The sequence below is a fragment of the Mytilus californianus genome, unplaced genomic scaffold (genome assembly GCF_021869535.1).
Source record: "Mytilus californianus isolate M0D057914Y unplaced genomic scaffold, xbMytCali1.0.p SCAF_3, whole genome shotgun sequence".
NCBI classification, from domain to species: Eukaryota; Metazoa; Mollusca; class Bivalvia; order Mytilida; family Mytilidae; genus Mytilus; species Mytilus californianus.
The window spans coordinates 77,770,708-77,914,886 of NW_026262679.1; the positions used below are offsets into that span (position 1 = coordinate 77,770,708).

General features: G+C 32.2%; 1 protein-coding gene across 2 annotated transcripts; it reads right to left on the reverse strand.

Moving 5' to 3' along the window:
• Positions 1–17,979: 17,979 nt before the first annotated feature.
• On the reverse strand, positions 17,980–116,785 carry LOC127735114 (probable G-protein coupled receptor 139). Of its 2 annotated transcripts, XM_052245203.1 has the most exons (3): positions 116,659–116,785; positions 61,202–61,275; positions 17,980–19,433 (listed from the first exon to the last, which is right to left on the reverse strand). In XM_052245203.1, the coding sequence occupies exon 3, from the start codon at positions 19,422–19,424 to the stop codon at positions 18,153–18,155; it is 1,272 nt and encodes a 423-aa protein (XP_052101163.1). In that variant the 5' UTR covers positions 19,425–19,433; positions 61,202–61,275; positions 116,659–116,785; the 3' UTR covers positions 17,980–18,152. The 2 variants fall into 2 exon arrangements, with proteins under 2 accessions (XP_052101163.1, XP_052101162.1); XM_052245202.1 differs by lacking the exons at positions 61,202–61,275; positions 116,659–116,785 and adding an exon at positions 31,595–32,288.
• Positions 116,786–144,179: the final 27,394 nt, after the last annotated feature.

The following is a 144,179-nucleotide window of genomic DNA, read 5'->3' on the forward strand; positions in this document are numbered from 1 at the left end:
AGATAAGTTTTCATGGTTTGGTCTCTTTTTTGGGATACTGTTAGCAATAACTATATTTGTTGCATGGAATGATTGTTAGGTATACATGTCTGTCTGGCAGGGTTTATCTGACCTTTAATTCATTGTCATGGATCCTTGATAATGTTAAGTTTGTTTGCATCTTCGCTAGCCCATTCCGAATACATTATTCTTGACCAATGGTAGCACTTGAACTCTTCAATTTGGAGGTAAAAACACGGTAGCGTCTAGATTCTACACACTTGGTAAAGCAGGAAACGAAAATATACGTTGACATTCATGCATTTGTGCAAGAAACATACACAGGAACTTCTATTAGTTGATACAAACATTCAAATTGTCACTAAATATAGTCGTATGTTTTGGGATGTAAAGACTTGTTGCACAATAAGCACGTGGCAATTGTTTACATACACTTTCTACATTTACACGTGATCATGTAATAGGCGCTTTTTGATTGGATGCAGCGAGTTTCGACTGCAACCAATGAAAATCAATGCCTTGTGTCTCCGAAATTCTATCTCAATCTGCCAAGGGTGGAGAGGAGGGAAGTGGATCGTAACCCTTGGCTAGCGAAGATGGTTTGTTTGATACTTGTAGTTAAACCTTGATTTCACTTTTATCCTTTTAGACTTTCAAAATAAAATCAATCATGTCAGTAAAGCTGGCGAGACATTTCAACGTGTGCACTCTGAATTGTTCTTTTACATACCCCGGCCCTTTCTTGTGTTTTATTCGATGAATTTTCACCATTGGATAGCCGAAGCAACGGCTATCACGAGCTTTACTTTATAAATATTTTTAAAATTTACACCAACCATTTTGCTCTTGAAAATTTTATTAGAATTTTACCGCTTTGGTATATTCTTCCCTTTTTATATTCGTATACCAGATTACCCCCATTCCATTTTTTTTCTCTCAACGCAATAAATGATAAAGGGATTTAAACCAGTACTTTTATCAATGACATTCTTATTAACTAATGTATGAAAAAACAGTTTTTACACCTAGATACTTTTCTTAAGACCGTTTTTCTGATAAATAATCGGCTTGAGAAAAAACCCAACTTTTGATATTTTTGATTGCGTAAGCCCTATAGTGGTAGACAAGTTCATGATCAACCGAGCAGCAAATATCTAATATAGTAAGTTGACCCTAAAATCCCACAGACAAAACACGTTCTGAGTATTTTCTAAAAATGGATGTCGTCTGGACGAACCAGGCTAGATATATTTACAAAGCCACTTAAAGAAATTTCCGTAAAGTTGTATTCCAAAGTTCCTTTTCTTTGTCCCAATGATGTTTTTTTTTTCTCGGTCGAAATCATAATTAACCAAGAATATAATTTCAAAGGACACCATGCCCTTTTCAGTTTATCATATTTCCGAGGTCAGTGAACAGTGAAATCTGAGTCAAAACTCTAATTAAGTATCATTTTTAAAAAGTTAACATCTTAATAAACTGGTGTGTTTTTGTAAGATGTATATCTCCTTTGTATCCATCTGATGAGTTAAGCCCTTTTCAACTGATTTTTATACACCACTGTCCCAGGTTAGGGGAGGGTTGGCGCCTTCAAACTAGTTTAACACCGCCACATTCTGTATGTGAATGTTCCAAATCAGGAGTCTGTAATTCACTGGTTGTCGTTTGTTTTTCGTTCATTTTTCTCCTTTGAATTGTTTTACGTTTGTCAATTTGGGGCCTTTTATAGCTGACTATGAGGTATTGGCTTTGAAGGCCGTACGGTGACCTATGTTGTTAATTTCTGTGTCATTTTGTCTCTTGGGGAGAATTGCCTCATTGGCAATCATACCACATCTTCTTATTTTTATATGGTGTACAATTTTATCATCGGTATAAGGACATCATTCGTAAATATAACTCAACATGCAGACATCTTATACGTTCGGGTATTTCACATCCAATCTTTTATGGTAATATTCTTTACAAAGCACAAAAATGTCAGTATTCACCTCAAAAGCTAACAAAACCTTTAAACAGACTTATTAAGAAGGGATATAGTTACGATACTGTTGTCAGGTCATTAAAGATTGCATATTTTGGCTTTAATATTGATTCACTTTGCATCGGAATTAAACATATTTATTCTAAAACCAGTTGTTGGCATGACACGGGTTATGTTCTTCTCATATATTTTATGACGGTATAATACTAAACCCCTAACAGGAGGGATTGTGCCTGATATTCATATGATGAAGACATAATCTTTCAATCATTTTTATTGAGGTCTGGAGCTGGCATGTCAGTAACTGCTAGTAGTCTGTTGTTATTTATGTATTATTGTCATTTTGTTTATTTTCTTTTGTTTCCTATTCTGACATCGGACTCGGACTTCTCTTAAACTGAGTTTTACTGTGCGTACTGTTGTACGTTTGTTTTTTCTACATTGGCTAGAGGTATAGGGGGAGGGTTGAGATCTCAAAAAACATGTTTAACCCCACCGCAGTTTTGCGCCTGTCCCAAGTCAGGAGCCTCTGGCCTTTGTTAGTCTTGTATCATTTTTTATGTTAGTTTCTTGTGTATAATTTGGAGTTTAGTATGACGTCCATTATCACTGAACTAGTATACATATTTGTTTAGGGACCAGCTGAAGGACGCCTCCGGGTGCGGGAGTTTCTCGCTGCATTGAAGACCCATTGGTGGCCTTCGGCTGTTGTCTGCTCTATGGTCGGGTTGTTGTCTCTTTGACACATTCCCCATTTTCATTCTCAATTTTAAGGTTTCAACTAGAACTTGATCATATTTCAAATGCACCAAAAACTAGATAACCTGATACGGGATGGACGAACGACTGGAAGCACGTACCTGAAACATTATGCTCCACTACTATATCGTAGGCGGGGTATACAAAAGAAAACTATCGCTAAGCACTAAGACTATTTCGATATTATTGAATACATACACGTTTATGTTGTCAGCCTAAAAACACAAGCCTTTACCAACCATTTGATGTAATCGCATAGTAACTGCCCCATGACCTTGCATAATGTATTTTACAGTTTGCGTACAGGTGGTTCCAATAAAATCTAAACTGAGTGAATGTTATTTTCATGCTTTCAACAGCCTGTAGTTTCATCATTTCCTTGGACAATGTCATTCAGCTGAATATAATATTAATCCTCTTTTACTATGATATAGACCACTGTTTCACTCTAGCACTCTTTGGGGAGCACTGTAGGAACTTCAGCTACTGATTCAGCCTAGCACTCTTTGTCAGTAGGAACTTCAGCTACTGATCCATCTTAGTACTCTTTGTTAGTAGGAACTTCAGCTACTGAATCACCCTAGCATTTTTTGCCAAGCACTAAAGAAACTTCAGAAAGAGAAGTTTACGTTTTTTGCTCTTCTACTTCTTCTTGGATGAATAGATGTTGAGTGTCTAGTTGCAAAAACTATAAGCAAATTCTTGACGACAACACCACTTTCTATTGGACTACTCAACACGCTGAACAAGAATTTAAACGTGGTTTTTCACAAGGTATACATTCTAGTTTATAGACTACAAACAATCCGAAACAACAAACTTACACATAAATCTATCGGATGAACCCAGAAGCTAAGTCGTAGTCAATTAAGACAGGATGAGACAAATCATAGTCAAAGGAATAATTAGTCAAAAAAGTACATGCTACTTATATATCGATAGTGCTGAAATGTTTCAATTTTTATACAACTAGTTTTATAAGATAGCGGAGGTACAGCTATAAAGAAAGCAAACTTCTGAATCAGTTTTTGAAGTATCTTTTTTTTATAAATTTCGCTAGGATAGATCGGTAATAGAAAATCTAGTAAAAATAATCAAATATAAAAGAAAAGACTCATAGTTTGATCAAGAATGTCATTTAATCATATTCTTTTGCAACTCCATCACACCAAGATAAATAGCAATTTATTTAGGAAAATAATAGTTGAAATTGTTTGCGGTTTTGACAGAAAGATTTTGTATTAAAACGAAATCTGTAGTGTCTAAACATGGAAATGCGTTCTGATTTAGTGATTATTTGGGGGGATATTTTTCTTGCAATTTTAAAAGCTCTACAACCTACCAATTCAACTCATTTTAGGCATTTTTCATGTTTTCATGTGCTCTTCTATTCTAGGGTGCACAAACGTTATTTGTTTGTGCCAAAACCTGTCAATCGATCTTAAATATATGTAGAAATTTCATATACTGTGAATAGCATTCTCAAAAACTAGTTTATGCTGATCACATTCATATGACTGTCTCAAGTAAAACAAACCTGGTTGTCTAATGTCACATTTTAATTGTGTTGGGTTGCTATCTCTTTGACGTTTACCCACAATCTCCTATGATTCATAATTAGGATTTGCATAGAAGATATTTATTGCGAGGAATGGAAATAAGCAGGATAAACTTTTTTATAAAACTTATAATCGGTTCATTTTTTGGCATAGAGATGTATCTACAAGAAAGATTGATTGATTGTTGTTTGCTTAAAGTACAGTGGCAAATATTTCATGCATGTCCAGGACGATATATCTGCACGATCTGCACGATCTGCATTGATTCTTTATGATCGGAAAAATATTAAATGTAAACTCACCTCTCTTATACTATTTTAGAATGTGAACGTTTATTTTTGGGAAGAGCTTTCTGATGTCCCGTCAAAAGATAAATTTATATGGTGCATCTGAGAAAATAAGGAAAATTTAACTGAACCAAATTTTAAAAGTATTTGGAATTTCATAAAGGGATTTTGCTTACAATGAAGCTCTTAAACCAACGGTTCTAGCGGCAAAGAAGTAATCCCTTCGAAAGTCGTGCAGATGCCATCATGATTTGGTTGACCGATATGGAAAACTGTGAAACATATGAGCACGGATATGTTCCAAATGTTTTAGCAACAATCCCGTCCTCTTTTCCTCGATTGTGACATCATCGAATGTGCACTTACCATGAGCAACACATGTAGAGCAGGACCGGATTGATACTAAGAGGACCCGAAAACTTATGGTATTCAATAAACTCTAGACATAAAATGCCTTTATGAAATTCAATTAAACTCTGGCAGATCATGTAAAGACGCATCCACATCTCATGGTGTAAATACTAGAAAAATTTAATCGGGATGAAAATTTGGGGTTACTTTTTTATTTATAAAAATATTACTAATTATCAATACTAACTTCTTCAACTCCCACAAGCAAAATTGACCTTACATCTGTATGATGTTTTCAGTGTGACCCTTTTGGATGTCTAATGCTTTAAAACGTTTTACAACTTTGGCTTTCTAGTGTACTGTTCTCAGGCGAACTAAACGAAGGTGAAGGTTATTCCAGTAACACGTGTTGTACGCACTTAAATTGGCACCATTGACATTACTGACGTTTATAACAGATTTAGTTTAAGACGGATTATGCACTTTCTTGTACATTCGTATTTATAGTAACATTTTCTTTACTCAGCGTTTATCTTTAAGGGTTTGACATTTGTCCACTATGCATTAATCCTACGTCATTGCTGAAAGTTTTGCAGCAACGTGTTCAGAACTTTTAATTGATTTTGCAATTCTTTAATTACTCTTTTTAGACTTTTAAGAATGGAATTGTATTTCAACGATTTTTTCGCATAAAACCAATTTGTTTTTGAATTACGACTTCAAACGGAAATTTTCGTGATTAATGATTGATTTTTTATACAATGTGGTAGTCTACGTTTTAACAGCAAATTTACCAGTTGTTGTAAATTCAAGAAGGAAGATTTCAAATCTAAACATTTCAAAGATGTTTATTTCTTTTCAGCATTTTAGTGGAATGGTTATGCTATTTATAGCTGTGTGATATTACGTTTGTACAAGATGCGTTTTCTGTTTTATTTTGAGAGTATAATCTGTGGTAGGTTTGATCTTTTCTTTCTTTTCATTGTATATAATACATGCGGGTCATACACATCTGTTTTATCCCTTTTGCAAGAAGTGCATTATTTTTGGTGTCGAGTCTTGCGCATTTGTTCTCCCTATTTTCCCACACGTCCTGACTATTTTGGTGTAAATACTGGCAGACCGTCATTAATTAAGCATTATAAAGTTTAACATAGTATACGATTTGTGAATCAAAATTTTATTAAGGGACTCCAATTAACGAATGCTTTATACAATAAATTAATTAAGCATATACATATTTTCATATCAAAAACAAAATCTTAAATAAATATAATGGTGATTTGGTTAGTTGTTTAATGATGATATTCATACGTTTTGAATCAAATACGTGATACATTTAGCTTTATTACTTAATCAAACACAATGTTATATATATCTAAAACATATACAATTAAGTCGTTTGTTGTAAGTATTCTCTCGTTGATGTTTACTCCTGAAATTCTTTTAATATTTAGAGATATGGATTTCACTTCATCGCGTAGGTCTGAATACGAGTTTCATATTTGTAAAAGATGAGAATACATAAAACAGAAAGACCTTGGAGAGTGTTAACCTTTATCAGCAGTTTGTACATTTTTCCTTTGATCCCACTACTATTATAATATGTATTTTTATCAATGAGATGCACGAGACGTTATTCATACAACAGAACAACTATAATGGAGCGTAGAACGCGAAGAGAAATATAAAATATGAAGATGTGGTATGATTGCCAATTAAACAACTCTCCACAAGAGACCAAATGACACAGAAATAAACAACTATAGGTCACCGTACGGCCTTCAACAATGAATAAAACCCATACCGCATAGTCAGCTATAAAAGGCCCCAAAATGACAAATGTAAAACAGTTCAAACGAGAAAACTAACGGCCTGATTTATGTACAAAATAATGAACGAAAAACAAATATGATATACAGCAACAAAGGACAACCACTGAATTACAGGCTCCTGACTTGGGACAGGCACATAAAGAATGTGGAGGGGTTAAACTAGTTTGAAGGCGCCAACCCTCCCTAACCTGGGACAGTGGTGTAACAGTACAACATGAGAACAAACTATAAAAATCAGCTGAAAAGGGCTTAACTCATCAGATGGATACAAAGCAGACATACATCTAAAAAAAAACACAGAGTGGACGTGGCAAAGTACTTATACATCCCCACAACAAAAAGACACTAAGTACAGATCTGAGAGTACTCGCAGTTACTAACAGCTAGTTCAAAGCCAATAACAACTAATAAAAAAATCATGCATCAAAGCCTAAAATTTCAATCGGTACACATCCAAATAATATTTAGTTTGATTTTAATTTACTGATAACAAAATCAATATTAATACCAATATAACAATATTCAAAGATCTAATTATAGTGTTGAATTGGTAACCTTTTAGAATAAGTTCATTTAAAGGATCGATAAGTTTACTCGGATCGTATCTAAATTTCCGGGCTCGGTAAACAACATCTTCATAAAAATTAGGATGTGCTATCCCGTTTAAAATAAGTTTTCTATAGGTACAATCAAACTTCCAAACCAAATCTATATATCTATGGAAGAATTTAGTAAAGGTTTGAAGTAATTTGTGGTGACGAAATTCCTGACATAATAATTTACCAGTAAAACATAGATTACGTTCATTGAAATCCAAAACGTCACAACAGACACGGGCATAGCGAACGAATTGTGATATATAAACACCGTAGATGGTGCCAAAGGAACATCACTGTCCAAAAAAGGAAAATTAACAATAGGGAACGAAAAATCGTCCCTTTTGTCGTAAATTTTAGTGTAGAGTTTCCCATGTAAAACTGAAACATCTTAATCTAGGAAAGGACCGTTATTACCGTCTATATTTGATTTATTTAAAGTAAGTTCTTTTGGGTCGGCAGTATATTTAGAAAATTCTTGATTATTTAACGAAAAATATCTTCAAGATAACTGTAAGAGTTGTTGAATTTATCAATTAAATGCAATTTAGACGGGTCTTTACTGAGTTTGGTCATATACTTTGATTCATAACAGTACAAGAACAAGTCTGCTATTAAAGGGGGCAATTGGTGCCCATAGGAATACATTGTACCCACAACCTGTCGATAAACTTTATTGACGAAACGGACATAAATATTATCAATGAGAAATTTAACTGCTTCAATCATCTCATCACACTTCCAGTGAGTATATCTAGCATATTTACCTTTCTCATTAGAGAAGAAGGCTTTAAATGAGTTGCAGTAAATATATTTGCATTCAGATTTACCATACGACCATTTAATTAAATAGGAAAACTTTTATTTGATAAGATTGTGTGGAAGTGTAGCGTAAAGAGTTGAAAAGTCAAAACTGCCAAGAGAATCAATAGGACCATCAAAAGCATGTAATTTATCGAAAACATCCAAAGAATTTTTTACACTCCAAAAATAATTAATTCCACTACTTCACATGTTTTATTACAAAAGTTAATGATAAGATCTTTGATAGAAGCTAAGGAACTAGCTAAAAGCACTGAAAGATAAGTAGTAGAACACTTACTAGAGGCCGAGATGAAACTATATTTTACTGTTTTTTGTGTAGTTTAGGTAACCAATACAAAGTAGGGACAAATGTTCAGAAGAGGCCTTAAGCTGTATTGTGGTTATGATATGATTGTTAACTAAATGATTCTCTGTGGAGCGCACGGACTTAAATGTAGAAGAATTTAAAATGTTATTCCGTGTAGTATTTCCGACATACCACCACCACATTGTTGGCTGCTTTGTCGGCCGGTACAAACACAAACCGCTTTGCCAGTACTTGAAGTTTGTTTCTTTTTCTAGAAATAGGCGTATTATGTACTCTTTTATTTATTTCTTATTATTTTCAAAATATGATATTCGAATATCAACAACATTCATACATTTATTTAAATAAGAAATCAAAAGATTTTTTATCAAATTTTTCCCGTTTACACCAATTTTTACAATACGATGAAAGAGCGTCTTTTGTGACCTGACGACACTGTTTCCAATCTATTTTAGATGGTGGACGATAAATTTGGTCCTTTTTTCAAAAAGTTTTTAACCTCTCGGTCTTGAAAGATATTGAGGTCCCCGTGATAACATGGCCATAGGGATCATATCTAAAATTCAACGATTCACAGTATCAAGTCAGAAGAGTTTTATTTTCTACACTGACGTCTGATGTTACTAACGTATAATTAAAAATTAATTCTGCTGTTTTTTGTATATGTATACAAAATAATAGGTGGTTATGTGTTATCTTAATAGGAAGGTATAAAGTTTTGAATGGTAGAGTAGATATACTCGATAAGTTATTGACATCAATACCTCTGTTAATATATTTAATTTTCAGAAAATGCCGTTTATGATCTTCAGGTTTATCGATAAGCGGGAACAGCCTATGGTGGCAAACAGCTGTAATTATACGCGAATATTCATAGAGTGGACTGAAGAATGAGATTGTGTCACACTCCTTGAAAGTATCATGTCATTTACTAATTGGTATTTGACCAGTATAATTGATGCCTACCATTGTTTTTAAATATAGATAGATCATCAAGTGTATAATTTATACGATGTTTAATCTTATTTTAATATCATTTCAGGTAATTTCATATTTAAACAACCAAAAAAAAAAAAAAAAAAAAACACACACACATTGGTAAAGACAAACTTTCGATAAAAAGAATTTCGATTTTTAAATTTTTTTGATACTGACTTCATCAGCTCGATCTAGCGAGTTCGTTTGCTAATGTCTCTCATAAGGTCAGAATCAAAAACAAAAATGAGTATTATCATTACTCTATATTTGTTGAAGAAGAAAATTAACTTTTTCAAAGATCGATGAATTTCTTTCAGATGTATCTTATTGATCTTAATCTGAAAACAGCAGCTTGTAGTTTTTTTACTGACGTCTGTTGCAATCAAACATTTGTTATTGCTTTAATTCTAAATCTTTAAAAAAAAACATAATGAATGAATGACACTTGAAAAAGACAACTGTTCAAGACTTCCGATGTATCAATTCCTTATCTTTTGGTTCCACTTAAAACAGTTACATCTAAACGTTTAAAGGCAAGAAATGTCATATAATTCAATATCATTATATATATTCTTAGCTTATTCTTGATTTCTATAATGGTTGGTTGTTTTATAAGCCATATTGGGCTACATAAAGATTCGTCAGTTCCTAACATCATGCAATGCGCACTGTTTTTGGTATACGTTTGATGAGAAAAACTAAAAAAACGTGTACATAACTACTCTTCTAAAGTTTTACAATTGCCATTACAAATTTGTTGATGCTAGTGTCTAATTGCCTAAATTATAAGAGACATGATATATTCCGACATGATATCACATATCTAATATCATCCATCTGATTTGGTTTTGTAACCTCTTTTGTCATGGTGCTTGTAGGAAATGAATTTAGAATCACCCCGTTTTTTTATAGGGTTTGTATTGTTCAGTGTCTAGTTTTCTATGTTGTATTTTGTATACTGTTTTTTGTTTTTTTGTCGTTTTGGTGCCATGGCGGTGTCAGTTTCCCATCGACTTACGAGTTTGGAAATCCCTTTTGTATCTTTCGCCTCTCGTTTACCCTGTCAATTAACCTTGTCTCAATTCGTTAAGATATAATGCGATTCCAGGTGTTTCCATTTGTACCTGGGTTAAAGAGATTTGAAGTGTTTTTGGTATACTTACTTCATATTTAATATAGATGACAGACGGACATAAACGAAAGAGGATTATCTACAAAGCACTTTGTTTTGAAACTAAAAGTATGAGATCACACTCAGACTCTTATGATTGACTCGTTTGAATAAACAAAATCCTTTTTAAAAACGTGAAACTGATTATTTTAAGGCTACCAAGACAAAAGTACTAGTATTCTTGAAACAGAATAGAATAAGTCTATATATTCATGTTATTATTTTTTAATTATACAAAATTGAAATTAGTGCTTTATAAAAAATTGTATAAAAAAACAAAATACCGAACTCTAAGGTAAATTAAAAAGCGGTAGGTTCATAAAACCATAAAATTGAGAATGGAAATAGGGAATATGTCAAAGAGACAACAACCCGACTTTTCTAAAATATCGGACCTATATGACAGCTGCCCCTCATCATTAATCACACCCACTGGACGTTAAGCAAGCAACAATCAATCAATCAATCACAGCTTTATTTACTTATGTCAAGATCGATATGTACATTTACAAATCCAGATATTTCTTATAATCGCAGATTAACTTATAAAATGTAGAAACAGGTATTGAAATACAGAACCAAAAATAAACAACTAGTGACTCAACATAGAAATTATTAACGGTGGAAATCGTTTACAGCTATATCTGATTTATACCAGATTTACTCCACATCTGTTTCATATGAAAAAAAAGTATTATTTTGTTAGGCCTAACTTAAATATCAAAATTAAACTAAACTGCTTCAGTGACTAGGATCAACGTTACTCAAAAAGAAAATAAAAAGAGGCAGAAAAAAGGACGCGTGCATTATCAAATTACTAGCCACAGTTAAATATGTCTTTAATACTAATTCTAACAAAATACTTCCGACTTCAGATATGTGGGTATACCCTACTCCACGCGCGTGACCATCGTCTTGACCAATGGATACTAAATATCAATAGTCAAGTTCTAAGTGACGGACACTTGTTTTGAGTGACGTTAGACCAATTCGTGATTAAATTATCTTCTTTTATCAGTGCTTTGAAAGATGAAAAATAACCAATTCAAATCATTGCCAAAATAATTGATTTCATCCGAGATTACTATAACAAGTATGTGTTAAAGTAATCTCAGATGTCATTGATTTTTTTATGCAATTCATAACAGAACATGTAATAGATAGTAAAAGTGATTGAAATACTTCGGAGATGTCTTATTCAATTAAATTTAGGTAACAGTTTAGGTGCCAATATTTGTCTGTTCCGAAATCCTTGCTTACAAAGTGATAAGTTGATTTGTATCACGTATTAATCAAAAGGTTGTCGTGAAAGATTCATAGCAAAATTCGGGCGATGCTGTTTAGCAGACATAACAGAATTACCATATCATGTTTTGGAAGATTCGTTGCTGTCATCACCGAGTACGAACCTATCATGAATTTAAACCTTCATAGATACCAGGCTTTAAAATATGTACGCCAGACGCGTGTTTCGTCTATAAAAGACTCATCAGTGACGCTCGAATCATAAAAGGTAGCAAGGCCAAATAAAGTACGAATATGAAGAGTATTGAGGACCCAAAATCTCGAGAGGTTTTGCAAAATACAGTTAAGGTTGAAGTTATACTGACAACAAATATGAAAATATCATCAGTAGGTTTGATAGAAAGTACACATTCTCAAATTCATTAGGATTACAGTTTTGCACAATTCAGGCATACATATATTTTCATATAAACATTCAATACTAGTACATTCTGTAAGTGTATGTTTAGTTTTTTTGAATCTTTGGTTAAAATGTACAAAATTTGCATCAGTCTTGAATTCGCACGATAAAAATTTATTTCAGTTTTTATTTTCTGTTACAGCATAGGACTTTTTGTCTGTCTTCCTTTCTCGTTTCAAGTTAGTCATACTATCATGTGTAAAACACACTTTTGGTAAAGATAGTACATATAATATTAATAGCGTTTTATGTATCATATGTTCCTGATCATTAACCGACAAAACACCCGTACTAAAACATCAATAAAAAGCACTTAATCGTGCAACGGTCGTAATGTTGCAAACATTTGGGAAATGATGTATGAAAGACTTATTATTTATGAACTCAACCTCTATTGCGTATAAAAATTAGAGAACATTTACCCTGAAACATCAGTAACAATTACAGAAATATAATGTAAAGGACAATTGCAACCATACTGTGGGTAAACAATACATTTAAAATAAAATATCAATAACCATGTCAGGAACCAACTGAAGCCAAATCTTGGAGCAATGATGAGCTAAATTGCAATGATTAGCAACAAGACGGGTGCCACGTGTGGAGCAGAATTTGCTTACCCTTCCAGAGCACCTGATATCACCCCCTGTTTTTTTGGTGGGTTGGTGTTGCTCAGTCTATAGTTTTCTATGTTGTGTTATGTAGACTGTTGTTTATCTTTTGATCGTATTCCATGGCATTGTCAATTTGTTTTCTAATTATGAGTTTGTCTATTCTTGTGATATATATCTCCTCTCTTTTAAATAATCTCTTTGAGGAAGTATGGTTGGTGATCCCAAGTGCCATCAAACAGTTTGTTTTTAAGATTTGCTTTTCCAAAGAAGGTAAACGCATTTTTCTAAAATATTTTTTTTAATTTCTGAATTAGGAAACGCGAAAGGTAGATCATTTTTAAGATATTCACCATGTAATAAACGATATACTTGGTCGAGGATCAGTTACAGTCACATACATGCCATCTTTTTTTAAATAGTAGACGTGTTTTGCACACTGTTTATCTCTAAGATGACTTTACTGTTTTAATTTGTCAAAAAAATGATGATCTGTATTTCCATTTAGACGGGAAATTATGAGTTTTTTGGTTTTTGTTTTATACGCGTCGTGAGACGCTACGCGTGTGGGGGCACGATTACTCTATTTTAGAAAACTCACGTTTTCAGACAACAATATCTAAGCTTGCTTTGTTGAAGAGCACTGAGAATCCAAAATTTGGTAAGGTTTTGTCAAATTTCTTTAAACAAAATTAAAACAGGTTTTGTTCAGTACAGTATATATAAAATTTTGATAAATTAAAAGTAAGATGAGTATGATTTACGAAATTTTGGACGATGTATTTAGTTCGTTTCATCCCTCTTTTTTCAGTATAGCTGCACAATAGAAAAATATGATATTTAAGACAACATTAAAACATATTTATTTTAGAGGATATATTTATCAGGGACTGGTTACTGGTCCTCGTTCCAATACACCCAAAATTCAAAATACTGGTGACTCATTTTTCGTTGTTAATAAAGGGATTTCAAGTCCAAGTTTATGTTGTTAACTTAAGTTATTAAACTTAACTTTTAGTGACCCTTTACATGTTACAAAAGTATATCTAAACGTAGTTTCTCTTAAAGAATATTCAAGAAATACTGTGAATTTCTGATGATGTGTCCTCAAACTGATAAGATGGCATAGCTTTACAAAATGTCAATTAAATTGGCGGGAAAAGTCATTAATCAATATGATATTTCATTATATTGACGTTAAGGACAAGGATGGTAAGACGAGAAGTATGCTGCCTTCACGTTTAATCCCTGTGTAAATATTTTTACTGAATGGAAACATGACACCAGTTTAACCTCTTTCCTTCGTGAAAATACTACAGAAAAAAACCCAGATCGTTAGAAACCGTTATAGGCAAAATTTTGTCATTTCTTATTGACATTGACATTTAAGCTATTAATTTTTGAATAATTACAGTACATTTCTGTCATGTGTTATTGGGGAGAATCTGTTATTAATTCATATAACAGAATTTGTATTGATCTCCTACTGACATTACAAGATCAACAACATTTTACGACGGGGTCTATGGGCGCAGATTTACGTGACAGGAATCTCCATCTATTTTATCTATACAGAAAGTACGATATGTACGTTATTTTAACAAAACAATACAAAATACCTGTTTCTTGATTTCAAGAAAATATCTGTTACTGGACATAGCGTTTTAGTCTTAGATACATGATTTTTTTTTTATTAGTTGTTTTTAGGATTTGAACTAGCTTTCAGTAACTGCGAGTAACTTTCAGTAACTTCGAGTACTCTGACATCTGTTATTTGCGTCCTTTGTGTATTTATTGTTTTTGTGCTTTGTATCGATCTGATTAGTTATATAAGCCTTTTTCAACTGATCTTTATAATTTGTTCTTATGTTGTGCTGTTACACCACTGTCCAAAGTTAGGTGGAGGATTGAGTGCCCGCAAACATGTTTAACCCCGCCACATTCTTCATGAGCCTGTCCAAAGTCAAGAGCCTGTGCGGTATGGGTTTTGCTCATTATTGAAGGTGGTACGGTGACCTATAGTTGCTTACTTTTACGTCATTTGGTCTCTGGTGGAGAGTTGTCTTATTTACAATAATTCCGCATGTTCATATTTTTATATGGCGTGTTTCTCTTGTGACGAACGTTGGGGCATGATTGAAAAATTGCTGTAGTAAGAAGACGGAAGGGAAATTCTTAATAATGCTCTGAAATCCTATTTGTAAGTCAAATGTCAATTTATGAAAATCCCTGAACATTAATATTATTACTGTTACATTGAATTATAAATGTGTTAATCATTCCAATATATATTGGGTATTAGGTCGTCTGTTGTATTAGAGAATAATATTCAAATCTAACTTATTGTCAAGGGCATACCGATATGTATAATGCAAAACTTTTAACATGGATGAATTCATCTGGCACATTGTTTTCTGGTCTAATTAATGCTGAAAGTATGTCTGACCGTTGTCCACCAATGTCAAATTAAATGCTTCATAGAAAAGAGTGAGAAAAAATACCCTGATTTTTTGTGTTTTATATTGTTTTAACGTTTGTCCTAAAATGTCTGTACTACATGAATTATTTTGGTGTTTAAGGCGAAAAGTCAGAGAACTCTGTTGGTGCATGTTGTTCCTTGCAGCCTCCTTTTGAATTGCTGCATTAAAGTGTTTATTCTATCATGCTATATATAAGTACAGTTGCTAGTTATATAAATGGAATGTACATTTAAGGGCTGGGTCGTTGAACTTCCATTTTATAATTCTCATGCAGAAAGAAGGAACAGTTGGATCTTTGTGAGATCTCATATATACTTAATACCCAAGTATTAATGAGTAAACACATAAAGCAACAGCTATGATGTTGGTTATTTACTTACATCTTTCAGAATAAATGATTTATTATGGTCAAATTTATGCATTTTAATATAATATAATCTACTTAACTGGGTGTTAAAGGACTTTGTGGGAATATTTTTTTCATATAAAACTTAATGTGGAATCTACCAAATAGCTTCACAGTCTTGAAATTTACAAATTAATGAGATTACATACGAAAAATCAATATACATTTCTCAATTTTATAAACTTACTGAGTATTAAATAACATAATTGTATTTGCGAGATGACAAATTTCACATATTACATTCAGACAGTATTAAATGCATTAGTTGCCGTACAAAGTAAATAATTGAAACTTTTTATTACTTTTTTAACCTTCACCACGAATACACCGTGGAAACTAATGTACTTAAACATCAACCGATGTCTTCCCAATATTAGCATGAAATTTACACATGTACATTCAATTCAGACTCAGATGGACCAAAGGAAAATGTTGAAATCAACCTCATTTTGAAACGAGAGTCTATCTCATTTTAGATTCACAATCGTTTTTATGACGCGATACGGTGTATAATGAATACAAATTGAGTGACATTTCTTGAATTTAAGCCCTTAAATCAACATGAAGATATTTTTTTATATCAATCTGCTTTGCATGGAATAGCCGAGGTGCAAGTGAAAATAAAATAAGGTTTGGTTCTGAGGGTTTGGAATCACAAGATCTACACTTTTTTCCCCGAAATTCACAACTTGGAAAAAATATGGACAAATCATGTATTTTGCTAAATGAGTAAAATGCCAACTCTGAAAACTCCATAATAGGCTAATTAACAAAAAAAGACTTTTAGTTACTTTTACATCGTACACTGAAATTTCATAAAACAGGGGCCGTTAGAATCAGAAAAAAACCTATACAAACATGTGATATAAAAACGTTGATACAAAATCATGGTGTAAACTGTGATTTTTTCTAACAGGATATACTGAACATAACATTACTTTTTTTTAGATACAGAACTTTACTTTTCGCACCAGCACATCGTAAAGTTGTATGTATGTAAACAGTAATTTTTAAAATAATTTAACTTTTTAACGACACAAGCAGCACAATATCAGCAAGAGCAAGTATTAGCATCACTGACACTAAATTATTTAGTATGTCACGTTGGGTCTGCATTTGATCAGGTAAATACTAGAACTACCAAATCAAAATACCTCAGCCACCGTGCACGTACTTCCGAAGGTGTCCGGGCCTTCCTAAGTTTGTAACGTGGTTTATTTTAGGATGTTACAGCTATCAATTCTGTACTTCAGATATCATTTTCAAAGTGTTTATACTCTTATTCCCTCAAAACTTTACAAAAAATGTTACTCCTCTAGATGAGGGTCTGGCTGTCGTTACAGAATAGAGAATAAATAGAGGCAATGTTGCAGAAAATTTGACAATAAAATAAAGAAAGAGAAGTATAGGCCAAAAATATAGAATAGGGAAATGTAGGCCAGACAGTAAAGAATGGTCAATAATGAGTTGCTTAAGTATAAAGAATAGAGAAGAATTGGACTAAAATATAAAGATAAGGGAATAATTACCTAAAAAATGAAAGAATACAGAAATGAGGTAACCCCAATCCAGACCCTCCTAAATCACTACTTGTTTGTCAGGGTTTTTTTCCCGCTCTGATTATTTTTGTATGTTTGGTATTCTAAAGTTTTGGTAATGAGTGTTCCTCACAAAACATATTTAAATGCAATAACTATCTGATACGTTTACGATTTTCAATTCGAAGTATTTTATAAGATTACTTATTCAATGTAAAGCGGACACAACCGGACTTAACCGAACTTTATTTATTTGTTGTACTTTTTATCATTCCACTGATTGAGATACAAATGTATAGGGAAGAGAGGGCGTAGGACCTTTTTCGGGACGTCGGGATTTGGCCTTTATTTTTGCGGGTATTCGATATTAAAACTTATTGGAACTAGGAACTTTGGAAATTAATGATTAACTTTTCCGGATTCAGGAAAGAATGCTTTATGGGGGGGGGGGGATTAGGATGACATCCCCCCCTCGTAGGAGAGGATTGAGATCTAAATAACAATAGATTATCCCCGCCATATTTTCTATTCTCTATTCTGTTGTCTCTTTGACGTATACTCCACATCAAATGTTATACAAATTTTCAACAGCAATACTATATTTCCTTTGTTAATTTGCTATGTATACATTCATGGCTCTGTAACATATTAGATGAAACAATATAATTTATATGAAGCAAAAAATCAGTTGATATAAAACACATATAAGGCGAGATGTTACTAAAGCTTCACGTGAACTATAATAAGTCATATTATGATCTCACAATGGCGTCTCAGAATCGTCAAAGATCTTGTCGTTTCCGCTATGTCCATTCGGTTGACCATTTACCATGCGCACTGTTAAATGATTTGAACTCTCTGGGTCTGTTCGAACATTTGTATATTCGGTATTCCAAGATGGAATATGTTTTTTATCGCGACGACAAATTATCCTTCGAACGAAAGATAGAAATTCTTCTCGAAAAATTTTACCCGTTATTAAATAAATATAAAAGTTGAAAGCATAATGAGTCAAACCAATCTCTTCAATGATACTTTTCACAAGTATGTATCGAAAATGACTAGACCACTGGTGGGTCAACGCTGAGGCATCTACTAAGTTGTATGTCGAGTTGTCTGATAAATAAGGCATAGTACTGTTCACTAATAATAGTGAGTCTTCAGGTTCCACACTGTATTGAACATACAACGCCACAGCAATAGTCACTGGGAAAGTCGTGAATATATGGTAAAATGAAACTGCAATTAACATCACTGTTGTAGCATTTCCATGTGATTTAGCATGAGATTTCAACTGATGTTTTTCAAACTTTGAGAGTCTTCTGGCCTCATTTATTACAAGGACATTAAAAAATAAAATCAACAGTGGTACTAACATAAAGACCACAGTCTCCGAAAACCAGGTCCAAACAGACCAAAGAGATTTATCGCCATTTTCGATTGCTGAAGGACGAGGAAGACACTTTGCATCTTTAGAATTGTACGACCAAAAATACCCTTGTATGAGGTTCATGCAAAGGCAAAATATCGCAAGACAGACGATTACTATCATAGCACGTGTTGTAGTGCAGAATCTCTCACGCTTAAATGGATGGCAAATTGAAATATATCTTTCAACTGTAAAGGCTAAAACTAACAACGGCGACAAGTATTGTGATGTCATAAAAATAATAGGATAGAACTCACAAAGAAATTTAACATCAAGTGTGCTAATTTCCCAAGTATCGTTCAGTTCATGAAACACTTGCAACGTAAGAAATAACAAATCCGACAATGCTAAAGCTGCTAGGTAATATCCGGAGGAATTCGACATCCGTTTTTGTAACCATATGCATAAAGCGAATACGTTTCCAGGGAATCCTATGCTGTAGGTTAATAACGTTACATATCTCCCAACTATTGTCTTCTCTGGTATATATTTAGTGTAATACTGAGTAGGATTAACCCATGAAATATTTGCAGTAGGAAGAGTCACTGTTGTAGGAGGAGTAAAGCCAATCTGATCCGATATATCCGAAATGTTGTATTCCATTTTGTCAGCCTGAAAAAAGAACAAGAATTAATTTAATTTTCCAACTAAAATTTGCAAAAAAGTCTAATCGAGATTTGTTTTTATATCCTATGGATTATTATACAAGACCGAAGAGGAACTGGATCAATTATGCTTAAGGGTCGTATCATTTTATCTTGCTATAAACCTTTTACTACGTTATAAAGTAACAAATAAACCGCTAATGAATATCGGGTACATCTAACAGAGGCGTAGTGTGTATATACGTCAATGAGACAGCAACGCAGCAACTTGTACAAAAAAGACTAGAAGTCTTAGAAATCATAAGAATGGTATTCAACAATAGGCATGTAGCCATTCATTTCAAGCTTTAAATATCCCAGTGTCTAGACAATTTGTAAATATATAAATATAAAAGAGGAAGATATGCATTAACAACAAATTCTTGAATGGACAAAAACCCAAGAATATAAACAAACAGAACCACTAATGACTCGACTAATGAGCTTCCTGACTTGATACATGTGCATGAACGGCGCATTGGCTGTATTAGACTACAAAGATGATATCCAATAGATATCCATTCTTATCTCAAAATCAGAAAATTAATTATTGTATTTATGATTGTATTTATTCATATAATTTTCAACCGCCGTTTGAGAATCTACAGTTGTTTGCATGTCAAGTGCTTGTGATCACCACAAGAACTTCCTGAAAAGGGCTTAATCGCACTATAAGATCAATTATGAGTTGGTTGAATCATTATAGAATGACTATATCAGAAGAATATGTCACGTGATAGTAGACATTTTCCCCTGATGGCTTCCGGTTGCATTTCAAGTATTCTCTGTTTGTATGAGTCTTTCCATATTTGCACGTTCACATGGCTTGTTATTCTTGATTCTACTCGTTTGTGTATTGTCCATTAGTTTGTTGTGCTGATTTCTAGCATGCTATCAGTGTTGTTTTTATGTTATGAAAAATGAAACATAGTTTACGTAAGACTAAAATTGAAAAAAAAAATTGAAAAATGTCTTGCATGTCCATACTCTGGCAACATATTTGGTTTTATATGTACATCTGACTTAATAACGACCAAGAACAAGAGGCAATGTTCCTGGAAACTCGCATAAATCAAAATACTCAATGTCATGACATAACATGTTAATACCTAAAATATAAAGATTATATATAGATAGGCACATGAATAATTTAAAGATCTCAATTGTTGAACTGAAATATGCATATCTATCATGACCAATATGATTTGTTCGTCAAAACATTTACAATGAAACATTTACATATAGACAATAACGAGCTGGTCGTACCTCAGATTAAATAGGATAATTCTGAAGGCGATATCAGAGGATCTTCTAAAATGTTGAATCAAAAGAAGATCGAACAACAATGATAATGAATTTTTGTATATTATTGGTATATTATTTGTGTAACAGTAATCAAACATTCGGGCTTAACTCGCTATATCGGAAGAAAGCATATTCTGACCATCTAACCAAACAGAATAGGTACTAAGTCAAAAACCCTGAAGATGTGTATTATAAGATGAAGATAGAACATTACTTTGTCTCACAGTTGTACTCATTGCGGGATTCAATAAAATTTTCATAATTATAAATTTCACATATTTAAAAATATACAAATGAATAAATCCCACGGGTAACCCGAAGATCTCACTACACAATGCAATATGGGGCCATTATACTTGGTATAGTATAATAGTCCCAGATTCAATTCTTGACCTTTAAGAAGAATTTTATTTAAAAGAACAATATTATACAGTTTATATGTACTATATAGATATTGTATAAATTAAAGAGCTCTTACTATTAAAAACATCATCGTAAAAATTAGGATGCGATATCTCGTTAATAATAACGTTAAGGGTACAGCCAAACTTCCAGTATGTCCTGCACGTTGAGTTGTAACATAACACTGTTTACCTAAATATTAATTTTCATGGCCAAATAACAGAAACCTTGATTCTTTCAAGCTAGCTCAAAGAATTTAACCGAAAAATTGTATATTTTTTTAAATGCTGCATGGAACCTCAGAAAACAAAGTTGTATTGTATAATATCTTTATGTCAGCGTTTGATACAGCTTCATTATGTTGGTTTTTTTTTTTGTCATAATGGTCCCTTTATATATAATGTGTTGGTTTGTTAAAGCATTGTGATTGCTTCTTCAAAACAGATTAATGTATTCATTATCCCTGTAAAGCACATTTGTCTAGCTATTACAAAGATTTCAAAACCATTGAATGTACAATTTAATAGAATCCAAAGACTGGAAACACCCCCAAATCAATGAAGTTGGTAAAGTCAACTTAACCGATTATTGATGTCAAATTAAAATAATTCTTCAACAATTGAGACAATAATTTGATACATGTAAATGTTATGCATATTTGACCTTAAACTCTAGGAGTCTCGTCTAAAAATAAGCATACTGATGCATGAGAAGTAACGAGTAGAGTGGCATAAAATATAATTGCCACTTAGGAATTAGTCATTCATCTTATAAAAAATCACATTTACGGAACTGAATAAGCAATCGATTGCAATAAATATGCTCGTATTCTCATCTCGATATGACATGTAAATGAAATACATGTGGTAATTCTTTTGTATAATTGCGAAGTGTTCCGAAAGTGATTTATAATACCATTCGTAACTTAATTAATGAGCATTTTGCGTTCAATTTAAGCATTTATTTCACATGCGATTGTGGAGGCTAATGACAAAAATAAAATATATGAAGGAAGAAGAGTTTTTTATAATTGGCAACTAGAAAACATTCATTCCACGCAACATAAATCAGGAAGAAAAGAATATATGATTATGATGTATTATGGGGAAAAAATTTGCAGTAAAGTATCCTCGTCTAGGACCGAGTTACTTTGTTAACAATACGGTGTATTACAAATCACGAGCAATGATATGAATTAATTCTCATAGGAATAATATGGTCCAATGAAGTACAATGTCTGGTTCGAGTAGAAACAATTAACAAGTGATTGACAACTTCATAATTACAAAAACACTAATCTGTCAGAATTCATCAATGTTGGAGAGTTATTGTCTATAAACTGTCTTTATTTCTCAATACGATCTTATATAACAAAGCAGGACTAATACAGAAAATAGGGAAAACTAAATACTGCTATTAATGCCAATCTTTAACAAAGCTTCTCCATAGAAATTTTAGTTTTGTACTCTAGTATATTGTCAAGTAAATATTATCATTCTCTTAAACAAACTGAATTCCATGTAGGAATCATTGACAAAAGTTTTATCATATTCTTGATTACACAAGGAAAGAAATATAAAGGCTTTCCTTTAATTGAATGGAGAAATTCATGATGAAGCATAAACAAAAGATATTGGCTAAACGTCAATGGGATTTCAAACAAACATGATCGTATGTGAAAATTAGCAAACCACAAGCGTTTTGTTGCATTGGGTCTCAGACTTCAGTTCAACCGGTTAAACTCTGGTTTTTCTATAAAGTTCTAAGAGCATAAGAAAGTTTATAACATCTACCCCATATCTTATTTTATTCATATGATCAAAGATTAAAGTTTGGATGAATTAAGTGTCATTCTAGTGCTTGCAACGAAAATTTAGCTAAAGCTCTATAAAAGGGTAATATTTTAAATGAATAAACAAACAAACACACAAACAAACAAACAACCAAAGAGCTTGATAGCTCTATGGGGGAAATTTGACCTTGTTTCCCCTTGATACCAATTTTCCGTCCCCAAAATAAGTAAACTGGACAAGTGTTTACCATTGCATAAAAAAGATATTCTATATTTTTAAAGCTGAACCTAAATACAATGTTCCCAAAATAGCGTGAAATGAATCTCCTTAAAATTCGATCTAGCTATCAACTTCAAATCAATAGCTGTATCATGAGCTTCCGGAACGTTAGTAAACAAATCAGAATATTGAATGAATAAAACATGTACAGTGTGTGAAAAATTAAGGATTCGTGAAAATACATTAATCATAGTGAGACATGTGAAATATTGCATACTTTTGATAATCAAATCCCAGAACTCTGACACAACAAATAAAGTAAAATTGTTAAAGGTATTCAGACCCCAGAACAACCATTCCTAAGAATTCGATGAAGTTGAAAATAAGTAAATCGCTCAAAGCAAAATTTGCATTCTTTTTTTTTTATTTTTAAAGATTAAAGTCCAATGAAAGTGAAATAAGTAAAAATGTATTCAATAATTTGATAAAGTGTGAAGTATAGCTAAGGAGCAACCTAATGGAAATCGTCAAAATCGTCAAAAAGTATTTAGACCTTCAGACCACCATTGTTAATATAGAGTAAATGACTCAACGCGTACTCAAGTAACTGCATGACATGTTGACGCTTGGTAGGAACCATTGTAAATATGATTTTTTGCTTTCATGCGTAGTCCTTGGTTTAAGGCATTAACTACACCTACTGTCACATCCATTGCTATATCATGCTATACCTTTTAAAAAGGCGTTTAAAATGTATCTGTATATTCGTTTACGTTCTTCAAACCACGTTATATTCTCTGTTGTTTCGTTATATAACGCAGATGTGAATAGTTTTATAAACGCGCAACAGACCATTTTTTACATATATCAAATCAGTGTCAAGATTACTCAAGTGAAGATTAAAAAAAAATAAAAAGCATAAAATGGTTCTGGTAACAGTCTTGGAATTTCCATTTTTTTTTGCCGATGGTATTAGATCATAAGCTGACTTGAAAGTAGTCTTTCCCTCTAAACAAATACTTTCTGAAAAAAACATAACTTTCGTTCCGATCTTGTAATAACAAAGACTCGAATAAGACTGGTAACAATTAATTTCAATGCTTATATTAGGACCCTTACTAGTTAAATATTTATTTCTTTATGCTCATATTTTGTCTAATGTTTGGTGTACAGTATGACATAATATTATCATTTGTAGATGCAGAAATGAGTAAACTATAATACTTATCTTATATACTACGTATAAGTTTTACACTAAAAGCAATTGGATGACTATAACCTCTGGTCAATAATGTGTGTTTACTGTAATAAATCAACATATTGTCGGCTTATTTTGTAAATGATTACCACTTTGATTAGAAGTTTTCTGGAATTCTTCCTAAATTTCCAGACACAATTTCCGTTGTTCTTGAATGCGTTGAATGTACTTGTTTGGTTCAATTTTCTTACAAAGAAGAATAATTACTGCAAGTATTAATTGGTTGAAAATAAACAAGTACCTGCCAATCGTCATTTATTTAAATACTAGTAGTTGAGTTCGATAACTGCTACTTAAATCATAGTAATGTTTGTTTATAAACTTCTCTTTGTGTATGGGTTCTTGGTCTTCTTTAACTTTTCTTGTGCCCTACTTACTCTAGAATATCAAGGAACACTTCTTGTATACGTTCTAACTTATTTTATTTTTCACTTTGCATAACTCTGGCAAAGGTTTTTAAACTTTTTCATTGTATTTTAAAGATTAAAATTATTTAATGAATTATTTCTTGCCATCATGGGAGTTCTCATATTTTCAGCTTACTGTGGAATTATTATTTAGCCAAAGTTTAATAAAACCTGTGGGTTTTAGGAGAGACTATGTTTGAACATAAAATACACCGACCACGACATTGTCGTGGCAATAACATTTGGTACAGAGGAGCTAAACTTAGTGACATCGAAAACGCCTAAAACTCCGGTGACTTCAGAAGAACCACATAAAAACAACTATGCGAGCGGCATAGAGAACGGTACCTTTTTATGGTAGCAATTTAAAAGTTTTTAATAATTTTGTATTTAAATTTCTACCACAAATATGTTGCTGTAAGAGCTCACTTTGTTTGCGCTGCCGCCTTCAGCAGTATGTTTCCTGGGGGAAAGTTCTTTTTTTTTAATGCATGGATTAAAAGATTTGCATACTATAATTAACTAGGCTTTTATTTTTATGTGTTTGTTTCTTTTCAATACTGGCAAAATCTAATTTAAAACTGAGCGGCACCTAGTCGTAGTTTTCAATTATAAAGAAAAATTATAGAGAAAATATAACAAACTGTTTTTTCAAAATGTCTTGCACTATCTTATAAGACACTAAAATATAAAAAACTTTATCAGCAATAACATATTTCGGAACTTCTCGTCTTGCATCCAATTGGGGTATTACTCGCTGGATTTTAGAAGCTGTTGATAAAACAAAACATTCTCATGTGTTCTAGGAAGTTATAGACTAAAAACCTTCAAACTAAATGTTTATAATCAAGTAGTTTATCATATCAAAGTCTAATCGGTTGATTATTTATAAATTTAATTCATTAGTTAATTGACACCTTGCGGATACATTTGAATCTATCAAGATACACATAGAGTATCTGTTTGTTGGACGGATACTCCTGGGAACTAAAATCTTATCAAAGTCCTATTGTATCGGTAATGACAAAAATACCAAAGCTAGAATGGTTAATCGTAAACAAAATCAAAGCATTGTGAAGGGTTTGAATTGAATCATGCAACAATACGTTCCATCTGATTCTGAAATCGATGTCTTGATAATTATTACATTAATCAAGTTTTCTTGTATCGAAAACAATAAGAAAATTTTCGAAAATGGAAGAAACAGGCCAAAAGTTATCCTGATTACCTAAAAAATGAATGCATTTTGTAAAATCCTATATTTCATATCGCAGAAAGTGAGAAAACATTAATAAAAGTGCTTTTTGCACAGTGAATTATCGTAAATGTGAATAACAAATGTAAGATTTTGAAAAATTACAAAACAACTTAATTGTCGGTAGTATCGCGAGATTTCAATTGAGGCCATTTGCATCGATATTATAGTGGGAATAAACACCTTTTAAACAAAGAAATAAAATTAATGTTATCCCAAAGGAAGGATGAATACATCAAAATGTTTCATATCTCAGAGAAGCCGGAATACAAAATGTCCTTGATATTCATTCAGAAATTAACCTAAAAAGTAAATGAAAGGATAGAATAAACTGCATACAAAACAATAGTTTATAACCGTAAAAAATTGCAAAGAGACAAAATCACTCGAATACAAAGCTGCATAACAAATTCCATTGACCGATGCTTTTAGGGACTGAGAGGTTAATTTTATTTGTAATCAACAGGAAAGTACAGGCAATTTGAACCCTTAGATCTAATGAATGGAACTGGATTGTATATGGTCTTCTCTTACACTGATGAATTTTAATAAGTTAAGGATGGTAACTTTTTTGTGGACAAGGTTAGTTGGGTTGGTAGATGTTCTGAAAACAATTGTTCAGAATTAATTCGGTCTGACTATGACTGGACATATTATTTTGTTCAGAATGAAGTGGTTGTTGTTCCAACATGTATTGATACATGCAAAAGAATTATATTTAAACTGTGGTCTGAGCACACATTCATTATCTTATTCCCCCATTTGTATAAACATGGCAAAGTCCATGTTTTGCTATGAGAAACCTCAAAATAATCCAAAATAGATGGTATACTTAAGGAATGACTGTAATATTTTTTCTGTCTATGAAGAAATAACATAAAAAATGTGGTGCACACTGAATAACCCGCGTAGCGGGTTATTTAAAAGTGTGCACCACATTTTTCATGTTATTTCGAATAGACAGAAAAAATATTAAGGTCATTTCTTATAATTTAATTCTAAAAACGAGTAAACCATGATAAAATGTTGATGACGTTGCGGTCACATGACAAAATTATGTCTATGAGCTGATAGACAAAACACTTTCAGCCAATCAGAGGACGTGTTACATCCAAATTAAATGATATGTATGTAAATTAGATAACGTATACTTTCCCTTAAATCGAGTAAGTTGTTTAGGAGGCGTTGTGAATTCAAGATACCTGCTACTACACACATTTTGATAAAAAAAAAATGAAAAACATTTCCTGACATGTTGTGTTGAAATCAGATCACTGATTTGGAAAAGAATAGAAAATACCAAGGGGCACACGAAAACCACAAGTTGAAGAAAAACAGACAAAACTTTACTTTTATAAATTTTGACTTGGATGGAGAGTTGTCTCATTAGCACTCATACCACATCTTCTTATATCTATAAACACCAACAGAAAAGAATACGAACAGACAAACAATACTCCATCAAATTCTACACAAAGCAGCACGAATCGATCCAAAAAACCCGGAGTCGCGGGTTTAAAGAGCGATTGTGCGGACAACGGAAAAGACAAAAGATCCCTTTACAAGTTGTCAGTATATATTTGTCAAAAGGAATTCATTAAGTAAAAACATAAGATGGCAGATTGTTAAACACTGTTATAAACAAAACATCAAAACGAGATCTTCTACATCCTTAACGTTGACAGAAGGCCTCCAGCGATGTATAAACTTAATACCTTAATACTGATAAGACTGACAAAAGCGTCAGTGTGTGCAGATTTGTTTTACATTCAGGGTTATTCACTTTATATATGAGTAAATTTATCTCATACTTTCTACCATCTGTGTTCTAACAAAATACTTTTAGGAAAACTACAATAAAAGTTCAAATAAAGTTGAACCGGAGAGTAGTACGTTTATGCATACATTATTCAAAAATTATCCTAACGTTTGAGGACAACGATCGTGCATAACACCGAGCTTGCTTTCAAGTCATTTGTTTGTCTAAATGATCAAATTTGGTAAGGATTTTCTAGGTGAAGACTAGATAGTAGAATTTTGAAATAAAATCTTACACTAAAAGATAAATACGTCCTTCGACGATATATATGTGGCGAGTCAGTGAAAGTCGTTTCGGTTTTAGGCCGTCAGTATTGGTCATAATATAGCGTATTAAGTGTTGCTTTAAATTTTTTTAATATGAGCATTTCTGATGAAAGTAAATCCAGAGAAGCGCTTTAGAAGCACCAGATTAATTAAATGTTATTTTCATTTTTATCGCACTGGATCGATAGAGCTGCTTGTAACATCAACCCATTGGTCGGTGCTTAGCCACTGACATGATTTATAAATTACATTCCTAAATGGTCCATTAATCGATTAAGCAATTATTAGAAACTAAGGTTCCAACTCCCTCGGGCAAAGTTGACCTTAGATGGTTTGGGATATTCTTTTCTGTCCCTTTTGGTCATATAGCTAGTCAAGTTTTTATACACGGCATTCACATTTTTGGATATGAGCTTTCCTGGTGAATTTAAAATTAGAAAAGCGGTTCGGACGCAGCAAATTCATAAAGTTTTATATGCATGCCCTAAACTCTATTTTTCCCTCCATCCGTTGAAAGAAATGATAGTATAAACCTCAACAAAAACAAATCTACAAAAGGCACTTAGTTCCATAGAATGTACTGGTATATCAGAGGACAAAACACAGCTATATAAAAGACATTACAATATATAGCTGACTATGCGGTATGGGTTTTGCTCATTGTTGAAGACCGTACGGCGACCTATAGCTGTTAATTCTATGTCATTAGGTCTCTGGTGGAGCGTTGTCTCATTGGCAATTATACCACATCTTCTTATTTTTATATTACAATGACTGTATTACCTTATAATTGTCATAGATTGCGAAGTTACTGACCACATTCAAACTCAAGTTAATGTAAATATATCTCAACAAAAAAATAGTCTGTATAATTTATCAAATAACTTTTTCATGTGGCCTTTTTTTAATTTTATTACAAAGTTAAAAAAAAAAAGACCGAACACTTGGGTTTCCAGTCCTTGTACGGCATGTACATATTTACGGTATAACAAGTTCGGCGATCTTATACTTCGGTTTTATTTTATCATAATAATATGAGTTGACTTCACCTCTAATTGCAATTGAAACATAGCTGCATTTCTTTAGGAAAAGATTATTCTTTAAACAAAATCACATATTACCAGCAAAGATTTGATAATGCAGTGCAATGTATCTATAATGGTTCACAGTAATATTCCAGAAAATGTTTCCTTTCATAAATTTAATTCGCTTTTTCTCTCAACCTATTAACTTCATTGTTCGGGTAACAGTAACATCAGACTTGAATACAGAGCGGAATTAAATACTTTTTTGATTGAACATCAATATCTTTAATGTCTTAGTTTGTATACAGCAATTTTCATCTGTTACCGTAATTGGGTTTCTTAAAACGTATAATGAGTAAACCAGTTAATGCAATGACATCTGAAATTATTACTTTAATCTTTTTTGTTGAAGTCATTAGTGGTAAAGCGCTTTTTATTGAGAAGCATGTACTTAAATTTCATTGTATTCTACTTTTCTATAGCTATACGATTTATTTGAAATATTTCTTTTTTGCAAAAAAAAGGGTAAAATGATACTTAAGGGAAATCAAAATTACGAAATTTACGACCATCACTATAGGCAGGGAATAAGAAGGATTTACAATATCAAAGATAAACAATAGCGCACAAAACACTGCACAGAAATACTAAATACTAGTATTGGACACATGTTCGAACCCATTTAAAGTTTTCGCTTGGTCACAGATATTTCATTTATGTAACACAAATTTATCTGATAATCATGATAACATAACAGCATTTTCAAAATCACTTTGTACTCTTTATTGCCTTATGCTTTGTTGAACTATTAGCCTGTACAAAATCATAATGTTGTTATACTAAAAGATTATTATACGGTCACAAGTATATATAAGAAAACCAAAATAAAAAAAAATTACAGCTTTTTTATCCACCATATCACATCCACATATTATTTGTTCCCCTGCTTTTTATTTTTACCAAGCAAAATTATTGTAATTCCAAAAACAAATTTCAATGAAGGAAAAAGGAAGTCAACGATATGCATATGCACATGTTATAATCGGAAATGGCTTAAAATTATGGCTTTATTATATAAAATTCCTTTACAGCGCATATTAGTAAGGTGTAGTTGGTCAAGAATATAACCGTTGTTTTCAATTGGTTGATAAAAGTCTAACGTTTGATTTCGTCAGTTTTTACAGAATTTCCCCTTTTTGAATTTACCTTGGAGTTCGGTATTTTTGTTATACTTTTTTGGTAGGATATTTGCTTATATATGATTGGTTGTGACCTTTCCATACCGGTCGGGTGTTGGATATTGGTTTGGTCAGTTGTATTGTCCAATATTTTTGGTAATACCTGTTATCCTTTTAATGTACTATTCATTCCTTTCTTTTATCTATTATTAATAAAATTGTAGCTGGTTTGTAAATATACCGGTGACGAACAAGTAGTTGGTAGTATTATGTTAGAACGAGCACTGAAACTTTTTTTTTTTCATATTTTGAAAACTAATATTTTTTTCATATTTTGAAAACGAGGACTACTGTACAAGTCTTTTGCCATATGTTGAATTTACCAAAATCATATGTGCTTTACAACAGATATACATATGCGTTTTTGTTTTTATCTCAAGACAATCTTTCACCAGGAAATTTACAATACTATTTTTTTAACAGAATCACAAATGCCAGTTATCTTTTGTGTGTACTGTGTTGATAAGACGCATGAAGTTCACTTATTTTCCTGTAAATGTAATGTATTCAACTATTTCATTTAGGTTTTAGATTAATGTAAATAAATCTATAAATCGGTTCAAAACGGAAGGAGAGCAAGTCGGGTACAAATGAATATCCGTTTACGCTTTCATAAAAATGAAGGTGCATTGCATGCTTCAAGGAATTGCTAATATTATCAAGAAAATTAAAATTAGTATATAAGTTATTAAGAATTGCACCCTTTTACTAAGTATAGAGGAGAGATTAAAAGAGAATTTTGAGTAAAATGTACAGCAAATACATAAACACTTCGAATGAAGTAGACTAAAGTCAACTCCAACGAAAAGATTATTTTAAAGAACTATTAGTATGTCAGTTTATTCCAAGATTTCGTCAAATTCACACACTTATTTTCTAGCATATAATATAAGTTAAATAAAAGTATACAAGTTCGAAACATATCTTGTAATTAAATCAAATTCATTGTATGATATTATCAAATATAGATCAAAACTACATTGTATGATATTATCAAATAGATTGCAAAGTTTCAGACAATGAATGCAAACGATTTAACTATATAACCTCTCTCCCCTAAACACAAACAAAATAACAGAAAAATGAAAGAATGAAAACTGCAAAAAAATAATCCCTTATTAAAAATGAAAAAATACACATACCTCAATATAATCAAAGTCCGGGAACTTGTACGCCATGATTAACGTTAAAGAGAAAACCTCTACGAATAGCAAATATCAAAACTAAATGGGCATATATTTACGGATATCAGTTTATATAATCAAGTGTCCATTGTTTGAAGCAAAAATAAATGCAATGCAATGTAGTAATCACTAATAATTGTTAAGAAGACAAATCCTACACTAGCTCCGTCTCTTTCTAGTACATGGAAGCGTTAGTGTCAACAGTAACCAATTTATGTCCTCTATGATTTATTTCTTGTAGAAACTTTATCTTGGGAATATTTGAATAATTTGAAAATGCTCAAGCTTTCTATTGATTCTACTAGTTAATTTTATACGAATTATCCAGAGTGTTTGGAATGTGTTTCTGACCAAGACGATTTCCGTTCAGTGTTTTTTCACTCGAGATTAACTTGCGCAAAAATTTACATTGACTGAAAAGTTGACATAACACATATTTTCTTGAGAACGTTTTAGTAAATTCGTTCTTTATACTGTACTCGAAGTTGAAATCGGTCAAGTTTTCACACTTGTAACAATTATAAACAGATCTTCCAATACCATTAGTTTTATAGCTAAGTTGTTTAATTTGTCCCTGGAGAAACTCTTCGCAGTAATTTCCAACTAAAAGCAAAATATATAAGAACAAATGATCCAAAATAAGACACGGTGATTCGATTCTCTTTGCAAAGTTAAGTCGTTCGATGTTATTTATATACTCGACACTCGCACGTGGAAAATAAAACATTCAAAATTATGTAAGAGCAAAAAATGATCGAATGCATTACAGTAATGTACTCCATTGGTAAGTGATTTTCAGATAGGGCGTTTTTCAAAATTGTAATTACTTTTGTAGAAATGAGACTTGACCATTAAGATTTCTTTGTCATAGAATGTTTTCAGTACTAGATTATTAATCGATAAGAAAATTTTCACATTTCTCACATAAATGTTTTATTAGACAATTGAAATGTTGAATGATTTATTCATTTTTTGATTTCTCAGACTGTGATTTATATGGATTGGTTAATACAAAGCAGTGTAAAGTTTTGCGTTTAGTTTAAACATATTTTATTTGCAAAAGGGATTGGACACAAGTCATAACAACATTAGTTACGTCCTCTCCCTTTTGCGAATCTCATATCTAATCTTTTTAGATGTATACAATACAAAAATAAGAAGATGTGGTGTTATTACAAATGTGACAACTTTCCACCAGAGTCAGACCAAATGACGTACAACTGTTATCAAATATTGGTCATCGTACTGAATTCAACAATGATCATAACCAATACCTCATAGCTGTAGTAAATTTAGTTTTCATAACACTTTGAAATAATTTGAAAGACTACGTTTTTACTGGCCCCAGGCATAGACGGCTTAAGAATGTTCGCTACTCTCCATCAAAATAACAAGCTTTTTAAAAGACTGTTATAAAATGATAGTATATGAATAAAGGAACTAAAAAAGCAGAAAAAAATGAAGGGTCCGTGTGCTTGTTTTCGAGATATAAGCCATTGAAAATGTGGCGGAAAATGATTCTCTCTAGATTTTTCATACTTTTAACATTGTCCGCTTTTCTCTTTTAAAAACTAGGAAAAAATAACAAGGATTTTATAGGATTTTCAAATACGGCTTTTTAAAACTATATTTAATAAAATGATGAACAGAAAAGTAGGGGTTAGTGAACAAAATTTTTTAATGGCAAAACAGGGATAAAACCAGAGGATGCCGAACATCTGGCAAAAATTCAAAAACAAGAGGAGCGAACATCCTTAAGCAAGATTTGGCCGCCAAATTTTTGGAATTTTTGGTTTTCAATGCTCTTCAACCTCCTAATTGAATTGGCCTTCCAACTGTTTTGATTTGAGAGCCACTTATGGTTCTTGTTTAGATGAAACGCGCGTCTGGCGTAGTAAGTTATAAGCCAGGTATCTTACGTAGCGGAATGATACCGAATCATATGTCCCAACACTTTCTAACTGACCTATTCTATTAGAACATACATTGAATATTTTTAAATAACATGTATTAACAGAACATTTGTCTATTTCTTATTAACATTTTCAATGCTAACTGGACGTATTTTGGTCTACTGTAAATTCGATATTCGTTATACAGCGTTTTGAGTTTTTGAACTATATTAGTATGTTGCCATTCTACTGGCCAGTTGTTGTCGCTATCGCTTCTTATTTCTATCTTATTAATCAAAAGTTTATTTTTAATATTTTTTTGTCTATCGAAAATGTCTGATATTGAGTTCAGACCAGAGATGATTTTAAGCTCGTCGTACGATTTTTGTTTGTCCATCATTCTTGGAGGCCGACGGTGTTCTCCAGATGCATATTTTGATTAGCTTGTGTTGTTTGGATGCTGAATTTCTTGTATTCATATCCGTTTCAATAACGACAAACGAACTCCAATGAATGGTATTTAGAACAAGGAAAGTATTCTACTACATTACAAATGTAAATGCATTTAGCAGCTTAAAAGATTTGAAAATCAAGGAAATATGCTGATGTCATTGCTGGAACCATATATTGAAATTTGTTTTTGTTTAAGGAATTTTACAAATCAGTTATGAAAACATATGTACAGACAAGTTATAATATTTTGTCACCTGTTTAACCTCGATAATAAATTTTCCATTTTTTAAGGTTGGAAGAAAGTTATTCTTATTTGATGAGATCTTTTTAAGATCAAGCTTAATACTATTGATATGAAATCTTTTCTTTGATTTAAAATACTGACACAGCTGCAGGTCGTTAATTTACACATCTCTTTATCTCTCTGATAATCGTATGTTTGTAAAAGTGTTAAGTTTGTCATTAACAGAACATTTCGGTAGAAAATTTTAACTATTGCACTCTTTGCTGTACATTAAGCATATGAATAAATCTTGCATACATGCATTCAAAAATAATATAAACATAAGGATATGTGGTATGGTTATCAATGAGGCAACTATCCACCACAGACCAGATGATGTGTATGTAAGAAACGATAGGTCACTGTATAGCATTCAGCAATGAGCAAAACCCACACCGTATACCGTAAATTGGGTTATTTTATCTTCTATTAATTAACATTTACTGCCAGAGGCATAAGGATTAAAATTTAAATCCTTGATCGTCAATAGATTAACATGTACTACAATAGAGATGATTAAAACTTTTTTAATATGATATTTATAAAAAAATAAATAATCTATTTAAAAAGTGATTTTAATGTATAAGACTTTATTTCATATTTTCTTTCAGCTTTGAACCACGATATACGGAATTATTTGCAATTGCATCCGTATCCGATTCCTTCATTAAGTTAACTTTGTCGTGTTTCTAGTTTGAGAAATTCAATGATATTTTGTCAATAAACGGGTAAATACAGGCAAATTTGAATGAGCCTGCTCACTACTGTTGCTCCAAAATTAAACATATCAATTGGACGAAGCACCAAAATTACACACACCAAAATAAAACGCATGCCTTTCGAGAGAAAACCGCCAAAATAACCCGACGCCAAAATTTCCCAATTTACGGTATATAGTAAGCTATAGAAGGCAGCAGCATGACAAAAATGAAACATTTCAAATGAGAAAACCAACAGTCTGATTTTTGCTAAAACAATTATCGAAAAACAAATATGGCAGACATGCATTCATGTATTATATTATGATATAATACTGTTTACCGTTTAATGTTTATAACCATTTCCATTTTTATAAAAAGTTAATTGTATGATTGTATCACCAGAAATTCCGAAAAACACACTGTTTCTATACATAATCGATTGAAAATGTGAAGATTTTTCTTTGTTGATATCTTTTCTTAACAACTATCATAGAGATATTTTAGCTAATTGAACATTTCAACTAAACTACACTAATATTCATTTTAGTTACAAACATTAGCCCTTTGATGTATGATCTTTAAACGTGTCCATTCTTTCAAAAATATTCTTTTAGTAAAACTAAATGAATATTTGCACGGGTTTGGAAGTTGACAAAAAATTTAAAGACTGTAATTTGCCGGATACGGTTTGCAACGATCTATTTCTGAATTTCAATTTGGTGTAACAGAACACATTTTACTCATTACCAACCGAAGCCGCCATGAAGTAAAGCTTTGTAGACAGAAGACTTAAAATATGATCACGCCGATTACATAAGTATTAAAGATGCAACAGATCATTATCTATTGAAATAAATCACACTTACTGTGCAAAGAAAATATATCAAAAGTGAAAATCATATCTTTCATAAAAAATAATATTTGAACATGGTGTGTTTATTCATTGATTGGTGTTTTAGATAACCCCACTTTGTCGATATGGGATTAATGATCCATTAACATACAGTAATGACTACGTCACACAGTTCCTTTTTAATTTGAAATCCCATTTGAGAATATAGGCCCTGTGGAAATTTTGATTGATTACATTGAGCACAGTTTGGTCTGACCGCAAACTCTAATGGACGATCATGTAATGATTATATGTTTTATTTATAATATTCGAAATATAGGTTATATCGAAATATATTTCATATCATCAAAAACACTTTTATTATGGTATGTATCTGCGCGTCACCTATTGTTGAACTCATGATAAACTGACTGAATCAGAATCAAAGTCTTATCATTATTCCATGTTCATTTCAAAGCTCATAGATGATAAGCTAACGATCTGAGATAAAATATGAGTTTATTATCAGTTGTTCTCAATGATTCTTTTAAAAAATTGTTTAACTAGACACATATCACTTAAGGTTTGACTAAAATATGACAGCAGGATTCTGTGTTATCTGCTAAGCTCTACTACGTCTGGTTATAGTTTTTGATCAAACTGTTTTGAAAAACAATTCAATCTTAATTTGTCATGGTCAAATAGGAAAGAGGAAAATTCCAGATTAAATTGTATTTTTTTGAAAATAAGCCTTGTATCGCCCTAGGTCACGATGGCATGCACGCTATCAATACCATCATGCAACATTCATCAAAGAATCGTTTGAAACACACTTTCCCATAAAATGATCGTCGATTACCAATCGTTACTTATATAGATCATAAATGTCAGACTCAGATTTGTAAGTAATTTTATAGACAACAGTCTTCTATTAACCTTTTAATCATGTTACCCGATAACATCACCGTACAGATTTAATGTGAAGCTATGGTGGCTATGATCAAAGAGTTCAGAATTACAGATAGTCATATTGGAATATCAGAAACCAAATTCAATCGAAGAATAATTGGTAAATTTAGAATAATGATGATTAAAATTAAATACAATAAAGAATGAAACATATAAATTTTCTTGTTTGTCTTCGCTATCAAAGATATAATTTAATTTTCTAAAACGCTGATGTTATATAACAACATATTATTTAATAACCGTTTAAATTTTCAATATCTTGCATGCCCATATTTCAGAGTTAAAAAAGCATAAGATGACAAATAAATATATGAAGTGCCATCTTCAGTCAGTCATTTTTCATTGCTGTGCTATTTCATTTCTGGTTTTATGTGTAATTGTTGATTACCTCAGCAGTCCATCATCTCAAATAATTTCGTAGCTATTTAGAAAACATATGATGCAAAGTAAACCCTGAAAAAATAGACACTGCAGCTAGTGGCGAAAGTAAACTTCTTCAGAAAACTTGGCGTATTGATGGATGGTATGTTGTATAAGTAGGGAAGAAGTAATAAACAAGGCGCTCCGGAAAGGAAAACATTTCCTGCTTCCCGTAAAGCACCCATTTTGTCCTATAGTCGAAGCAACTGATGTTCTTAAAAGACATTATTTATGTAACCAAAGCACTGACTGAGCAATTAGCCAATATCTTGTTTTCGCAGTAACAACCCCTAGACATGTAGATCTCCTCGTATTTTATATTTAAAGCAACGGAAGGCAGTGTATATGATATTTTTTAAAACTATTGTTTTAATTGTGTAATAAAGTGTAACATAAAGAAAAACGATTAACATGATTAGCTCGATAATTTCATTTTTCATTTATAGATCAGTGCAACGTATAATAAAATGCTCCGCAGGGCGCAGCTTGATACGACCGTAGAGGTCGAACCCTGAACAGTTGGGGCAAGTATGGACACAACATTCAAGCTTGATACAGCTTTGCATTTGGATTGTGATTAAATATTTGACACAGCATAGGTTTCTGACACAGAATGAATGTGGTCTAAGAACTTAAAAATTTTAAATTGGACATTCACCCATTATGGTCCAATATCCAAAATCTAAATACATGGTTAGATTCAGCATATCAAAGAACCCCAAGAATTCAATTTTTGTTGAAATCAAACAAAGTTTAATTTTGGACCCCGATTTGGACCAACTTGAAAACTGGGCCCATAATCAAAAATCTAAATACATGTTTAGATTCAGCATATCAAAGAACCCTAAGAATTCAATTTTTGTTAAAATCAAACTAAGTTTTATTTTGGACCCTTTGGACCTTAATGTAGACCAATTTGAAAACGGAATCAAAAATTAGGAATCTAAATACACGGTTAGATTCGGCATATCAAAGAACCCCAATAATTCAATTTTTGATGAAATCAAACAAAGTTTAATTTTGGACCCATTGGACCTCAATGTGGACCAATTTAAAAAGGGGCCCAAATTCCAAAAACAAGATACACGGTTAGATTCAGCATATTAAAGAACCCCAAGAATTCAAGAATAAAATCCCATTGAAATTGGTCAAGAAATAAGCAATTTATACGAAGTATCTTCTTTTGCACAATACTGTGCAATTAAATATTTCTTGCTATTGCGCAATACTGTACTATTGACAATTTCTTGCTATTGCGCAATATTGTGCTATTGGATATTTCTTGCTATTGTGCAATACTGTGCAATTGAAGATTTATTGCTATTGCACAATACTGTGCAATTGAAGATTTCTTGCTATTGTGCAATACTGTGCAATTGAAAATTTCTTGCTATTGCACAATACTTATTATATAATAATTTACACATCCTGTTTGGTGTGTATCTCCTACCATATCATTATTATTTGCTTTTAAATATAAATCAGAAATAACCAACTTAAAATGGAAAATTTAAAAGAAAAAAAAAGGAAAAAAAAAAAATCCCCCCCCCCAAATTTTTGGAACCCCCTTATGATTCACCACCCCAAACTCAATCCCAGCCTTCCCTTTGTGGTATGGTACCTTGCAGTACAATTTCAGAGAGATCCATACACTTGTCAACACAAGTTATTGTCTGGAAACTAGAAAAATGTGTTTTTTGCCCCTTGTTGGTCCCTAATTCCTAAAATATTGAGGCAATTACCCCCATCATCAATCCAAGCCTTCCCTTTGTGGTATGGTACCTTGCAGTACAATTTCAGAGAGATCCATACACTTGAACACAAGTTATTGTCTGGAAACTAGAAAAATGCTTATTTTTGGCCCCTTTTTGGCCCCCCAATTCCTACACGTTTCGGCAATTACCCCCAAACTCAATTCCAGCTTTCCCTTTGTGATATGGAACCTTGTAGTACAATTTCAGAAAGATCCATACACTTACACACAAGTTATTGTCATGAAACTAGAAAAATGCTTGTTTTTTGCCCCTTTTTTGGCCCCTAATTCCTAAAATTTTGAGGCAATTACCCCCAAAATCAATCCCAGCATTCCTTTTGTGATATGGAACCTTGTGGTACAATGTCAGAGAGATCCATACACTAACACACAAGTTATGTCTGGAAATTACAAAAATGCTTATTTTTGGCCCCTTTTTGGCCCCTAATTCCTTTACTGTTGGTACCATAACCCCCAAAATCAATCCCCACCTTCCTTTTGTGGTATTGAACCTTGTGGTAAAATTTCATAGAGATCCATTCACTTAAACTAAAGTTGGAGTGCGAAAACCAATGTGTCTTCGGACGACGCCGGACGACGCCAGACGACGATGACGACGACGACGACGACGACGACGCCGACGTCATACCAATATACGACCACAAAAATTTTTTTGCTGTCGTATAAAAACTAACCGCATATTTCAGAATATTCAAGTGGTCGCCGTATAAAAACAAACCTCAACAGTTGATACATGTATTGTGTTTCATTGTTTTATCATCCTGGTCTGGTGGTAGCTTGCTCTTTTCAATTTGGAATCGATTCCCGTCGGGTCAAAATAAAGACTTTAAATTGGCTAAATAAGCTACGACATAAAGACATAAGAGCAAAGACTGACCGGTTTTCGGGAAAGATTACATGCCTTTCTGTTGACTTGTTACCCGAAAGTCAGTCGTTATACTCAGCAGATCTCCGATCGCTCTTTTATAGGCCTATACAGGGAGCAGAGTTATTAGAGTTAAGTGACTAGCTGATACATTGCAAGTTTACACGATGTACTCTCACAATCATTGTGTCGGTTTAAACAAACTGGGTTTTAAATCATATCACATTAAAATGAGAAATATAAAAAATAATAGGACGGTTGTTTAAACATCCATTCTTTGGTTGGCCTTTTGTGGAAAACCAATTATCCCTTTTATAAAGGTGTAATACCACCAAATCATAGTACGTCACATCCGGTTGCATACGAAAATAGGTCGAAAAAAAATATTCCCTTGAATTTGACAGTGGTAGGTAATTGATCCTACATTTCATTGCAGTAACATATTTCTGGGTCATAAACATTTATCTTGGGTATTTCAAAGCACCATTATTTTTTTATTTGGGTTTATATAGAATATTTTGGAAACTTGAGGTTACATGGTTACTAAAGCTTGTACACAGGTTAAAAAAGGGGGGGGGGGGGATTTGATTGATTAACTTCCAGTGAATGTTATTTTCTTATATGCAATGAAATGTTATGTGAAATTTTTTCTATAGTACTGGACAGGATAAAACTTGACTCATGCCAAGTATTTCTTTATTTGAAACAAAGATAAATTCTGCACAATTTTTTGAAAAGCGCAAATTTAACTAAGACTAATAGGGGAAAATCAATGGTGGTATTACACCTAAAGTGACTGAGACTGTATACTTAATATAATATTTACATACCGTGATTTTCTATTTCGATCATCCAATTATCCTATTTTAACAACAATTAAAAGATAGCAATTAATGTATATTTGCCATGTTTTCCAGTTTCCACTTTTGCCAAATAAACCATAAAAGACAAATAACAATATTGGCAATGATTTATAAACGAACTTTGTACATGAGTTTTAACATGACACTTTCTGTGCCTTAAGGAAATAAGTTTACGTTAAGTATCATTTAGGGAATTTATTCTTCTTATCTTTGTATGATTCCAGTCCAGCAATAAGAATTACACGTAATGCCCTCTTTTCCATTAATTTCTTGCAATATTTTGCTATTGATTTGCAGATCAATTATCAGCGTTGACACAACAGAGTGTCGTTGTAATGTCAGATATCTCACAGTGATTTCATGTTTCCTGACTTTCCAAATTTTCGTCTATAGGTATACCCGTTCGTTCTTCATGCTATTTGTTTGTAATTGTTTCCCTTTCAGTTAGAGATGTGAATTTGCAATTATGATTTGGATCGAGTGTTAATTTTCTTTTTATTTTAATAAAAACATACTAAAATTTAAGGAATTTATATTTAAATTTCTGTAACGAAATCATATTTTGACCGCATTTATTTAGTTTCTGTCAAGCAGTACCACCCTATTATAGAATTTTAATGGATATTTTAACATGCTAGATGGTTTTAAAATTAGTTGAAGAAATTGTTATAATATCATTACAGATTCGTGTCAAATATGCATCATCTCCTACGATTTAAACAATACAAACATTAGCAATATTTAAATTAAAGGAACACGTTTGTCGGTTAGTTAAGTAGATTCTTTTAAAGTTTAAATACAACATTAAAAGTCTTGAGCGGGTGTAAAATAAAAAAGTAGGGAAATAATATCTAAAGGAGACAATACAAAAAACAAAAAAAACCCTAGAAACCACCATGATAAAAAAAGTCACAAAACACTACTATGAAAACATAAGATTGACACAAACCCGACAAAAAAACAAGTGATGACCTCAGGAGCCCCGGAAGGGTCTGTATATCCTGCTACATTAGCACAACCGTCGTATTGCTCCTATTAATATTGATTCTCTAAACAATACAAATTGATCCTTAGAATGACCAACAGTGCACCATCTTGTCTAAATAGAATAGAGAATGGAAGCTGGGAATATGTCAAAGACACAACAACCAGACCCGAGCAGAAAACAGCCACAGGCCACCAATGCGTCGTCAACGCAGCGAGAAAATCCCACACCGGAGACAAGTTTCAGCTGGCCCCTAAACATTAACGAATACTAGTTCAGCGAAATGGACGCCACACTAAACTTCAAAACATACAATGAACCAAAATTTAAAAAAAACACAAGACTAACTAAGGCTAGAGGTTCCTGACTTGGGACAGGCGCAAAAATGCAGCGAGGTTAAACATGGTTCGTGAGTTATAAACACTGCCCCTATACCTCTTTGTGGTTTAACCAAACATAGCAAAACGCACAGTAAAACCCAGTTTAAAAGAAGTCCGAGTGAGATGTAAGAATAGGTAACAAAAGAAATGAAGCAAAATAACAATGATAAACATATATTAACAGACTACTAGCAGTTACTGACATGCCAGCTCCAGACCTCGAACCATGTTTTATGTTGACCATCTAGATGTATTTGGTTTTTGTGACGTTGGTATGCTGAGCCTGTCTCATTGACGCATACCCTTTATCTCGATTTGTTTCTTTTTTTACCATACCATCTTCCATTTTTTCTAATCTTTTACTTTTCTCTGGTTCACTTTCTGAAAACATCATCAGACTCAAAGACTAATGGAATAACCTCCTAAATTTGGAAAATAGTTTAAATTTCCGGTCCAGGCTTTCAGTAAATCATATAATACAAAGGCTGCAGACCATTTACAAACCTATTGAACTGTATGTCACGTTATAAGGGTACTTTGACATCAATCACATGACAAAATGACACTTTACTAATCATTGCTATGACCGGACATCTATTCATATTTGTGATAAATATACTTTCAAGAGCATTCTTGTACTCTAGCGAATATAGGAATCAATCGGAATGATTTTGATATCGAATAAGATGAATGGTAAATAAACATTGCGTATCATATTAATAGCTTCTGTATTCATTGAAATACAATATAGTCTTTGCCTGATTAAAGAGCTCTTTATATTTACCGAGGAATGCTGTAGACGCTTCTGGTTTCATCAGCATTTTTCAATGCTGGTTGAAAATGAATTCCCATGTATTTAACGGGCCAATAATTAGTTTTCTAAAAAAACTGGTAGGTTGTGAATGTTAACATTTATTCAATATGCTTAAAATATTCATCAAGTGTCCTTTGACAAATTTAGATGAACGCGGAGGTTTTATTTGTGTCTGTAGTTAATTGGCTTTATGTGTCTTAGTTTAATTCCATTCTCATAGCAGGACTTTCTTTACGTTACATTATTGAAATACAATTATAGGTTGTAATCATACCATTACTGACAGTATACATTAAAGCAAGGTACCTACCAGAAACTACGCAATACCGCGACTGAAATCCACTATTATATAATAAGCTATATATATGATTGACTGTAGATCCAAAAAATCATAAGATACTAAGAGGACAATCAGAATCCTAAGTGGAAGAATTACAGACCTAATAATGCCAAAAACCCCGAAAACTCACGAAAAAAACATAAAACTTACATTGGTCAATACAAACCCTAGCAAAAACAGGGATACACTTATATGTTTCAGAAGGGTGGTCTCCTGCCTTATTAGTCACAGGTGCTTGGAGGCCATTTGCACAAACAACAACACCAAAGGCTTTCGTATGACAAGCAACGATATAGTCATTTTCTTAAATATTGTAGTTTCAGAGGAGACATTTTTTGAAAACGTTGCCAATAAAAAATTCCCTCTGGCAGTATGTGTTTTAACATATATATTTATCGTTGACGATCTATTATAGTATACAAGTTTGTGTTTACATTATAAATATGCAAAATGCACTTTGCTCGAGTATATATATATATATCACAAATTGTTTCACTTTTACGTAATGTAATGTAAGTCAATAGGTGTCCCGATTTTTTTGATTTTTTTTTATTTATGTACTGAACATTTGAAGTCATTGATGTTCATGACTATGCCGTTTCCGCGTCTTTTGTGCACTGTCAAGAATTATAATAATGCTATCATGTGCTATAATCGATGTTCGTTTTATTTTATGACAGATGTCATTTTCATCTGTTAAAGTACGTTTCATTCATAAAATCATAAAAGTCGTAAATGGAGTCACCAATATCTTTATATTCATATTTTGATTTACCTATGACAGCTTTCCTCGTGTATTTATTAATTAGTGGTTATTTATAAAGGCATTCATAGCAATAACATAAAGACATTAATCAGCTAATTAACAAGTGATGGTACCGTTTCCGCGTTTTCTATAATGATGCGAGCTGTACATTATATTGCCGTGGAGTGCCAATCAAGCTAAGATAACATCGGGTACTAATAAGAAAGAATTTACGTCTTGAACTTCAACATCTGCTATATTGTGCTATATTTATCGCTCTGTCTACAGTTATTCTACTAAATATTTGCATTATTAGTCTGTAAGTACCGGGAGTCCTGGCAGACATCTCGATTCTTGACTATTGACAAACTAAAAACAAGCTTATAAAATCCGACGGTTCAGTCAGTACGTCCTATTAATAGTTGCTTTTCCCCAAAAAGTCTAGCAGCTACGAACCCATGATACAAAGTTTTAAGTTTATATTTTGCAATGCAAACTGTTTCTGTCAATTAATGCAATAGTAGTGTTACCTGCAAAAAAGATGTAGGGTACAACAATTTCCAAAAGTCTATTTTGTGACTTTTAGTATAGGGTTGCCGTCTCACTGACATTAACACATCCACTTTTATTCAGATTAAACTTAAGAATGATGACTGCGTGCGTACGAAGTATTCTCCTGAATTCATCTCTATCAAGAAGAGCACTCATTACCAAAGATGTAATTATATAAATACTTCAGAAACACAGGCACTTGTCTCTGAAAAAAAATCCTATATAACTATGTTTTGTTAAGGTATATAGGAAATTTTTTTAGAGACAAGTGCCTGTGTTCAGAAAACTAGTATTTCATCAAGGAATCACAAAATTCGTCAAAGACCAACTTTATCTGAGGCAGTTCTAACAAATTCTTACAAAATTATCAAGCCATAGACCTTACAAATAAGCATGATATATCACCGAGTCTATGTCGAAGTACGGACTACTGATCTGCCAGTGTTATTAACCAATTTATGGTTAGTGAATCTAATATGTTAAAAGTTCAAAAAAAGGAGAGAGGCAATGGGTTTAAAATGTCCAATAAATTTGAATTATTATGTAACTTCCTTGGAATTTATTTATGACATTTTTATAAAGTCTTTTACCAAATGTTCTGATGCCACTTTCGTACATTGCACCCTTAATATCTTTTAATTTCTTTTTTACATGCAGCTCTTTGACGTTATTCCTTACATTAGTTTAGTTCAGAGTCGAACAGATATTTCGCGAGTATTTTGTGTACATTGCTTGTTTTTAGTTAATTAAATGGGTAGCTTTCATTTACATCAATATGTGTACTGTCTTTTAAGTGCTGTCTCTTTTTAACAGATACTACTTTCATAATCTGGTGAATTCAGAAAGAATCACAAACACTGTTAAAGTGTATACATAAATTTCAATCTAGTATCAAAATATACAGGATGAAATAAATGACAGACACAAAATCAACCATTTATCTATCTAAGGATATTTTTTACTTTAAGTATCTATCAATTCCGTTTGTTGAATAAAATAAAGAATCTCTTTCTCCTTTTAATGAAAATCAAAAGTTCGCAGACACTTTTTTTACATAATGTGCAATGTTTTATTGTTATTGATAACTAAGAAAGATATAAGCTTTCAACATAACAGGGATATATTAGAACAGTGAACGTCATTTGTATAACCGAATCACTGTTCAGAAGACGAGCGACTCCCGCGTAATAGTTGCTGTTAAACAGATAATGACACAACGCTAAGAAATACTATCGTTTCATTTCGAATTAAAAGCTTCTTCTATGCATTTACTAGACCCGACAAAACTTAAGTGGCTGAAGTAAATCTAATTTGATATTACAATACGGTTTTGATTAAAATTTAATGAAGTTTTCAGGTTTCATTTAATTCGTTTCTTTATTTTTTTTCTCGTATGTCTGCATTTTGCGCCAATTTTTATCTCGTAACACTTGAATTTTCAATCTATCACTTGGCATTGCTTTGACAATAACAAATTGTATGGTAATCAAATAAATGCTGGTTTCAGAACATAATAAACTCAACATTGATACAAATGTACATTTTTTTTCCGGTGAAGTATGTTATGTGTCGTAACGATATGCATCAAACCATTCAAATTGATGTGTGTATAATTTATCAGCATGTGCTAATGCTCAATATAACATGAGACGACACGAAATGTCGGAGACTAAATATGGTTCTGGTAAGAATTACAAAGTCAATAGAATTGTCCGTTCTATATGTTGTATTGAATTGTCAAGTTTCCTGCGATTTGAGCCCATAAGCTATGATACTTTATCTGCATTCATTGTCAAAAAGCATAAAAATAGCTTTCGACAAAAAACAAGAATTACATAAAACATAATATATACTACAAAGTACTGTTATAATGATTTAATTCATTCAGACCGAAAAAAGTCATACTCAATTTTGAGCAATATTTTAAAAAGTTTAACCGTTATCTTTTTTTATTTAAACTATAAAAAAATTTAAATTTCCGAGACCTTTCGTCAATAATGTGTCTTTGGTAATCTTTTTTTTTCAAATTCCATCTTTGCTCTTCAATTACTTCAGTCTTTGCGCTTAAATGGACAAAGATGATAGGAGTAATGTATGAAACATTATATTTATAATGACCTTATGTCTGTGTCAGCTTTTATAAGCTGTATTTGACAACGATTGATCCATTGATGCAAACATTTTCTTTTAAAAGTTGAAAGTTAAATTTTTTTTACACTTCGTGGTAACGATGATTTGGTGGCACTCTACAGACATTTCACATGGTAAATAAATGTTTATGCAAAGCCAATCTGAACCTTTAACTAAAAGGTTATGTATTTATATTTGTTGATATGATTTTTAAAAGAAGATAGCGTTGCTGTTGTCGTCTTGTGATAGTAATTGAAAATGTATTGAATAAAAAAAATGCCAAATATAAAAAAATGATAATGATAATAACAAAAAAAGGTATAATAGTGCAAAACAATGCGAATCTGATATAACTGCCGAATGAACTTCAAGGCATTGCATGCTGCAAAAATATATCTATTATTACTACCCCTAAATTGTTTTGGAAGAGATCAACAATAATGGATGTATTTACGTCATGTAATCAATTACAGTTGGCAGGACATAATATGTAATTATACCTGCAAAAATGTACATTTATTTCTAAATATATGCTATTTGTCAAAATTACACTACAGATTCGATTAACATTTGAACTTTATACAATTCCTCTTAACACCCTATTTGCAAAAAATGACAACCAGATCTAATGAGATGAATAACGATAAAGTAGCATGCTATTTTTTTTTTATATATTATAGTCATCCCTTACAATTATCTAACTGAAGTACACATTTATCGATAAAAGCTGAAATGATGAATACATTGTACCCTTTGGTTGGTATTTGTAAGACTTTTTCAGTGACATTAAATTTGGTTATACGGTGTTGTTGTATAAACGTATTAGTGAAAATATACACAATGACCAAAATACCCAAACCTAAATGGATTAGCTGTACATAATTATACATCAGATCTATCGGAAAAGCAGGAGTTCAATTCGTTAAATGACACAAACCGTTATCTTGATAGTAGTTTTGCTCTAAATAATCAAGTAATCAAGTATTCTCTGATTATAATACATAAATTTACTAAAGGAACTTACATCACAAACGGGATAACACATCCTAATTTTTTACGGTAGTGTTGTTTATAAAGGCCGTAAATTTAGATACGATCCAAGTTAATTCATTGATTCTTTGAATAAACTTATTCTTAAAGGATATCAATTTAACATCGTAGTAAGATCTTTGAATATTGTTTTATCGGTACTAACTTTGTTTTGCTTTAATAGATTTTAACATAACAAAATATGTATTGCTATATTTTTATGAAAACTTATAATTTTTACATTCTATCGAAAATATGCACTTATATTTTGTCAAAACAGAAGTTCATGCTTTTCTAATACTGCTAATGATGTCTTTATATGTGCGTAGTTTGATTAAACCTAGCTTTCAGTAACTGTGAGTACTTTTAGATCGGCACTGTGTGTCTTTTATGTAAGTTGTTTTGTCTGCTTCGTGTCGTTGTGACGAGTCAAGCCATTTCCAACTGATCTTTACAGTTTGTTCTTATGCTGTGCTGATGCACCGCTGTCCCGTGCTAAGAGGACTCCGAGGCTTGAGCGTTCACAGACATGTTTAACCCCTCACATTCTTTATGTGCCTGTTCCAAGTCAGGAGCCTGCAATACTGGTTGTCGTTTATTGCTTTCTGTCATATTTTTTTTTCGTTTATAGATTTTTCATTAAAAAGTCCGTTGGAGGTTTTGTTTAAATTTCACATTTTGTCATGACGAGGCCTTTTACAGCTGACTATACGGTATGAGTTTTGCTCATTGTTGAAGGCCGTACGGTTACCTATAGTTGCTTAAATCCGCTTCATTTTGGACTCTGTTGGAAAGTTATCTCATTGGCAATCATTCCACATGTTCATTATTCTGTATCTGGTGAAGATTTCAATGAATAATAACTTAAATTATGAAGAGAATACGATAACCAAGTCAATTCCATTGAGCACAACCAGCTGTATATGAAATATGCACATCTAGCCTGTAATTTAGTGGTTGTCGTTTGTTGCTGTATATCAAATTTGTATTTCGTTCATTGTTTTTACATAAATCAGGCCGTTAGTTTTCTCGTTTAAATTGTTTAACATTTGTCATTTCGGGGCCTTTTATAGCTGACTATGCGGTATGGTTTTTGCTCATTGTTGAAGGCCGTGGTACGGTGACCTATCGTTGTTAACGTCTATGCCATTTGGTCCCTGGTGGAGAGTTGTCTCATTGGCAATTATACCACATCTTTTTATTTTTTTCATCTACATGAGTTAACATTCCTTTGGGTTTATTATCGAACGATCCTTAAACGATGGTTTCTGCTTAAAAGAAATCTGCTAACCAAAGGATTCTTTATGTTGAAGTTGAAATATATTACTCCGACAGTTTTACGGTTTCCACAATGACTTGATTTACTGTTACCAAATGTATCTTTCAAAGAAGATCATGGATTTGTCCTATTCGTCGTAGTCAATAGAATGTCCTGCTTTCGTCGGTTTGGAATTTAAGCTGCATTTCCGTATACCATGAGTAACATAACTCGTGCCGTTAGTGGAAAAGAAATGGCTTACCCTTCCTGAGCATCATAGCACTCCAACTTTTCTATGATGTTTATATTGCTCAATATTTAGTTTTCTGAGATAAAGACTTTATTTCCTCTGTGCAACATTTTAAATCAAGACTTCTATTCCATTGATTCTCAGATTCATTTATTTACACTTAAAATGCATCATGAAAAGTCGACTCCTATCATCGATTGTACGCTAATTATTCAGAACAGTATTAATCCGATTATTTTTTATGAACTTATTAACAAGCTTCAGTGTGAGCTATTTTATTTTTAAATTCAAATTTCTAAGCTGAGTCTTCGTCCGTCGCCTCAATTTCTTTTGTGCTTTGCCATTTTAAAAAAAGTTTACAACTTAGAAAGCAATGTATACAGTTCAAAAAGAAACCGTGAAAATATGAATAAGAATAAGAATTTATATCATTTGTTTCCACTATATTATATTTAATAACAAGGGCTGTGTTCTATAACGATTAGTTTCTATGAAGGAGCAAGATCCAGGGGCGGATCCAGGATTTTAGGTTAGGGGCGCAATCTTAAATTTTTGCCGGGCGGAGCGAGGCGAAAATTTGTTTGTAAAATTATCGAAATATTCTTTATTTAGCTGAGGACAACCCATGCTTTGCAAATTTTAGGGTGGGGTGCACGCCTGCCTAGCCCCCGCCTAAATCTGCCTCTGCAATCTGTCTTCGAATTAAAGAGGAAAAGTTGTGAACTAGATATGATATGTTAATATGACGTCAGAAAGTAACATCTGATACACAATTTGTTCATTTTCTGATGTCCTATACAATATATGTTGTTTACTTTCTTTAAGGTTTTAGGCCGTATCAATCGGCCAATAAATTCAACTTCTTCACACTTTTTTGCTAACTCAAATTAGAAAAAACAGGAAACCCCCCAAAAAATCAAACAAACAAACTAATGACAAACAATCAACAAACAAAAACCTGACTCAAGTGAGAAATAACAGAACACCCTAAATATAAACAAACAAAAAAACCCCAGCGAAGACATCTACGTGCAATGAAAACAGAAACATAAGACATTCAGATAATTGCCCAAAGAACGAAATGGTAGAATTATAAGAACACAACCACGAAGCACTTAAACCATAACTTCATGTATATATCTTTAATAAACAGCACTTGTAAATTAGTCTCAAAGAAATTATCATAACGACTCGATTATATAAATATTTGGCGCAGATGGGTTATTCAAAATTTGTTTTCTATTTTCTATTGCTAACAATTATCAAAATGCTGCTTTGGAAAGGTAATACTTTTCAAAGTTGTTGCTTTGTTGGGGGTTTCTGTGCTCCAGAGGCCTCATTAAAAACGAGTTGTAATTCTACCGATCGATGATGACATAATCATATTTGCAGTGATTTATCATAACGTTTGGCATGAAAAGTGATAGAATAGTTATATGTGCAATGCTCATCAAGAGATACTGTTCTAGTTAAAAATATGAATCATTTGGCAATTTGTGCCTCATTATCGATCCAAATGTTCGGAAGTTCCGTCACAGTTTTTGTTTTAAGTCAACTGTTTTTTTTATCATCTTTCATTTAATGATCTTTCTCCTTCAGTAAAATTTATGTCGACACTTAAGAAACACATCTGCGCTTTTGTCAAAATGATTAAATAAACTAATATCTTTTATATCAAAGTTTACTATAAGATCGAATGCTAGTGCGGAACAATCAAGCTTTCTTTTTTTGTCAACAAAAGATATGATATGGAAAAGACCGTGTGTGGTCTAATATCGTGATATAAGAAGAACAACTCAAGTATTAGCGGTTTAAGAACATATACAACTATTTTATATAACTCAATAAAAGAAAGACATAAAAGTTGTGCAATACTGTTATTGTATCGAGTTTAGATAATTCAAATGAAATAAGCGAAGACTATTATAAACAACAAGTTCATAAGATAATACGTATATCTTATATAAAGCAGATGAATGAGAATTTCAAGATATACAGTTTTATTCATTAACGTATGTTTTAATATTAAGAGATAACATCGTGTTTTTTTTCAAAGTTTTCTTAAATTTACATAATCGATTTACGATATTGGTTGTTTGGGGGTTTCTTGATGTCCACAAGCAAACTTAACCTGTATTTTAGATTAATTAAAAGCTTTTCAGATATGATAGTGGGTGAAACTCACTGTGGTGAAACTATGGCGTGGGATAAGTCCAAATAGCATCAATTTAATCTGGTATACACGTGGGGGTAAAGAAAACAATAAATAACTACAAAGGATATGCTTTATATTACATAATCATATTATTTTAGTATATATCGGTTGGACTGAATATGTAAATAAACAGCATTGATATTTTGTAAATGGCAAACATTTTATTGTTAATAAGAGTTCATTGAAAACTGTTTCTGCAAAACTGTTTCAATAGAGAAGAGAAAGATACCAAAGGAATAATCAAACTCATAAGTTAAAAATAAACTGACATGCCACAATTAAAATATTTAAATCAATGGTAATGAATTAGCTTCAAGAACAAGAATGCACGGAAGCATAACCCCGCCCATGATTTAAAGTATCGGAAAACAGGAATTAGGTGTTAGGGCGGTCCGAAAAGAGCAAACACCTTACATCAGGCTGCTGACGAAATATCAAAGCATACTGTTCAGTAGTATTGGAGAAATGTGTGACGATAAAACTTAACTACATTCAACATATTAAAAATTCAAACAATCGGCAAATAGTAAGTAGGTATCTAACAAATCACTGTCGAGCTGATGACCAAATATGAAGTCATTGTGTTAAGGGCTTTCTGAGAAAAATGTGATGAAAATAATTGTTTGACAAACGAATGGACGGGCAAGGTGCATGATTGCAATGTAGCGGTGGTTTATTCAGTGATATAATGCATTTGTTTTTCATTTTGCGATTCCTCATCATAAGATTCAACGTTACATGCACCAAAAGATAGATACGAATCACAAGTAATTATAAAATATGATGAACTGGTATGATTGCCAATGAGACAACTCTCCACAAGAGACCAAATGACACAGAAATTAACAACTATAAGTCACCGTACGGCCTTCAACAACGAGTAAGGTATTGATTGGTTGAATGAAAATTGGTTACGAAACGTCCAGTGGCAAAAAACATGGCATGCATGTTCAGAATGACACACAATTTATGTATACATATAACAGCGTTTGTTGTTTCATTTAGTGACAACATCGTTGGTATTCACCTTCTTATACAACTATGATTGACATATACAAGCAATATATGTAATTAACAAATAATTAATTTCAAAATACCTGAATTTTCAATTTTATAAACATTTTACATCTTGATTTTCTTTTCAATTTCTTAAATGCATGTAAAACTACTATACTACAAATTTGTCGCAAAGCGTTGCCTATTTTAATAAAATCTTTGACGCAAGATCTGTAGAATTTGTAGCGATAACAGGTGAAAATTTCAAAACGAAAAAAGAATCCAACTAATATAAAATCAGTGTAAAAGCAACTTGACGAATTTTAAATTTTCGTCAACACAAGGAGGTTATATTAGATATTTACCCTCCTTGCTCAACTCAAATGAATGACTGATGTATAGTTATATGGTCAACCTTGACTTTTCCGTCCAATAATGAGACCCATGTCGACTTATCTACCTCCGGTCAGAATTAGGACGTTAAACAAAATCCTTTGCAATAACTCTTTGACGGGACCGTAGTTGGCCATTTGCAAGGCGAAATTTGTGTCTACATCAAATGAACTGTCCTCTTTTTTCCGTGGAGGTTCTGATCTCAAACCAGTCACTTGTTTGACTTTCTCTACAGAAGCTACCGTTTCGATTAATTGTTAATGTGTTCTCGTCCTGATATATGCATGCAACATTGGTCGCTGGACGATAAGCAAACATCAATTCATCAATCAGTTTCCTCTAACGAGTTTCTCAATTAATGATATTAAAAATAATGAATTAAAATCTGACCTTGCAACACCTCCATTTAAGTCAATGCCGTTTGAAGTAGTAATTTTAAAATCTAGCAGCAGAGAGAACATACAAAAACTTGAGAACGACGGTGTGTTTCTTTCGTAAACATTCTTGCATGTGGGAATCACATGTGTATACACATAAATGTCAGCTTTGTTTATTTGTTGGATTCGTAAACAAAACTTAGGTCTATTTGTACACAAGAATGTATTCGATCTATGCTTTAATCTTATCAATTAATGAAACAAGACTTCGTAATTTTCCCCAATCAAGATAATGGTTGTTTTCATTAATATCGTAATTAACAATGATAGTGAATTGCACTTAGCTATTTGGACACTGTTTATGTATTACTAATTAATACGTTCTAAATGAGTCCTCTAGTAAATTTAAGAGACGATAATAAAATAATATGCATGATGCATTTAACTGACCAGGCTTTCAAACCCAGGAACAGTTTTGATGTATACTTTTTCCACAATGATGGTGTTACTCTTGTACATTTCGGTCAAAAAATTAAGAACAATTCATTTAACTTAACAAGAGCGGACACACAGAAATGCTTCATTTGCTTACCTGATTATTATTGAATAATAGGTTGAAGGTCTTTGAGTTCAAGGTCGTACTCAAAGTATCATGAAAATTCATATATTAATCAATGAATAAGGATAGTGAGTTCAAGGTCAGTTCAACCCTACTAGACAATGTCAACCTTATGTTAATTCAATAGATCAAAGTTAGTTAATCTATAACCTAACTAAAGAAGTAAACATTATGATGGACCGTTCCGACTGAAAATAAGGTCAATGAGAGACTTTCGAACCTTAATATACTGCTCCTCCATATGGAGTATATATCTCTCGTATACGATGTTCCAGAGCTTGCGTTTCCTATCCTGATTTGTTTAATATCGGTTTCCCACTCACAAGAAAGTTATAACACTAAGTATTTTAAATGTTTAAATTGAAGTCATGTCTTCAAATGCTTCACAAACACTTCATAATTCGGCGAATCGACACGTTTAGAATACCCGTGTCACCGATTACACAGGATAATTTATGTTCGATTTATCCTAGCCATAATCCCGCCACTCTCTCCACGTTTATAACATTAAAAAGACTTCGAATTTTCACCGGATACGTATAATTGTCATTAGCAACACGATGGTGCCGCAAGTGAAGCCCGAACTACTTCCTGTTCTGCAACACATTGTATCGCCTTGGATTTAAGTGAGGTTTGTGCTACTCAATTTTTAGCTTTTTGTGTTCAATGTTATTTCCTTTTTCTCTATTTTCTTTCTGCCATGGTATTTATCTCTCTCCGAATTGTGGTGTTTGATTGACCTCTAGGTATATTTTTTCTTTGCCGTTAAATCTATACACACAAAAAGTAAACCTAACACTTAAAGTACTGAAAAGTGACCTTATCACTTATAACGTAAAATGTTGTTGAAAAAATTTAGGTCAAGGTCAGGTTAATTCTCCACCTTGTCAAATTGACATTTGCATCCTTAAAGATTTTATATACCAATAAGTTGACCGATTACTAAGAGAGAGGCGAAGGATATCAAAGGAACTTTCAAATTCGCAAGTCGAAAATAAACTGACAACGCCATGGCTAAATAGAAAAAGACAAACAAATAATGGTACACAAAACACAACATAGAAAACTAAAGACTTAGCAACACGAACTCCGCCAAAAACTGGGAATTTGAGAATGTTACCCAATGAGTTTAAGGTCAGGCGAACCTTTCCATGCATCATGTAAACCTTACAATGATTATTTATTATCACTTATAGCACTCGATTGATTGATTGGTTGCTTAACAACCAGTACCTTACAGTACTTGAAAAACAGACCTAATGACATAGAAAATAACGTTGTTCAATTAATCCTTAAATGAGGTCAAGGGCAAAGGAATCCCGTGGAACAGAAATGTAAACTTTACAATGATTCTATAGAACAATTGTAGAAGTCCAATTATGTACAGAATAGGGGGAAAAAAACTGACACAGGCACGAAATTTGACCTTAGATCACATAATCATGAAATAAGGTCAAGGTCATGTAAGCCGTTTCTGACGAACTTTACAAGATATACATAGACCAAATATAGTTGACCTATTACTGATACGGAGTAAAACGATCACGGAATACCCAAAAAACCTATACGGGTTTTTATGTATACAGGCGAGACTAAAGCTAGACGCCTTCTAGGCTACAATACAAGTTTACATGCTTTTACTTCTAACTATATAAAATAGTTTAGTTGTTATAAATAATTGATAGGTAAATTTATATATTATAAACATTGTAAATCAATGCTAAATAAGTGTTTTGTTATCAATTGAATGAATTGCCACCCTGTTTTTCTCTCATAAATTATAAGATTTCGGCTCGTTTGGAATGTGTGGACTGATTCAGTTTAAAGAATGAATTTATTGTTTGTGTAAGTTATAAATAACTTAAGCATAGGAAAATATTTACGTTTATATCAATTTAATTATTTATTTATTTGATAATAAATATCAGATTTAGGATTAAATTTCCGAAAGAAAAATAGAGAAATTATTTTATATTTTCTGCCTGATAAATCACTAAGTGTGAAGAAATTTAACAACAAATACTTAACCAGACTTGACAAATCTAAACAATATGTTATTTACTCAAATATAACACGATTTTTTACAGATTTAGTTTTGATAATGACGTCCTAATTTGGGTAACAGATGTGGAAACATTGATTTATATATTTTATAAAAATTTTCCTTTTAGTTGTACATCTCCCAATGTAATAAAGTGGAAAACAGAATTAAACAGCGCAACATCAGAAAAAAATGCTAACCAATTTTTGATGTTTTTAAAACGATATCATTAAGTTTTATGCACACAAAATTAGACATATGTCACCAATTATAGTTTGTTGTTGTTTTCTGCTAGAGTAATTTCTTCTCATTATATTGGTATATAAAGGTAGGCAGCGAAAATGTCAAAGAGTACAAGCTCTCCTTAGTATTTACTGAGAATATAAAATTAAACTGAGAATTACTATAGTGCAGATATAATTATTGAGTTTGTATCGGGGAATCTCAAATCTCCTTTTCCACAGACAGTCAAATGCTCTTTAACATTCATAGAAATTATTCATTGAACTATAAGATGGTCTCAAATTAGAATCATTGTTAAGATAAAAAGGCATACGAACAAGATCCCGGGACTCAATTGCTTCTTGAAATTGTAGGTGCTCCAAATTATTGTACATCATAGGTCCTCTGTTACTGATGATAACGTTAATTGAATCAAAACAACCATAATATCTTGACCTATGACAGCAAGAAACACCTTATTCATAATGGCACCAGCAGTAATTAAAGTTAAAGAAACAACGGCACGATTAATCTGCTAAAATATTTGAATTTCTCAATGATTGCACAAGGTCGCTGCAACAGAGAACTATACCATGTAAAGATTATAAATTATGCTTTTTTGAAGGACATTAAAAAAATCACATCTTCAAACGTCGACGCAATGCATACCATAATTATTTCTCTAAATCAATTGATAAGAGATCTCTATAATCTAAATAAACCTTCATTCTCAATCAGTGTCAAAAAGATTTTACATGAACTGAACGGCAAACTGCAAACAGACGGGTGCTAACGAATAACAGATCGCATAACATATATGCAAAAAAACTGTTTGCTTCTTCAAAGAAACATTGCTCACAATTTTATGACCTATGACATGATGTCAGTTTCATTATCAATCGGTTTTTGATTGCCCTGTTTGTTTTCTTCCTCTTTTTGCGTGGTAGAATTTGTTTTCAGCCTTTTGTATAGGATAGGGAATGGCGTTTGCTGCTTTTATATGCAAGACTTGTTGCTTTAACTAAATTCAACGTGTATTTACGAATTATAGAAAAGTAAACTGCAGAGAGGAAAATTTGACATTTTTTATACCGAAGTACATATAATGTATAAACGGCAAACTAAATAAAATGATAAGACTTTTCGTGTGTGAAAACTCTTCACAACTTAACGGAAAATAAACCCCGTCTTAACCCCGGGACAACAGACTCGGAATTTAAGACAGGCTGCTACGAGGTTAAACATGTTTGTAAGTATTCAGCCAACTTGAGTTAGTTTTGCAATGGAAATATTTATTTGATCTGTCATTGTCGGTTCTGTAGATAACGTACCTAAAGGTAAACTGACACATACCGACCAAAGAAGTAGAACAAACCGATACATTAGATTTGGATATCAATCGTTAACCTCTAAATAGATTAAGTGTAAAATGTAGACATTCCAAGAAAAGTATGACATCGTACAATGCAAAAATTTACCGATGAAAACACTTTCTAAAGTCCATCAAACATGATATATACATAACATTCATAAGTAAGTTCCAATGGACCAGACTTCCTATCGAAATATTTGTAGCCATCAAATTTTTGTAGGGTTTCCATTAAATTGTGGTTAACAAATTTTGTGCTTAATGATTGCTCAGTCATATACCAAATACGTTCATAGAAACAAAAAGAGCATCCCTAGCGACGTAAGTTGAGCCAAAGTAGCGTCAAAGGAAAAACAATATATAAACTAACAGGAACAAAACAAATGGTGTTTTTCTCGGTTATTTTGGAAAACAGATAGATCAAAATCCAAAAAGAGATGTCGCTGTTATATTAAATTAGTGTCATCTCGTTAGGGTAAATGACTGACGTTTAAGTAGAGAAGTTAGGCTTATTCCGAATAAATCCAGCGCCTTGGTGATCTGGTGGAATTTGAAAGAACTTGCGGGTTCGATCACCGGATCTGTTAAACTGAAGACTTAAATTGGTATTTAATGATAATTACTTCTTTTATTATTACTATTACTATCAAAATCGGCATACGGTAAATTTTATACATGCATGCAGCTTATAACATTAGGAAAAAATTGTTAGTTAGCGATTTTGCATTCTGCAAAACTTCAACGAAAGTAAGAGATGTATTCTTCAGTTGAACAACCAGCCTTCTACAGACAATACATATTATGCTACATATTACCTAACGCAAGTATCATATACTGTTTTGGAACGCTTCAGAACACAATAAATTCAGTAAACGTTTCTCCCCACGCCTTACAATATGTCGTACTTGGTGATGATTGATAAAATCAGACCCAGAATGCATCAATTATTTGTTTGTTTAGATCGTCTAAAGATTCTAATATGTTTACATTCGTCAAATGTCTGACCATCATAATACCAATTTGTTCCACTTGTAGTGAAAGCTATTTGTTAATGCAAATCGCATTTTCTGTATAGACTGGCTAGTATGCCGAATGATACTATCATGGAAGTAACCATTGTACCATGGTGTACTGTTTGACAGTGTTATTGGTTCATTAGAATAAGTGCCAAGTGCATAATAAAGCCTTCACAAGAAAAGTAATTTCGGATGAAATTGTTTTTCTTTTGTAAACTGTAGATATTATTTGGACATTATGAATCTTTTGTATACACATTGAAAATCTAGTGTGTTCCTGTTCTCATTGATGCACATTTATCAGTTGAAACAGATTAAACGGATTTGAAAACATATTATATACATATTTTAACCATTATCGTTATTATTGCTGTCCTTAAGGCTAGCAATTAAAAATGGATAAAAGGTGGCGTGAGGTATACTTCAATGAGACAATTCACAACTACACAAAAAGACGTCTTGTTTTTTAAAATCTTTGTTTTGTAGTAAACACTTTGTAAGATTAAAGGTGATGCTGTAATGTGTGTGTGTGTGTGTACTATGGTATGGATTAACTTTCGTTTTCCATGCGTGTTTGTCATGTGACTTTATAAAAAAATATATGTTCATTTCAAATGCAACATTGCATTTACAACATCTGTTAACTTTTCTTTATATGTAAATTATATTGTTTACATAATCGTGTAAATTAATTTTTCTCGTAAAGATTCTCTAGACGACTAAATTTCCTTATTTACTTTTTGAGGATTGGAATGAACGGGAACATAAAACAACTCTTGCTTCAAGTGTATTAACATCGTAATCTTTTAAAAGCAACATAATAAACGAGTGGGTGACACGGGGGTGCTGGTTTCCCAAATCCCCATTTTTCTGTGATATTTACCCTTTTCTCACTGTATTTGCCTTCTGTTTGTACTTTGCAGACCGTTTTACCCCCTATATCCCACACCCCCACTTTGTGAACTTTTACATTAGCGGGTCATTCTACTCATAAAATATTAAGATGAACACCAAATATTAAATCTACAAAAACAGAAATTCTGATCATATGATAATGGATGTTGGGTAAAAGTATGCAAGTCGGTAGACGAGATAACATGTTGTAAAACTTGCTTATCTAAACATTTTAAAATCATTTTTAATCATTGCATATGTCTTTCAAATCTCTATCAACACTTACAAACGCTATTAAATCTTTAGAAGTAGGTTACTAATACTATATTTTAGAGATTACTTTGGCGTGAAAAAATGAACAAAAACAATGTTCTCATTATTTTGGATGCAACATTTATAACATCTGTTAACTTTTTACTTTATATCTAAACTACATAAACAATATTTTATAAATTTCTGGAATTACCTTCATCAGGAACGCCCGAATAGTTGAAAGCCAAGGATGTATAAGAACCGAAACAGTTGAGGAGCTACATGACAAAAAAAGGACCTAAAAAAATAACTAAATTCATCCAAAGTCAATTTTGCCTGTTCTTTTTCAGTAATTATCATCAGTTCATTAGCCTAAGCTTCGGGACTGAAATGATTTACTGCAACATTTCTTAAATTCTCCGTTGATAAATTAAGAGATAAGTATAAAACTAACGTTTGACTTTGGATGTATTTGACCATCTATTTTGGTCATAAAGCTCTTCACTTGTTAAAGTACATATAAATCCTTTGACTATCATTTTTTGCGTTTAAGCTTTCGTGATGAAGGTTAAATAACCTAGGAAAGCGCTTCGATCGTATCAAATTTATAGCGTTATTTTTATTCATATTAAACTTCTTAGTTGTAAGTCAAAGATGTAACCTATTCTTTTGTACCGAAACAAATCTATTTAATATGTAATTTGCATAGGAAGTTACCAGGTGCGCTCTATTTGTCTAGGTGCACTCTATTTGATCCTCTCATACTTAGTGCATTATACGGATAATTGGTACTGCATATAATGCCTCATATACGATGAAAATAGGAAAGAAATTGTCAATACTATTCAAACATTTAGATCTATCTTATTACTCCCAGCACACGACATTTTAATATCTAATAGATAATTAATTTCGCACTTATTAATTTTTGTATCCTACAGGTTATATTACATTATTATTAATATCCAATTATTTCACGTCATGTTTGTGCTTCAGATAATAACATCGAAAGACGGAAATATGTAGATTTTGTAGAATATAATATTAACCATTACGAAGATAATATTTTTTTTAAAGTGATGCTACGAAATGCTTTTACAGATTTATATAAAATAAAAATAAAACTTTAGAAATGTGGTGCGTCCAAATCGCTTTTCTTGATTTACCTTTCCCAGAAACGCTCAAACCCAAAAATGTGATTGCCAAGGGTGTATACTAGTAATTTAAATATGCTAAACGAGCGGAGCTATATTACCAAAATGGGCTTAAAAAGAATAGCATAAGTCTTCTAAGGTCAACCTTGCAAAATCCAATACCAATTTCGGAATTTACAAAGCTTACCAAAACAGTTTGAGTAATGTTTTATTAAGTACCTGGGCGTGAAAAACATACATGTAGTTAATAAAGCAGGCTATACATTTTGACAGGTATCAATGAGTTTTTGTTCTATGCTCTTATTGATATCTCTAATATAAGCCAAATTAATGATCTAAGGTTAATATCTTGTTTCCATATCCCTTTGTAAAACATTGCAATCATGTTATATATGTCATGTCTTTAAAAGTATGTTAAAAATAAAACTAAGGTGAATTACTAATGTATCGAAAATCAAGAGGAATATAAATATATGACTTACTTTTTCCAATAGAAATCATTTGTCCATATTAATTACTACTGCAAGTCCTTTGATTTCTGAATGTTAATCGTAGCCTGAAAATAAAAATTGTTATCATTGGATTTTTAACTCGTTAATAAGCACAAAATTTCCACAGAAAACTAACAAGCTCTTTCTCAATTTACACAAAATCAGTGAAGTTCACCCAATCAATTTCGTCAAATGTTGATTTTATGCAGCATTAAAACAACATGCACGTCCTCTACAGTATGTTAATCTGTGCATACGCCAAGCCTTTCTGAATCTGATGGGATGTTATTATAGGTAAATCATTATATATCCTCATCGCCTGTACTTATCGCATTATGAGGAAAATATCGTAAATATACGCTTGAATGAACTCCATATGACATATACTAGCGGTGTACGTGCTACGAAGGGTTCATACTGTAGGTCTATGTAGTTTTAAACGAAGGTGGTACAAGGAAATTATAGTATATTAAACCTTTATCAATGAAGTCCATCGTGATTAAGGACTGGCTTGACTGAAAATTAACAAAGTAACGACTAGCCTCTTCCATTAAGGGTAAAATGAGACTCTGACATATAATTTTATTTATACATTTATAACTTTGTGATCTTTTAAATGGACTTTCTCGTGTTCTGAAAATGATTAACAAAACAATGCAAGTAAAATGAGAAAGAGTTTACATTTTACTGTGTTTGTATAACCATTGAAATAGAAGCTGTACAAACATTCAATTTCAAAGTTAAACATTTTTCTTATAGACAAAACACAATAATTATATACTAATTAGACCATTAGCAAAAGTTGATTTCTTTTGAATTTACAAATTTTCAGATCTAATGCATTTTAATGGAATATTTTTAAAGTAGAAATTCCAAAGTCTATAACTTATGGAGAACATGTATTTTGACAATTAGAAATAACACGTTATACATATGTTAATCACTGGTAATAAGACCAAGAAACTTCCCATTAATATCCGTTAAACAAAAAGTAATTCAGCACAATGAAATTGGAAAGTGGCTGTGATATAAAAATTTATCGAGTAACGTCAAAATTGTTTTATTGTTCCAAAAAGTAACACATTTAAAACAACACTTGTCAGGAAACGGATATAAAACTTCAATTTGTAAAATAGTATTATCTACAAAAGTAATTTAATGTTTCTACACTCTGTCAACAAAGTGCTGTTTGATGGACTTGTTTTTGTATTCGTCATTTTTCTTTTTGGCCGTGGTACTGACTGTATTTTCTATGATTTTTGGTATTTGATAGCCCCCTTGGTATTTTCGACCTCCTTTTTATCGATAATGCAACGAATTCATATTTTTTCACAAGCATTTCGATCGTTAAAGTAGCAAATTTTCATAGGATGTGGAAAAAAACGTGTAATAAGTACAAATTCAATTGATGATTCAAAACTAAATTTGATACTTTCTATACGATCCCTGGTGTGTGCATCATCAAGATATTATAAATATCAAATGATATTTAGAAGTCCTCGTTTTTATACTTGAATGTCATAACTTAATAAACATTTCAAAAACATTTTTGTTTAATAGAAAGATATATACAGCTGATTTAAGGTTTAAAATCCGTAAGAATTTTTACATTAATTCGAAAATTCTGATAAAACACCATGACACGATGACATACATTAAATTCTAATAAATCTCTACGATTGAAGTGAAATATATAATACTGTTCCTTAACAATACAGTTCAAAATGTAAAAACATACTTTCATGGAGTTTCTATAATCTTTTCGTTCAATTTCACAATGTTAAATGCCATAATTTGAAATTTTCAAGCTTTAGACATGCTTTTTGGTAAATTAATTTTTGAACAGTTTATAGCTTTTTTTCTGACAGGTTATCCCGAAATTTACGTCACATAAATCCTCAACACCTGCTAATGTCGATTTTTCCCCTGTCGCTAAATATCCAGATAATCCGTTTCTTATGAGAAAATTATTCCTTATAATTTATGCATCATTCTGAATAAAAAGAGATGTAAAACCCTTATGATTTATTTGTTGTATCAACCGATTGTATGCATCAGGTATGTTAAATCACTTTTCTGAACAACACTGAAATATATACTGAAGTACAAGATCACATAAAATTTGTAACACGAAGATTCGGATCAAACCTGGTATTGCCTTGTACGGTTGTCAATAAAAATCGTCTCAATGTTTTTATCGGTACTTCAAAATCATACATATTATATACTCTTACAAGTAATGAATTTTCCCATGCATATAAGGTACTAAAATAAATAAACACGCTAAAAAGGTATAAATCTAAGCACTTGGTGCTCTAAGAGTGGATATTTTCTGACATGCATGCAAAATTGAAATTTCTTGTAATTTTGTAAAATTATAACCATTATGGAGTAAACATTTCTTCGAATCCTGATGAAATACAACCATAACTGAAGCAAATGAAGTAATACATTCATGAATTGATCGTGATTATGAAATTAAACGTCTGAAAAATTAATTTCAGATTGACAGACTAAGATTCAAGCAGAAAATCTTAAAATGAGGTATTTGTGTTTTTGAAAGACATAGAATGGATCTGTCTAGATGATTGTAGAAAAAAATCCACAAACACATGCATAATTATATATATGTAGAATATACTGTATGAGCAAGGAATCTGATTTATGAATAAGAAATAACAGAACTGTTGATTTTTGTCAGATTTGTTATACATGTACTATACGATCAATATGGACAATCGCAGACCGCCTTGTCATTATCAGATCGTGAATCCGATTGTTCAGTTTAAAGTAATATAACATATTGTATCGTTTAATTTCGATAGAAAATGATCTCAACCTTAAGAAACCTATTTACTGTACTGTCAATGTATATAGTTATGTAAAGAAACAAAGCAACAGCCAAAATTTCAGCTTCACAACAGACTAGGTTAATATACAACTTCGGAGAAACATTTATTGAAACAAGCACGATACTGAGACGACTAATCAGAACAATACGTCCCAGTGCGCTGTTTTGTTATTAAACCACTTTTCTCGACTTCTTTTATCTCTTTCAGATTAACTTTTGAAGTGTTATTGGCGTAAAAAAAGAAAAAAATGATATCTACGGTTAAAGTGTAACCTTGCAGAATAAGAAATTTTGACCTTGCAGCAGAAATGACAACGAACATTGGGCGATATTTAGAATATGACAAATATCTACTGATGACAAGAAGTCTCTTGTTTATATTTCATTCGGACGATGGGAAGACGGGCAAGTGAAGAATGGGCAAGTGTCTAGAGTTTAGGAATGAAAATGATTCAATTGTTTCAGCTTCCTGAAAACACATCATGTCTTGAGCAATTGATTTACCTTATTATGTTAAAAGATGGGATAAAAAATATATATTTTTTTTCATATTTCTCATTCTTTCCTCATTTTTAATCATTATTGAATAAGTAATTTTGAGAATTTATTTTCATAGGGTCTTCCATTTTTTATTTTAGTTAGATATTCTTGTATTAATCACAAATGGACAAATATTGAATATAAGTTAGACAAATTTTGTGTCATCTCTTAACATATAATTCTTATGTTTAATGACTATATCAATAGATGTGCAATAAATGTTTTAAAACACGTGGTGAATATGCATGAAATATTTTCCACTGGACGTTAAGCAAACAACAATCAACCATTCAAACTAAGATCGAAGATTGCCGACGATTAACACAAAGTTAGAATATATGGATCATTCAGATTTACCCTAGTTTTTTGGTAGCTAGACATTTGTGTTATAATTATATTTTCCCCTATATGTTTTATACGACGCTGCAATCTCGATATAGAAGATTGCTATTTTCTAACACATTTTTTTCTCTGCATAAAGAATGTAGATCATAACGACTCAACGATATTGTATTATTTATTTATGTCACATTTACCATTACAATAACAAATCAATTTCCAGAAAAATGAATGATTTATTATAAATATTTTTAATCTTTATGTCAAATAGAACAATTATTCATTTTAAGGAACGTCATGACATTTTCTTTTTTTATAAAAATTAAAGAATAGATTCTCCAAATGACATTTTTTTTAAGTTCGTCGTTCGAAAATGAAGCTGAATTATTTATAATCCGATTGCCTGAATATGGGCGCTTTTAATAAAGTATTTTATTATAACGCAGTGAAAAGAAAATGGCATGAGACATAACAATTTGCTTTATTGCAAAATTACTAATTCAGTCTTGATTGATAAACGATTGGGGAAACATTTGCGTCTAGCCTGGAAATTTTTCTTGTCCAGTTTTCATTTACAGAAAAGATGAGCATAATATAGATAAGCATTTTTTATTTCAAAAGCAAATGCATAGCAAGATGTGATGCTAGCATTTCGGTTTTAACTTTCATCCTATATTTAATTTTGAAAATCAAAGTTAATCTAAGTTAAACCTTTCAGTGATCGATTCCCACTTAATTTAAGCACGTTTGTGCATGTTCACATTCCATTATCCAACAAAAATGTAACAATGTTTTCCATTGTACAAAGAAAAAGGATTACAAAGAATAAGCAAGCCTTAAATCATTAAAAGCAAGAAAAAATTTACGATTTTGTAAATTCTTAAAGGGATTAGCCTGCGTACACATTTATGTTTTACGTCCGCCTTGTAGAGACAAATATTAGTAAGGACGTATTAAGAAGTATGGTTTAAGGGCACTGCGACTTCTTCCGCCAATAAAAATTGACAACCACAACATAGCCAATAGTGTTCAAAGTGGCGTTAAACACCAACAATCAATTCATCAATCAATCAAGAAGTATTGTTAATAAAAATACTGAACAGACACAACAAAAGACTGCAGAAAACGACATTCAGATACAAAATAAAAAATGGGGAATGTGTCCCATATGATGCCCCCGCTCGCATGTAAAATTATAAAGGGACATAATTCAAGAACGGTAAAAGTTACAATACCCAAATTCAATCTTGATCATCTTTGTTTTGTAGTAATAAGCATTGTGTATAAGTTTCATAACATTTGGTTGAGGCAAACTAAAGTTAGAGAACGGAAACGAAAAATTCAGCAATTTTTCCATTTGTAAGGGAGCATAACTCTAGAACGGTAAAAGTGACGCCACCAAAATTGAAACTTGATCTGTGTTTTGTGGTTATAAGCATTGTGTATAAGATTCATAACATTTGATTGAGGCAAACTAAAGTTAGAGAACGGAAACCAATTTCTGGACGTACGGACGTACGGACGAACGTACAGACGGACAAGGGTAAAACTTAAACTTCCGCTACGACGGGTGCATAAAAAAAGAATACTGAAAGCTATAAACCGAGTTGCATGGATTCAATTTACATGATTCACTGATGCATACAATTCTTCATAACGTCATTACAGTCACTTTCTAAATATAGTTTGGTATTATTTTTCCAAATAATTTATATCTAACCTGCTATTAGCTCAGGTACACCTTGCAATATGATTTTCTTAGAAGTCTAATAATGCTTTCAAAATCGGTTGGTACCGGTGTGGAGTCATGGGTGGTACCGGTTTACTAAGCTAAGCAAACACGAAGAAAATTGATGACGTAACATACAATGTTTGTTTCCTCAGTTCGCGGACAATAATAGGTGTCTACTCTTTTTTTTTGTAGAAAATGCCCTGGCAATCCCTGATTCTGTTGAGGCAGAAACTCTTGAAATCTTAATTGTTGATATAAAACTTAAAGATTTTAGTTCAAATAGACAAAAACCTTGGTAGTTTATGTACAGATGGGGCATCTGTTATGGTTGTAAAACGGTGTAGCTAGAAAGCTATGATAACAGAAGCATAACCTCAATAATATTCATTGTATTGGTCATAAATATTTTTAAGAATGTGTAGGTAGCATGGATGAATTGAACATGATTCACCATACCCATTTCTATTCTGTACAACTCTGGAATAATTTCGGTAATTCGCCAAAGAGGACTACATGCTGTTTATACCAATGTGCAAACAGAGACTATAAATCTTAAATTTTTCGTCAACTGTTTTAGGATAAATCATCCCTTTGATTTCATCTTATGATTGGTTTCACTTTTTGTCACCCCCGAGCCTTGTATAACTTTTACGGTTTGGGTTTTGCTAATTATTGAAGACCGTACGTTGTCACATATTGTTGTTCACATTGAAGGAGTTGAAACAAGAATAACTAACAGGAAGTATATTAGACTACGTATTCACAGAAATTGAATTCAAACTAGATAATTCAAGGAGAGACGGAACATTGTTGTCAAAAGTCCAAAAGGAAGATGTCGAAGTTTATTGAAAAAAGACATGTCAGCTTGTCGTATGATTTATCATCAATGGATTTACAGTAGTACATAAAGCTTTAACGAAATGAAAAACATGACAAAAGGAAATACCAATTGCCGATGATGGAAGTGGGTAATGAAAATAAAAATGACACTTCCTGGTAGAAAAAAACAGTCGGGTGGGATATACAGACAGACATAAGTTGATATTAACTGAGACGACAAGAAACAAGTAGAGATGGATATTTGCAAAGTTATTCCTCTAAGAACTGGGAAAAGAAGACAGTGAAGAAACAGATAATGAATTTGTTGATTTTAATCTAAGATTTAATTGTTAAGATCAAACTCGAGGTCCCTAACAAAAAAAATTTAGTTTAGCCTTTTTATAACTTTGTTTTTGTTTTTTAAATCTTGAGTAGGTAGATTGATATAGTGATGTATTTTAAGATTCCCTTGTTCTTTACTGGTACTGTTGTTTCAAAATACGAGCAAGTGATAAAAACTAGACAGTGTCGAAATGGACTATTTATTCAAACACAATTCCGAAGGACTACAAGGCTAGACTGGGGTGATGAAATATGGGTACCCGGAATTAGAACCCGTGGCAAGGAGCAGAGTCCGCTTGCCTGTGCAAGGATATATAAATTTGCAATACTGTCAAACGGGGACGTTTAGTTTGTTGTTCTGGCTGAAAAGGTATCAAGCAATGTGGATTTCATGTCTTAAAATCTTTACTTTGATTTTTTCGGTAGGGAATATTAAATCATCAATGCATATACATTGGTTTATCATACGTATACACTTAAATCTTTTATAAGCTAGACTTAGAGCAAATCACAAATAATTTGTTTTCCATTAAATATCAGAGAGGAGAGCGCCAACTTTCATTCTTTACATCTGATTACAAGAAGAATTAACGTTACAAAGCGGGATTTTGTCGATGTTCTTATAAACCCCTACAACAGCCAGAAAGTGTCTTCAAAATGATTTGAACAAATAAATTTCTCAAAGTTCTAAAGATTGATTTAAATGTTTACAATCACAATCACTATTATTTTACGAAAACATCAAAACGTTTGACTACTCTATCGTGACGGCAGTGCACTACGACTCTTTTCGAAATTGAAATACAAAAATAAGAACATGTTGTATATTTGCCAAATGAGAGACAACACTCCACCAGAGACCAAATGACATAGAAGTTAACAACTATAGGTCACCATACGGCGTCTACACCTTCTATTTAGACAGTGTTTCTTCAATAAGAATGTTGCATGAAGACACCAGTTCATGTTCTATAAAAATGCTAAATGCAAATATCTGTTACTTTTTCTTGTCCTATCATGAGATTGATATACCAACAAACAGTCGGGTATCCATTAAGTACTAAGTGTGCCCCTTGCCGACTTGCTCTCTTTTATTTAATCGGTACTGATTGTTCTTTTCACTTTATCATGCTACTATCTAGAATGTAGAATGATTTCGTACTGGTGTAAAGTTGTAAACAATAGAAATAAACTCAGTAGTGCTTTGTACAGGCTGATGTTATCATTGAAGAACCATGGTCATCATGTTTTCAAATGGATCAATTTTGTAGAATCGATATTTCACAACACTGGTCTAGGATATATTTCCATGAATCAAATTGGCTTTTGTGATCAAAATTATCTTTATCGAATATTGAGTGATCAGTTTATTACCTCATGGTTTGGCGATATAGCAAATTCATCTCGGGGACAATTTTATGTAACTCGAATAATTCAGTCGTTATATTCCGCTGATCTACGATTACTTCATTAACAAGTAGGAGAGATCGATCACGGGGAGGGACTGAATTATTTGGGTAAAATTTTGTGGGATATTTAAAAAGGATTAGAAAAATATCTGATCAGAATATCTGAACAGAATAGAGACTGGGTAACAATATCAAGGACATCGAACTTACGTATTCCAATCGAGACGGGGCGTTGGCAAAATATGCCTAGACCAGAGAGAATCTGTACTCTGTCATTCATTTATTGGTGATGAAATTTATGTTTTATGTGTATGTCAACATGATTCTATTATTTAATTATAGTAACCAATAATTACCTAGATACATGTACTATAATATTAATCCACAATACATTAAAATGGAAGGACTATTGTCCATGATATGTTATATGGAAGTTTACAAACGACTTTCAATTTTTATTAAGAAAACTGCTTGTTTATTCTAAAATACATGTATTTACAAATTGATTTCTATGTGTTTAAATAGTAGACCTCATGTAACACATTTATGTGTCTGAGTGTTATCAATAAATGTCATGTTAATCATCTAACATAATTATTCCATAAAACCTAAAAAAAAATATAAATTTTCGATTTTTTGTTGTAATACAAATACAAAATAAATGAGGATCACTTCCGTTTAAAATGCTGAATCAGATAATTATAATGTTTTCACAAGTACTGAAAGAGAATTTTTTTCTATGCTCACATATTTTTTTCTCAGTAACTATGATCGCGTCTAAACTACTTACTTTCAAGTTTTTTTAATTTCCAAAATCATTCAGATTAATTTCAATTCTGCGCATTAACCAATATTGAGTAAAATGGGTGTGATTTTGACCTATTGTCCGGATACCCATTTTCGACCAAGGTAAATATACGCAATTATTCAAATGTTTTTAAAATGAAAATGTAATCAGAGGCGGATTTAGTGGGCAGAGCCCTCCCCCCCCCCCCCCCTCATGGAGCTACATATATGGTTAATCCAGACAGACTTTTTACCGGTTCCACTCCAAACTTTGTCTAGTTTAGGCCCCTCCCCCTTTTTCAAAATCCTGGATCCGCATCTGGTAATCGTTGTGCTCTTAATTTATTGTTTTCAATTTAAATGTCATATATTGTATGATTCAATAGAAATAATTATGTGTATTCAAATGCCTGTGATTTATGCTATTGGAATGGAAAATATTATTTGCTTTTCCTCCATTGTCACTTTTGATAAAGTATACCTGCACTTCAAACACAATTTTTGTTACAATAATGTCTCGTGGCCACCGAGTGTTAATGAATGAAAATACCAGGACACCTGTAAGGTGATATCAACCTGTTAAAATGATTGACAATGTGCATGACCGCAATTCATCAAAAATAGACACACAAACAAAGCGTACACATCCCCAAACCCTATATAAACTTAGAAAAAGAAAAATGTTACATATATATTAAAATCCCTGGGGTATATCATATGTAAGTAACACAATATCGTAGCTAATAAAGTGACAAGACAGCTTTCAATATAAATGTCATTTTGTATCTAACTTAAAAAGCCGTCTACTTGCAATTGATATTGCATAGAAACTGATAAGCAGTTTAAATATTTTTCGAGTGATGTTTTACTTTTATAAGTCAATCTAATTTATGACGGCATAAAGTTTTTAACCCCTAGATATTGTAAGCCCGATTTTAAATCCTATAAAATTATTTTTAAAGATTATATAGTGAGCTTCACTGCTGGACGTTAAACTTGAAAATGATTATTAAACCTGTTTTTCCCTATTAAACTTAAATTTCCTCTTCTCAAATTCAAATCAGGAAATACAAATGACTATACGTCTTGTAATAAATCAAAGAAAATATCGTAATGAAGGAAAAGGACTATGGGAAATGTACTTAGAGCATGAGTATCACGAAGTGAGTCACCAGTAGAGCAGCAGGAACACAAGATGCCATCCTCGGTTTATGGTTGTTTTTTCGATACTTTCTGATTGCCCCCTTCGTATCTGGATTTTGATTCCGGGTTATGCCCCTTTTTTACAATTTTATAAGGATTGACATTCATTTTTCCCCCTTAATTTGACTAGCAATACTGAAGCGCAATCTCGTATTTTTAATCCCCTTCATGGTTTCGGACAGAATTCTTCAAAGGACATGTCGAGCAACTGAGATCGTTGCAGTTTTCATAATGAAAGGTACATCATAGTTTATTAAATCTTTGTTAAATTTGAAACAAAATTTTACTATTTATTTTGATTAATTTTTCCCTGTATAAATTTCAGATTCACACAGACTTCATAAAAAACTTTGAAAATGCTATATTATTATAGAATAAGCAATAATGCAATATTATACTAACTAAACGATAGATTATGAAAAGGTACTTGACAGGTGGATACAGTGTTGGTTTCCTGTAAATTGGGACATAATTCTTAGGTACAAGTCAGATTTTCTGTTAATTTTAATCCCATTCCATCTTCCAAAGATAACGTCGAATTCTCAGTATATGTAGATATTAAAAAAAAAGGTTCCAATATTTTAGTGCGTTCCAGATTATCATGTATTCCGTTTCCAAAACGGATATAATGAAACGAATTCGAATTAAGTAAATAGACTGAGTATATGTTAATAAGTACATCTCTCGTCCAATCCATCGTCACTGACAAGTAAGGGTTAGTCCATCCGATGCCAACAGCATACCTATTACGCGAATAAAGGTTAGAAATTCAATAAGCGCCTCGGACGGACCATGTTTATAAAGTGTTATTTTCATTTCCTAAAACCGGGTCGATACCACTGCTGGTGAACTGCTAGTTCCCAATGGTATCATTAGCTCAGTAGTCAGTGTTTCTTGTCTTACATAGATTTATAATATACCCTCTTGAATTTTCCATTGATAAATTTGGAAATTATTTAGAAACTAAGGATCCAAATCCCTCAGGCAAAGTTAGCCTTTTTCAATTCGAGCGTCACTGACGAGTCTTTTGTGGACGAAACGCGCGTCTGGCGTACACAATTTTAATCCTGGAATCTATAATGAGTTTATTTTAGGGATGTCAACGAGTACTCAAGTATTCGAGAATCGCTCGGTAGTACCGAGTATCGAATACCAAAACGATACTCGACTAATCGGTTTCTTGTTAGAATATTGTTGTCTTCTTTATATAAAATTGATCTTCTTGAGAACTTCTTACGGAAAACAAAATAGGCATCACTGATTAATCATACTAGTAAATAAAATACATTTTGTTTCAAATGCTTGTGCTAAATTGTCATTTAAAATTTAAAATGCCTCCAAAAATACGTGGGCTATACCTTGGCAACATTTAACACTTTAAACTAAACATGTCTTAGCCATTCCGTCACATCATTACCGTCAGAGCAAATATTTTCGTCTACAAGACTGTAATTTACAAAATTGCAAAACCGGCTGTCCCCAATAATAGTTGACAACAAAAAGTTTCCAAATAAAACAAATTCGTTCCATCCTCTGGTGACCCTCAGTGAATAGTTAAACGCCTTTGTAAACATTATACGTGTTTTCTTAACGATTACCAAATACTATTGTTTGATATGGTTTTTCCTTGTTATAGTTTTTAAATAGGTGTTCATTAAATTATATTAATTATGGCGTGTAATTCCTTGCCCCAGATACTAATGTATATGGCTTTTCGTCCGTTGAACAAAGAACCACTTCTAATGTAAAATACGTATTTTTGTGTTTCCGTGTAATAGATATATTCCCGAGCGAGTACTCGAGTATCGCTTGATAAAACCAACGAGTACTCGATTAGTAATTGTTCACCGAGTTGACATCCCTAGTTTATTTAGATGAATTTGGCTATTTTCATTAGGTCCATGTTGGTCACATAGCTTTTCACGTATCCATCCTTGGCTTTTAGATTTTTAGGTTTGTGTCTCCTGGTGGAGCTTAATCCAGAAAACCACTTCGGACGGAACCAAAGTCTTCATATTCAATAAAATGTCATTTAACGGAATCACTTAAAAAGGTTTACAATGCATTACATTAACCAAATTAATCACAATAGTGGCAAGATTAACATTCTTTAAATGTTTATGTCGTGTCGGAATACGTTTTTATAAGCATGGTTTCTTTGATGAGGGTTTTCGTCACATTTTCTTACGTAACTAGATTGTGCGTTTGTATACGATTAGGTAAAAATGCTTGAATCACTATTTATGCGACACTATGCATTGCATGATGGTGAACCTGGTTAAATTTTAAGAAATCGCAATTTTAAATGTTTTCCATGGTTAATTCTATTTTCAAAAGTCAACATCGTTTAAAAAGTTAAAATTATCAAAACATCTGATAACATGTTTTCTTAGAACAATGAAAAAAACCAGAAAGCATCTAATAAAAGGATCAATAAAAGCAAAACATCACCAGTTTAAAATGATTCCGAACAATAAAAATGTGTTCTACGTAATCAGGATTATCTCTTTGATCATCGTTTTGCATAGGAAGTGCACTCTTTTGTTGCAATATATGTTCCAATGGTGTATTGTTTTATACATTACTATGATGATGAGAGAAGCAGATCCTATCTATTAAAGTGCAGAAGGTTCGCTAACATACATCACCCAAAATATTAAGATTCAATAAAAGGTCTGGGTGGGGGTCATTCAATTCTGATTTCCTTAGTTATTGTAAAGCAATTTTCTCTATTCTTTATAAATTTGGCCCATCTTTTTCTCTATTATTTATATTTAAGCACCCCATTATTTTCTTTTCTTTGTTGGTTTTTTTGGCCAATTTTTCTGCAGTATTGGTCCAATATTCTCTAGTCTGTAAACCCCATCCAGACCCTCATAAATTTAATGTGTTTACATCAATTTGGCAGAATAACCTTGCTTAATGCGAATATCATAAATGATAAATGCTTTATAAAATATAAGTCAAAATCGTTCAAATTCGACGTAAATGTGATAAATGGGTATTTTTTTTAAACTAAAAAACAAGTTAGCCTGTTCCATAAATTATTTTCACGATTATGTCTATTGCATAAAATCGAACTTCAAAGTGACAATAAAATGCAAATAGCCATTAACCGTGTATCAATGGCCTTGTTATATTCTTTCAATTATCACTAATCAATTTATTGCAATATTTTTGTGCTTTCAATGCTACTCCCCCTTCAGGTTTCCTTTGACATTCATTCAATCTCAGTGCACTCACAAAGAGTGAATTCTGGTTGAAAAGTTGTTTCATTGGCAATCATACCACATCTTCTCATTTTTACATTTCTTTTAACTACGACTAACCATTGCATAACAAATTTATCTCAATACACTTGGCTCTTTTGTAAAAATCATCGTGATATTAAAAATATTAACTATCCCCGAAAACAAGTGAATGAAAAAGGTTTAACACTATAGAATTTCATAATCGGAAGGGTGACTGGGAATAGAAATATGGTCAGTTAGGCCGTCTTCCGTACGGCAGTAAAAACCCTTGTAAAAGTGGGAAGTCCGTTTTGATGTGCGGGATGTACAAGTACGCAGCCACGTCCGGTCTGAATTGAACGCGATGCATCGTGTAATGAGAGTGCCACGCTCTTTGCATGTTAGGAACACTTGCAACAACTCTTTGAGGGGTCCATAGGTTGCCTGTTGCAAGGCAACATTTCTGTCCATAACAAACATACCCTCATTTTTCAGTGACAGTCAAAATTTCCTCGACCTTCATTCCGGACGGCCTCTATAACTATTACAGGATCTACCTATTGTATTTATTGTTAATTTGATCTTGTCCAGAACCTGTATGAAATAATTGCCACTGGACGTTCAGCAACCAACAATCAATCAATTATATTTGGAGTAACGTTAGGTTATTTTAAGGTATAGATACTTAAGCTATACAGACTTGTCTATCATACCTGTCTATAAATGCCATTATTACATTATTGATGACATAACGCTGCATTTTAAACAAAAGCAAAAGTTTATGGACAAAGTAAAAGTACATTATCAACTAAAATCTTATTTAAAAAAAACTGTATATGAAAACGATAGTGTGTATTTAAAGCTTTATACTGATTAAGAGCAGCTAAAACCCTTGGGTAGGTATAAGTAAAAATGTACATTTACAAAACATAGCACCTTTTATATAATAAAACCCTAGAACATATATAAAATATATAGGAATAAATTCATATTATAAATAACACGATTTAGGGATACGGTTATCACACGCATAGTTTTCTGAATATATTGAATGTATTAATAATAAATATACGAAGATTTAAGACATAAAATCAAACTCACATGGCGCAATTGATTCATAAAGTCTAGTGAGGCTGAATCACCAGTAAAAATCCTTTTATCTAAATCATTTTTCATCTAACTTCCCCACCTATTCGTTAAGTATAATGTCGATAAAATCAAAAGGTGCTCGTACATTCTTTAAGCATCAAATAAAAATTTCTTAACATGCTTTTTGAACCAATCAAAAGAATTAATGCAAGATAAAAATAGATTTGGTGGTCGTCTGCAATGCTAAAATTGGCGCTACAATTCACCATTTGTCATAGTTGACAAATCATTTAACCGATTTGTACTTGTAATTTATAAATATGTAAAATGTGTTCCGCGTTTTAACACTTAAAGGAAATAGGTCCGCCACTCCATTGAGATTTGTTTAAGTCCATAATCGATTAATATCACCAATTCCAAATGTGTATATAAATAATGTATGCCTAGAAAGACCATACGTATTCTCCATATCACAGAAGGTCTTGGGGATAAAGTGTCCGGAGCAACATACAATAGAAATAGGGTAGTTGGAAAATCACACTTTATAAAAACTGTGCACATTATGATATGTTTAATAAGTGTAAATGGAGCAATGTACGGAATTGACATCTAACATTAATTTTTGATACAGTTGTCTCATAAGTCGAATAAGAAGACAAATCAAGAAAAAATGACGGAATCGCATAAACTCCAAAAGGATCGAGTGCGCCGATAGGGTAAGGGTCTCCTGCTTTGCATGCATAACCCGCATCGCGAATCCATACTCAGTCAAAATGTCACTATCGGAAATGGAATACAATCGGTAGAATTACTGATTAGAAGACTATTCTGGTATCTATACATCTCTAAGATTGTAGAACATGAAAGACAGGAAACAGCCCCTAAAATCTTCATTGCCTTGGAAACGGTAAGAATTACAAACAATCTATTGAATAATCCAAAACATGAATTATTATGTGACAATTAATGGGAATCCTGCATTAAAATAATTTTTGCTCGTCGATCTCTCTTAACTTCTTTTATTTCGCAATCGAGAACTATAAGTAATAGGTCTAAATTGGTCTTCATGACCTACATTTTTGTTTTATTGTGCAACTTGCGACTGGATGTTAATCATGCAATCAATCAATCAAGATCACACCAGAGCCTTGATGGGGTATAGAATTATGGTCATTTGAAATTATACACATGGCAGTTAAACCTATGTCAAAGGGGCACCTGTTTGGCTATGCAGGATTTATTAATACGCAGTCACAACCAGTAAAGTTAAACCCAATGTCTAGTGCTGGGAAAGTGCGACACAGTATCTGCACGTTAACAATACAATTGGAACAAATCTTCGATTGGTCTGTAGGTATCGAGTTGCTACCATTTATTTTTTTCCAGTGGTAGCCAAAATATTGCGCTCTTCTTCTAAGTCAACCCACTTTGCAGAAGATATGTATACCTTATTGATTGATTGTTAATTTGTGTTGTCTTCAATGTACATAAAGTATATGCCACAACATACAACGCGCCATTAATTCTGATTTAAAACATATGTAGGAGAATTACAAAGGAATATGAAGAATCAAGAATTCAAAATTGCATATAAATGCATTCTGCTTGTTATGTACTTTGCCTCCCTCGAAATTAAGAGCAGCTTTGACTGAAAAATTATCCATTGACGAAATATAAATATATGTAAATTTGTAGAGCAATGGTCTAAAAGTTTAACATCAACGGTATCGACGAAGTAACAAAACATTTAAGTTTTCTAAAGGAGAAGGGTGATGAAAGCTCCAAAATCCGGTCCAAAAATATACTTGTACAGATAGATACATCTATTGCAAGCTCAATAAATAATTGTGTTTAGTAATAAATTGCTTAAATTAAGACATTTCTTTTTAAATTAAATTCGTTCTTCTTTCTTGAAAACATACAAATAGTACTGCAACTGACCTCGAAAAAGACGCTTAATTAACGAGTTTAATGTTCCGGAATAACACACGGCTGGAAATTGTTTTAAATGATAGAAAAATTTCTATTTTTTAATTTCTGTCTGGTCGTAAAAAGTTTCTTTGGTCACATTTTTGTATTTTAGCCCGTTTATGGGTTGCCCCGTAATTAACGGTTTTGGGTAGTCGCCTTAAAATTAAAATAAAAAAAAGTTTTGTTCAATTTCAGGCTCTGCTCGTAATTATTTTTGATACACATATTATCAAGGATCATCGGACTGATGAAGACATAAATATAATACCATCCCCTAATACAAAATTTAAACTTAAAGTTGGCAGTTTTTAGGTGGAAATTTAACGCATTTTTCTTTGAAAACGAGAAAACATACAATTCAAAAGCAGTACTTGTCATTTGAGAGGAAAGAATATATTGTTGTTATACTGCATGCAAATTTTGATTGGCAAATTCCAAACAGTTTTGTCAAAAACTACAAAACAAAAACATCACTTAATTGTACCTTGTTTTCATCATTTATGGTCACAAAGGTCGTTTTGCTCCACAGTTTCGATATGATTTTGTACATTATCTTTCATTAGTTGATTATTTCTGAGTTTTTTGAAGGGTGATTTGATTTTATATAGTAGTTTTTTGTGTATTTCCTTTAAATAAGTTATATTTTTGTCGATTAAATTTTGACTTTTTAAAAAAGTTTACCCGAATCTTTTGGATACGATTATTTCCGGATAATGGCTAGTTATGGTAAAGTTTACTCTTACTAGTCCCAAAAGCAGAAAGAATGACATTGTGTGGAAAAAATGCATTGTGTGTCAATGTTCAACATCAGAGCAATTAATATGAACGCGAGCAGTCGGGAAAAAAGTTTAATTGAAACTATGGATGCACGCAGAGATTTGGTGTGCGACATGGTGATGCAACAACTAACTTCTCTTGATAATCTGCTTTCCGTGGATGAAAGCGTTGTGTATCATCAGGCAGTTACAAGACATACACCAGCAGGCAAAATTGTAGCGTCTTCAAATTAGAAACAGAAAGCCAAATATGTGATCAACAAGTATTCTCACAGCCTGATATTTTTATACGAACTCGCGCTCAATTTCCTCCTTGTAGTTAAGATATGAAAAAATGTTTTTGTGTAAAAATAAAAACTTTATAAAGGACAGAAAACTGCAAAAAATCGAGTCCCGTGAACGTGTTGATAGTCTTTTGAGGTGCGCTAATGTGAGTAATGATTTATCCATGGTAAAGATAATCTTTAGTACAGATTTTTTTTCAAATGCAGCCTACCATTCAGCATTCATAACCAAGTAGATTATTTATTAAAGTCAACTCCTGTGCAATCAGGCAATACAGTAACTGAAGAATGAGGACATTAACTTGCTTTCAAGTAATTAATAACAATTGATAATGATGATCTGTTCTTCCACAAAAAGGCCTTTCTTATGTCGCACATCCTTGACATATACCAAAAATGACATATACTTGAAAAATATTTGATACTTTAGTTGTCCCAATCACTCTTTATGGAAGTGAAGTATGGGGTGTAAGCGAAGTGTTCAAAGATTCAGATCCATTTGAACATTTACATATAAAATTTATTAAAGAAATTTAAGGGGTACATTGCAAAACAACAAATGTAGCTTGTCTAGCTGAGACGAACTGAACCCATTTGTACTTAAAAATTCAGCTTTCAGCTATAAAATTTCTAAACCACATTGTGAACTCACCTAATTCTTTAGTCTATAAAATATATAATAATGTAGAGAAAACAAGTAAATGGGTCAACAAGACTGGTTAAATAAATTAGGTTTTAGCCATCTTACTTTTGATACTATTAATTTAAAATATTACATAAATACTATCCAACAAAGAATCTTTGACCAGGCATATCAAATTATGAATTGTTCTATCCATAAATGTGAAAAATTTAATTTCTTTCGTAAGACTAAAAAAATTGGAAAAAGGCCTCCGTATATTGATATATGTAAATTCAAAACTGACAGATCAGTTTTCAGTAAATTTAAACTCAGTGCCCATTCCCTAGTAATTGAAAGGGTGCGTTATACCAACATCGAAAGGCTGTTTTACCTTTCATTAAACCAACGTTAAGAGGAGTTCCTGTTCGTGTTCCGAATGCTTTCAATAATATTTCGAAATGTGCAGAAAAAATGCAAAACACAACGGAGATTCTTTGAGTAATTTTGCGCTCCATGTCAAGAGATATTGGTAACTTTCCTGTTAAGTTAGAAAAGGTTATTCCCTTTTAGACTGGATATAACAGTACTTTTTCTGAATTCAGGCCTGAATTATACAGTGTGTTGAACCCTGCCTTGTGTAAAGTTTAACCTGTTATTCATGCTTTGACAGGTTGTGATACCACTTCATCATTGATCGGAATCGGGAAAAAAACAGTTTACAAAGTTTTAAAGGACAATCTCGGAGACTTTGTTGATTTAGACAATCTTTCAAGCGGTGACATTGATAAATCTGTTGATGTCAGTCGGACATATGTTGCAAGGCTCTATGACCAGAAACGGAAAGCTATATTTGACAACAGTGATTTAAATAAACTCCGTATAAAGAAAGCTCATCAAAAAGACGCTAGCTTAGCCAAACTACCACCATGCGAATCAACTTTCCTGCAACCTGTCATGAGAGCTTTACTTCAGACCACTATTTGGACTTCTTCGCAACCACAGCAGTCTCCTTTAGACTTCAGCTGGGAAGACACACATGGATTAACCCCAACCTTTTTAAGGGACAAATGTCATTTGATTACCTACAAGATTTACTTTGTACCTGCAAAGGTAAATCTTTGTGCTAAAAAAGCTGTGTTTGCTAAGAACAAAATCTGTCATGCACCGAACTTTGTCCGTGTCAAGGAAGTGAAGCGTGCTGTAAAGCTAATACGCGTACTGAATCAGCAAACGATGACGAAGAGATTGACTCATAGCTACGATTCTTGTAAACACTTTCCCACTGTAACGTTTAGATTTTTTTACATGCAGTTTATCCCTATCTATTGAAGACTAGATCTTTTGAATGTAGCTTTTCAAAGACAAGTTATATATGGTTCAAACTAGCATTATTATCTATCATTTTCCTAAAAAATTGACGAGTCTACACATTATCAGGATAATCCCATTAAGAAACCACTTAACCAACCACTTAATCAATGCAGTCACACCTATGATTTTTCTTAAACCTCGCATTCGCATCGGTTGACTATGATAGTTTTTGTGTTATAACTAATCTGTCCGACTTTGTAAATACTAGTACACAGTATTTATTTATCTATAGCCAGATACTTATTTTCCAAAAATAAAAACCTTTTGGATGCAAAATTAAAAACACAGTTTCAGTTTCAGCGCTTGAATTTGGTTTTTTTAAACAGAGACAAATTATTGAAATAATTTGATAAACTGGTGTTTTTCAATTTAGAAAATACTTCTATTATACGCTATTGTAAAAAATTATCAGCAATATGAAAGTTAATGGATGTGAAAAGGTCAAGGCCACGTCTACATTTGCTATGTCATAAATAGGTAAAATTCTGAAGGTTCAAGATTAACGCCATTTTTTAATGGCAGCCCTTTATATAATTAGTCAAGTTTGTCGTTTTGACATCCTTTGAAGCATATGCTTGTGATTTAATCTTTTTTTGTAGCATTCTAATGAATATATATTAGAAAATTTCTCGTTATTTTACCTCATGGTTAAATTTATGATAATTATTTTCAGGCTTGATCTTTGACCCTAATTTCACAAAAATGTGACCACTCTGGGTTTTTACGACCAAACTTTTCTTATTGTAGACATTTTCTTCTTTCCATCGATATATAATTTAGGTGTGTGTTCTTCCGGAACATTAAAGTTTTAAAAAATGATCTCTGGTTGCAGTACTAAAAGGTTTAAGACGGAAAATTCACATATACAGGAGCACGAATACTTGAACATGTTTCCTTTTCACAGGGAAGGAACATTTAAAATAGCGTACGGCTGTGCTAATTTATTCAACGGTTGATTACTTTTGGAATGAAATTACATAAGTGTTCTTACCTTTTTTGTGAAAAATATGATATTACAACCTATTCTCATCAGTAAAAACTAAATTTTATTCAATTAACCGGAAATATCATGAGGGATTAAAGTTAAATATAACATATAACACTTGACCCTTAGCTTACTTTACAGTACAGACATTGATGTACAAGAGTGGGATCAAATTATTTGTGCTTAAAATGTTATAAAATTCCGTTATATGGCACAGAGTAACATTACGTAGGCATTCGATTAATGCAAAGTAATACATGAAAACCATCAATTTAATTATTTAACGAAATGACAACATTACATTAACGTGATACAATTGCCAATCAAAATTGTACAAGTGAATTAATTTTCATTTAATATAATTATATTGTTGGATTCACAATGTATAATACATGACATAAAAATACTACCAATTATTAATTTTGTAGAAAATTGAAAATTCAGAGAAACCCATCGACATTATTTACAATTTGCACGTGTCTGTACGTCAGATTGGTCCACGGAATATTTTGTTTTAATCAGTCTTAAACCTAAAGCATTTAAGAAATCTTTTATAAAATGTTATAGGTATAACAATATTCTGAAGTGCCCTTGTTGTTTTTGTTTAATTTCAAATGTGAACATGTTTACTTGTGAACGCAATATTTCGACAAAACGGACTCAAATATATTGTTACCCTCCTTTACTAAAATCAGCTAGGAAAACAGAATAGCAGGTGTGCAATGGTGGTTACCATTACATTTTAGGTGACTAGCCATAGGAACCAGGAGTTTGGTTCTCGAAAGTATCCTAAGATTTTATGACCATCTTATGACTATGATATGTCATAGGATGTAAATCAAAGCTGTCATATGATAGTCATACCTATGATGCTCTTATGACTGTCATAAGTGAACCTTTGTTCTTTTATTTTAGATAATGATTTAAAAAAGGATAAACATAACTTTAAAAATAATGAGTATAACAATAATAATTATTACCTTTCTTTTTTTTATTATAATGAACATGAAATTATATATGAACAGGAATTAAAATCTGAGTTGTATATACATAATAAAATTCTAGAACTTCGCGTTCATGAATTACTATACATGAAGTGTTATTTAATTGTGAATACTTTTAAGATTTGGTACATCGAGTACCCGCTTAACGAAATGCTCGTGCAAAAACGTTAATAAACTACTATAAAAGGTAAAAAAAATCCCCAAATATATATACTATTATCGCTATTTTACGAAATTTTCCTTTGATCTTACTGACTGATAATTTCCTTTCTCAGCACAGTAGAGTGATATGAAAAATTATCGCTAGAAACTAATTGCGCACGTGCCGTTGTCAATGAAATGAACAACGTCGTCATAGGTGAAATAGCGACAAACAGATTATCATTGGTCATCTCAACTCGATTGCTTTTCTCACTTTCGTCGTACCGGCTCAAGCGAGAAAATCAATCTCGTTGAGATGACCAACGATAATCTATAAGTATACGTAAATTTTTACGTCGCATGAGATTCCAATTTTAATTGACGAAGTGGAGTAGAATAAATCTTTACCATTTAGCAGATTCAGCAACACACCGACAAACAGTGCCAAAAAGAGTATATGGATGGCTGCATGTGCAACAATAAATGCAGTATATGACACTGATCAACTTAGAACAGTGAAAGAAATGTCGTAACTTTCATGATAATCATAAGACCACCATAAGTCATGTCGCGAGGTGTCTTAAGTTTACGATAAAAGTTATGACATATCGTAACTTGGGATACTTTAGAAAACATATCTTACGACTAAGACGTGTCCTAAGACCATCATAAGACATATCTTAGTCATTAGATACTTTAGAAAACCAGGCCACAGTGTGAAATATCGTCATTACTACATTCTACGATACAATTGCTTCTTTAAATAAAAGATGGGCCCTTCTGTCAAAGGTCAAGGCTAGTTGATAGAGTAATGCTTATGTTATTTTGCTTAGTTTCATCTGTTACCTATTCTTACATCGGACTCAGAACTCTTTTTAACTGAGTTTTACTGTGCGTATAAATGTGTATTTGTTTATTCCACATTGGCTAGAGGTATAGAGATAGGGTTGAGATCTCACAAAACAAGTTTAACCCCGCCGCATTTTTGCGCCTGTCCCCAGTCAGAAACCTCTAGCCTTTGTTAGTCTTGTGTGTTTTTTCTTTATTTTGGTTCATTTGTATGTTTTGGAGTTTAGTGTGGCGTCCATTTCGCTGAACTAGTATACATCATTGTTTAGGGGCCAGATAAAACCCGCCTCAGGGTGATGGATTGTCTCGCTGCGTTGAACACCTTGGACTTGTGGTGGCCTTTGGGCTGTTTTCTGCTCTTTGATCGGGTTGTTGTCTCTTTGACACATTCCCTCCCCGTTTCCATTCTCTAATCAGTTATAGTTGATAATATTGCATGGTTTTCACATCGGATGACCGTGAGGGCATTCCGGTGTATTGTTGCCACAGACATTTCTACCCACGTGACATTTGTTTTTGATTGATAACCGTATAATTACGCGGATATTATCGTGTGCAAAATAACATTCCTTATCGCTTGTTATATATTTATTTTATCAATAAATATTCATGAAAATAATGTTTAAGAACATAGATAAATGATATGAAAATGTTTTGTCGTGAGAAATATATATATCAATAACAAATCAAGAATGCCGAAAATTTGTGTTAACGCATGCGGAAGAATATCTCAAGAACTTTTTGTGATAAACGCGGGAAAATATGAACGCCTACTCAAATCCGATCTATTAGAAAAAACGAATTATTGCAGAAGAGTGTCCACCACGCACTTGCACTGCACTATCATTAGAAGAGTAGAATAGAATGATATACAAATGGATGAAATTTTATATAACTATTATACAAAAATAAATATAATATATAACAACAGACTAGAGTATACTGATGACAAATAATTATATCACTACAATATAATAGTTTTTACGGTGAGGTTGAATTCCCTGTCATTTATTCATCATTTACACAAAAAATACATCTATCTACCTTAACCTGACTTTCAGGTATAGAGATGTGATTTTTTTCTGAGCCAAGTGCTTGTGACCATCCACCAGAACTTGCGGTCATCCGATGTTCAGTACTTCAGTACTTTGATTCTTCTTTTAGTGGTTATGTCCTCTTTTCAAAGAGAAAACATGCTTGAAACTTGCTTATTAAATGCCAAATAAATGTCAATGATCTAGATATTAATAATCCACGTAAACATCAAGATGCTGTCATGCATTTGTTATACATCAAAAAATTAAAAAGCATGTAAATAGCTGATAGTATCAAAGCTTCAAGCAAAATATCAACATGTAACAGTTAATGTCAAGGCGTGTATAAATAAGAGAATGTTTTTTCTTATCGCCATAGATGAAATATTATTTTAGTCATTATATTAACAAACACCAGTCTTTGCTATCAAAAACAAACCAGCACGCAACAGACATCACACATATACCGTCTTCGCATGTTATTTGAACATTTAATTTCTAATTTGTAAAGATAATTAGAGACAATGTTAAATATCTGATGGACAAACAGCATATTACCGTTTCTTCTAACAGATTTTTGTCCTTTTGCATACTACACTGTGTATAGATTTAAACAGATTTTCGAGTTCGAAAACTAAAGATGTCAAAAATGTTTTCGCTTAATTAATATTTTAACGTATTTTTGTTGTACTACCTGTAGAAAACCAGTAATAGACTAATCGTTGCGTTATTGACAATCTTTTAATCTACACTATGGGGTTGTGCTATTAAAAAAAAATGAACGATATTCGTCATTAGAAAATGCACGACATCATTTTCTCTTGATCTGAAACCATCAGGCCAATTTGAACCAAATTTGGCAGAATAAAAATGATGATACCTGATAAAAAAAGTCTTTTTTCCATTGGTCGAATTATGTCCGTCAGAGGTTTTTTTCTAATTTTTTTTTTTTAAATCAACTGTTTTGAAACTACATTAGGAAATGAGAGACGAAAGATACCAAAGGGGAAGCACTTATGATATTTGGTATGCAGTTGTATTAGTATTGGGATATCTCATGTCCATGGATATTATTTAGCCCTGTGCCTTCAATCATTGTTCATTTATGTAGCTATAAAACCAGGTTTAATCTACGATTTTCTACATAAGGAAATGCCTGTACCAAGTCAGGAATATGACAGTTGTTTTCCATTCGTTTGATGTGTTTGAGCTTTTGATTTTGCCATTTGATAAGGGACTTTCCGTTTTGAATTTTCCTTGGGAGTTCGGTATTTTTGTTATTTTGTTGTTACAGTAGTTACTTATTAATATATTGCCATTTTAATTCCATATAAATTTTTCATTATGATATCAAAATTACATAAAGGCTAGACATATCTCTGTGTCAACACTTTATTGTTCAAATATTTTCATTCATATTTATCAGTGAAAAAAAACGTAATTTTTTAAATCAGTGGCTTATAGTCCAGTCAATCTATACAGGAAAGGCTTAGACATTAATAAAACTGAATCTAATTGAGTGTTTTTGCGTCATGGATGTCATCATACTTGATATACATTTACTAAAAGTCTACCAAGTTTATGATGGTTGTAATAGATGAGTTTGGGTTAAAATCATCGTGTATTTATACAAACTGGGAATTTTAATATTTGTTATCTTTTATTACAATATTGTACAAGGAAACTGACAAAATGTCATGACTAGAAATTAGTATTTTGAGACAAAAACTAAGATTTTATCATAAAATCTCCAAAAATAGGAAACCGGATGATAACAATGATGATTGCTTACGGAAACTAACAAAATTTCATGACCAAAAATTGCTATTCTGAGTCAGAAACTAAGATTTTTATCATGAAATCCCTGAACACAGGAAACGGGAAATTTGTGACCAAAATAAATTTAGCCTTGTAACAGGACACCATGTGACACCCCATAGAGTTGTTGCAAGGGTTCTTTGAAGTGCGGAGCGCGTGGCATCGCATTTAATGTCCCCATTTCGATAAGACGGGCTGCGTATTTATACATCTCAAACCTACAAAATCATTCTTAAATACTTACTCGTCTATTGGAATCTAATATAAACAAAAAATAACTGTAATAAAAGTAAGCAATAACTTTATGATATTGTAATTTTGCAAATGATAATCATTTATCATATTTAAGGACTGTCCGGTGAAAATGAAATCATTGAAATTCAAGTAAGAAATATAATCTCCATCAAAATCAATGAAAGATCACAAAGAAAGGGAAAGTTCACGATTTGGAAACAAGTCTGCTGATATTGGATGGCATGTAACTTTTTAGTTGAACAAGTACCTCTTTTAGATCTTGCAACTTTTGACTTGTAGTTAAATTGAGTGACGAGATAGACTTCTTGAAACTATCATACTAAAATATACAAATGGATTTGACCATGACCATAATGACCAGCCAAAGTAAATCAAGTCGTCAAAGACGTGTTAATGGGTACTTGCAGTCGTCTGGAATTTTATTATAATGTTGATATGATTTTGAGACACTCAATATAAGGAAATTGCCTGCTATCAAAATGGTACGTTTCTACTTGCTCTGGTTCACTAAATAGTACAGACACTTCATACGTTTCTTTTGCATCAGATGTCAATTATGGTTATTTCCCAATGTGTATATAACGAGATTGACTAAGTCTATGTTTGATAACCTGCCTTTTAAAGATCTGAAGATTTTAAATGCTGCTTTTAAACAAAATAAAAATTATCAGCTATTGTGTTTAACGTTTGATTTTACACATAATAAGTTAAAGTTAAATAACTATCTTTAGAGTGTGCATGGTCACCACCATCAAACGGCAATATTTAAAGCAAACTCTGGACAAAATCAAAAGTTTGATTGGTTTTGCAAAGTAAAAGGGGAAGGTCTGGTAAGGGCTAATTTTGGCCTAAAATTTGAAGTACATCTGATGAAAGAATTTTGACATTTTTTTAAACACTTAAGTGTCTACTTCAGTCAATTCGATTAGTTTATGTAAAAGATTTGAACTGATTTGGTCATTACGGACGCTCAAATTCAAGCTTAGATATGAAAAATCTATCAACTATGTCATATAAGGTAACTTTTCAGATGGTTATTTGTTCTAAAATGCAAGTGCCTGCATTCGTGGTCAGTCGCAACCTTTATATATGTTATGTATTATCAACAAATACAAAATATATTTAAATATTAAGAGTGAACACAAGTGTTGCCTCTTCCATTTTAGACAAAAACCGTCTAAAATTAGCACAAATGCTAAAATTGTGAAGATCTCAGTAATTTTGCATCAATTAATGATGCTAGTACCTGATGCATGTGCAATGTATTGTCAAAAACAGCCCATATTTATGTAACAAAAGTATTATACTTTCCCATAAATAGCTAAAAGTTTACATTTTAACAAACATGTACAAATGCTATATTTTGGGGCCAAAAAGGGGTCTTACCGGGTCTACTCCTTTGGACTACCACGAGAGTACCGGGAAAAGAGGGTATCTTGGGTTGGGACAGACACTTTTCTTTGCTTTAGACCACCCACAATTTTTATTACGTGCAGAGAGCAAGATACTTTTCCTACAACATGAATTTGATTTAATGTCCCCTTTGCAGTCGGACGTGACTGCGTATTTAAAAACCCTTCTCAGCAAACGAAATCCTTTATGAGTCTTACTGCCGAACAGGAGAAGTCCCGGTGACCATATTTGAGTATATACTCCAGTCAATATGCTTCGAAGACATAGCTGTCACTATTTGTGCTGGATATAATGGGTCTTATACTTTCAGTACTACAAAACACTTAAAATAATACAGATGCATTTACAAGAAAACACATATTGTAATGATGCCTTGTAGGAGAGATTAACTTGGAGGAAAATGAACATACATATATCTAGATAAGAAGTCGTTTATTTTCAAATAAATTCTTCGGTAACTTGTTAAATATTTAACATTGTTTAACAATTACTCCTTATGGGTTTTGCATAATCATGTAACAATAAAAGCATCAAATTTATGGTGCAATTTTCCTGAATTTCCATAAAATGCTTTTGAGATGTCTTTCTGATAAGTATTTTGCTCAAGGAAAGGAGATCAGTAATCAATTTCAGTCTACTAACAAGTAACAAAAAACAAATTGCATGTCATTTTCAGGCGTTGATAGTCAACAATAACTGTAATTCCATTAACTAGTCAACATAAATAAAAAATAAGATATTATATAAAAAGAAAGTAATTCGTTTGCAACCATTGGAGGGTAAAACCGGCAACACGTCTGCTAGTCCGTTCCCAAATGACTTATACACAAACGACAGGAAGGAATAAATCTGGCTTCTGGGACATATTCTTGGTCAAATCGATTCAATCGTTTGATTAGTGTTATAATCTTTATTTCAATAGAAATTATGTTCATACATCAATTCAGAAAGAAACATCAAAATCAAATAGTTATTTAATTAAAGTATAACATTTGTTTGTTCAACTGGATTATGTTGTGTCACACCAAAACCGCAATGCTTCAGTTAGATAAAATCTTATATTATATGCATGGGGAAATTAAACTTACATGCAATAACTGTTTTTCTAATTATTTATTAGGGAAAATTGAAATTCATTAGTCGCAGAGAAACACACAAAATCATGGCTGAATAAACGAAATACGCGAAAAGTAAAAACAAACTAATCTACAAAACACAATATAGAAAACAAAACACTGACCAACACGAACCCCAAAAAACAGGGTGTGATTTCAGGTGCTCTACATGTGGCACCTGTCTTGTTGCACATTGTTAGTAAAAGTTCGGTGATGTCACAATGGAGGAAAAGAGGGACTTCCAACAATTGGAGCATATCTGTGGTTTATCTGTGACACAGAAATTCTATAACGGTCAACCAAATCATGATAGCGTCTATATAACTTTCGAAGTGATGATTTCAACTCCCTTGGTTCAAAAGCATCGTTGTAAGCAGCAACCATTTATCAAGGTAACTCGAGCACTGGATTATCATATCAAGTTGGAAATATCAACTGCATATGCAGGTGCTGCAGGAATGTTGCTACATAGAAACGGACTGTTCATAATTGGAAAGTTGAAGTCATCTTTTTTGTCGTGAAGTTTTGTTCTTAATCGTCCCTCATTGTCAATTTGTAGATGTAAGTCAAGATATGAGGCAGGCTTAACTGTATCTGTGGCATATCCCTTATTTCAAGTTCGATGATAAAGATGCGTTCAACATAGTCAACAAACTTTAAATTATTTTGTAATAAATTAGACATCTTATATATAGCGGAACGCTAAGTTGAATGATAACGCTAATTTCTTTTCGTTCATCCTGAGAAGCTTCTGTATTACGTTTGCCTTATATGAATAAAGGAACAAGTCGACAAGAAGAGGAAAATTTAAGAAGACAACAAAACAGATGAAAATCCGCAATATTTGGTAAGTTTTGTATTGCTCAATCTTAAGTTTTCTGTGTATTTGTTTTTGCGGACTTTTATTTGTCAGTAGGTTTTTTTACTTGCCCGGCGAGATGACTAAAATTATAACTTCACTAGGGAATTAATTCAGAAAGGTCAGAATTTTGCCGTACAACGAGCGTACAGAGATTTTGATTCTCTCCGAATACGCGAGCTTTCTGGTGCATTGGTCGAAATGGTTAGAATTTAAAACCATTTGCATTTTCGGAAAACATGCGAATCATGATATCAACTTTGCTGAGACATTTTTGAAGAAATCCATCCACCCGCACATAAATGTTTACAACTAGAACATGATATTTCGTATCAACGTATATATATATGAACCAAAATACGTTGGAGAGGGAAAATTACTTTTCAGATAATGACTGTATACGCGTTGAGAGATTTCGTCCTTGATCCTTAATAGTCCTTCTGATATTAAGCAGACAACACAATGTTTGTAGAACATGTATGACTGTGTGTAATGTATGAATACGTATACACAGTTGCGTGTGGTCAGAATTAAGGGAGAGTGTCATGCTCTCTATACACGTCAAATAATTCTTGGAACTATGTATGTGGTATGTTGTCAAGATTAATTTCTGTCCCAAACCAGTTTACAGTACTTTCTCGCACTTCATTTCGGTCCATCTACTTTGCATAACTTCCGTTTTGTTTTTGATGTATTCTTTAAGTTGTTCTCAACCGGAATGTATGCATGAAATGTTTTGCACTATAGTTTAAACAAACAACAGTCAAACAACCTTTTAAATTCTGTTCCCAATAGAAATGCAAGAACTAATCGGCTAGCAAGAGTCAACTTCCAAATTTGCTTCCATTGGAATACAAACTGTCTGTTGAAAACTCAACTAACGTGCACAAGTCGTTCGTGTTACAGTACAAATATTAAGCACAAAAACAAAAATTTGCTTCCTTGGGCATCAAGTGCCTAGGAATTATCTCAAAAGTGTGGTGATTCTTCCAAACATGGCCTTATTTTTCGATGAGAGTTAAAGTTTCCTCGGTCCTGCTCTGATACAACCTGTTTTGTTTGATTGAGCATTTTTGTTTTCATAATACATTGATATGCATAGAAAATGATTGTCGTCCTATTTTCTGCAACATTTGGCACTGGACTTAAGTACCAAACACTCAAACCTGATGAAATGCTTCAATTTACGCAGTGTTAGATACAACTTTACCATCCAGAATATAACTGATAAAATACAAATGCATATGTAGCCTTGAGTATCAAATTGTCACTTGTTACATGAGAATTATTTAAAACAAATATATCCTGGTGACAAAAGATTTTAGGTACAGCTTTATTATTCTGCAGTTTAAACATTGTATATCATTTTATGGGACAATTTACTTTATTTATGGTTTTAAGATGTGTGCAACTGTGGATATAAAAAAGATATAAGTAATAAATTATGTGCTTTGTAAACAAATTGATGCAAATAAATTACTTTTCAACAAATTGACACAACATGTATTTATCATCGAGGTCTTTGATGTTGTTCCGGACAACCACAACAGTACGCATGCTATCCTCAATATTCAAACTTAAACATTGAATTTATTGTACATGTACACCTGAATACTGGATCATAAATTGGTGTGATCGATAAGTCAGAAATTCGGTGAAAGAAGTCATAATATCTGAAAAATGTTTGGGTCTGTAAAGTATTGTATATTCTGAGAATATACGTTTTTTACATTTAAAATGGTGGAGGTTTAACAAAAACCAGCATATACATTTTTATTGATTTGGTATGCATACGAAAAAAATTATAGTACCAACTATGACATATATGTTTGATAAATTTTGATTGCTGTCGAGAGAACATACACTAACATGGCAAAATAACATGTAACGCATAAAAATAACATGTAACGCTTAAAAATAACATGTAACGCATAGGAAAAGAGAGCATAGAAAGAGCGAGCATACTTTAACAGGACCAAATACCATGTAAAGCATAGGAACAAATCGGAAAAATCTACAACAGCCGAATCCATTTGAAAAAGGGAAATGTTGTGTACACATTTCTGCTGGTTAAACAGTGTATGAACTTTTCGGAGTTTTCTTCGCATTGGAAGGAGGGCAGCGGGACTCAGTCCAACTGTTGGAGAGCTTCTCTGTAGCCCTTTACTTTCTATGCTCGATATACTATTCCCCGGGTGGTTAAAATCTACTATAGTTCTTAAAAAGAAAAGGTGTTTTTATTTTGTTTCGGAGTGGCTCTGCTCTGACTAGTTTTGTATGACTTTGAATATTTGGTTTCTTGTCATTTGACACTGTTTGTACTTATATAGTCACTAACATTTTGCTTTAATCTGCAACTTATTGCTTTTGGCTAGTTTGATATAGTCGCTCGGTGATATGGCCGGCAGAAGTCCCTCGTTCACATTGTAGGGGTTGTAATTTTAGTTCTGAGAGCATGTTCGTCTCGCATCTTGCTTCTCGAGATCTGTATTCATGTTTGATAAATCTGGCAGCACGTTTTTGAATGCCTTCTATTTTTACAATATCTTTGGACGTGTACGGATCCCAGGTATCAAATCAGTATTTTTTCTTTTGTTGTCATATATTTACTTTTAAGGATTTAAGTGTTTACACAATCGTAGTTTTTTCAGCTCATGATGTTGTTACATATAATTCGTTGTTTTCGTACTACTATATTTTGAAGCTACAATCAATTGCTTATTTCATGCCCCTTTCCACAAGACCGGATATAATTCTTCAAGCTTTATATTTACAAATTGCAGCAAGCTAAAAATGAATTTGTGAATGGGATAGTATCTGTAACCAGGTTGGGATTTGACAAGAAAAAAGTGTTGTACAGCTGGTACTATTGCATTTTAGAGGGATTAACTTGATAAATAAAAGTATTTAGCTTAAAAGTTATTATTTTCAAATAAATAATAGTTAATCGTTTACCATATAAAATCGTCTGACCATAGATAGTCTGACAATATATATATTTTTGACAGTGGTATTATTGTCTGTATACAAAAACATAAAATATACATATATCAGTGCATTTTACATTATATTCAACAATTTCTAAATTTTTATAAATTTTGCAAATGAGATTTGTGGAGTTCATTGTCACAAAATTCTTCAACAACATGCTCAGTTAATCTACATATTGTGGTAGCGCACACTCTTTTTGGAAGGTCTTGCATGACAAAATATCTGCTCTTTCCTATCGTACACTCCAGTCCTTGACATACGGAAAAGAGAAGTCAAAATATCCCGTCCTTATCCCAATCGACCCATTCTGCAGAACCTATACCTATGGGTTGGTCGTTCAATTTGAAATTATATGGACTGTTTGGCACTGGATCCCTATCGACAAGCAATCTAAGTATGACAATGAACTGAAAATATTTCAAAAGGTATGTATTTTACAAGATGTCTTTCATTGAACTCATATTCAATTTGACCTTACTTAGGTTTGTTGACCATGTAAATTGACTTCGACGTAAAAAAAAGAACGACCAAATATACAAAAACGCCCACATAAACCATATACGTAATTTAATCTGTTTATTGAAAAAGTTTATTCGAAAATGCTGTAACGATTAACAAATAAAACTTTTGCAATTAACTAATTTCGTAAGATAAAAGTCGATGTAAAAATGATTCAAACATAAAATGCATAATATTGACAATAAAACAATGATCCGATCCAGAATTCAATTTGTAGAAATACATAAATAATTCCACCCCGAGCATGTTTGTATTGTTCCGGAAATTGATTAACACATGGTATTTGATAACCTACACTTTATTTCTCAATAGAGTAATCATTTTGTTTGAAATTTCAATTGAAATTCAAATGAACTTGATATGTGTATAGGAATGATCGTTTGAAGAAATTTTTATTTTAGGAGGCAATTATTATAATAAAATTTTATTTCAAATCGATCAGTCAACAACATGTGTGCTCTGATAAGGCGTAAAGCAAATACTAATCAATCAATCAATAAACATGAAAACCGAATATTCAGTCCTTCTCCGTAATCGATCCCTCCTACTTGTTAATAGAGCAGCGGAATATAACGATTGAATTATTTCGGGTTTATACACATGTAAAAGTTCCTGTTGTATTATTTTTAATTTACTCTGAAAAAAAGCTCTTTCCAATAAGCAAACAACACTTAAATCTGGTTCTTCGTGTTCAGAGAGGAGGTAGATTTATATGCTTTAATGTCGTAACATAGCTCTTAAAGACCCCCCTAAATACACAAGGCATTTTATTGTATTTTATCAGCACAAATCGTAGACTTTTTACTGAGACAGTGAACGGAAAAGCGGAGACGTCTAGAATACAGGGCGAATGAAAAATAAATACATTTGAGTAAATGTGCTTCTTTTAATTCAACAAAAGCAGTCAATATTTTTAATTGAAAAACAATAATGTCTTCGCGCTTGATGTTTACAAATTAAAACAATCATTTCCCTCAACAAGCTATTATACATAATACAAACCCATTATATCTTTGGTAAATTCAAAGCTGTTGGTGATAAAACCCCAATAATATGACTATACAATTGTGCAATGGAACGTCGTGTTTTTCTTTTCTGGACTATACAATAAACCTATTTCTCGGAATTTGCCAACGGTACATAAATTAAAGAACAAATATTTAACATTGGTTTAGATTCTATCGGCATTTCTAACTGATTACTACGTACCTAATGGACCGTTTTCAATATGGTAATGTTAGTTAATTTCATAATATAAACTACATTGATAGTTTTAAACCTCACATGAACGGAAATAGGTTACAATGATCTGAATTAAATATGCATAAATCAATCACTTTAATGGAATGCCTAATTACAGGTTGAGTTGAAAATTGTTATTATTTCTGGGTTAACGATATTAATGAGAATGTGTTATTTTCCTATTATTTGACAATTTATCCAATTAAAACATTCCGATGTACTCTTTCTGGGAATTAATATAGAATATCGCAATCATCTTGTAATGTATATAAAAATAAAGATATGTGGTATGATTGCCAATATGAGACGTCTATCCACCAAAGTCAAAATGACGTGGATGTAATTAACTATAGGTCACTAAACGACCTTCAAAGATAAGTAAAACCCATACTTTATATTCAGCATATAAAAGATCCGACATGACAAAACGTTAAGCAATTCAAACGAGAAAACATACCGCCTGTTTATGACAAGACAATAAACGGTGGACAAATATGACAGACAGCAATCAACGACAACCACTGAATTACAGGCATCTGACTTGGAACAGGTACATAAAGAAAGGGGTTGGGGTTAAACATGTTTGAGAGTGCCCAGCCATACACACAACCCGGGAAAGGGGCGCAAACTCGCCAGATTCACATGTAGCACATTCAATACTTTTAATATAAAGACAAAAGACACAAAAGGCTGATCTAGGAGTAATCACATTCACGTAAAGCTTGTCCAAAGCCCATTACAACTAATATATAAATTATGTTCTCCTGGACTAAAGTATCAATCAGTACACATTCAACGAATTTCATTATTGAAATAGGTAATGTGCACATAGAAAACGATATCATACGGTTTTAATTACTACGACCGGGTCGATGTTGCTGCTGGTGTCACTCCCAGAAGAAACAATGCGCCAACTATATCGTTACTGCTTCGTAATTTGCAAAATTTATAATTTTGCAGTAATATAATTGAACTAACACTAAGGTTGCATCTCCGTCGTGCAATTTGGACTTGGCTGTTCTATTAATTGGTTTTAATGTTCTGAAAGTTTTATGTATTTGTTAAGACGTCTAAGCTTTTTTTCAAATACTTAGACAGATGATAAGTACGACAAATGTACAGAAACATTGATGCACTTGAAGACGGAAGTGAATGTCTAAAATATAAAACAAATGCTGTAGTTTCCGTAATCTCAAGTAGTTCAAGTCATATTTTCTTGATTTATAGCATAACACAACTTTATTGGATCAATTTATTCAAGGCAATTACGCTCCTTGTCTTAATTTTTTTTAGAAGGAGGAAACCAACAAAAAATTTCCAGCCAAAAAAAATGACGTAAGAAGGTCAGTCTTGTTTTATAACATATTAAATCATGTCAATCATATCTATACCGAATAAATGATATAATTGATTGTTCTTTGCTTTAACTTCCAGTGTCGAGTAAATGGAGATGAAACATCAATTGGACAACAATCGAACAACAAATTCACCTCCAACTTCACTTCTCTAAACTTTTTAATAGTAAACATGTTGGTTTGGTAACAGGAGTTAAGAATAAAAGGGTAGACAATGAGCACAGCGCTATCAAAAATCACGCCAAAGGATAGACATACTGAGCATGGTGCTATCTAAAAACATGTCGAAGGACAGACGTGCTGAACACAGCGCTATGAAAAATCGTGTCGAAGGAAAGAAATACTGAGCACGGCGCTATCAAAAATCCTATCGAAGGACAGACATACTCAGCACAGCGCTATGAAAAAATCATGCCAGTCAGACAGATAATATCATCGAAAAAAGAAAAAACGGCAAAAAGTTTAACAGCAGTCCTTAACACATTTCGAAGAAACTTTAAATTAGTTGAACACGAATCATACCCCCAAAACAGCTAGTGAACTTAATGGGATGTTCTAAAGGGGTAAACAGATTTTTTTCTTATAAGTAGCACTCGTCGTGTTGTTCATGCCAACCGTCATTGATGCTTGACAAACGAATCATTATTGTCATCTGTGAGACAGATATGCCGTAACTGTCAACTGATTGAAAACAACCCCTCCCGTTCCACAACAGTATTCGTTCTTACTTGTTAATACCAATTGAAAGAAACGTGAACTCGTTTCATGAGGGTTTTTTTTTCTTCAAAAGACGGAAAAACGTTGGTTATCTGTATCTTTTAAGTACACGAAAAGGATAAAATGTAATTAATTGTATGCAAATTCATTTATAAATGAAAAGTCTTCTTTCAGTATGCACACCTTCTGAATGGATTTATTTTTGACTGGTTCTTGTCAGTATCTCGTGCTATTGTTTTCCTATTGGTACGCAATTGTTGTCCATGAATTAGTGTAATATGGTTGACATTCCCGAATTTTAATGAGAAAACGCATATAAACAAGACTAAAATTAATGTAAAGGTGAATATTTCTGTTTTTAATGATATAATTATAAAGTCATTTACCTACCAATGTTATTTCAAAAATGACTGGCCTCAATACAGAACATAATTGTCTATTCTTAGGTCTGTAATTGAACGATTGATTTTCTTCCTTAAATTGCTTAAATTCCAATGGCAAATATTTTTGGTATATTCACGACTAGACCAAACTATATAATTAATCAAAATAGATTTTTTAGGAATCGAGATCACCCCCGTTTTTGTGCGGTTCGTGTTGTTCAGTCTTTATTTTCTATGTTGAGTTTTGTAGACTGTCTTTTGGTCGCTTTTCGGTTTATTTTTCCAGTTTGTCTTCGACTTATGAGTTTGAATATCCGTTTGGTATCTTCCGCCTCTTTTTGAAAAGAAGAAGCACAAGACCGGAAGTCGCGGAAATGAGCGCACTTTTGAAGGATAAGAAATTTTATCTTAAAAGACGTCTTATATCAGTTGTTTACCCGAAATTTAGACTCTGTCCCACGACGCATCGGAATTATAAATGTCTTAATTTCGATTTGGCGTGGCAGCATATGTCCAGCCAGCACGGTCAAACAAATTCATGTTCAGCAATGGTCCTACTATACACATCAGAGCAATAACTTATTTATTAAGTACCGAGGACTTGATGATATTATAAATAAAATATCATTAGTTGAGGTGCTATGGTAAAGATTACCACACTAAAAAGTATATCAACAAAGTCGAGGTTGATATAAACAAATATTTATATGTATGTTTGATATATTACTAGTATACTCTGAAAAGCTGATGGTTTAAATGTAATAAACACAAAAATATTGAAATGAAGAAAAACTTTGTCATAAAAATTATCAAAGAATTAAAAGAACCGACTGTAATACGATTCATCACCAACATCCCGGTACTTAGGCCAGGCTTAACACTCTTAGAAACTAGTTTAAAACCTGATGTGCGGTAAATTGAACACTGGATATTCTGTATACTGCGTACGTTTTTTTGTAGCAACTGATAACTGCTGTGGGTATTGCTGATTTATATACATATTTTTTTGTAGAAGTATGATGATGGACAAGTTTATCATAAGTATCTATATATATACGTAACAGACAATTATTTTTACAACAGTTGCTTTACATCAATTTGAAAACACCCAATGAATATCCAATAAACATAGGCAATCCCCGTTAGGGAGCTACCATTTGATTTTTATGGAGGGGGGATAGGATGAAATTTGAAAAAAAAGGCAGGACAGGAGTTTTGAGTAAAAAAAAAGGCAGGATGAGCAACTTGGCAGGAACGAATAGAGTGAAAAATAAAAAGGCAGGACAGAGATTACAAATAAAAAAAAAATGCAGGACAAAATTTTTCATCCTAGCCCCCCCCCCCCCCCCCCATAAAAATCAAATGGTAGCTCCCTTAAGATATACAATTATCATCTCATCAGTTTCAAGCCGTATTTTCTATGATCTGATCGCAAGATGTCGTTGCTTTTTTTTTGTAGTTTTCGAATAACATTTTAAACTGATTGTTAAGGAACTTGTATGAAACCTGCAAGTCAGGGATTTTCATATACATCTCTTCAATATTTAAGACCATTGTATCAGACAGCACAGACGGACAGGCTTAATTAAGCGACAGTGCAGATACTTTAAAATGGCCATTACGTTTTAAATTTTCCATCAACAATGCTACATGTATTTATTATTGTATCCCCATTTATCCTACCATTAAAAGAACTTATTGCAATCGTGGTTTTAAAATATAAAAATGAGGAGATGTTGTGTGATTGTCAATGAGACAACTATCCACGAGAGTTAAAATGAAGTGGTAGCAAACAATTATACGTACGGCCTTCAAAAAATGAGAAATACCCATACCTTACAGTCGGCTATTAAAGGCACTGACATGAAAAATATATAGGTCTACTTTCAAATGTCCCTGTACATTTGAAATCACTAATGAACCAAAAATATTGCTGTCATATTACCAGTCTTCCGTAAAATAATATAACCTCCCCCCCCCCCCCCCAAAAAAAAAAGGTTGCTGTGTAGAATGCATAGAATGTACCATTCACGTCTTGTAAGAAAAGGAGAAACCTGTTAAACATGATCAATGATTCGGGGTATGTCCTGGTTCTCTGTATGTTATAAGTTCGTAAAATGAAACATTGACCACTGGAAGTGAAGCATCCAGCAATGAACCAACCAGTTTTAGAAAGACAGGTAATCAAATTTATTTCAGAAAATTGCACAAACATTTGGACAAGATTTTCAGTATTTTTTGTTTATAGCCTGTTCAGAGGTGATTTAGAAAAATACCAGTACCAGCTCAAACAGTGTATGGTTTGTTTGACAGGCAATCAAATTTATTTCGGAAAATTGCACAAATCTTTGGACAAGATTTTTAGTAATTTTAGTTTATAGCCTGTTCAGAGGTGATTAAAAAATACCAATACCAGTACCAGCTCAAACAGTGTACGTTTTGTTTGATATGGTACCCGGAGTACACCATGTCTATTTTTGTTAACAACGTACATATAATATATAAATTAGACATCACCGACTATACGGTATGGGGTTTTCTCATTGTTGAAGGCCGTACGGTTGCCTATTATTGCTTATACATCCACTTCATTTGAACATGGGTGTATATGAGAGGCTAAAGATACCAAAGAGAGATGCAAACTCATAAGTCGAAAACAAGCTGACAACGCCATGGCTAAAAAGAAAAGACAAACAGACAAACAATAGTACACAAAACACAACATAGAAAACTAAAGACTAAGCAACACGAACCCCACCAAAAACTGGTTGTCTCATTGGCAATCATACCACATCTCCTTATTTTTATATTATCTTCTTCGGAACCTTAGTATAACCTGTATAAATGAATGTAATTAAATGGGAATATTAACGAATAGTATTTGCATTTTTTATAATAATTATTTTTATCACTTACCCTAAATCATATTTTGAAACGTTTGAGTCCAATAAAACCTACTAGTTTGAAATACCAGTGCGTCAAAATGTGTCTATCTATTTGTTATGATGGTTAAATATTTGTGGTTATTCCAAAAATGTTAAAAATAACATCTAAACAAGAAAAACTACTTGTAATAAATAATTACCACACCTTTTGTTGTTTTTATGACTTATACTTGTATATTAATAATATTCATGATATATTATGTTCATACTTCTGTCGCAAACATTGGACTAGGCGGCTGTCGACACTTTTCACTACAGAATCAACACAAAAGAAACATTCTTATACATCTAAGTAAACATGAGAGTTAATACGCTCTTCAATTAAAACAGCACAAGTAAAAATATAATATTCTACTAATGTCACTAAGTAATAAGCTTTTCCAGCTGTTATTTATGTTCATTTGATATAGATATGTAAACGTTACATATATTAAAGAGGCTTTTATTTTTAACTTATTGGCGTTGTGTAAGGGTTGTCTGTCAAGCGTTTTGTCTTACATCGAGGGTTTCTCTGGTATTTCTTTTTGTTCGTCTTTCAAAGACTTATGTGGGCGTGCGTTTCCAGTTTTTATCTATAATTGTATAAAAACAAAACTATCACATTATCACATTAATATCGTGATCAAATAGTTTATCGTTTATTCATTTATTAATAATTTATATTATTTGCCATCAGATGAGAAAAAGACAATTTCATCTTGCATATAACATTGCTTTCGTGCACTTGACAATTAAGTACTAAAATATCACCAACACACGTTCGATGACCCTTCAAATGCTTCTAAAATTAATAAAATTCTGATTAGTGAAGAAGATTTCTATTTCAGTGTTTACTTTTTCTCAAAGGATCAAACAAAATTTGCTGCAATTGATCATAAAACCATGTGTAATTATTTCAATACAAATAGAGATGTTATTGGCTTAATCAAGAAAATGACATGAAAAACTAATTTGAGAATAATGTTTAGGAAACAATCTTTCCTGGAAGTTAATTTGTTGTGTCAATACCGAGATTATTTAGAGTAAAAATACCTGCTTTTGCAGTGTATATTTGCCGATATTGAGCGTGACATGGTTGCATAACAAGATTTTTCGGATTTCGAAAACAAACTTAGATTAGATTTCCGGGTTAGAAAGAAGTCTAGTTAGGTGGTAAGGTTGAATAATTTTCATTTACAGACTCTTTGTGGAATTTCACTTTCATTTATTTCCTAATTTGCTGTTAAAAGCTATTTAGAAATCGACTAAATAAACTCTGATATTGGAAATGTAAGCAGCTATATCCGACAGTTTTTGTTTTTGTTAGTATTTAAGATTAATTGAATGGCGAACTTTTGCCCAGTATACTACAACTTTAAGAACTTGAAGCCGAAGGAACATGCCAAATGTAAGAAATTGAAGCCGAAGGAACATGTCAATTTAAGAACTTGAAGACGAAGGAACATGCTAAAGTTCTTTATTGTTTTGCTAAGGCAGTTCAAGAAAGGTGAATATTTAATTAAAACATTTTATTTTGACATGAAGACCTAATTGAACAGTTGTCTTATCACCAGTGAATAATTTTACACTCATATCCAAAAGAAAAGAGAATTTATTTAACAACAACTAAATTCGATTGGAAGATCGCAAAAAAGACTTATTATTTTGAATCCCATTGCAAACACCCTATCGCTATTTGTCCGGTATTACTGGCCATCTTACACGTTCTCGTAAAAAAATTAACGTCATAATTATGAGCAAATGTCTGACGCAAAAACACAAACGTGATTGTTGTATGCCGTCAAGAGTTAAAGTGTCGCAAAATCTAGGGTCAAGTGTCGCAGATTCCGAAATAGCGATAAGGTCTGTTGGAAACTAGGATATAATACGAGTACAACGGTAACAGAAACACAATCTGGTATTTTATCTGCTGATACAGAAACCACTACCTTCTCCGTACTTCTACAAATATTTAATATAGAGCAGTCATTAACAGGAAAGAAAATCACGAGGTATGAGCAATTATTATTTCTTAAGTAAATGTTTCACATACAAGGTAAATTATAAAGTAATTGAAACCTGACAGAGTTCAAACAATAACACCGAGTCAAAAAATGTTTTTATAAGATTTCCAACCAATTTCACATACATCCAAAAAATATATAATGTTATTCAATGATGCAAGATGTTGTTGAATGCAATTTTGGTACAATATTTTTAATATGTTGCATTTTTGAAAAACATCCGGATGCAAAAGTAATATGTTTTCATCTGAAAGAGAAAACATACCTTATATGCCGACAATATTTAGTTTGTATTCATAAATACGAAAAAAATACATCGATTGATCAAAATTGTAGTTTTAAGTCACCTTTAGACATTTATGATTTAGTCAAATGTTCAGAAGGAGCATAAAGAATCAAAATGTACACACATGATATACTTCGGATGTTAGTAAAAAAAAACGAGCCTTTGTAAATGGCCTTGCTGTGAAATATATTTATAGTGAATTGGCTTTACTTCTATGTACAAAAATATCGTATACAGCAATGAAAAACAAAACCAATCAAATTCAAGGGCACAAGGCTATCCGCTATAGTTCCACAATGAACAGGACCAAAAAGTCAATCATTCAGCCAAAAAGAAAGTTCAAACTAATTTTGTATCTCTTTCCTGGTTTATTGATAAAAATCATCTCATAAACTTGTGGATCTATATGAAGTTTCATTTTTATCAAATACCTTAAGTTGAATATTACATCTACAACAAGTTCCTTAATTTGTGAAAGAGAGGCTGTTGCGGAAGGTTAAATATTAGACCAATTCATGGTGTCGATATCGTCGATGTTAACAAGTAAAAGTTATTGTGCTTAGATTACAGTTTCTGACGATTGTTTTTTTTTCTTAAATCTTCTATCAGGTGGCTTAGAATATAGATGTCCTACATGTAATCTATTTATATTTCAACGGCACCATGGATGTTCTATTTTGGAACTGATTTAAATGGACTGGTTAAACTAATAACCATACTTCTACGAACAGGACCAAGTATTGAAATGTCTTTAATGAATATTTAATCGGCGTATAGAAATTAAAAAAAATATCGCACAAGTACTAGTAAGATAAACGTTCGATTACTACCTTTATTGTTTTATGATTATAAATTTAAGCTGATTTATTAAGTCATGAAGACAAGAAAGTCAAGATTTATTCTATTCATCAGTGTTTCTACACATGTAAATCTTTTTAACTTGCTTGCTCAAATTAGGTTGAAGTAAGAAAATATTGTCATATTCAAATGAAAATATATAGATAAATATTATTTGTGTCAGTTATATATGAAAGTCATTAGGCAAATATTTTTGCATTTGAGCTCAATAATGTGAAGATCTGAATGAAATTTAATTTTTCACGGATTAGGATTGATCAATGTCCTGAAATAAGTTGTAATCAATACGATTGAAGTTTTCTGTTGCTATTAAAATATACCTTTTGCAAGGTTGCACTTTTTAAAATTCGTTTTGGATTATTTCATCAAGTCATTCAATAAAACTCGATAATATCTTTTTGTAATTGTGTTTCTGTTTCAGCTTTCGTTTCTCCTCGACGACCTTATTGGCGTGAATATGAAGAGAAAGATGTTTAAATTAAATCATAATGGAGAACATGCAATGCTTTGAAAAATCATTTGTATACCTTCTTTCGAATATTGAATTACACGTGGTTGGTTCTAAAGATGCATAAAGAAATAGTTATTATGAAAGTTCAGATCGGTCAACTCGTACAGATGGTGGTACATCTCCATAGCTTCGACCTTCTTCCCTAAACCTATATACAGCTTGTAAGATAATTATGCGTAACATATATCGCAAATGGAAAATGTTTGCTCCTAGAAAAGAAAGAAGCAAGCAGACCCAAATACACTTCTGTTTTCTTGTGACAGGTTTCAAATGTTTCTAATGTATATTAAAGAAAACGATGTTCGTAAGATCCCTTTAACTCGTGAAATAGGACAGCATGTGGGGGCATACGTGAATGAGTCGCAGCCATGCGAACACTATAAAAAAGAAGCAAGCTGTCTGTCTACGTTTCAATGAGGTCTTCATAATAGTTATTCATGTAATTAAAAACATAGAGTGACTATCAAAAGTACTAGTATGTCATTAATAACCAATTCCCTAAAAACAAAAACATAAAGACGTAAGTAAAGACCACATGTGAAGAGAATCCTGACTTTAGACAGGCACACGAATTTGAGTCCCCAAAAATACCAGACATAATAATTGAACCACAACAGCATTATTGTAATCTTTAATCATAAACTTATTGCTGTGGAAACTGGGATGAAATACCAAAGTGCCGGTAGGTTGAATCAAACCCTATATTTGCAATAAAATTCAGTATGAGTAAGAGCGAAAATCTCGTTAATCGATTTAAAAGAAACAACAAAATAAACATGGTAAATATGAAGATAAGAAGATAGATATTCTAAATAGACAACGATCACTTTCGAGGTTGGATTTAGTAGTATTGATGATTTATCGGCTATGTTTGATTGATATTGTCCAGTGGCAAATATTTCATGCATATTCAGGATCATGGTAAGATTAAGTTGAATTGCCTAAACATTGTGATGTCCAACTTGAACTTTGGTAAATTTTATCAGATATATACTGGTCGTAACACCTAGATTAACCGGAAGGTCATTTTATGAAATAGCAAAAATAATGTTCGCTAAGATTATAATTATTATATGACAGTGAAGTAAACAAAGTAGAGAACCGCCAAAACAAAAGATTGAAGGCTCTTAACGTTAAGCGGCAAGAATTACATACATAGTCACAAGACCATTTATTTTACATGCCAATGAGATATGAACAATCCATTCAGTTTTCTAGACTGACACAAAAAAAAAAATTGCCAAAACAAAACCACCTGTACATCAAAAATTAAATGCTTTTATCAGTTTTAACTGCAAAACAAAAGGAGAAGCACACATAAATAACCATATGAACAAGAATTACCATGACATCGTGTCAATAAACTCCGCTCAACCAACGACTTAAAACAGGTAACAAGAAAGAAATTGAACCTTTAAGAGTTATTATAATAGCACACCTCTGGTAACAGAGTTCTGGTAATTCGTAATAATTGTGAATTAAGCCCAAAGCTCTCGTTGTATTGAAATGTTTTAATATTTCAGGTACTACCGGACGCAGCAGTAAATTTAAAGATTTGATTTGATTAGCCGAATACATACCAATTCAGCACGAGGATATTTCGGGTAGACCTTTAAGGATATCAGTAAACTATTAACCCTGAAACCTAAAATATTTATTCAGGAAAGATTGTTGATTGTTGGGATTGGAAGACAAGACGAGAGAGATATCCAAACTGAATGTTTAAAGAAATCACGAAGTATAAATACCATTAATTGTTTATTGTATAGTTGACATTACAGACATAATCGTGATGAGCTTATTTTATGACTTTAAAATAAACGCAATACAGAATAACAAATGCATCGTATAGTAAATGTTGTTTGCAATGCACACACCTAATTACAGATTAGTAAGAAGCAATGAGGCAATCAGAATCATAAATCGAAAGACAGACATTGTAGAAAAAAGACGAAAAGATTAATATGAACATTTTTCTTGTAAAAGTACATGACAGAAGTACAAGAAAAAAACAAACTTTTCAACAGAAATTCTTATACTCGATTTCCATTTCTGAAATTGTTTGAAGATTTTAAATAACAAGGATTTTAATATTTTGCAGATGAATAAAATCTTTTTTTTCGCAAATGATTACAGTAAGGAATTCAAAATATGACAGTGTTTTACAAAAACAGCCGAATTCATCATAAACAACTGTCAAATTAAAGTTATGATTTTTAGGGATTTTGACATGTTCATAACAATAGAAGTACAAGAAACATATGAGATACTAAAACAGATATTATTCATATTGACTGGAACAAATAAATGAAAATTAGGAATGCATTACAGCATATTCACTCAGATATAACTAATTGAGAGCCAAGATTTAGATTGGAAGTCGATAAATGTAGATTGGGATCATCAAATAGTCTTTATGAAAACTCCCGAGACTATTTTATTTCATCTGATACCCAAACATGACGAATTGGTAATGGTTATTGCGTAATCTGTTCCGTTTAATTTTATTACATCTCTATTTTTAGGCTGTTTCTTTTATATTAATCTCGAAGATAACATATTTATAGAAAACTTGTCATATGCGAATTATACATTAACATTGTTACTGTATAATGTGATAATTTTTATGATGGGAAATAATTGGGTAAGCCGAATATGGGATATGGAGTAAGGTTCTTACGAGATGTTATCAACATTTGTCTCCAAACGATCTCCCCTGCCTAACAGATAGTAACCCTTAAATCTCAGCAAAGATCACAGGTTTGTAATTTGCATCGCCAGACGCGCGTTTCGTTTATATAAGACTCACAAAACGCTCAATTCAAAATAGTTAGAATATCAAATCAAATACGAAGAGCAATAAAAGCCGAAAATTCAGAAATGTTGAATACGGCTATGGAAATCTACGCCTACTGGTAGTTGAACTTTAGTGTTTCGGATATTTCTGCGGTTTGTAAGCAGTGGTTTTACAAAAATGGAACATATCAATGATATTTCATGTCAACGCAAAAGTGCCTAAATTAAAATTCTCTTTGTTGTAAACTTTAGTTTATAAGAAATTATGTTAAGTTTTGCATTATACAAATCAAAGTAATACCTTGTGAGGGTTGTTTGACTTGAAAACATTTCCAATTCCAAATTTTCGGAATATCAAAGTCGATGTTGTTTTTTGCTATGGGAAACTCCAAGAGTGGTTCCGTTTGAAAGGTACAGCAACTACAACTGGTACAAACGAATTCTTTCTGTTTTGACAAACTTCCACGGGGGGATATGACAAAATCCTTTTTTTATTACAAAATAAAAAACAACCGGAGCAAAAAATGAAATAATAGCTGTGACTGTAAGTAGTATTGAGGGAATCTAGAGAGTTTGCTTGTGGTCGTGTATTGAATGTAAAGATCTGCGTGTAATGAGGCTTGAATTAGTTTAGGAAAAAACTAGAACAATAGAGTACATTAGGTGATGGCAGTAAGTCCGTTAAGATTCATTTACAAATTGTAGTATGAACATTGTCCGTTTTAGGATAAATTGGTATTTTGAATATAGGTAAATGTCATTGTTATGAGATATCAAACATAAATTCCATTGGAACAAAAGCTATTCAGTTTAAGCGGGATTTGACGGCTGTTAACAAGATCGATGTTTCAGAGAAAAGTGCATGGTACCTATTTTGTGTAGCTAACGCCTCCTTCAGTTTTCAACCAAAGTCCTTGAAATTTCACAGAAAGATTACGCATATATTGAAGTACTCCGGTATTACCCAAATTATTCTGCATGGAAACTAAGTAATTTTTCAGCAACATATAAAAATAAGAAGATCTGGTATGATTGCCAATGAGACAACTCTCCACAAGATACTAAAGGACACAGAAATTAACAACTATAGGTTACCGTACGGTCTTCAACAATGGATAAATCCCATACCGCATAGTCAACTGAAACATGCATTTTGAATACGGTACTAAATTTAGTGTAATCAACTCCGGCAGTTATGAACCTTTAACCTTTAAACTTCACATAAATATTACAAACATAATGAAGTTGCGCAAAGTCGAAAACGATTTCGCGCCAGTTTTCGCCCTTTAAAATATGAAAGACTAAAAAGGCAAAAACGAGAAATGGCCTTATCCGTCCCCCAAATATATTAGTATCTAAATGTTCGTTGTATACCATTCCTCGTTGTTTAAGAAACATTCTGTGCAACCTGGCCATTTGGGTCTTTGATCTAAACATTATTATAAAAAAAATAGCATGACAAAATATGTAATAAATGAACACACACTGTCTATGTGTCTCAAAACACATAAAACATGAGTCTGGGTCATAAAAATTTTGATTTTTTAATGTCACTGAAAACAGGAGGACTTCCTTGTCGGTTATGAAATTTAAATTATTGCTTTTACGTTATCATATTCTGTAACAGTTACTGCTCAAATCAATTGTCTGGTAGAGAATTAAGACAGTTTTAATATATGACTAAAAATTCACTTGATACTTAATGGATCTCGTAATTTTTTCTCTTTCCTTGTTATATTTTTCTTATCACAATATTTTTGTTAAATTTCTGTTTTATCTTTTGTGAACCATCGATTTGTAGGTCAAAGAAAGATATGATCTGAAAAATACAACAATATTAAGATTTACAATCTTGGATGTGCAAACACAATTGACGTTCCAAAAATGAAATTTGTATTTCTCTTAAAACAAAGGCAGTGAAACACCGACATATCGTTTTTTTTCCAGGTAGACTAATGACTTTGAAGTAACAAAAACTTCGCAATCTTTGATCTTTAAGAGTTGCTGAAGTAATGAGGCTTTAATAAGTTTTGGGATAAAACTGGAACAATGGGGTGCAGTAGTTGATGGCAGTTAAGTCCGTTAAGATCATTTAACCAAATGAAATAAAAAAAGAGTCAGTTTCAGATTAAATTAGACGTTACGTTACAGGTTAATTTCATAAAAACTTATGAGAGATCAAAGAGAAATACAAAATGGTAATTCATTTAAGCAAAAAAATGAGCTAGAAGATATTTTGTTTAAGTTGAATTATCGAATTAAAATGAAAATGCCCGACCCTCTACTATATAAAGATAGAATACGAAAAAAAAAGTAAAATAATAAAAATACCGAACTCCAAGGGAAATTCAAAACGGAAAGTCCTTTATAAAATGGCAAAATTAAAAGCTCAAACACATCTAACGACTGGAAAACAACTGTCATATTCCTGACTTGGTACAGGCATTTCCTTATGTTGAAAATGGTGGATTAAACTTGGTTTTATAGCTAGCTAAACCTCTCACTTATATGACAGTCGCATAGAATTCCATTATATTGACAACATTGTGTGAGCAAAACAAACAGCCATAATAGGTAAAAACGTCAAAAATTGGGGTTCAGCAGTAAACATCTTAATCACTATAAAAACAAATAACTGTTACAACAAAGTAACACAAAATGGCATATAGACAAAGTACATAAGCAACAATGAAAGACAACAACAACCGAAATAAAGAAAAAACAACCGTGAAAGTTTCTGAAACAAATGAATATGAGAATATAAAACGCGTATACACAATATTTGATTGGAGTAAACTTTCAACTACATAATTAAATTTCCTAGGGGTTGTTGTTATTGTAAAATATATTTCAATAATAAAGAACGAACATAGATCATTATTGGGTGGATATTAAGGCAAAAAGTAACATCAGAATAAAGTTTCACTTGGTAATGTTGGTAGTAAAGAGATACGCTGACATACGCATGTTCTAAATACAGTTGAAAAAAGAACAGTGGCTTACTATTCATGGGAGACAGAAATCACATGAATTAAAGGAACAACCATTGTGTTTCTGAAATAACCGTAGCGATGTATCAATTAAATCATACATGTTCCGAACAGAAGGATAATGACGACGCTCAGCGTTGACTGAAAGTTGATTGCTTGATTTCAAGGTTTTCTTCACATTTTGTAACCCCTCGGGTTTATTGAAAGCACCATATTATGCATCACATTTCGTAACCCCTGGTTTTTTTTTGCTAGCACTCCGATATTTCTTCACATTTTTAAAATACTTAGTCTCTTTTGGTAAAATATTGTTGTTATTTTCAATATATTTTTGTAATTATAGTCTAACTTTCTCCCGTACATTTCATATGAAAAATCTATACATGTTTTCCCCGATACTTATTAAATACATGTATAAAAAAATCCAAGCTCACGCTCCGAAACTTTGATGTACTATACATTTATATCTATTATGATATTGAAAGTAAATTACTCTAGTTGATATCAAGAGATATCCACTTCTTACTCGTTACGAGACCTATTCATATAGACCGAAGAAACTAGCTATTGTATTGATGTTTTCCCGTGGAACAGTTACTGTATTAAAGATGTTCAAGGATGAACCAATAAAAGACTTCGCGGCTTCAACATGATGCAGAAAGATTAATACAGGCACTTGTGTCGAATTCATCGTTACACTTTGATACTATCTTTAATAGATATTAATACATGTTTTTGAAAGAACACGTGCAAGCGATATACAATAAATTACATATAAAACTGAAAAAGTCTTTTTTTTCAGATTTTGTTATTCGTTATAGATTTAAGTCATAACAGCCATGAACAAACAAGGATTTCATATTTTGGTACTTTTGTATAGAAGGCTGGGCCCGTATGCATGAAGCTACTTAAGTTAAGATTTGTTCCGAACGGACGGATTTTTCTACATGTCCAACGATAAATTAGTACTACGAATGGATTTCTTAACTTTAAGTGGTTTTATGTATACGGGCCCAGATCTTTAATAGTCTTTGTTAAACATAGTTATACGCGCTATTTTTCCAACGTCGGGAGATTTAGAATTTGACATACTGTATTGACATTTGACTATTGTTGAAGACCGTTTGTTGACCTCTTATGGTTTTTGACGTATAATCACATCTCCTTTTAATCAGATATATTGCATGGACCATAAAGACAAGACCTTTTTTTGGAAAACGTGACAACAAAATGATACTAGGTTGAAATGAAATAAAGTAAGCAATAAATAAACTTTCAACAACAAAACAGCATGAAAAATTATGTGATGAACGTCGTTTTTGCCCCAGAACTCATAAACTTGAGTCTGTTTGTTATACAATGTCTTCATCAAGCGGAAATAAGAATCCTTCTTTTTATGTCAGATAAAACCGAAGGATTTCCTTGTCAGTTGTGAACTTTGATTTAGTACTTTTACATGACGATATACTCTCACTGCTTAAATCAATTGTCTGGCAAAAAATTAAGACATGTTATACATATACATATTTGTCAATTATATTTTTTCATATGCATCTTAAAAGCTTATTTCATAATGGATATGATACTGCTTCTGGTGCATGATCAACGAACACTGAACATTATGGTTTATATGGTTATATTATCAACTCATATTTTATCTCATGTTTGAGTTGTTTTTTTCTTCTTTTTGTATTATCTATATTATAATTGTTTAATATACTAATCGTTGTACTGATTTTGCCCATAATGGGTACTCTATTGGAAATAAAATAATAATTTTAATTGTATCTTTTTGTTTGCCAATTAGTTGATTTAACAGATAAAAGTGGCAGAGGGTTAAAACTCCAAAGCTATTATATATTAGTTAGCCTTGGCTTTAATATATATTTCATATGCTGTGCAACTCAATGCTGTCAGGATAAGTCTTATTATCATGGTACCATTAGGTGAATTTCAAACTTGTATGGCGATTTTTATCTCAACGCTTTTCAGATATTTTCCCTGTTGTCAATTTGTTATTGTCACATTCGACACCTCTGAACATTGCCACATTTATCACAATAAAAATGTCTCCAAACATGCTCAAGTTGATATGAGAGTAATGTAAATGTTTGATATCGATTTTTTAATTTTATTTTTTATCATGTAACCTTTGTCAGTTTTGGAAGACAATTACATACAACATTTTGGAGCATAAAAACAAAGACGAAACATCCGAGATTATCTAAATTCGACTTTAGTTGTAGACATATGATTTTGTATTTGTTGTTATTGGCTTTGAACTAGCTTCCCGTAACTGTGAGTACCTTCAGATCTGTACTTGACGTCTTTTGTGTTTTTGATAGGGTTGTTATGTGCTTTGTATCGATCTGATGAGTTAAGCCCTTTTCAACTGATTTGTAGTTTGTTCTTATGTTGTACTATTACACCACTGTCCCAGGTTAGGGGATGGTTTGGCGTTAGCAGACATGTTAACCCCGCCACATTCTGTATGTGACTGTCCAAGTCAGGACCATGTAATTCAGTGGTTGTCGTTAACTTTGTTGCTGTATATCATATTTGTTTTTCGTTTTATTGTTTTGTTAATAAATCAGGCCGTTAAATTTCTCGTTTGAATTGTTTTACATTTGTCATTTCAGGACCTTTTATAGCTGACTATGCGGTATGGGTTGTGCTCATTGTTGAAGACCGTACGGTAACCCATAGTTGTTAACTTCTATGTCATTTTGTTTCTGGTGGAGAGTTGTCTCATTGGCAACCATACCACATCTTCTTATTTTTATATTTACATGTAGAAGTTTTAGTGTTTTCGAAATTAGAATTTATCATAATTGCAGGAATATCTTATTACAATCTCGTGTGTATCGGATACCCTTTTTGGTTATTCACTGCATTACGACGAAAAGATGCATTCAAGTCTTTCTTGGGTATATAAAAAAAACCGATTAGCGAGAACAGGCAATCAAAGTTCCACATGTACCGGCCAGCTTATAAGTAACTTTTGCTTTTCACTTATGTTTTTTTTTACACTTACTTTTAAGACATTGTAAACAATGCAACGACTGTTATTGGCCATTTCATTTCCACACAAAATGACTTAAACTCACACGAAAGGATAAAACGTAAAACACGGGATCAACTTACAAAAAGAAAAAACCGGTTGCTATCCATTTTGTAATGAGGGGAAATGCTTCATTTCATTTTATAAGATAGTTCTTTGAAGAAATAGATAGTCCACGTCAAATACGTTGTTTTAAAAAATAACATCTAAGAATTATTTTGCAAAAACGATGCGCTTACTTCTTTGATAAACATTTTAAGCATTGTAACTCTTATTAGATCTGTCGACAATTGAAGATTTTTTTAGTTTGAACATGAAACACATTTTTGAAATTTAGAATAATGAGCTTTTGAAAAAAAACAGGCTAATTAATAATTAACGGGTGTTGAAATTAAGGTGCATTGTGTTGAAATTCAGGTTCATCGCATCCAAGAAAATGTTGTTTTCTATTGATTTTTGTTTATCTTTTTCAAGCTGCTAATGATTTTCAATGCTCTAATTTTTATTGTATTCATGCAAACAGACCTCACATGACGAGTGCAGATAAGACGTCATCAACAAGTATTTTCGCGAATTTGGATAATAAGGTACAACGTAACGAATGAAGCGTCTATCTTTCCCCTTAACTGATGTAAATTGACATTAATAATTTTAATCGTTTTACTTTTTTCAGAAAGACAAATATATATATGTCAAATATAATAGGTTATTTCGATAAAATGCTATTTTGAATTCAATTATTCAGTACAAAGCCATGAAAAACGGTGTTATAATCAAATCATTAAAGCAGATACGGATCGTGTACTGCATTATATTTTTTTCGTTTCTCGACTTATTCATAGATAATTATGTTATTTTTGGAATTTATTCAATATACGAAAGGAAACTAATGTAAGTTCCCAAAAGCCATAAAAGCAAGCTGGTCAAATCAATGTACGTCCCTAAATGCCATAAAAACAAACTGGTCAATCCAAACAGGAAATAACAAAGGATGAGACGTGACGGCAGATGTAAAGGTACTTGACAATATAATGTTATAACCTTCTGAACTTTTCTTAAAATAATTCAAATAGAGCTTTAAGCAGTTCCACTTACAGCTACAATATGGTAATGGCATTCAAGGTTAGGTGATAATACATCGTTGTTATTCTTCAAGAGATCTTAAGTTCATCTATTAACCACTCAAAACAACAAGTTATTAGACTAAGCAGTGGTTGACGAAGTATATAAATCTTTTTGTAAAATAACCTATGAGCAATTATTCGAAGAACATGTTTCCACTTTTTTGTTAATTTTCCCGATTTGAGTGGACTTCTCTAACTTAGATCGTCCTACACCATATGACAGATGCACACACACAGACTAGAGTGTACACGCAGAAAATTCTCGTCTGCTTTACTGATCATGATTGAATTTAATGATTAAAGTCCTTATGATCAAGGCTGTATTAGAGGTGTCATATAAATCTAAATATCAATGAGTCATGAAACTGAGGTCAGATGACACATACACACACCTTAATTACAGTATCTGAGAAACAGACACAATAACACAAACTTAACATTGACTAATGAATCATCAAAATGAAGAAAAAGTCAGGTGGACATTTACATCTTACGATCATTACATACATCAACTTTAGATGACCAATTGCACATAAAGTATCTGAGAAACGGCCCTAATCGCGAGACTTATCGGTGACCAATGAACCATAAAAATGAGATCAAGGTTAGATGATCTTTGCCTGAAATGTACATATACATCTTACAATCTTTCCTTACATCAAATGTAGATAACATTTTGCTTATAGTATCCAAGAAACGGACCTTTCCACTAAAACTTAACATTGACAAATTAACCATGAAAATGGTAAAGGTCAAATCAATCAAACTAGATAGCAATGCACACCTTACAATCATTTCTTATACCAAATAGTTTACCTATTGCTTATAGTATCTGAGAAACGGATCTAACCATAAAAACTTAACGTTGATCACTGATCAATGAAATGAGACGAAATTCATTGGAACCATAGCTGGCAGACATATATAACTTACAATGATACTACGAACCAAATATAGTTGCTGTATTATTCACAGTAAGTGAGAAAATCACATGATAAAAAGTATAGTATTTTAAGCAGTTGCGTAACCATGAAAATGAGGTCAAGGACAACGCACATATGTTAGACGGAAACGCCAGAACATAAGGCATCTGTATGCAGGATGTAAAGTATCCAGGTCATCTACCTTCTGAAATATTAAGTTAACGCCGCCGCCAGATTAGTATCCCTATGTTTCGCATTCTGCACCATTCGTCAGGCGACGCGAAATAGTCTCTATCACGAAAGTTAGCAAAATACGTCAAGGCGACATTTTTTTAAAAGTTATATGACTAGCGTATATTTTTTTCAACGTTACTGTAGAAAATCTGAAAACTTTAATAATATAAAGGTTATTCATATAATGACTGTACCATTGAGACATTATACGGGTGTGAAATAATTGAAATACTAATACCAGTCGTCAGATAGTTATCTATTTATTCCTACATTACCAGAAATCAAATTTTCAATTGAACCAATACATGCTTGTGTTCATTTTTGAGGTGATCAGTCTCACTTATATTGGCATAATCATTTGATTGTGAAATTGTTGCTTGCTTATTATCAAATGAACAATATTTCATGTGTATCCAATGAGTTAACAAATAAACCATTTAAAAAGATATTCAAAACTTAAACTGGTGAGAGTTAGAAAAAACGTGTCTGTCACTGGAAAAGTAAAGGAGTGTTTGCGGAGTAAGTGCTTAGATATAAGAAGATGTGGTATGAGTGCCAATGAGACAACTCTCCATCCAAGTCAAAATTAATAAAAATAAACCATTATAGGTCAAAGTACGGTCTTCAACACGGAGCCATTTTTATGAAAAGTATGAAATTGATATTTAATATGCACGACGTGTTGTACAATCTCCACTGATTGTTACATGCGGCATGACGTTTTTATGCATACACTATGCTTTTGGTGTCGAATTTCGATGTGTATTCTTCAACACGATAATATCAATTTCACAGATAAATCCTTTTTGGTTGTCGTTTTATCTTTTTATCGTTTGCACTTGCATACCTTGTATGTTATGTTAATATGGAAAATTCGTGTACCTAATGTATATTGTCATCAAAGGTGTATACTTTTCTTAATATTTCGGAAATTTACAAACCAAATCGTTTGCAGAATTCAAATTTTATTTTGAAAGAAACCGATACCATGCATTGTATAGTCTGAGGTACAAAACATGATATCGTCCTTATCCTTTGTTCTTTGATTTTTAGTGATACCACGTTTCCTTATTTTTATATAATCTCTATATTTAAACAATATAGGTATTAAAATCAACGAATACGCAATAAAGCTTATTTGTGTCACCATTCAAACAAATAAACCCTGTTGAATGGTTCGAAGGTAGGGTTTGACAATAGTTAAGAAGAAAGTGTTGGGTGTATTTAACAGCGTAAATCAAGCACCAATATACTAATTTGATGAATTAGTATTACCTTTGTATCGATAGAGAGTATTGACTTACCTTGAATAATTGCAAGTACTCTTCTTTAAATTCGGCAATTCAATATCAAATGATACAATCAATACTATAATCAGCAAAAGTTTTTTTACACAGTGAGGGGATTTGTTCTAATTATCAAATTTTATCTCAATTAACCAAATGAGAGAATACTCCAAAAACACGAACATTTAATTTAAGAATAAATAAAATCAATATTCATCATAAAAAGGCTTCTGTCATTTTATATAATGTTTGACAAGTGACATTAAATTAAATTTAAAATAAATTGTATTTCTATGTCACGGTGGCACATGATTACATCTAAAAACTAATATTACTAACTTAAATTGGAGAAAAAAAAAGTCATTTATATCTGAAAAAGTTACTTACCACTAGCATTTTAATCCAAAAACTGACAAAAACGTTACATAATCATAAAATAAGGTAAAAAGATTGTCATCTGATAAATTGTAATCACTTCCTTATCAAAGAGAAATCACACCGATTTTCATTTATATAATATAGATAATCGGTGCAGTAGATTTTGACGATGTGTCAAGCATGCGCAATAAAAATAGATATTCTATATATGGTGGTATTAAAATAATATAAGGTAGCAAAGAAAAATGAAATACGACTAACACTCGATTGTTTATTTATAATCTGTAGATAAGGTCGGGTTAAACTTTATTTAAAATACGGATAGTTTCATATTTGGTACAAACAAAGCACAGAGAATGCGATAAAAACAGAATGTGGCAAAGGAGCAGGTTGGGTTTCGCTACTAATTACTTATTGAGAAACTAAGTTATACCGCGTGGGCAGTTTGGATTATTTAGGATGGCGTCCATAAATTACAACTTAATTGATGGACGTTGTAAATGTTAAAATAGGCCAATAGATTCCATGTCTAAACTTTTGATTTATAGATAGATATTTTTTTCGAATGACTTGCAGCTGCAAATATTATATACATTTCCGGAATAAAATAGAAAAATATATAGACTTGGTGTAGAAATGTGGTCATATGGATTTTCCCATCCTGCAGAAAAGACTATGTTAAAGATAGGCGTTCATATCCAATACACCATCTTTTTGAGGAGGCAGTTTAAATTTCACAATGCTCAACATAGTAGACCCATATTTCAGACTGTGACCTGCCTATTTAATTATTATGAATTTGTTTTCGTCCCAAATACTTGAAATATTTGCCACAGGAGGAATCGAAGACAAACAATTTTCTTCATAACACTAAACAAACAACAAATTTAGCATGATTCCCGAAACCCATTAGGGCGCTCCAGAAGGGTAAGCAATTTTCGTTCCAGTATAATAACACCGGTCGTGTAGCTAAAGACAAGCATAAACAAAGAAAGTAGGATGGAATAGTGCCTATGACAAATGGACAATATCCGTGGTCATCTGTGACAGATATTTCATTAAAAAAAAACCATGATGGCGTCTGTATGACCTTCCAACTAATGACTTCAACTTAAACATTCAGAACCATTGATTAAATAGCTTCCTTGTAAGTAGCAAGCCTCTGTCAGGAAAATCATGATGAGGCTTGGAATACCTGATCATTTGGGAGATTTATATTTGACATGCAGGTGGCTGCTTGATTGTTTTTTTTTTTTCTCATAAAATAAAAGAAATACAGTAGGAATCGTCTCTCGCTCTCGACGTAATGTTTGTGACTAAAGATGTGAAACATTCTTTACTGTATCTGCGGTATCATTTAATTGTAGTACAGTTGGACAGACGCGATCAACATAGTTACCAAAATTTGAATTATTCATTTCGAAGACATTATCTATAAAACGGAATTTGAAGTTAATAGATAATGTTAGCTTCTTTTCATTCTTCTGTATGAAATCTGCCTCACTTGATCAAAAGAGCACGTCGGTAAGAAGAGGGGATCAGCTGGTTCCCATAGGAATACTGAATGCCAATCGGAACACACGTCCGCCAAATTAAAGATGGGTGGAGAAGTCCAATCAGGTGTCTAACAATACTTGGTTCTTTTAACATAAATGTAGCATGAGTGTTAAAAGACCCGTTAAGTTTTTGATTCAAGTTTAAATCGACGACCTCGTAGCTTCAATTCACTTCAGAAAGAGTAACTGTGTTTCTTTGGCACGTTTCAAGCCCATGAATTATTGCACATACTCGTGCAGACGCAAAGAGTGTGACTGAGTATTTTTTGCATGATATCCAAGCTATAGTCAAGTTTACGCGTCGTGAGATATGTTTTATCTGAATAACAGTGTAAAAGCTTTTCAAATAGTGTCTTCTCAAACGATATTGATAATAAATCATGCACAAAGAAGGGAAACATCGTAGTAGATATTCCTTCAATTTAAATACTAGTATGCATTCTATAGAATCAGAAAAACAGCTGTAAATGAAGAATTTTTGCAAGGATAATCATATACACCATATATATACTCCAAATTCTTTCTAATAGATTACTTTTATACATTGGGCATGTACATGTTTCATAGACAAATTATAAGATACATTAATTGTTGAAATGCACATCTGGTGCAGTTCAGTTGGTACCGTTCATGCTATTACAATTAGACTGATGGGTTCAAGTTTTATTAAAGTTGAAGGATTTTATATATAACTATTGGAAGGCATTTTAGGTTATTCAATGGACCAATTCAGACATCTAACTTTCAATCTAGTAAATTATGTTACTGACCAATTCTTACATTGATTTTTAGTCGGTGTCGTTCTGTTTTGCTGTACACCGTTGCTGCAAATTTGGAAAGTAGCAGAGTAAACGCTCTGGCAAGGAACTTATAGTAGTTTTCGTCAGTTTAAGATTGTATTTATTTTTCGTTCAAATTTCAATAATTTTACTAACTTACATTAAACCATGTATTTGGATTATCTATCCCTTACATTAGTGGTCCTTGGATTGATGATCAAGATTTGTTTCATAGAATGGAACTGGTAATGTACTTGAAAATATCTTCTTTTAGCTTATTGGTCGATACGATGTGTCGGTGTCGCAACTCACTATCAGCGACATGTCTTCGCGGTCTTTGATCTTTGGATACCAGTATAGTCGTTTGATCTGCAATTTTACCAATAGTGTCATATTCCCGACTGTGACATTTTGACCGAGTGTGAATTCGCATGGCAGGTGATGCATGCATGGAAGGAGACGCTTAAGAAAATGTCTGTACCAAGTCAGGAATATGACAGTTGTTATCCATTCATTTTGATGTGTTTGAACTTTTGATTTTGCCATTTGATTGGGGACTTTCCTTTTTGAATTTTCCTCGGAGTTCAGTATTTTTGTGATTTTACTTTTTACCCTGTCCTCTCGATCCTTTCGGAGTTCATGCGATTCCATCAAACTTTGTTTGTTGTCTTGATATATCTCTTCCTAATCGATTTCTAAGAATTGAACATCGGTAAACTACTGAAGCCTTAATTTAGAAAGCGATAAATCATTCTACGTAAAAAAAAAGAATTTTATGTAATTGACATCATCAAGATCATATTTTCTACGTTTGGAGGATGTGTTGTCATCAGGCAATAGTATATATCACCTTTTTGAACGTTTTTTCAGAACTTGCGTTTCCTTGCATGTTTCTTACGATAAAGGGTTGCTGTTTATACAAGGAAACTATTGAACCAAGGGTTTCTAATGGTAAAGTTAAAGTCATTCATTCGAATGTTTTACGGACGCCATCATTATTTTGTTGACTGTTCTAGCGTAAAAATGCCCAAGAAAACAACTCCTCAGATATACCAGGCTTATAATTTTGTACACCAGACGCGCATTTCATTTACGTAAGAATAATCAATGACGTTCGAAACAACAGTCGGAAGGCCAAATCAAATACAAAGTTGAAGAGCATTTAAAGCCGAAAATTGCAAACAGTTGTGTCAAATAAGGCTAAGGCAATCTATACATGAAGGGTATAAAAACCTTAGTATTTCAAATAAGTCGACATTTTATAAACAGTAAATTTACAGAAAAATGAACATATCAATAACATTTCATGTCAACACAAAAGTTTTGAGTACTGAGCTGGTGATACACTCGGGAACGATTTATCCACCAGCAATGACATCGATCAAGTTGATGTAAAAACTCATCAAAGATACCAAGACATTGTTCTATGATAGAAACGTTCAACATGGCGTAAATTAGAGCAACTTTGGTTATGATTGAGGACAATTCTTGTCATAAAGGAAACCACGGGCAGTTAATTGGACATTTTTTTAGATAGAAAGGCTAAATAGTTAAGAACACTATAACCTTCACCTTATCTTCGTGTTAATGTATTTTTCTTTGGAAGCTTTATAAGGCTTGGATGTATGTTAGTTCCGTTATTTCTCTATTTTTTAAAATCAATTTAAATATATTTGTTTTCATTTGCATATGTTACTTCTAAAACAGTAGAGGAAATATATTTATGATAAAGCAATAAGTAGTATAAATAATATAACTTCCTTGGAAATATAAGTTGTACAGTTCAATTGAGATAATATTGTAAAATTGGATTACATTTCACGGCGAGTGGCTTATACCTGATTTTCAATGAGCTCAGATTGATAATTATGACATAACACAATCTTATGTAAGGATACATCTGCGGCTTAGTGGTTTTTAGTAAATTGCATATGTATACTTATTAACTCTGAAACTGAAAATCAATGAAAAATGAAAACCAGAATAATAAAAATGAACAAAACTAAATAATCATAAAAGTAACAACGATATTACAAACATATTGTGTTTGAAATGATAAAAATGTAATAAAGAAATAGAACCGTCGAAAACTGTTCCAGAGATAGAATTGTCCAAAAAACAATTCAAGGGTAGAAACTGTCAAAATATGCTCTATTTCGCAAGGGTAGAACTGTTCAAACGTGTTCTAGGGTAGAACTGGCAAAAACTTTTCTAAATTCTTGTTCTAGGATAGAACTTGCAAAAACTGTTTTTTGGATAGAATAGCTGTCAAAAAGTGTTTTAACGGTATCATAACTTTTCTAGAAGAGATTTAGTTTAAAGATATAGTATTTGAAAAAAATAAAGTAAAATGGACGAGACATACTTTTCTGCATAATACAATATATGAATAGATACATTTGTACATATAATAATATTGTGATCATGCATGTAAAGGTTACAATTTGGTTGATATAACATAAATAAAAAGAAAACAAAAACAAAATAAAAAAAGAAGAAGCAAAAGATTGAATAATGATGATCGTGCCAGTTTAAACAATACTATATGAAGGTACAAGAAATCTTTTTAGAAGAGAGTTTAGAACTAATGCCATGTGTAGATTATTCAATGACATTATAACCCATTTCTCATTTTATTTCACTGGTTAGTGCCATCCTAATGTATAGAGGAATATGATCCAAGATTGGCTGATCATGATTTTTTTTTAAAGTTGATGCATGTCAGCAACGCTACAAACGTCCGTCAACACTGACAAGACGAGATGCTAGGTGAATTAACAATACGTTTAGGATTTTTTTTTTATTATTTTTCCCTACGAGTGTGAATTTCTAAGATTTATGGAGTGTTCTCTCTAGAGTAATTTTCTTTCAACTTTTTCATTGGTGTATTCTGCTAGTCGTTTTAAACTATTCTGTTTGTTAAGGCGTCAGAACAGATCCTTAAAACAATATATCTTTCCAGTATCAAACAAGTTTTAATATAAAAGTTTTTTCTTTTTATATTTCCCTACCCAACTCATAAAATACTGTTAGACACAAATATAATGTTATTACAGCAAAGCAGGAATAATTTGCTTCATTTGATATCAACTAATATTAAAAACACATATGGTTGTATTTGTCACATTTATTTCAAATAATATGTGAGGGTTCTTTTTTTTTTTATTACCCTTGTTCATATTAGTCACCGTCTAAATAAAACCGTTTCGCCAAAAATTAAAAAAAAAAAAAAAAAAAAAAAACACGTTCTAAATTTTTGTGCGTACGAAGAACTTTTCGGTTTCATCACCACCAGGAACGCTCAAACCCCAAAAAAATATGTTATAAATCATGTCAGTACCAAAGCACTGACAATCTTAGCTGATTATACCCTCGGGGATTAGCGGTCCACAATCAGCAATATCGACTTTGTGGTAGAAAATTGAAATAACACTTTATAAAGATGGTGACTTTCTTGCTTCTGTTGTTTTGATTTATAGTTCATCGGATTTTTTTAAATGGTAACACTATCGCAAAAAGAACCTGGGTAATCATTTTATATTATAAGCACAAAGTTAACAAAAATTAGATAAAGTAACCAGAAACATCATTATACGGATGTTAAAGATAAAAAGATGGAAATCGATCCATTATTTCTTCCTTGGAGGTCTGGTATCTATGAATCTGTGTGAACATTTTTTTATAAGCACAGATTGACAAACCACTTGTCATATCATAATGAATGTAACATGCCTTTAGTTAAAGCAACTGTGTGAACTTGTTCAATTAGATAAGGAATGGTACAGTATTGAAAGAGAATAAATTGAGTTTTTCGTAATAGTTAAGATGGAATAAAAAAACCGAAGCTTTATACTTCTTAATAAGCTTTATGTCATTCACGCCGCGCTTTTTAAGTGTGCCGAAAAAGATAAATTGTTCTGAGTTTTATTGCTGCATGGGTTTTCCAAGTGATCCGCGGATCCTCTTTATAAACTATTATCAGCAATTTTATCAGCAATCAAAGCCGGGCTTCAAAGTTATTGTTAAACTACCTACTCCAGGGGCAGTGTGATTCGGATGTAGATACTAACAAATTCCATATATCTGTTATAGTATCTACAAGCTAAGTCTCTTTCCTCATCAGAGTATCTTTTCTCTTGCATAAAGAGTATGAACACATTTGACTTTTCTACGAATTTACTACCCTTTACACAAGTAAAAATCTTTATGGTGTAATACCACCAAATCATAGTACGTCACATCCGGTTGCATACGAAAATAGGTCGAAAAAAAATATTCCCTCGAATTTGACAGGTAATTGATCCTACATTTCATTGCAGTAAAACAGTTCTGGGTCATAAACATATATCTTGGGTATTTCAAAGCACCATTATTTTTTTATTTGGGGTTTCTATAGAATATTTTGGAAACTTGAGGTTACATGGTTACTAAAGCTTGTACACAGGTTAAAAAAGGGGGAACATTTGATTGGTTAACTTCCAGTGATGGTTATTTTCTTATATGCAATGAATTGTAAGTGATTTTTTTTCTATAGTACTGGACAGGATAAAACTTTACTTATGCCAAGTATTTCTTCATTTAAAACAAAGATAAATTCTGCACAATTTTTTGAAAAGTGCAAATTTAACAAAGACTAATAGGGGGAAATCAATGGTGGTATTACACCTTATTCAAAACTTAAAGACACATTGAAAGAACTGGTCCTACTTTGTTTCATAAAAAAAAGAATGACTAACGTAGATACAAATATCTTGTTTCAGAAAGGGACAAATTATACCCACTCGGATTAAAACAAAAAATCATCTGAAACTGACATTATCAAGATGCTTGATTTCTTGATTGACAACATATCTGTTACTTTTGGAGGATGCGTTTTTCAACAAATAATCGGCATTCCCATGACAAACAACACATCGTTGTCAATATAAAGGAATTTTATGCGACTGTCATACAAGTGAGAGGTTTAGCTAGCTATAAAACCTGGTTTAATCCACCATTTTCTACATAAGAAAATGCCTGTACCAAGTCAGGAATATGACAGTTGTTATCAATTCGTTTGATGTGTTTGAGCTTTTGATTTTGCCATTTGATTACGGACTTTCCGTTTTGAATTTTCCTCGGAGTTCGGTATTTTTATATTTTACCTTTCTCTTCTTATCGACTTGTTTCATTATTCATATGACGCAGATTTCATACAGGAGCTTCTTAAGAATAATGAATAGAAGCTAGCGTTATCCTTTAACTTCGAGTTCCGTTATAAAGATGATGTCCTCTCACTAAATAGTTTTAAAGTTTGATAAAATTGAGAATGGAAATGGGGAATGTGTCAAAGAGACAACAACCCGACTGTTTCACGCAGCTATCTCATCGAACTTTGAATAAAGAATACAGCAGATACAACTAAGGCTGTCTCATATCTTGACACATCTAGTAAGTGAGAATAAGTGTTCATTGAAAACTTAACTTTACGACAAAAGAGATGATTTCAGCCAGCTTTCAAATTGTGAATCTCTATGTAGCAACATCCAGCAGATCTGCATATTGAGTACATATCTTCAAGTTGGTATGGTATTCCAGAGCTTGCATTTCCTTGATAGAGGGTTGCTGCTTACAAGGAAGTTTTTTTTCCATGGCGTTGTCAGTTTGTATTCATCTTATAACTGAATATCCGTTTGATATTTTCTGCCTCTCTTTTAAGTTGATATGTCCATTGTAATCCCTTCCATTCTTATTTCAGTGACATTATTTATCTTCATCTTTTACAGAAAGTATATGTATCGATTTGCAGGTTTCCAGGAAGTTGGTGGTAACTATTGAAAGTTTTTTTTGGCAAGTGAGTGCAGCCAAAAATGTGTCAAAGAGTAAATATAGACAGCATTGTCAAGAATTCTTGTCATCTAATTGACATATGCTTTCGAAAAGGTATTTTTTATTCGGTCTTGCTAATAATAAATTTTGACAAATAGGTTGGGTCAATTTTCAATTTTCTTTAATTGATTTCACATCATCATCATTTGGAAAAAAAATCACATGTGTTGACTCTAGATAGTAATAATATTATGGCATATGACCAAGTTATCAATATGTTAAGATGGATCAGAATTGAAATTCTGTGTATTTATCCAAAAATCTAGCAAGATAACTCATCATAGATACCAGGATTGACATTTTGTATTTGCGCCTGACGCGCGTTTCGTTTACAAAAGACTCATCAGTGACGCTCGAATAAAAAAAAGCTAAAAAGGCCAAATAAAGTACGAAGTTGAAGAGCATTGAGGACCAAAAATTCCCAAAAGTTTTGCCAAATACAGCTAAGGTAGTCTATTCCTGAGGTAGAAAAGCCTTAGTATTTCAAAAATGTAAAGTTTTAGAAGACTAGGAATGACATTGTTTTTTTTTCACCTTGTCTTAAAAAGTAATTTATATTTGATTAAGGATGTTCATCGGTGAAACTTCTACAAAACATGAATTTTTTTAAATATTGCTTCTAAAAAGGCAATTAATTAGTATGTATTACACATAAACCAGTAAAATCACTGGTCTTCAGTACCTTAGTTGGTATATCTAATAGGTATATCAAATATGTACCTGATCGTACCTGGACATATTTGGGTTTGTTGTTGTTTATTTAACTTGCAGTGGCAAATATTAGGAAAAAGCTAAGTGAAACAGTTATAACTGTATTCTGGAGTAAAGATGGAAAGAAATATGCATATATAATTAAACATAAAACGAATGTTAACGTCTTAACTCTAGCAACTTCTAAAGCTGTGATACTTTAATCAGCTGTTTTCAGTTTGGTTTGATTGACTGCATTTAAAGCACTCAGACATAACGTTCAATAAAACGATCATACTCTATATAAAACAGCATATTTATTCAGCTCATGCTGTTCCTGCAATGCAAGAGGGGAAATTTAGTGGAATATCAAAATACATAAATATCTTATCAGGATCAAAAACTGTTAATTATATGATTATCTCGATAGTTAGCAAAAAATGATCAATAATAATAAATGATACTGATACAAGTATTTTAATGAGTGATGGTGGTGTTGGAACCGTTGCAAGTATTTTAATGAGGGAGGGTGGTGGTGGAAGGGTGTCATATTATTGAAAATGTCCTGCAGCACATGATGTATTACCAATATTTTGTATAAACGTTTACAAACGCTAAAGTTGCTATTGCTTTAACGTCCCTTATGGAAATAAACATAGTCTTGTCCCATTTATCTATATCTTTAGTTTTTTACCTACTTTTGTATGTTAGAATTTCTAATGAATGTTAATCTAGAAATCCAATCGAATGCAGCAAAATCGATACGTTTCATTTTGAATAATACCAGTGTTGTCAATCATACTGATTCTGTCTGAATATTTAACACGCCCACTTTTATAAATGTATAAAAAAAAAATTGTCATCACTTTTACTGTTTACAAAATTGGTTGTATAAAAAAATAAAGTTGTATTTCACATCTGCTCTTTATGGTTGTGTTATATATAAAGCACACGAGTATAAATTTTTTTTTTAATTTTCCGTTTTAGCGGAATTAAGTATACTGTTGATATAATATATTTTCCCTCAAAGTATTTATTCAAATCAAGGCAAACAAGTATTAGAGGTTTTCTATAAAGTTTGTGAGATTGTGATATGTTGCACCCTCTAAATGTTTTGGTAATTCATGTTAATATCCTTGTTCTGAATTGTCAAATTCATTTCAGGCATTTTATAAGACCGTGTCTTTGCAGTGTTAAATATACTTTGAAGTAAAGCTGTAGAAGTTAGAGAATAAAGAGGCATGATTTCTATACCAACAGATTAAAAACATTAAGGTTGCGCTTTCAGAAACTAAGTGAAACGGTACGGTTATGTTTAACATTATTTCTCTATATTTTTGATGCCTCAAAACCCGATTTTACTGAGTAAAGTATAAATACGGAGCCATGTCTTATCGCAATGCGGTCGTTGATTCATTGGTCTGGTGTAGGCAGACTGCTTCTTCTCGGTGATTCTGGTCCGTAAGTGGTCTCGTCCTTAATGTGTATGAAATATTCTATTGTTGAGAAGTTCTTGTGCATGACATATTTGCCACTGGATGCTATCCATACCACAATAAATAATATATATATATATATATATATATATTATTCAAATAATCAGAGTTGAAAAAAAGCAGAAGGTTGTATGATAAAAAGATAAGTTCTAAAGCAGATTCTCGTCCGTGGTTGTCTTTGTTCATATTTTATGGTGTTCATGACATATCTGTAGTAATCTCTGCTTAATTTATTCATATAATAGCCTTGGTGCCATTTACAGCTCGTCATATGGTGTTGTTTACCACTAGTTGTCTTTACTGGTATAGAATTGACTATTGTTAAAGATAATGTCCTCTAGATATTTTTTTTCTGATTTTATTGTGTGGTGGCTGCAAATTCATTATGGTATTCTCCATGTGTTCAATTCATTCTTGTAATACTATTTTGTGATCGAAAAGGTCATTAGTTGGTTATTTGAACTCTTGGGATAGTTGTCTCATTGGCAATCATACCACATCTCCTTATTTTTATACTAGTATTAATGCTATACATCATAAAGATCTCATATTTCTCGTTATTCAATTGTAATGTGTTTGATGATATTATTAGTTTTGTTACAGATGTTAATTACTCTCATAAATGTAATTTTACATCTCTAAAGTTTACCAGGTGTCATCATCTTTCATTTTCATTTTAATTACATTGTCTGAGAGTGTTTTCACATCTATTAAATCGATGTTAAAAGAGGGCATGATTTTTCTATATTATTGAGTTCAGAAGACTAAGCGATGTTAAAATATTTGTTTCAACTACTAACATACATCAGTTTGTTCATATTGCATGCAAAGGAACAGGTGAGATGCAGTAAACATGACATTAGAAAGAAAAATATTCAACAAAAATGTTTAATAAAAGTAATCAAACTTATGAAAGAATGCGATGGTTCTGAACCTCAAGAGATAATGCATATTTTTTGAATGTCAAAGGGAAACATCATTCCTTACTATAATTTAAATAATGTTGCACTTGTAAATGGGCAACCCCTTTAAACCACAAGAGATACATGTTTGTATGTCAAAAGGATACATCACTCCTTACTACCATTTAAACAATTGTGCACTAGTTAATGGACGTTCCCCTTTTAAAACAATCAAGTTCAAAACAAGTTATACAGCAATATTGCAACTAGATATTTCCAATTGAATTAATTAAGGAAATCTCTCATACAATTTCGTGTCATTTTTGCTTTCTATCTCTAGAAATCTAGAACTCACATGTTAACCAAAGAATTATTTGAGGGATGATTCAATTAAATATTAACTTATCCATGTTTCGAAAGACTGGCTGATTTGATAATTGCCTTCTGGGTAAAATGCGGTTCAAGTACTTAGTACTTGAAAACCTTAATAATAGAAAGTATAAAAAGAAGATGTGGTATGATTGCCAATGAGACAACTCTCCACAAGAGACCAAATGACACAGAAATTAACAAATTTAGGTCACCGTACGGCCTTCAACAATGAGCAAAACCCATACCGCATAGTCAGCTATAAAAGGCTCCGAAATGACAAATGCAAAACAATTCAAATGAGAAAACTAACGACCTAATTTATGTACAAAATAATGAACGAAAAACAAATATGTTACACAGCAACAAACACTGAATTACAGGCACCTGACTTGGGACAGGCACATACATAATGTTTAAACGATTTGAGCTGCACCCATAAAATGAAAGGGTCAAATAAATCCCCATAAGATGAACAAACTACATAAATTACTTAATAGAACAAAATACTCAATTAATGAAAAGAACAATAACAAACAAGAAGTCGCTTGTAATTCTGTATACAATCATTCAAGACAACAAGACTTTCCGATTTTGTGAGTTGCACCATCAGTATCATTCACCTAACGCATACAGGTACTTAAATGAAAAAAAAACGTAATAAACAATTCCACTAAAACAAATGTATCTATTATAAATTCACGTTTCCTGCATTGCCAACAGTTATGTAATTAATATTTAAATATGAAAATCAGGAGTTTTCCAATGAGACAACTATACATGGATCAAAGGACTAAGATGTGAACAATTACAAATCCCCACGGCGGTCCAGGCATGACAAATAGTGAAACATTTCAGAAGACTGCAACAAATATGACAGATAGCAAACAACGACAAGAACTGGATTACGGGTACTTGTTTGGAACAGGCTCATATAGAATGTGGCGGGATTTAACATGTTTGTGAACAGTCAATCCTCCTCTAACATAGGTCAGTGATGTAACAACACTACACAAGGACTGTACAGTAAAAATCACTTGTCATTTATAGACATTGAATATTTCTCTACAATTACCATGTTGTTTTTATTTTTATTTTAATCACTAAACTGTTTAAACATCACTATTACGAAAATCTGTAATAAAAACAAAATGGCCAAACATTTGTAAAGTTTGTTCTAAAGATGTCCACTGTTACTAAAATTCATATCTGTTGTGATTATTTCAATCATCTTTTCAGAATTTAAATATATTTACCGACATTTTAGATGACATTTAATATCCTAATTATCTATGATGAGTTTATTCACAAATGTGTGATACTGATTTCAGTGCGAACGTCATGTATTTCTTGAATAAAATACACAAAAATGTATTAACAACAAGAATACCGAAAAGGTTAATTGAAAAAGGGTGAGTCCAGAAAACCTTGCAAAATTCAGGCGTTAGACTTTACCAACGGACGAATGGAAAACAACTGTCATATTCCTGACTTGGTTCAGACATTTTCAGAACAAAAATGGCTTGTTAAACCATGTTTTATAGCTAGCTAAACCTCCCACTTGTATGTACAAGTACGTTCAGGATAAAATTTATGATAGTTAGATATATAAAGCATTTGAAAAACGTGAGAGAAGAAAACTAGGATGAAATCTAACTATGGCCAAAAGTATAAGACAACACTATAATGGCCAAAAATAAAAAGGTCGACAAACACTACAAATTTAGGAACACAAACACAAAGCAAATTAATCTTTTTATGTTATTCACAGTCAATATTAAATGTTCAATTTTCTTAATTTCTCAATTCTATAGACTTCGATGCAAAATCGTCAAATGGTGATTCCTTCGGAGAATGATAGTACCTACTCAGTGGTGTGTACAATATTGTAATAAAATAAAAATACCTAATGCGCACGACAAGTAATTCTGGAATAATGTTTATTAAATAACTTTATTTTTCTAAATATTATAGTAAATTACGAAACCAAATTTTTCAAAATTATTTGTCTTTGACAAGTACATTTTAGTCCAGTGTAAACAAGCTATTGTGAATGTACTGTGACTTCATATTCAACAAATGTGAAGTAATTGGTATTCCTTAAAAATCATTATAAACCTTTTGGCAGAGGCCTTTGAGCAGAGTATGTGGTTGCTTTCATTTCACTTTTATCAGTTTTACGAAGAATCTGTACTTTGTGTTTTGTAGCATTTATTTTACCTTTGGTGTTCCAAAAAGGAAGTCACAGTACACCGATAACGCACAGGGACTTTTCTTAAAAGACTCTGTTTACAATGAGTGCCCTCGCAGGCCAAAATATAAGGTCCAGTAAGACCCCTTTTGGCCCCAAAATATAACAGTTTTACAAAATTGTTAAAATGTAAACTTTTAGCTATTTATTGGAAAGTAGAATACTTCTGCTACATAAATATGGGCTGTTTTTGACAAAATAATGCACATATATCGGGCACTAGTATCATTAAGTCATGCTAAATTACTGAAATCTTCACAATTTTAGCATTTGAGTTAAATTATAGACGGTTTCCTTTTTTCAATGGAAGTGGCCGCATTTGTGTTCATTCTTAATATCTAAATGTAAGTTGTATTTCATGATAATACATAACATATATAAAGGTTGAGATTTAACACGGATGCGGCCACTTTAATTTTTGACAAAAAACATCTGAAAAGTGCCATATTATGGCATATTTGATAGATTTTTCATATTCAATCTTGAATTTGAGCGTCTTTAATGACTAAATCAGTTCAAATCTTTCACATAAACTAATTGAATCGACTGAAGTAGACATTTAAGTGTTTAAAAAGTGTCCAAAATCTTTCATCAGATGAACCTGAAATTTGAGGCCAAAATCGGCCCTTACCGGACCTACTCCTTTGGTGACGTTTTATAACTGTTTTTATCTTTTCGTTTGATTTATGTCAGTAGTGCATTATTTATCGAAATGGATTTAATCTTTTAATTTCGGATTTCAAAAGGCAAAATTCTCAAAAGGGCCATTTTTTCAGGTGATTTAATAGATGTCATCCAAGCCTTCTTCCACAAAACTATTTTGTATCAACAACGCTATACTGACCAATAGCTTGCACTTCTGTAAATATAGACTATGAAATTTCACATAGGAACTCCTTTTACGCCTAAAACTGTACCACTTTTACTATGAAGTTTCATAAAAAAAATCTCATCTTGGAAAGGAAAGTTAACATGCTCTTTCAATTTTTGGAAAACTAAAAACATAGCTTTTCAACATTTATATATTTGGAGCTTCTATAAAATTGAGAATGGAAATGGGGAATATGTCAAAGAGACAACAACCCGACAAAAGAGCAGACAACAGCCCAAGGCCACCAATGGGTCTTCAATGCAGCAAGAAAATCCCGCACCCGGAGGTGGTCCTCAGCTGGCCCCTAAAAAATTGTGTACTAGTTCAGTGAAAATGGACGTCACATTAACATATAAATGAACTAAAATAAAAAAACATACAAGACTAACAAAGGCCAGAGGCTCCTGACTTGCGACAGGCGCAAAAAATGTGGCGGGGTTAAACATGTTTTGTAAGATCTCAACCCTCCCCCTATGCTTCTAGTCAATGTAGAAAAAAGAAACACATAGCAATACGCACAGTAAAACTCAGTTTAAAAGAAGTCCGAGTCCGATGTCAGAATAGGTAACAAAAGAAACTAAGCAAAATGACAATGATACATAAATGAACAAAGGACTACTAGCAGTTACTGACATGCCAGCTCCAAACCTCAATTAAACTGATTGAAAGATTATGTCTTCATCATATGAAAATCAAGTACAATTCCTCCCGTTAGGGGTTTAGTATCATACCATCATAAAATATATGAGAAGAACATAACCCGTATCATGCCAACAACTGGTTTGAGAATAAATGTGTTTATTTCCGATGCAAAGTCCTTATGAGTGAATCAATATTAATACCTAAATATGCAATCCTTAATGACTTGACAACAGTATCGTAACTATATCCTTTCCGAATAAGTCTTTTTAAAGGTTTGGTTAGCTTTTGAGGTGAATGCCAACATGTTTGTGCTTTGTAAAGAATATTATACTTCCGGAGCACCTGAGATCATCCTGAGTTTCTGGTGGGGTTCGTGTTACTCAGTCTTTGGTTTTCTATGTTGTGTTTTGTTTACTGTTGTTTGTCTGTTTGACTTTTTCATTTTTGGCCATGGCGTTGTCAGTTTGTTTTCGAGTTTGAATGTCCCTTTGGTATCATTCGCCTTTCTTTTAAAGTTTCTCCCCAAAAAGAGGCTTGGTTTGTGAATCAGCTATATTTACAATATAGAACCTATATTAAGCAGCGACGAAGGTACATTGTATTGTTGTCATCATCCAGAGCTATTATATTAAAATAACATTTAGAACAATGAGAAATTTCGGTTTCTATCGAATGAACGTTTAGCACTCGTTTATGTCCACGAAATCATTAAAATATAACTAAATAAATCTATTCACTTTGTGCATTACTCGTTTTAGTGTATCTTAATAAATGATAAATATCCAAAATTTTAGTCTGTTTTAGTCTTATCATCCATAATTTTATCCACATGAACCTACTAAATAAAATTTAAATCCAAGGTCAATTGTAATGGCTGTCGTTTCTAGACATTTATATAAGATTTTCATACCTATTGATGACAAATAGAATTAATTTTCTTTTCTTATTGTTTCCTTACATTTGTTTGATGGTGATGATCCCTTCGTGTCCTTTGCGTAGATTTGTTAATGATTATGACCAATTTTAAAACATAGGTGAATTTAAGGTATAGCGTCTCATTTTTTTTTCGCTGCGTTCTGTGCGCATTTCTAAAATATCCTTCACAAGAAAGAACGGAGAAATGATTGATTGGGATAAGTGAAGCGATAAAATGGTTAATTTTGTTGGACAGGCTTAAAATCGTAGTTTTTGTTACATTTTGAAAATGTATCCGCTAAAGGAATCTATAAAAATATACGTACTAAATCATGACTAATGTACTAAGCGGAAGACATCCACGGGGACGAACAATCCATCAACACTGATATCGAACAAGAGATAGTATATCAATGTATAAACTGAATATACTGAACGCAAATCACCGTTTAACTTGAGATCTATAGTTTTATCTATGAGTCGTCTTTTTCAGCAATATCCAATTCGTTTTCATATCTTATGATTTTCTTAATTAGATAAAGGTATTGAATGCACTGTCTATAGTCTTATTTAGTCTGAGTCTTTATTAGATAACTTTTTTTCTTTAATGTTTACGGGTTATTTATGGACAGTCCGAGGGACAGGCATCAATTATCTTTAATGTTATGATTTCTTTGTTTTTTACAAAATGAAATTGTATGCGCTTTGCCTGTGGAAGTTACAACCTTACTTTTAGCAGATAACATTATTCTAGTGAGAAATATTCCAGTCCCGAACCAGGAACTTGTAGAACAGTGGTTGTCTTTGGTTGCCTTTTGTCTTATTTGATTATGGGTTAATGTTATTTATTTCGCTGAAATTCGATCATTGGTTCTATTTCACTTTTAATTATCCCAGTGAATACTATATATATACGGTATGGGTTTTGCTCATTGTTGAATGACGAATGATGACCTGTAGTTGTTTACACCATTGTCTTTATTAACAGTTCTATCTCATCGACAATCACACTACATTTGTTTATGTTTGTCGTTGGGTTTGAACAGATATTGCTAATATACTGTCTGAAGTGATAATAACAAGTTAGGTATTCATTACAGTTTACTGAAAAAATTAAGTTTGAAATGAAAAAAAAATGACACGGGGGCAATCAAAACCCATAAGTCGGAGAGAGAGAGAGAGAGAGAGAGAGAGAGAGAGAGAGAGAGAGAGATTCTTTTCCACATGTGGCACCAATCGTGTTGCTCATGGCAAGTACAAATGTGTTGTTAAGTCTAATGGGTGATGTCGCAATCGAGGAAAAGAACGCGGGATAATTTGAAACATATCCGTGGTCGTCTGTAACACAGATATTCCATCATGGTCACCCAATCGTGATGGAAAGACGAAAACTGTTTATATGTGCAATTTAGTTTGTTCCAGGATAAACCCTAGGAAATGTCATTTTTTTTATGGACATGCATTTTTGCGCCTGTCCCAAGTCAGGTTAGTCTTGTATGTTTTTTAAATTTTAGTTCATTTATATGTTTCGGAGTTTAGTGTGACGTCCATTTTCACTGAACTAGTGCACATTTTTGTCTAGGGGCCAGCTGAAGCCCGCCTCCGGGTGCGGGATTTTCTCGTTATGTTTAAGACCCATTGGTGGCCTTGGGCTGTTTTCTGCTCTTTGGTCGGATCGTTGTTTCTTTGACACATTCCCTATTTCCATTCTCAATTTTATATACTAGTAGCTAAAACAAAACTCTCCTTACATATGATAGACATAGCAAAGAATAGGATCAAAAACTGTCCGCTGTCATAAATTATGATTTATATATTGCTATGAAATGATAATATGGTTTTTCTTCTTTAGCAATGCATTTATCATCAAAATTATAGTATTAAGATATTGACTGAGACAATCCTTATAAAAACAAATTAGTTACATAATTTGATATTTTCAAACTAAAGAAAATAATAATACATTCCATCCAATGAATTGAAACACTCGCATATAGCATATTTATCATAATCATTAAGAGCATGCTGCTGGTTATTAAAGTATTTGATATGATTTGAAAGAGTAAACTATTAAGCTAGCACATAAATTGAAATAAACTACTGATTGATATTATATTTTTAGTGTTAGATTAATTTCATGATATATATATATATAATTTGTCTCAAATTTAGCCCAACAATGTTAGATCTGCAAATTTACGTTAGCAAATTTTAGCTCTTCCCTCGGCGGGATTCGAATCCTTGTTTCTGTGATATCGTGGCAACACCGCCTGTACTGTGTCCAGCGCTCTAAACAACTATCTATATTATTTCTAGAAATGATATAGATAGTTTCAGTAGGGGAGTTGAGTGACGATAATACAACTAACAACATAAAAGCAATCAAAATTGTCCTTCATCTGTGGGACTTAAACGATTTAATGGCACAGTTAAACACAGCGTTGGGACACATGGTGATTCCTTCGGAGAATGATAGTACATACTCAGTGGTATCTAGTAATAATAAAATAAGATGTGCACGACAAGTACTTCTGGAATAATGTTTATAAAAAAATCTTATTATTCTAATTATTCTAGTTAATTACGTGACCAAATTCTTTAAAATTATTTATCTTTGACAAGTACATTTTAATCCAGTATAAACAAGGATTGTGAATGTACTGTGACTTCATGTTCAACAAATGTGACGTAAGTCGAACTCCTAAAAAATCGTTATAAATCTTTTGGCAGAGGTCTTTGAGACATAATATGGGGTTGCTTTCATTTGACTTTTATTTCATTTTATTTGGTGGGGTTCGTGTTGCTCAGTCTGTGGTTTTCTATGTTGTTTGTCCTTTTCTTTTTTTGCCATGGCGTTGTCAGTCTATTTTCGACTTATGAGTTTAAATGTCCCTTCGTTATCTTTCGCCTCTCATTTATTAGTTTTATGAAGAATCTGTAGTTTGTGCCTTGTAGCATTTATTTTACTTTTTGTGTTCCAACAAGGAAGTCACAGACTCACAGTACACCAATAACGCACAGGCACATTTACATAGAGTGCCCTCGCAGGTCAAATTTAGGTGACGTTTCAAAACATTTTTTTTCTTTTCGTTTGATTCATATCAGTAGTGCATTATTTATCGAAATGAATTTAATTCCTTTATTTTCGGAACTCAAAATGCAAAATCTTCAAAAGGGGCACATTTTTAGTTTGCTTTCATACATGCATTTAATCCATCTTCCACAAAACTATTTTGTATTTATCAACAACGTCACTAACCCTTTCTGTAAATTAGATCATGCTATTTCCCATAGGAACTCATTTTACGCCTGAAAATGTACCACTTTCACTATGAAGTTTCATAAACAAATTATATCCTGCAATAAAAAGTTTAAATGCACTACTATTTTTTGGAAGTGTCAAAACATAAGGTTGTGCAGCATTTTTTCAACATTTATACTGCTCGAACTTCTATGAATATTAAACTATCTCAAAAATAGAGGCGTGGTTTGTGAATAAGCTATATTTACAATTTAAAACCTACATAATTGCATTACATGTATGTTTCATTAGAATCCGTAACTTTGATTGGCTGACAACAATCATGAGGCATTTCAATATAAAATGTTATTTCCGTATAAAATACAACCGCTTTAAACTGTTAAACCTATTAAACAAAGAGTTCCAAATGGTGAAGTTGAAATCATCCCTTCGTAAATTTTACGGACGCCATCACGAGTTGGTTGACCGTTATGGAATAACCGTTTCACAGATGATATCGGATATGTTCCTTATGTCGTAACTACAATACCCTTCCCTTTTCACGAATGTAACCTACCGAATTAGACTATTTACCGGATTTGTAATAGCATAAGCAACACGACGGGTGTCACATGTGGAGCAAGATCTATTTACCCTTCCGGAGCACCTGAGATCACCCCCAGTTTTTGGTGGGGTTCGTGTTGCTTAGTCTTTGGTTTTCTGTGTCATCTGTACTATTGTTTGTCTGTTTGTCTTTTTATTTTTGGCCATGGCGTTGTCAGTTTGTTTTCGATCTGTGAGTTTGACTGTCCCTCTGGTGTCTTTCGTCCCTCTTTTTTAATATGACTGCACGTGCTATCCGTGTCAATGTTAAAAAAACCAAAAAGCTTGATATAACTCTTATAATTTCATGATGGTAGCATAAAAGTAATTATAAGAATTGAATAATTCTTTTTATAATTTGTATAGGCTTGTAAAATCGTTCATCGTGCGAACATTTTTAGTATGAACCAATTCCGCGCTTCATACAAAATGTGTTACGGTGAACGCTTTTACACACCAACAAAATTATAAAAAAAACCATTCAATTCCTAAATACAGCAGCGACGAAATACATTTTATTGTTGTGATCATCCAGAGCTATTATAAGATAACATTTCAAGAGAACAATGAAAAATATCAGTTCTTATCAAATGACCGTTTAGTGCCCATGTACGCCTTTAAATTCCTTAAAACATAACTTAATAAATCCATCCGCTATGACATTAAACTGCAGTACATTAATAAATGAAAAATACCGAAAATTGAAGTCTTTTCTAGTCTTATCGTCCCTACCTACTTAAAAAAATCTAAATGCAAAGCCAATTGTAATTACTGTCGTTTTTTGACATTTAAATTTGTATTTCCCAAAGATATTTTCATATCCATTTTGACGGATAGAATTAATTTTCATTTCCTATTGTTTGAACTTTCCTGTCTATTGCTTGATGGTGATGACCCTTTTTGCGTCTCCTTTGTAGAGTTTATAATAAGTATGACAATGTTTAAAGCATATGTGAATTAAACATATAGCGTATCATTTTTGCTGCGTTCAGTGGACTTTTTCAGAATCAATAAAATGGTTAATTTTGTCGCACAGAGTTTAAGTCTTAGTTTTTGTAAAATTTTGAAAATTTATCAGCTAAGAATCTATAAAAATATAGGTAATAAATTATGAAAGTCATCGAAAATTTAAGTCTTTTTTAGTCTTATCATCCCTCCCTACTTAAAAAAAAATCCAAAGTCAATTGTAATAGCTGTCGTTTTTTTTTTACATTAAAATAAAGGCAACAGTAGTATACCGCTGTTCGAAACTCATATATCGATAGAGATAAAAACAAATCCGGGCTACAAACTAAAACTGAGGGAAACGCATCAAATATAAGAGGAGAACAACGACACAACATTAAAATGTAACACACACAGAAACGAACTATAATATAACAATGGCCATTTTCCTGACTTGGTACAGAACATTTTAAGAAAAAAATGGTGAGTTGAACCTGGTTTTGTGTCATGCCAAACATCCCGCTTTTATGGCAACGTCAAACACAACACCAAAACGACAACATCACATGACAGGACCACAATACAAATAAATGGGAGAACATATAGGACAAAGAAACACACGAATAATAACTAACAAAAGGTACTAGGCTTAAAATTTAATACGCCAGACGTGCGTCTCGTCCACACAAGACCAACCAGTGACGCTCAGATGAAAAAAGTTTGAAAGCCAAAACGAGTACAATTTCTATTTTCATATTCATTTTGACGGATAGAATTTATGCTCTTTTTCTATTGTTGCCTTTCTTTTGCTTGATAGTGATGACCCTTTTATGTCTTCTTCGTTAAGTTGATATATTTGATCATTTAACGTAACATTTTTTCATTGCGTTCAGTGATCATTTTTAGATTTAAGTTCCAAGAAAATTTGATTGGTGTATGCGAACCGATAAAGTGATTAATTTTGTCGGATAGAGTTTAAATCTTAGTTTTTGTTCCATTTTGAAAATTTATCAGCCATAGGAATTTATAAAAACATACGTAATAAATCATGACTAATGTATTAACATTGACTACTAAGCAGAGGACATCCCCGAGGACGAACAATCCATCAATAGTGATATCGACCAAGATATAGTATATCAATATGTAAAGCAGATAACATAATTTTGCAGACAAATTGTTTGGTTTGAATGATTCTTATACCGAAGCTCAGGGGATTAATAATCCGACAACAGTAGTACCGTCCAATGTGTTAATGGTAGCGAGAAATGTTCCTGTCCCAAACCAGGAACTTGTAGAACAGTGGTTTCATTGGTTGTTTTTTTTTTACTCAATTGCTTTTCGTTTTAACGTTAATAGCTGAAATTCGACCATCACTTCTTTTTCGCATTTCGTTATCCCAGTGCATACTTTACGGTATGGTGTTTGCTAATTTTTGAATGCCGTACGGTACCCTGCACATGTTTACTCCCTCGTCTATTTGTCTTTATAAAAAGGTCAATCTAATCAACAATTATCTAATTAGATAATGTTCATGTTTGTCGTTAGGTTTGAACACATACTGCTAGTATACTACTGATATCTAAAGTAGATATACCAAGTTAGTTATCCAATACAGTATACTGAAAATATGGTCTTTGACATGAAAATAATTTCCACGGGGTCAAAATAAATTCTTAATCCGAAGAACAACTTAGGTGCTCCGAAAGGTTAAGCAGTTTCTGCTCCTTTAGTGGCACTGGTCGTGTTACTTCTGTCAAGTAAATATTCGATAACAAGTATCACGAGTGATTCACAGAGCTAACTTCGCAGTGTTGTTGTGTGCTTGAGTGATATAAGTCCTGGTTCTTATGACTGCGATCTGTTAAAGCGCACTACAAATTACATCAACATTTGTTCGAAGTCATGATTATTGTATACAGTTGTATTTGTGTCTAGATCATTTTTGTCAATTTAAATATTTGTATCAGAATTTGTTTACTCTCAACTTTTAGGACATTGACATTATGTCGTTGCCATTCATTTAAAATTGTTTGTTACTAAAGGTAACTTTGTTTGTCTTTTGGTTGTTTTTAATTAAATCCAAAAAAATTGAATAAGTATGTTCATTTTTCACCCAAAAAATGTGTTCCTCTATTTCTTAAAGGACAATAAATCCAAAAAATTTCAGATTTGCACGTAAATTTGACATGACCTTTCATACTATAAAGGCTGGTTCCATTTTAATTGGGATTATAACTACAGTATTTGGACAATTTTTTCCATATTGTTGACACAGATATTCAATCACTGTCAAATAACTCATGGTGGAAAGATGAAAACTGTTTATGGTGTGCAGTTTCGTTTTATTCCAGCATACACTGTCGGGAATCTCATCTTCAAAACAGTTTTTGATGGACATAGCAAAAACAAAACTCTCCTTACATATAACTGATAGATATAACAAAGAATTAAAAGCAAAACATGGCTGCTGTAATAAGTTATGATTTATATATTGGTATGAAATCATAAAAAACTTTTTTTTCTTTAGCAATGAACGCATTATCAAAATTACAGCATCAAGGTATTGAATGAGACAAATGAATCCTTATAAAAACAACGTAGTTACATAATTTTCTATTTTTTAATTAAAAAGCATACAAAATTGGAATTTCCTAATCATTCCATCCAATGAATTGAAATACTCGCATATTGCATATTTATCATAATCATTAAGTGCGTGCTGCTGGTTATTAAAGTATTTGATATGATTTTGTAGGAGTGAACTATTAAGCTAGCACATAAATTGAAGTAAACTGCTGATCGATATTATTTTTTCAGTGTTAGATTAATTTTAAGATATAAATATATATCAATATAATTCGTCTCAAATTTAGCCCAAACAGTGTTAGATTTGCAAATTTGCGTTTGCAAATTGTTGTTCTTCCCTCGGCGGGATTCGAACCCTTGCTTCTGTGATATCGTGGCAACATCGCCTGCACTGTGTCCAGCGCTCTAAACCACTATTTATATCATATTTAGATATGATATAGATAGTTTCAGCAAGAGAGTTGAGTGATGATAATACAACTAACAACATTAATAAAAACCTAGTCCTCTGTGACAGGTCCAAAAAGGTGATTTGCTAAAAACAAATGTCCAATATTCAGGATGGATTACTTTAAAAAATACTAACAAAAGCATTTGATAAATTAAAAAAGATGAAAGTATGAAATCAAAAACTTTCGGCAGCAATATAACTTCTTAAGGCTGTATGATTTGGTACAATTTTTTAATAGAAAAATGATAGGTTTTTTCAGCGTTTAACCTCTCATTTATATGAAATTTCCCATACATTATAGAGGATCTCGGTCACAAGCGAACCACTCAGTTTTGCAGAAAAATAAATCCAATGAGTAAAAATACTACCAATATTGAAAAAGGTAGTTATATAACTATGATGTACAAAAGGAAGTAAGCGAACTAGCATGTCAATCAACATGAAATATGAAACCTTGCAATATTCATATACAAATGAACTTGGTATAAAACTATGCAACGCAATAGTTTTTGTCAATGGCCGTTAGAGTGTATTGTTACGCCTACTAAGATACTAAATGTATAATTCGTAAATGCGAGTCGTCTTTATTACAGTTTCAAATCTCTTGGGGCCATCATGTTAATAATTTTCTTCTTCTTAATTGACTCAATCCACTTTTTTGAAGGTACTGACGTATTGTTTCTGCAATATTTCTTCAGGACATAGCATAATATCCAGAAATATTAAGTTGTTTAATATAAAATGAAAGTCGTTTTTATCTTAAAATAACAGCTGATTCATATTCCGAAATATTTATTTTTAAAATTCAGTTATTTTTTTTACCAAATGATGCCTTGAATGTCACTTTTTCAGTGATGTTACAACTCCTTATCTGTCAGGATGATGAAACCTTTACCGTTTCACACTTTCTTTTGTAAGGTTCCCCCACGTGTGTGTATGCTTGTGTGATATGCAACTGATGATTATAATTCAACATTTTGGGACCATTTACGTTTGAACTCTGATTTGTAATTTTATTAGTAAATCTTTTCCGGTCGCTAGGAGAATGATGGGTTTCGGAAAATAAATAAGAAGAGATAAGAGATATTAACATTTGAGACAGCAATACAATAATAAAAAACACTACAAGACATGTAGAGTCAACATACGTGGTTTTCAACAACAGACGAGTGTCAATACAATGTGTCTAGCTCCAAATCGTCCCGAATCATAAATTGTATTAGGAACCCTCTTTTGTATTTTAGATATCATGCACTAAAGCATTATCTTTTTTTGTTTTTCTTTGTTGGCATATTTTTTTGTTTTTATATTGATTAAGATTATAACACAATGTTGACTGCTGTACCCCTATTTTGACATTTTTACCTATTATGTCTGTTTGTTTTGTTCACACATTGTTGTCAATATAATGGAATTTTCTGCGACTGTCATACAAGTGAGAGGTTTAGCTAGTCATAAACCAGGTTTAATCCACCATATTAAAATGCCTATACCAATCCAGGAATATGACAGTTGTTATCCATTCGTATGATGTGTTTGAGCTTTTGATTTTGCCATTTGTTTAGGGACTTTCCGTTTTGAATTTTCCTCGGAGTTCGGTATTTTTGTTATTTTACTTTTGCTATGATATAGTTAATATCAATTACATTGGTGTTAAAATTATGTAACATTTTTTTACTTTTATCAGTTCAGAAGAACAGAGCATTACTATGATTGATATTATCCTTTCTACTTTGAAATATATAATATATTGTTCGTTTTGTTGGAAAGGAACAGGTGTGATGTAAAAAAACAAATAAATGAAAAATGATTGTAAGATGTTAAGCTTATAATACAGGACATTTAATATGTAAAAAATAGAAAATAACAAATTTTTGACAGGCATATTTCCAAAAAGAATAGATTTAATTACAAAAGATACAGCTAATATCTTTTCAAATGATGAAAAATTCTTGCAAAAGTAATATTCTATTGAATTTTAACTATTGTCTATCTTCTGACTTAACATCTAACACTATATGGAATGTCATTAAAAAACAATTGATGACATAAAAGATATATTCAGCTATGGGAAATAATTCTTAGATTGTTTTGAAGGTATTGGAAGCTGATGAAACACTATTTTCTTTAATAGACAGTATTGTAACAATCTTGACTAGAAAAAAGACGAGTTAATACTGATACCTACAAGTATTCTTAATCCATGGGTTCCGCAATAATGAAACGATTATCTCTGTATTCGAGAATAAAAAAGATAAACTGTCTACCCTAGGAATAGATTACCTAAGCTGTATTTGGCAAAATCTTTCAGAATCTTGGGTCCGCAATGCTCGTCAACTTCGTACTTTATTTGGCCTTTTAAACATTTTTGATTCGAGTATCACTGATGAGTTTTTCGTGAACTTTAGCATCAGCGCTCGTAGTACTTATGACATTGAGTATTAAGGAGAAGTAACAAACCATGGAAACAATATTATTACAGTAGCCTGTTTTGATCATTATTCAAAATTATTTTGGCTTTAAGGCGTCATTAATTAACAATGAAGGTTAATTTTATTGTGATATTGATAAACTATGTCATTACGCCCAGATTTTTGGCTCATCTAAGAGACAACGTACGTGCCATCATTTCAAGATCTTGATCAATTTATTAAATTACTATGCATTCTTAATCTCACCCCTGAACTTGTTTGTTATATTGGAGTCGTTATTAAACAGTCTTTCTTTTGTGAACAGAAGACAGACAGGTTCTTAATACTTATTTAGAAATTTAACTTGCACTTGTATCAATTTGAATGTTTTACTTGATGTATTATTGTGTTGTATGTATGTTTTATTGTTATTGCTTGACATAAGACTATCATGTTAGTATGACAAATAAAAATGCATATCACGACAGTTGGGTAGTTTTATATCTTTTTCAAAATAATATAAAATTCCTTTTTGAAACTTTCGAAGGTAGAATTGACTTTTTACTTCAAAGGGTATTGTAAAACAGGACCATATCGATGCCTCAGAATGCTGCACAAATCCATAATAGAATATTCCTATCTAAGCTATGACTTATATTTGTTTTCATACCCAAAAAAACTATCAAACAAAACAGGGGAGGGTTGAGCGCTCACAAACATGTTTAATCCAGCCCTATTTTTAATGTACATGTCCAAAGTCGATAGCCTGTTGTTCAGTTGGTTCATGTGAATCATGTTTGTTTTTCGTAAATTGTATTGTATTAAATAAGGCCGTTAGTTTACTCGTTTGAATTGTTTAACATTTTTTTTTTCATTTCGGTGCCTTCTATAGCCGATTATACGATGCGATGAGGGTTTTTTCATTGTGAAGGCTTTATGTGGATCTATAAT

Bases quoted from the DNA above. Each gene is read 5' to 3' on its own strand.
- LOC127735114 (XM_052245202.1), bottom strand. From the start codon at position 31,630: ATGGCGTACAAGTTCCCGGACTTTGATTATATTGAG. The intron at 19,434-31,594 runs GTATGTGTATTT...TTCTTTTTTCAG, and splicing joins CGGACTTTGATTATATTGAG to GCTGACAAAATGGAATACAA.